Source organism: Argentina silus (assembly GCF_951799395.1).
Source record: "Argentina silus genome assembly, chromosome: X".
NCBI classification, from domain to species: domain Eukaryota; kingdom Metazoa; phylum Chordata; class Actinopteri; order Argentiniformes; family Argentinidae; genus Argentina; species Argentina silus.
Window position 1 is genome coordinate 37,293,451 of NC_139653.1, and position 144,179 is coordinate 37,437,629.

The 144,179-nt window shown below is 40.2% G+C and overlaps 2 protein-coding genes across 2 annotated transcripts; one reads left to right on the forward strand and one right to left on the reverse strand.

Annotated features, from left to right (window-relative positions):
- Positions 1 to 10,871: 10,871 nt before the first annotated feature.
- Positions 10,872 to 43,631, forward strand: LOC310822368 (VPS10 domain-containing receptor SorCS3-like; the record flags this gene model as incomplete). The annotated part of the gene is made up of 27 exons (XM_083694707.1): positions 10,872 to 11,363; positions 21,919 to 21,986; positions 24,458 to 24,557; positions 25,260 to 25,418; positions 25,641 to 25,714; positions 27,047 to 27,111; positions 27,800 to 27,918; positions 30,668 to 30,757; positions 31,233 to 31,412; positions 31,653 to 31,799; positions 32,736 to 32,838; positions 33,178 to 33,254; positions 33,401 to 33,492; positions 34,802 to 34,909; positions 35,234 to 35,351; positions 35,713 to 35,846; positions 36,587 to 36,700; positions 37,003 to 37,174; positions 37,663 to 37,849; positions 38,180 to 38,313; positions 38,686 to 38,809; positions 40,386 to 40,498; positions 40,864 to 40,995; positions 41,129 to 41,228; positions 42,009 to 42,114; positions 42,407 to 42,567; positions 43,567 to 43,631. 27 exons carry the CDS (start codon positions 10,872 to 10,874, stop codon positions 43,629 to 43,631), a joined length of 3,534 nt encoding a protein of 1,177 aa, XP_083550833.1.
- Positions 43,632 to 49,780: 6,149 nt separating this feature from the next.
- Positions 49,781 to 112,709, reverse strand: LOC310822369 (VPS10 domain-containing receptor SorCS1-like; the record flags this gene model as incomplete). The annotated part of the gene is made up of 28 exons (XM_083694708.1): positions 49,781 to 49,839; positions 50,398 to 50,549; positions 57,532 to 57,640; positions 58,549 to 58,648; positions 60,613 to 60,747; positions 61,586 to 61,698; positions 61,883 to 62,006; positions 62,412 to 62,545; positions 62,696 to 62,882; positions 63,277 to 63,448; positions 63,646 to 63,759; positions 77,359 to 77,492; positions 80,713 to 80,830; positions 81,062 to 81,169; positions 81,430 to 81,521; positions 82,110 to 82,186; positions 82,551 to 82,653; positions 82,814 to 82,960; positions 84,968 to 85,147; positions 85,729 to 85,818; positions 86,990 to 87,102; positions 88,052 to 88,116; positions 92,509 to 92,582; positions 98,118 to 98,276; positions 98,612 to 98,711; positions 103,176 to 103,243; positions 112,146 to 112,341; positions 112,615 to 112,709. 28 exons carry the CDS (start codon positions 112,707 to 112,709, stop codon positions 49,781 to 49,783), a joined length of 3,318 nt encoding a protein of 1,105 aa, XP_083550834.1.
- Between the last annotated feature and the right edge of the window lie 31,470 nt (positions 112,710 to 144,179).

The following is a 144,179-nucleotide window of genomic DNA, read 5'->3' on the forward strand; positions in this document are numbered from 1 at the left end:
GCCCAGACTCCTAAGGCCATGTTCAACTCCTAAAAGCCCCCATAAATTATTCCACGCTCTGGTACATCTATCACAGTAACATTAGCAGTTAGCACTTTGGGGGTACATGTTGGTGGTGAAACATAGAATTAAAAGTGTTTTTCCTAATTTATTCATATTGTTTCACTCTTAATTTTGGGAAGATGTGTTTTTAATAACACATGTTCACATCATAGACATGGCTTTTAAACTGAGTGTAGATAGCTTTGTAGATTTTAGCTTTGAAACTGGTATAAAGATCATTTTAAAAAGTAAAACTTGAAATGAAAAATTTAAAGTAAGACTTGAAAGTAAGAATTAAATAGAATCTAGATCAAATCTGGGATCTTGAAGTCTTTGGTGTCTGGCCTAATGGTATTGACCTCATCAGTCCTTACATCAATGATGTTTGTTTGTTTGTTCGTTCTCTCTCTCTCTCTCTCTCTCTTATCAAGAAACCAGTAATATATATATAAAAAAACAAAGTAATATAAAATAAAAAGAACAGCGACACGTGGAGATAAGATCTATGGCCTTTTCATATTTCAAAACAAGTCTACAGTATGGAAGTCTGTAGAGAAATGATGCTAAGCTATTTTCCTCTTACGTCATCACAGGATCCTTTCTTGATCCGGTCAAGTGTAAAGTTTAAGATATGAAATGTGTTTAACAGTTTTAGATGTTACCCACACACACACACACACACACACACACACACACATGCACGTGCACACGTAAGCCTATATATCCCTCTAGTAGCAGGCTCTTTGATAATTGTAGTCCAGAAGAAAACTTGAAATGTTAATATGGCCCATAAATATTATTTTGGTCTTCAAGCTATAGTATTACCATGACCTTCCAAGATTATGTGTATCCTTGGTGGTATTCGGTGTGTTCTCATGGTTGATCAACAATTTTCTGTTCAGTCTGCTTCCTGGTTAATGCACGGTCTTGTGTCCATTACGTTCAAGTTCAAGTTAAGATTGCAGGGAGAGAAACTTTAGCCTTTTGATGCTCTTTATTGAGACAATCGTCACTTAAAAATTAGCACACCTAATATGTACACAAGCAGTACCCCCAAACTCTATACCCCCCATGAGAAACATACTATGAGAAAAATCACACATCCCCAACACTAAACAAGCCACAGAACACATCAAAACACATCAAAACACATCATGATACAACAAACCATCACAATACATGCACCAAGATCTGTAAAGTATTAGCTTCAATCCTCATCAAAAATCCAAACAGCCCCACCTAGACATCAAACATTTTGAACATAATTAACCAGCCTGTAGTAGGCATAGTAGACTCTACCCTATCTAGATCTAGCATCTAGAGAGAGAGAGAGAGAGAGAGAGAGAGAAAGAGTGAGAGTGAGAGAGAGAGAGAGAGAGATAGAGATAGAGTCGAGAAAGAAAGAAAGAAAGAAAGAGAGAGAGAGAGAGAAAGAGTGAGAGAGAGAGAGATAGAGATAGAGTCGAGAAAGAAAGAAAGAAAGAAAGAGAGAGAGAGAGAAAGAGTGAGAGAGAGAGAGATAGAGATAGAGATAGAGAGTCGAGAAAGAAAGAAAGAAAGAAAGAAAGAGAGAGAGAGAGAAAGAGAGAAGAGTAAAGAGGGAGCACTTGCCTTCTGTTCGACCTGAGAAGCAGGAGAGCAGAGAGAACACATCACCTTTGCCCAGCTCTAAAATACCCATTTAAAAAATCTTGAAAAAGTTACCAGAGGTTTAAAAAGTATTGATTTTACTTTCAGCATGTGTGGAGAGGACAAGGAAAGCCACTGAAGAACAGATCTACTGCTGTATGTTAAAACAGGGACATTATCCCAAGTATCCCAAGACATTTCTTTCCTCCAATTCTTCTATCTTCTGTCTACCATTGGTTATTGGTGCTAATTCTATATTGTTCTTAATCTATATAGTTTTAACTATGATTCACTATCAATCTGTTTTTACATGTTTTATCAAAAAAGAGAGTGAACTGCTTATAATAGACAGGTGACAAACAGAGGGGTGGACAAACATTGGGAAGACATATGCTGTGAACATATACCTAGTGATGGAGGTGTGTTACCATGATTCCTTTCTCAACCACATTCTCATCACCTTGAATTATACTATCTGTCGCCACTGTATTTCATTTATCTCCAATTAAAAAATTGTTTGGCTTCACAATGTCACATTATTGTCTTATAATTTAATGGATCCAATTACCCATATATGCATTCTACACATATACTAGTAGTGTCTGTCTGTTTTGGAAAATTTCCAATTTTTGGATTGAATAGGGGCATTTTATCTGCCATTGTCTTCTTGTTTTTGAATTAGTAGGAACAGACGTACTGTATCTTACAAGTTTCAGAGAAAGATAAAGCTTAGGCTTGTGTCGAAGTGTATTTCCTAAGTGGGTCAGAGAGTTTTCCTTTGATAACAGATGGTGTTTGCTTTCCAGTGGTAATAAATAAATGTGTTCGGTGGAGACATACTCCTTTCCTTACAATGGTATCATCATGCAAGAGTGGTCTCCTGCTCATCATCATTATCCTGGCTGATTTGAAGTGAGAGAATCATTGGAGAATGCATTTTTACATTATATTCTTGAGAAATATACTCAGGAGAATAGCTTTTGTACTGTATTCTTTGGCAGTGATAAATTCATGATGAAATAGTAATGATAGACAGTGAAGGAAAATTACATTGGTTTGTTGGTAATTCTTGGTTCCACCACATGGACATATGTGTTGACTGCTGGAACATTTGCTTTGATGCCCAGCATTGAACACACAGTATTGTAGAGACATGCCACTCTATTCTGAATAATTACACCACATGGGTAGAAGAGTCACATCTTCATCATATATTGTGTGCTAAGTAAGCCTTAAATTGTATGTCAACATACAGTATTATATAGACTTTAATGTCCTCAGCAAAAAAAAACATTCTCACAGCCTGGTGCAGGCTATGCATGCAAAGATACAAACATACAGTACCCAACTATGCAACTAACAACATACTGTACAAATCAGACATTTATAGCGCACCTATCACTGTACACTCAATGAGGAAACCAAACAAAACAGAACTTTCCACTCCTTTCCACTCTTCACTCGCTGACTGTCCGAAGAGTACTGTAGTGTGTTCTTGTAGGTAGCTACATCTTAACAGAACTGTTCTACTGAGAATCCTATGATTCTCCTGGGGCTAGCTTGTGTGCTCGCAATACTTTGGAATTATTTGAACCCCTGCTAGCTTGACAAAAATTCCTTAAGTTATAGGCTTATAACTTGGCGGGCCTCTCATGTAGGCTAGCACCTGGACGGTTGGCTTGCATGAGTGACTTGTGGTTTTTGAACCAATTGAGCCCATGGCTAGATTTCACAAGTGTTTTTTTTTTTGCCTATAAAAATATTAAGAAATATTAATGCCCTGTTTGCAGGAAGGTTGGCTGGTTTGACATAATTCCTAGCTGGATATCATGTGTAACGTAACGTAACGTGGTCCTCAAGGACCACTCTCGTTCAGAGAAGAGAACCAGGTTTGGAAAGGACCAAGATTCTGGGGTCACCCTCTGCAGTCCAGCCACCCCAGGCCAAGGACTGGTCCCAGACCCAGACCAGAAACTTCAGCCAAAGGACTCTCTGTGATCTTTCTCCACCCCAGGCCCATCCGGGCAGGCCCCCTCTGGGCCCAGGAAGAGGAATAGGAAATGCAGCACAGAGTGCCAGCAGGTGCAGGGGCCTTCAAGACTCTGTGAGTGTAGACCCCTTATGTCTAATAAGTCTGCAATAAAAAAGTTCTCTGGCACACAGGCCAGAGATGTGAAGAGTTCCTGTAATAAAAACAAAACTCCACTTCAAGCCCAACAGGCATGCAAGAGACCCCCTCTAGGAGAAGGCATTTAGAGGCATTCAGATTGTATATCGTCAATTAGTTTGTGGCCCAGGCAAATGGTGACCTTCTTTGGTCTAACTCTGGACTCAGCCCAGCCAAACTCAAGGCACTGTCCGGATGTCTGCAGGTATTTCTCTCAGATAGATGGGTTTCGTACCACATGTGTCTGAGGCTCTAGGGGTTAATGGCTACATCAATTGTGGTCATTTAGCTTGGCCTCCTCCACATGCGAGACATTCAGCTCTGCGTGGCTTCACTCCTTCTGGATCTGTTTCGCCGCAGGCAGCGACGAGTGCTTGTCTCCACGCAGTGTTTGGCAGCACTGGTGGGGTGGAGTGACCAGCACTCACGGCTCCGGGGACGCGTCACTTCAGGGATGGGGGCATTATACAATAAACACTCAGTAAGCGGCGTTCGGTCGTGTCTGTTATGCACAGCACACATAAATGTGCTTGAGAGCTACACATCAACACATCAGCACTTTCTCCCATTCCTGCATGGATATCACGTCCTGATCAGAATGGACAATACATCCAGTGGCATACGTCAATCGCCAAGGAGGAACAAGCTCTCTCCAACTCCTGTCTGGTTGTTGATATAGAGCAGAAAACATTTGTGTAGATCGTAGATCTGCTCGCATTGCTGGAAAAAGCACAAAGTCCGTTATTCTTTGAAATCACAGATGCACTCGCCCATCAGTGGTCATGCACGGTCCTATATTCCTTGCAGTGTGGCCTGTGAAAGACCCAACTTACACTCAGAAGGCTTACCTCCGAACGTGATTGCTACAAGCACTAGGGTGACATCCACCAGAGGTCTTTACGACCTTAAATTAAGGCGTTTTGAGTTTTGGTGTGAGAGCAGCGGGGATGCAGCGGCCGCGCCACTCGGTCACGGCTTTTCACTGTCCTGGTGCCCCGCTGATGGAATGAGCTTCCCCCCACTGTCAGGACTGCAGAGTCACTACCGATCTTCCGCAGTGGATTGAAAACCCATCTCTTCAGGCTATATCTTAACAGACCTTCCTAAAACCTCTTCACCCCCACTACCCTCCCTCTACTAACCCTAACCCCAACCCTTGAGACCTCTTCACCCCCACTTCCCCCCTGTACAAGTTCTCTCCTGTTAATAAATAATAATAAAAAATGCCTTCTGGCATTACGACTGCCAATGGCCCCTGGTGTGAGCATTGATTACTTTGTCTTATGATGACTGTTGGATTGATGATTCACTTACTTAAACAAATGTATTTGTTGTAAGTCGCTTTGGATAAAGGCATCTGCTAAATGCCATAAATGTAAATGTAAATGTAGGGCCGCAAGATGGTGCCTTTTCAGAGACCTATCTCTGCAATCCTCTCCTTCTTACAGGACCTGCTTGTTAAGGACAAAGCCTTCTCCACAGTAAAGATCTACCAGGCTGCCATCTCAGCATGCCACAGAAACTTTGTGGGGCGACCTTTGGGGCGGGATAGATCAGCTTTCTGATAGCATTGATTGCATCATTTCTAGTCTTTTCTTTTTTTCTCTCTGCCCCAACCCTCCCCACAAAAGGGAAATTGTAATTATTATTATTTTTAAATATTATTTTGTATATTTTTTTTGCAATATATAAAAAAATTATATTTGAATTTAACCAGATTATTTGCTGTAATATTTGATCTGACTGTTCTGGTGGATAACATTTAAATTGTAACCAGCTTTGTTTTAAGAAGGGTGATACCTTGTACAGTATCAACATACTCAACATACCAAAAATGAGAAGTTCTGTAGCCTTTTCGAAATCCGCTATCAAGTCCAGGCCTGGTTTTTCTGATGTTTCATAATGTTCTATTATTTCAAGTAATTGTCATGTGTTATCTTCATTGTATGGTCCATGATGAAATCCTGTCTGATCATGATGAATAATGTTTGTTAAGACCTTCTTGATTCTGTGCGCTATACATTTTGCCAGGATTTTTGCATCGCAACATTGTAGGGTAAGGGGACTCCAGATTCTTAAATATACTGGATCTTTATACTGACCTCCCAGATTTTGTTTCAGTAATAGCAAGATCGTGACAATCTTGTTGTGTATCGGACAGTTTGCCGTTTTTGTAGGAATAGTTAAAAACTTGCCAGTAGTGGTTCTTTCTTTAGCTCAAAAAAGGTTTTATATACTGGTATATTAATCTTCTGTAATATGACCTTCACACATATTTTTTTGTACTGAATTTTACATTTTCTTTAGGAAAGAAGTCATTGCAATGATCATCATTGAGGGGAGATGGAGGAGACTGAAAAAAAAACTTGCTTTTTACCAGAACTGTATTTGTTTTAATGATGAGTATTGAACTGAATTACCTCAGAAAATTGTAATTGTCCCACACAATAAGAGGATCAGCTGTACCTATATTAATGTAGAAAAAGTCAGTTATAAATGATTTTGTCTAAGTTACGAATATACTGTCATTTAAAAAGTTTTGATTACATTTCCAGTATCCCTGTCCATGTGGGAATTCCGCAAGAGTTATTTGAAGGCCAACTAAATGATGGTCCTATCGCATTCTGTCACCTAGCAATATTTAACTTTTGGTGTGAAAGCGAAAGACACAAGGAAATAGTCGAGACGACTAGCTTGATTTAGCCCCCTCCATGTATATCTCACCATGTCAGGGTTTTTAAATCTCCATATATCCACTAGTTCTAATGCATCCATAATAGTTGTGATCTCTTTGTGTGCGAGTTGGTAATAATACAGTATGATTACCTTTATGGTCCATTGATGTACTTACAACTGTGTTGTAGTCCCATACCATAATAATAGGATCATTTGTTGCTTGTAAGCTCAATAGATTGTTATGGATATTCTCAAGTCTGGATAGTCATTATTTGGACCATATACAGTAGATTAACAAGCCAAATCTGTTTATCGTCCAGCAGCATCTTCAGGAGGATCCACCTACCTAGCGGATCTATTTTGATAGTTTGAACAATGGAACAAAGTTGTTTTTAAATAATATCATCATCCCTTTTGATTTTTTTTGCCTATGACAAAAGTTAATTTCACCCGCCCCCCAGTCCCTTTTCCACACAACTTCATCTAACACTGTGGAATGTGTTTCTTGTAAACAATAAATCTGATACTCTTTCTCCTTTAACCATGTAAAAACTGTTCTTTTTTTCTCATGATCTTTTAAAGAATTACAGTTATAGATAGATAGATATTACATTTATGTATAATAATACACAGGTTTCTTTTTTTTTAATGAGCATTTTTATTAAGGACAAAAAGACAGGACATGACAAATACAATTACATTGTCCAAGCCAGGCACAAATTGGGACATTAAGTAGAATCAAATGGTTAAATGGACAAAAACCAAAATAACAAAATAACAACATAACACCAAGATAACAATGACAATTAGACCAAAATCAGCACATTAGAAATTGACTATTCCAAGTTTACATTCATTTGACCTCTAGGGTCTAGTAGACCAAGCAATAAAGGGGCCCCAAATATATTCATAGTGGTCTAGTTTACCCAAAAGAGAGTATGTTACTTTCTCATAGCTAGCCAGCTGACCCATAGTTGTGGCCTATTCTTCAAAAGGAAGGGGGATAGTCTTTTGTCCAGTGTCTTAGGAGTACACGCTTAGCTGTTGTGATGGTCAGGATGATCCATCTCTTTTCAAAGGAAGTAAGAATATAGTTCTTGAGTTCAGTTGTTGAGCCCAACATAAACAGCTTTACAGTGATTGGAAACTGTGTCTTAACAACATCAAGTATAATTTGTTGGATATTATTCCACCATTCCTTTAATACTGACATGACCAGAGTCCAGGTCCACATGTGTCATAGAGGCACCTTTACATCTCCAACAACTGTCCTCTGATATTAACATCAGCTTATGTAACTTGTGTGATGTCCAGTGCCACCTATGTATTATTTTCAGTTAAATACATTTATTTCCCATTTCTTTATACATGGTATTCAAAATAGTCAAGCATGATTTCCACTCTTCAGGGGTTATATCCAGTGCCAATTCTTTTGCCCATTTACAATTTGGGGAATAACAATTGTTGGGGATGGCAGCCCGCTTTGGGTACCTGATTGCCGTGGGCCCTTTTTAAGGGTGTCAGCCAGCTTCTACACATACCTTTGAAAGGTTCACAGCCTTGATGTGACTGCACCCTTTGTGGTGCACACTGTCCTAAGTACTGGTTTGGAGACTACCTCATTGGCCCTCTTGTACTGAGCTCATGAAGAGTGGTTCGCTGGATAAAATGGGCACTTGCTAGGTCCTATATATAGGATGGGCAGTAGGCGGGACTATCTGTCTGCAAACGTCACCGGCATGTACCAGGCGTGATTGCACAGAGTGCGTGTCCCATAGTACGGGGTCTCCCTCATCTCATTCTCTTCAGAGAACCTGGGTTACAGTCCTAACCTCTCATTTCTCTCTCTTTTTTTAATGGCATGAGGAGTGCACCTTGCTGTTCATCTGTGGCAGTGGAGTGTGAGCTGTCTGGACAATGGCCATTACACTTCCTGTTACTGCCTGTGCATCCGCTCCACTGGGATCACTGAAGTCTTGGAGCTAACAAGTTTGGGATGCAAACAGCAAATGCACAAATGGGATTTTTTGTCCTGAGAGCTTCTGGGCTGCTCCTAGTCTAGGGGTAGGGGGTGGGGGGATGGGGAACTGAGGGTGAGAGGGCTGGTGGGCTGGGGAGGAGCTGTTCTCAGCGTATTGACTCGGCAAACCTACTTTGAGTTATATGCCCCCTGTTTGAATGAGAAGATTAGATCTGATAATCTAATTAATGATCTACAATTCTCAGGGGAGGGGAGTTCAAGGCGAACTGTGGATACGCATGCAGAACACACACATGAACATACACACAGAGTCTGTCTTCTGTTCTCCTGCTCTTTTGCTGTCTCCTTTTCTCTCTCTTTCTCTTTTTTTTTTTTTTCTCTCTCTCTCTCTCTCACACACACAGACACATGTACACATGCATGCACATACACGCATGCACGCACGTACATATGCACAATGACTCGGTTCAAGGTCGATCTAGATAAAAGATGTGTCATTGATGGAGGTGGATACCACTCTATGGCCTGTCATAGTGTGTTTGGGAGCTTCCCACTTCGTTTCAGGTGCATAATAGGTAAACAGAGGCTGATCAGTCCAATTACCCCTCCCTCATTGCAGAGGCGTTCTGGCGGGATTGGCCCAAAGAGAGAGAGAGAGAAACAGAGAGAGAGAGAGAGAGAGAGAGAGATTGTGTGTGTGTGCGTGCATGCGTTTGTGTACCGTCTGTGTGGGGTAGAGAGCTGCAACAGTAGCACCTGCTGCCCTGAGTCTCTAGAAGCATGAATCTCAATTTGTTTGTACAGCCGTGCAGAAAGCAAGAGAACCAAGATGTTAAACCTCTAAGGGCTGGTGTCACCGGCCCCTTCTTGTATTGCTGATTTTGGTACACTATAAAGAGAAGCATAGACTTTATGTATGAACACTATGGCAGATTGTAGATTGTATCACTGATTAATTATATGATTCAGTATTACCCATAGTGTCAACAGTTTGAATGTTCGTAGATTCAACTTTCAAAGACAGTAGTGCTACAGTACGTTAGTGATAAAACAGCTAGTTGTCATTATCATCCCCCCATAAAATAACTAGACAATGCAAGAGCACTTTGCTCAAATCAACTCTGTAAAGATTCAGAATTCAATTATAGTAAGCTCTGACACAAGGGAATACAGTTGCTGTTGCCTTAAGAACAGTGTTGTGCATTTGCTGCACTAATTGAACCTATACTTTCCAATTTGCAAATCATTAACCAGGATGTTCTACTTGTTTTCTTGGACTTATAAACTGAATGGTTTACAGATTGATCAAAACTTCAAAGCTGTTTCTACTTTTTTGTACATGTATGGTATATCTTCTGAAATAGTTACTATATATATATATATATATATATATATATATATATATATATATATATATATATATATATATATATATATATACACACACATATACATACATCTATATCTATCTATATATATCGTTTTCTGCAGTCCAATTTTTTAGCCACTCTCATCATCAACACGATAGACTGCATTTTCAGTTACACAGTAATATACTAAGGAGGGTTTTCTGTTTGTCACTCTCCACATCTGACAAAAGGAAGGTCGTGAGACTGTCATTTATTGTGCTGCCTTAAGTATTTCCTTGTTTATCTAATGTAATTAAAAGGGAATATAACATGTCTCTCTATTTCTCTATCTCTCGCAAACGTACAAGAGAAGACTAGACTAGGCTACTGGGACACTCCGGTTGGCTAGTTACATATTTGATATGCATAGGTCCATATGCTATTGTTTAAAATAGAAAAAGTTAATACTTATTTCCAGCTTGTAACAATCAATGTCCTACACATCCCTCTATTAATTTCAAGTCATTCTCTCTCTCTCTCTCTCTCTCTCTCTCTCTCTCTCTCTCTCTCTCTCTCTCTCTCTCTCTCTCTCTCTCTCTCTGCGCCTCCACAACCGGCTCCTCTCTGACAAATTCTTGGACGTGAGCAGATCAGCTAGAGCAACCCCAGATTGTGAGAGTGATCCAGTGAATATTTCACAAGTTGACTGGGGCTACTGCCCTACCCTTGCACCAGAAGAGTTTTTCTTTGATTATTTTTCAAATACTTAGCAACAGTTGAGGTGAGAATGGTTTCCGTCTCGGGTTCTGTTTGGTATTTGGCTCTTTTGACTTGCGGTTTGAACCCTTTTCACACTATACTGATTACATACGCTGAGATAAGATTGGCAACATGTTCCACAAAAACGAACGTGTGGTTTCACCGTGCGGGGGAATTACCGTTGGAGCCACGCGCGAACCTAAAACCGACAAGGGCCAAAGTCCTAAAACATGTCGATAAGGAATCAGATTTTTCCAAAGGTCTAAATATGAAATCAATTGATGGTCGAGCGACGATTCCAAAAGGTGGAGGAGAAATACGAGAAGACTTGGATGGAGTTATTGGGCAAGTGCCACAGGACGGTATTTCTCCAGGCGCTAAAAAGGGGATACACCGTTCCATAGACGGCAAAAAGTACAACAGTTCTGCTGAAGTTCATGGCATAAATACTTCAATAAATCACACGAAAATAGAAGACAAAATTCGTGACACAACATTAAGGAGGAGAAAGCGGAGCGCTACAAAATTCGGCGAGTCGGACAAGAGTACAATTAAAGGCGAAGCATTGTCAAGTGATGGTATTTTGGAGTCTGCACAAGGCTTTTACAGTCCGAGGACCGAATACCGGCGGACCGGAGAGGATACTAGAGGCATTAGCCCGAGACAAAGTGAGCCGCATCTGGTCAGCTCCACTTTCGCTCTATCCGGAGACTCGGCGCACAACCAGGCGATGGTTCACTGGTCCGGACACAACAGCAGCGTGAGTTCGAGGATTAAAATGTACAAAATCACGGATTTCACAAATACATTTTACATGCCATTGATGTATGGTGTAATAGTATTTTAATCACCGGATATAACCTGTGATAGATTTCCAAATGCCAACAGTCAGTTGCGCATCATTACGCATAGCTGGTGTCCCACGCGCAACAACATGCATGGATTTCGTTCAATTAAAGTATGAAGGGAGCATATATCGGAATGATCCAACAACATTATCAATATAAAATAAAATATCTGTTTCACGATTGAGGTTAGGCTACTTTTGTTGACGGTTATTATCAGAAACTTAAATTATACTACGAGTGAAGGAGTAGCAATGAAGAGCATAATCAAAAATGCGCGCCTGATGTTAACTGTCGGATTTGAGGTGAGGTATTGGTGTCTTCTCTATGAATTAGAAAGTAAGAATAATTTGTCAAAGTGACACGGTAACACCAGCGTTTAATTTATTCATTCTATAATGCATAGCCTATAAAGTTGGTATTTTGAGATAATGGCATGGTACAGGGGTCTATGAATATTCCATTAGTTAATCATCAAAACACATTAATAATAGATGAAATAATCAAACTCCTCATCACAGCAAGACGCATAGCCTACAAACAAATTGGATCTCCCCAGGTGTAATTTTGACACTGATGAAAAGCATTTTGACCTTAACCACTGAAGTGATCTTTTGTCTGTCGCATTTGCCCTCACAGAGAGGTATTATATAGGATACATTTTTATATATTGTGTGGTTGGCCCACTAGGTCGAAATTATTCGAATTGCCAGTTTATGGTATAGTAATATCAAGGTGTGGTGTAGTGCTTTGTCACTGAAATATGTAAATGCCACAGTCTTTTGGGTACACAGAACACTGTTTGCAGCCTGTAGAGGTGCTTACAGTCTTTAGGGGTCCTTTCACAAGACATTAACTGATTCAAGCATTCTTATAGGAATTTATGTACCACTTTGAGAGAGCATTTTCAAGCCAACTGCTAATGCACCCCCTATGATACAGTGCATTCGGAAAGTATTCAGACCCCTTCACTTTTTCTACATTTTGTTATGTTACAGCCTTATTCTAAAATTGATTAAATATTTTTTTTCCCTCATCAATCCACACACAATACCCCATATTGACAAAGCCAAAACAGGTTTTTAGAAATGTTTGCTAATTTATTAAAAATAAAAAACTGAAATATCACACAAGTATTCAGACCCCTTACTCAGTACTTTGTTGAAGCACCTTTGGCAGCGATTACAGCCTAAAGTCTTCTTGGGTATGATGCCACAAGCTTGGCACACCTGTATTTGGGGAGTTTCTCCCATTCTTCTCTGCAGATCTTCTCAAGCTCTGTCAGGTTGGATGGGGAGCATCGGTGCACAGCTATTTTCAAGTGTCTCCAGAGATGTTCGATCGGGTTAAAGTCCAGGGTCTGGCTGGGCCACTCAAGGGGGTCGTTGTCCTGTTGGAAGGTGAACCTTCGCTCCAGTCTGAAGTCCTGAGCGCTCTTGAGCAGGTTTTCATCAAGGATCTCTCTGTACTTTGCTCTGTTCATCTTTCCCTCGATCTTGACTAGTCTCCCAGTCCTGGCGCTGAAAAACATCCCCACAGCATGATGCTGCCACCACCATGCTTCACCATAGGGATGGTATTGGCCAGGTGATGTGCAGTGCCTGGTTTCTTCCAGACGTGACACTTGGCATTCAGGCCAAAGAGTTCAATCTTGGTTTCATCAGACCAGAGAATCTTGTTTCTCTTGATCTGAGAGTCCTTTAGGTGCCTTTTGGCAAACTTAGTGCTGCAAGGATGGTTATCCTTCTGGAAGGTTCTCCAATCTCCACAGAGGAACTCTGGAGCTCTGTCAGAGTGACCATTGGGTCCTTGGTCACCTCCCTGATGATGGCCCTTCTCTCCCTATTGCTCAGTTTGGCCGGGCGGCCACCTCTAGAAAGAGTCTTGTTAGTTCCAAACGTCTACTGTGTTCTTGGGAAATTCAATACTGCAGACATTTTTTTGTACCCTTCCCCAGATCTGTGCCTCGACACAATCCTGTCTCGGACAATTCCTTCGACGTCATGGTCTGGTTTTTGCTCTGACATGCACTGTCAACTGTGGGACCTTATATAGACAGGTGTGTGCCATTCCAAATCATGTCCAATCAATCGAATTTACCACAGGTGGACTCCAATCAAGTCGTAGAAACATCTCAAGGATGATCAATGGAAACAGGATGCACCAGAGCTCAATTTCAAGTGTCATAGCAAATGGTCTGAATACTATTTTTTTTTTTACAGTTTATTTTTTTTTAATAAATTAGCAAACATTTCTAAAAACCTGTTTTCGCTTCATCATTATGGGGTATTACGTGTAGATTGATGAGGAAAAAAATGAATTGAATCCATTTTTGAATAAGGTTGTAACTTAACAAAATGTGCAAAAAGTTAAGGGGTCTGAAGACTTTCTGAATACACTGTACTTGATGTTTTTATGATGTTTAGTGACAGCTGGGATGTTTTAAAATGAAAAAAGTGAATACATCATACTGAGCTCTCTGTGTTACTGTTACAAATACACATACAAGTAATGTAGTAATAATTCAGTTTAATCCCAGTTTTACCTTCAAAATGACATGCATATGTACCTTTATCATTAATGATTTGTGTGCATCTCTTCAGCATGAGGTTTCAGCACTTCCTCAGCTCTAAAGAGTTTAGTGCACTTCAAGTTTAAATTAAATGCGTCCCTTCAGTGATTCACACTCAGACACACAAAGACGTATACACACATGCCCGCCCACACATACAGTATGTGCATGTACACACACACCATGAGAAGTTATGGAGATTGGCATTTTTACAGGCATATATCACACATACACACTATGTTGTGGACATAATCAGAGATGAAGCAGGCAAGGAACAACTTTGGACAAGCTTGTGATTAATTAGTCTAATAATACCTGTCACAGTATAGTAATGTAGAGGAGTAGCACATCCTGGTGTAATTTAAAATACTTTTTTCAACCTTGGTGGGAGGGGTTATGACATTAGAGGGATAAATCTGTTGTCAGACCTCAAAAAGAGGTCTAATGTTCAGATGAGTCAATTTAACGTAGATCCCAAAATGTTGGATTTCTCAAATGTGTGATAGTCCTATGGTGTACAGTCATCCATGATCACTATGAGCCTTTCACACAGTTTTTACTGTCATTTGTTGGTATTAACAACAAATCAAATGAGACTTGATTTATGGCTTGTATATGACGAGTATTAAGTACTATTCAGTTCCCTCTGAGTTGCCTCTGTTTGCCAGTGCAGTGAAATAATAATGCAGTTCTTGGTGTTCTGCTTCATACACATCTATTATGCACACACACACACACACACACACACACACACACACACACACACACACACACACACACACAAACACAGGGCTACACATAGCTAGTCACAATGATCACACAGTTTTTACTGTCATTTTGTCAACTGTCAGGTGTCAGGCTCTCAATGACAACAAAACATTTTGGGAAAGTAGGCTAATTGATTTTGAACTTGTTAACTAAAATAATATCATATTGTTGTATGTCATCTCTTACCATGGGGAAATGAGCTAAACATAAATGTACAATCACTGCATCAAGCAACACAGATTGTGCCGCTATCGTGTCCTGAGTCGAGTGAGGTCTCTCCCGTAGCATTGCTTCAGCTCACAGTGCCAAGTGCACATGTATTATTTCACAGGTGCATTCCAAACAAAGAATATACTGATGAAAACCATAAACCCACACATATATCGGTTGTGTTGTTGATTCCTCCCAGGTTTGGGTTCAATTTGATTTTCAAAACTGATGCTGTCAATTTTGAAAGTCATTTGAATTTACAATTAAAAAATGGAAACACTTAATGTAAAAAGCTTCTTAATTTCTGTTTATTGAGAAATCAGTGAAAATATGTCCATTCACAATTATTGAATTTTAACTTCAATGTACTTCATTAACTGCATTCAAAGACCAATGCTGCACAATGTTCACTGAATTAATGCAATATCCCATAATTCTGAAAGCAATGTGCTCATTATATTCACCACTTCATTTGTTCGGTACATTCCAAGGACAGTGCACACCTTACATGTCTGAATCTTTGTAGAAAAATAAACAAACAGAGCGCCAGCACTTTACAACCATAAATGTGCACATACAGTGCTGTACATTTAGAGGCTGATTAGACCCTCAGGCTCTACCCCTGACTCCTGACCTGCAGTCCACACTAGCAGCTGTAGAGGAGAACAGCCATTCCCTAGCTAGCTCATTATAGCCATGACCTGGGGACCAACCTACACCACTACGCTGGGTACACTTACATGTACCGTACTGTGTGAAGAGCACATCCTACGCGGTTGGACGCCACTCAAACTATATGGTGGACTACACACTCTGAAAGGACATGCACTGGTAACAATCTAGATTGATTCAGAACCCTTGAGCAATAATTTAGACAAATCCTGTATGTGTCCCTGTTGTGCTACTCATTCCTGCCACGGCAGACTGAGACTCTAATCTATGTCACAACGACAAAATTCATTTCTTAGAACACTGTCAATGCCACTGACCCAGAAAAAACAAGGCATTTTTAGGGTGACAGTATTCTCAGTGAATTCTCAGGAAGGCAACATCTTACAAATTACACACATGTCAGACTACTTTTGGCCACATCCATTTGGTTCATTAGGCTCAAGAGGCTTAGATTTGATTGTTGAAATATTTCTCAAGAATTCAAGGCTTCAGTACTCAAGGAGGATAGGTAAACACAGAGAGAGAAACGGCTAATGCACCATAATGCCCTTTTCTTTTTAAAAATTACATAATGTTTTCTCAGAATGTCCTCACTCAGTACAAAGAATCAAATCAATCCATATTTGAGATGAGGAAAAGGCCTCTCTATAGCCAAACCCTTTCCCCCTCTTCCTCTCTTGCCTTTTCCTACTAATTGCTTTTCTTTGAGGATGCTCTTACTGACTCAAAATCAAAATGTGCTTTTAAATCTCTACCGCCTTGATTTGTATTTATTTGTTTTTGTTTTTATTTCCTAAAGGTGTCAAGCCTTAAAGAAATGTATGCAAAGGCTGCCAATGTTTCACTGTAGGTGTCTGATTCAAATAATTTCTAATGAATACATGAATCCTTAATCGTAAGAACAAAACCAAAGTGTCACATACTGTACAGTACTGTTATTATGTCTTAAGTGTTAGATTAGTTAGATTAGTGATTGGAAATCTTCGGGTTTCACAGTCTGTTGTTTTGTATGTGATAAGAGATAAGAGAGAGAGAGAGAGAGAGAGAGAGAGAGAGAGAGAGAGAGAGAGAGAGAGAGATAGAGAGAGAGAGAGAGAGAGAGAGAGAGAGAGAGAGAGAGAGAGAGATAGAGAGAGAGAGAGAGAGAGAGAGAGAGATAGAGAGAGAGAGAGAGAGAGAGAGAGAGAGAGATAGAGAGAGAGAGAGAGAGAGAGAGAGAGCATCACGTAAGGTACTCAGATAACTAATATTTAGATTACAATAATTTCCTCAAATCACAGTTTTTTTAGTTTTTCTCATTTTTCATATTCTACTGTTCCAATTGGAGAAGATTTATAGGGATTAACAACAAATCAAATGAGACATATTACTATTCAGTGCCCTCTGAGTTGCCTCTGTTTGCCAGTGCGGTGAAATAATAATGCAGTCTGGAGAACAACTGTGGCAAAGGCACTCTTTCTTCTCTCTCTGCGCTACAGTAGATACCTGCCTGCTTTTTGTTGTTTGACAATCTCAGTGCCTCTTCCCAGTTATTCTCAATGATGAGATGGTACTGCTGTAGTAGCAGTACAGGGCTGCTTCATACACATCTATCATGCACACACACACACACACACACACACACACACACACACACACACACACACAGGGCTACACACAGCCCGTCTATCTCAGTGGCAGTGTTGAATGATGTTGTGTTCTGCGTCATGGGTCCAATTAAATGAATATGTTCCCTGCGATGTCTACACCTATGAGCGATATTTTGTATTTTGTTCAATCATTCAATGGATTCAAACCCCACCTTGTCTCATCTCTTGTCTACTCAGATGGATTCAAGCCACCCCAGTTTGGTCACCCCGTTATGAATTTTGGTTTCAATTGACCCAATGAGTTTAATAACTGGTATAGTTGTGGATACATTTTATTCTAGTTAGTGAACCTGTTTGTTTGGTAGAGATGTTGAGGGCTAGGGTAGGGTTGGATGATTGGAGAGAACATAATGAGAGTAAAACCTCACCATCAAATTGTACAGTTATGGATTTATTTTATTGTTGTTGATTGGTTAAACTATTACCTGTACATTAATTGACATGTACATGATAAAGCCTAAATAAGCTATTTTCCTGTACTCAATACTATATGGGTGGTTAGGAGATAACTAGATCCAGCTGAGTGACCAAGTGATTTCTTTTTTTCTCCCAAGAGATTAGCAGATTATTGCTATGATATGTATACATTGATGCATATTTATGAGTATGCTAATTAACAGACTGACTTATTCAGTGTTACAACATGGTGAACTTTCCAGAGGATGTCGAAGGTAATGTATGTGCCAATGCTTCTTGAAGTGAGCACTTTATGAACCACATTTCAAAGGGCCTCTGATGGTTGACTGGTAGTGGCTGGTTATCCCTTGGCAATTCACTTAAATCCTGCAATTGTCGCCAGTTATGTGTCCTCTGGTTATGTTATGCTCTCCTCTACCCAGTGACAGTTTCTTCTTATTGTAACTAGAGAAAAAAAATATTCACAGACAAGCTGGAAGTGTTTTCCTTCCAACTTCTGTTGAGATGAATGATCTCATTTCACCCTTGCCTAGACAATTGCAATGAAACCATACTTGTAAGCTTCAATGATATTTGCTTCACTGAGAAAAATGATTAAGTAAGTACGTTTTGAGGGATATACTTGGAAAACCTGGCAATGTCCTACATAGTCATAAGAATACATTGGCAGAGAGTCAGATTGTTTGGTTAGGCCCTATTATACAGAATACACAGTCATACATGTCGATACATTGACTCGACTCATTGGCTAAACTCACCATCTCTGTTTCTCAATTCACTCACTGGTGCAGTCCGTGACTGACTGCTAGGCTAACTGTAGAGCTCTGCCTTGGTTGGTCATGGAGACCTCTTTCATGTAGCTCTGCACATTGTTCCTCTTCAGAACTAAATACAGTGATTCAGGACTTTATGGCAGAGCCATGGAGTCAGGATGCTTATTGAAGCCAGACAACTTGACAACAAGCATGCATTGAAGTGGTAATGTAGGACTTTGTTCAGCCCATTATACAGTATTTTTGGGAGTTGTAAGGATTCAGTATATGGGTTTGGGCAGTTCAGTGGTGAGATCAAAGATAAGTCTGATTTCATCTCAGAGTTACACAATACTTGCCTTCTGCTGTGTTGTTACCCAGTGATGTCAAACACTTTGAATTCTTGAATGTTACAGCATTGACTGAGAATTTTGTGGCCTGGTAGTATGAAGAATTGATTTAGTTAGACCTCTTTGTGTGTGTGTGTGTGTGTGTGTGTGTGTGTGTGTGTGTGTGTGTGTGTGTGTGTGTGTGTGCATGTGTACGTGTGTGCGTGTGTGCGTGTGTGTGTGTGTCTGTGTCTGTGTGTTTGTGTGTGTGAGCCTGAAAGTGTGTGTGCGTGTGTGTGTGTTTGAGATATGTGTCCAGCTGGTATCACACTGTATATCAAAATGAAATTATGGCTAGGACACCTCTGTTGCCATGGAGGCTGTCCATTCAAGCATCTCCAAAGAATCCGAATCCCTGCATGAGCAAACAACGCTTTAGTACAATATACCTTTTATGTTTTCATCTTTTCTGTGTGCAATGGCTTCTCACAAAATATATGGGATTTGAATTCACGGTTCCATAACAAATTCAAGCACTCTGAGAGTAAATTAAAACTAAAAAACAAGAACAGAATGTTGAGATAAAGGGTTGACTGAACTTGTGTGAGAGGGGGAGCCAATGTGAAAATGACTGGTTGACTTTCCTGGGGCAAAGCTCTCTCCACATCAATAAAACATAAACATGAATAAATGCACTGCTTTCGGCCTTCCAGGGTTCTTACTTAATTTCACGTACGCAAGTGAGTGATGATATGCATGGAAAATAGTATTTACCTAGAAGGCTTGAAAAGATTTCTGCTGCAATTCTTGTTTGTTTGTTTTGGGGTATTTACATAAATGCAATTCTTCATCATAAAAACTCTTGAATTTGGAATGTGCCTTCACACAACTTCAATAGCCAGCTAAATATGGCATATCCAGTAGGCTATGCTATCCAGACTCAATGCCTTGCCATCAAAGCTGCAATATTTGCATGTATAGTACTTGCTCTCTATTGACATGGACTACAGTCACCATGCATACCAATAACAGAAGGGATGTGGGAACATTGTGTCTCCAGTGATATACCCTTGATGAATCCACTTAGGGACAAATCATCCACAGAGTCGTCATCTGTAGGCCCTCGAGGTGAGGGACATTAAACTAATGTAATGGGTCAGCCTTAGTTAACCATTATAAGTCAATGGTGAGACACAACAGTGGTGTTGAATTCTGATTCTAGTACACACACATCTAATATACAAGTCAATTAAATCTAAATCAATAGATTAGCTCACTTTGTACTGCTAGGATTTGTTCTCATTTAAGGTGATTATGAATTAAATCATGAAAACATGTAACAATTATGTACTGTAGCCTATCAATGCAGTACTTAGATTACATATTAAATCAGCAGGGGAAAAAAGGAAACGGTATGCCTTATTTTGTAGCTGGTTTGCTATGACGTGCAAATGACTCCCTGTCCACACTGATCTCATACTGGGGCCAAATTTAATTCATAGTATCAGTCTACCATGTCGCTGCTGACCCACCATCATAAGCAAAAGTAGATTGAAGAAACTAATAATAAATTGTTAGGAGTTTTTTTCCATGTCCTCTCAGTTTCAAAGAGGCAATTAGTTCTAACATCAGAGGCATTTAACTAAATCTATATTCTAAATTGATTCTGACTCCAGTGTTGGTCCTTGCAGACATTGCGCATTTAGTTATGCAAATGGTTATCTTTCTCTGTGATTGGTTAATTAACCTGTAATGAAGATAGTCTGAGCCAAGCTGAGCAGCCGTTTGATGGGTAAATTGTGGGTCAATTGGGTTTTTAGCATTTTGGAATCAGGCTTGCGGCATGGTATTGTTCGCTAACTCTTGTGTGGCTTTTTTGGTTTAATGACTCGTTCTATGGGTCCCATAAGGTTAATGTGTTTAAACTCACTGTAACTGAGCTTTCGACCTGTCTCTTAAGCTTCCATTTTTCATCCATTATGCTGTGCCACATTGATGCTCTACATTTGATATTTATCTGCTCTCTCTCTCTCTCTCTCTCTCACAAACACACACACACACACGCACGCACGCACACACACACACACGCACGAACACACACACACACACACACACACACACACACACACACACACACACCACACACGCACACGCACACACACACACCACACACACACCGCACACGCACGCACACACACACACACACACACACACACACACACCACACACGCACACGCACACGCACGCACACACACACACACACACACACACACACACACACACACACACACACACACACACACTGTTTTATGCACTCAAAGCATCCCCAAAGGAAGCCATTCATGATACCATTAGAGTGACAATAATGCATTTACACACCATTTCCCACTGCCCTCTGTGACTCCCTGGACATTTATACCCAAAACACAGAGTTTATCCTCTGTGTATGGAAACAAATGCATGAGGCCAAATGCAGCTGTTGTTGAATCTCCAGTTGTGCTAAGTCCATATTCTCTCCATATCTTTGTTGATGCCATCATGCCATATACATTAGGAGAGAGAGAGAGAGAGAGAGAGAGAGACAGACAGACAGACAGACAGACAGACAGACAGACAGACAGACAGACAGACAGACAGACAGACAGACAGACAGACAGACAGACAGACGGATAGATAGCTATAAACAGAGGGAGACAGTGAGAGATAAAGAGACTCAGAGACTGAGGTAGATGGGTGAGTGGGTGGATGGTGGAGCTGTCCATACTTCATTTTGTTGTTCACTGAGCGATTTTCAGATACTGCTGTCATGTAGGTATCATTCCAAATGAGGTACTGACACTGCAATTGACAGCCCTACATGGCTTTTCAGATCACTGTTACCAACAGACTGACACTTCTTGACAACCAGAGGATCTCTTGTCATTGTGCTGTCATGCATAGATATTTAGATGGAATATATTTTGTTCTAAGGTAGCAATTATACTCTGTATACCCCATGCTGTTACACAGCTAATGTATGCCGTAGGAGCACTTGATTGACTACTATGTTAATGCATATGATTAAGATGTCTGTTGTTGTTTTTGTTTGTTTGTATGCTTAGGTGATCCTGATCTTGACCAAGCTTTATGACTTCAACCTGGGTGCTGTCACTGAGAGCTCTCTCTGGAGGTAAGGGTTTTGAAGAATATTGTGCTAGTAAACATACTCTGAATTGTTGTTGTGTGAAGTTTATTCACTGGCTGGTTTAAAGGGACTCTATTCGAACAGAATCAGTCAAATAAATAAATATCCTTCTCCTTTGGTAACATGCATCCTACCAACTCAAAATAATGTACTCCATGAAGCACCATCCTTACCACTGAGTTAAGGGTGAGAGCTACAGTGAGATGGCGTCTATCATGTGGTCACAGTATTGAGGAGAAGGTGACATGGTGCGATGCCAAGCTACAGTAGTTCTTACTTGCTCCCTACATTTACACTGCAGGGATGCATGTTTCGAAATGCAGAATCTCTGCCATGCTGGGTGTCAGTAATGTTATTTCCTCTTATCTCTGGTTTTGATTTGATTGAATACTGCCCTTAACCTATTGTTTCAGAAGCAATTGACACAGCACACACAATTGCTATAGCCATACCAATATCCCATTCACCGTATATCGAGAGGAGATTTACAGTGTGCTGTCAGATCATAAATAACTTGAATTCATTTAGGATTAGACCCAGGCTGATATAGTCTCACATTTTTTTTTCTCACACCTTCTCCAAGCCTACAGGAAACTCATTTCATTTTGAAATACACCTGACAAAAAAGACCATCAGTTCACCAAGCCAGAGAGTCTCATATTAATTTCTGTTTCACTAGAGGCGCAGCTAAGATTTACATCCGACTTGACACGCTTTGAAATCCCATATTGTGTATGGGAGGCATTCCATCATCAAGGTGTCTGGTTAACAATAGCACCAAGAGTAAATTAGAGTGTACCTCAGGGGCTTGCGGAAAGGCTCTTAGTATGATATTAGAAAAGGAAAGCATTTGAATATTATGAAAAGAAACTGAGTAAATGATCTCTGTAATAATACTGTAAATGGTTTATGAATATAGCCTGCGGGCCTGTCTTGATGACAGAACACACAATTGGAAGATCAATTGTTGCCTCGTGAAAAGTATCTAACAAGTATCTCCTGAGTGTTTTCAAAATGAAGACTGCTTTCCTTAGTAAAGTAGCTTCACATTGTAATAACGTAATTTAAGCTACTGTCACAAACTACAAACACAGTTGAGGAGGTTTGTCAACCAAAATGAGGAGTAGTCAGATACTGATACAAAAGCATTTAGGAGTAAACCTTTGAAAACAATGTCAAAGGCAAATGGAATGATTCAGCTTAATGCACAAGCAGTGATACTGTAGCAGCAAACTCTGGGTATCTATCCAATTATTCAACGAAATTAGATTTGGAAGCATTCAGGTAGAACTGAGAGAGAGGGGCGGTTGTATTTGGTGAGTGGTAATGGAACTGTGAAGAATGGAGAGAGTGGAACATATTCACCCTTGTCATAGAACACAGGAAGTGTGGGAGTCAACAGAGAATGTTCAGAAAGGCAAATATTTGTTCATGTTGCTTATTTGACTATGATACTTATAATGTTTATCTCAGAGCTAAATGTGCAGCAGGAAGTTAGGGTCAATTTGTTTTCCAATCATTCAATTCTGGAAATTATTTGAATTTAAAGTCAATGCATTTAAAGTCAATGCATTTAAAGGGACACTTCACCAATGTTTTACACCACATGGATTAGATCCAGCACCATACAGTACCAGTTTTGGGAAATTACACAAGTAACCACTGCTGTATAGTTAGACACAGCCTATCAATAACGGCAAACCAACGACCCGGCTGCAATGGTTTAGTTTAGTTTATTATACGTGAATAAAGTGCTTTAAACCAGAAGCAAACTCTGCATTACAGTTGCGCTAGAGATTATCAAAGTGGGTCGTTCTTTTGACTGTGAATGGCCCACCCACTTCATTTAAACTGAATCTGATTGGTTTTGCCAACTTTTGTGACAGCAATGTGATAGGTTGAGAGCCATATAGGCAAATAAAGAGCTGGATTGGTCAATTACCACATCACTGGGATAAAGCTATCAAACTACAGTAAGATGTTTCAATGATTCAAGTTTTTTTTTCTCCGTTATATGATCAATCACACGGGCCAGGGGTTGCCAACGCCTGGCCTATGATGTCATTGGAGGTAAAAATAAATATTGAATTTATTGATTTTCAAAACTACAGTCACTAATACACTCCTACTGGCTTGAAACTCATTGTGGTTTCTAAAAATAACTGAATGATTTTTAGGACATGTTCTCTTTGACTTTAGAACATAGCAAATCACAGTTTTCACATATATAGACACTGGTATGGTGCTGGAGATAATGTGATGTGATGTTAAAAATTTAAGAGAAGTCTCCCTTTAAGTTGAATCCTGGTATGTACTCATCATATGTATGTTTTAACATGTTAAATAGTCAAATATGAAGTCATTGTCAAAGGTTTCTTAGCCCATACACAATGTATAAAACAAAACAATGTTTTTTTATCAAATGTTTTTGTAACTGTCCTTCCTGCTGTTCTCAGGTCAGTGGACTATGGGAGCACCTATGAGAAGCTAAATGACAAAGTGGGATCAAGGACTGTTCTGAGTTACCTCTACGTCTGCCCAACCAACAAAAGAAAGGTTTGTAAAGTAGCTCTATCACCCTGTTGTGAAAGTGCACTGATATATTTGTTCTCAATGACTAAATAAAGGTCAAATGTGTATGCTGCTGTTAAAAATATAACTAATAGTAATAGTAACCTAATAGTGACCTAAGCCTTGAACACAAAAGAGCAAACAGATGCATACAGCAAGTAAACATTCTCTAGAAGGAGGACACCTTGAGAGTTTAAACTGATACAGCATGTTAACCCAGGCCTCCTTAGCGATGGTGTCAAATCCACTTTACTGCTGTCACAACCACAAAGGTGTTGGCTAAAGCAGAAACACACTTCCGCCCAGAATAGATGTTTTCCTAGACAATTGTCAAACTGTTTATCTTTCTAGAACTCTGTGTACTGTACATTGATGTTCAGTTGATTATTGCTTGATGGACAGGTGACATGGGTAGACATTTAGTTTAATGCATAATAACACAACAACAGGAACCACAACAACAAACAAAACACAACACAACAACAACAACAACAACAACAACAACAACAAAAACCTTAAAACAGATACTTTTCTCTATGAAATCACTCTGGTGTTGATGCTGCTGCACAGTAACTCCATGCAATCAAACCCTCCATTGAGCTCAATCCACTCTCTTTCTCTCCCTCCCTCCCTCTCTCTCTCTCTCCCTCTAATATCTCTGTCCTCTCTCCTCCTTCTGTACTTTAGATAATGATGCTTAGCGACCCAGAGCTGGAGAGCAGTGTCCTCATCAGCTCAGATGAAGGCGCCAGCTTTGAGAAGTACCCCATTAACTTCTACATCCAGAGTCTGTTGTTTCATCCTACACAAGAAAACTGGATACTGGCATACAGTCATGACAGCAAGGTAGGCAAGGTGCTCATTTGAATGGAAGATAAGTCATTAGAGTTGAAACCATATGCCTGTGAAATATTGAGCGAAAACAATTCTATTTCGCAGTTTGTTATTTCATCTTCTGCAACCCAACCAGTTTAGCATGACATAATGATACACATATGAGTATGGTGCTGATGTTACATGTTGAATGTTGTGTATGTTATTCTGATATTTTATTATATGTTTCTGCAGTTGTACAGCTCAATGGACTTTGGGAGAAGATGGCAGCTTGTTCATGAGAATGTGACACCTGGCAGATTCTCCTGGTATGACTTCAGTCCTGCCCTTCTTTCAGTATTTTAATATATAATGTCCTTTCTCCAATCTCTTAATTGAAGGTTTGAGGGATATCAAAGAGACTATAATCATACTATATTATGCTAATTGGAGAATGCTTGTGTAGCGGAGATGGTCCAGTGAACAAAACCAGTGAAGCCCATAGACTTTAGCTCAATAGGTAATACAGTCTTGTCACATGAAAGACCTTGGTTCAATACCTGATTGGTGACATTGGGGATGTGGCCTTGAGAAGTATACTTTATAGAAAGCATATTGTCTTGATTGATACATTTGGGAGGGAGTCTGAATAATACATTTTCTGTGAGTAATGTGTGAGTAATTTTGGTAATTACCCTAACCCTAACCCATAACCCCTCCCTAGTGCTGTCAGCTAGTCTCACCTATTCCCTGTCACAACAGGTCTTGACAGACTGTGACAACCCACCATAAAGTGCGTTTGTTCGCCTAACTGAACCCATCTCACTAGTTAGAAATATTGTGTTCCTCTTTTATGGCAAAAGTATGACATGTTGTTTTTGCTGCTTGTTGTCATTCTCTAATCTCAAGTGCACGGTGGCATAAGGCACACAGTGGTGAATATTGATGCGATGCAGTTTATTCCAGCTTGTCATGGTGTGTGTCAAACCCAAGTGCCTCTTAAGCTGAGGGAGAAAGGACATTGTTTGGAGGGCGTCCTCTCCACATGAACAGCAGAGCGTTTGATAGATAAGGACAGCATGAGAGGTGGTCTAATGGCAGCCCAAACAAGACATTATGTGCCTTGAAAAATGATGCTTTTTTATGCATCAGAAACGTTGTCCATGTTTTAAATGTGTATTGAAATGCATGTAGGGCACTACATTCTAGAAGGGTAACAAATCTTAACACTATATGCCATATACCTGATTGTGCAAGTGGTAATTTAGCAAGAGATGACCACAAATTGAAGGTCTGCTTAGTTATTGTGGTGTAAATGCAATCCTGCCCTCTGTCTCAGTTTGTTTATGCATTCGCAAATTGAGATTAATTGTCCATGCTAGTGCAAATTGGAAGTCGACGAACAGGAAATGGAGATGCGTTTTCTATGCTGTTAAGGGGACCACAGAATAGAGCTGTGACTGTCCTCTCAAGGCAAGACCCCCTGGTTCTCAATCACTCTCTCTCCCTCCCTCTCTCCCCCCTCTGCCTCTCTCTCTCTCTCTCGCTTTCTCTCTCTCTCTCTCTCTCTCTCTCTTTCTCTCTCTCACTCTATCTCTCTCTCTCTCTCTCTCTCTCTCTCTCTCTCTCTCTCTCTCTATTTCTCTCTCCTGTAATTGCAGGGCGATGATGGGGCTGGACAAAGAGTCAGACGTGGTCCACATAGAGACCCGCATTGCCAAAGGACGTGAGTATTGCTGTATTGTGCTGTACTTCGCCTTGCCTAGCACAGTAGCAGGACCCCGAGGACCCCCCACCCCCCCACTCCCCACATTTAGAGCGAGGTCACAGGAAAGATGAGGCCTATTCTGGAGATCAGGTCCCAGAAGCACTGTGAAGCTAGTATACGAGTCAGCTGTCACAAACAGAGCATTATAATAGATTGATAGATGTTTTAGTCTTTTAAATCGGCCCCTTGTGTCCCATATAGGAACCTCAATTCTCTCCCAAAACACTAGACAATATTCAATCAAATAAATTACAGAGTTTACTATATAAGACATATATAACATTATTATTTGTACTGTGAAAAGGGTTGTTTTGCACTGTCAGAGGAGTGTTTCTTCTTATCTAGCCGCAGAAATCTGTTAATTGGTTTTGATTGAAAAAAGCCCATTGTCTCATTAATGTAAATACAAAAGTACTGTAAGTACTGTAAGTTCATCAGTTATCAGTTTTTGATTCATGGTTTATTCCATAGTACTGTAGGAATGTTAGAACCTGGTCCCAGGTTTGTATGTTCTTTACTCAATTTCTATGACTACCATTATTAAGCCAAACACAATTGGCAAAGCAAATATTGTATATATCTAGATTCTAGAACCAGGCTACAATTGGAATGTTACTGACCCTTCATCTTGCTCATTACATGTTAGGTGCCCAGTATGTTAAGTGCCGAGCTCAACGATGCACAGAGTCCAACAGACAGTACCTCTTTCCTGGACACGTTGACATCAATTCCCTGGTTGTGCAGGATGACTATGTGTTCATTCAGGTGTGTATATATGAGTATAAATAATATTATGGATTATAAGGTACTGTCCTTACTTGTGTAATAACAAAAACCATGCAATTATCAAGAAATTACCAATGGACTATGTAACAGCAGCAACTTCATGTAAAGTGTGATTTATCCTTCCACAAAAGTCCTGTGAACAATGTTCTTCTGTTGCATCAAATCTATGTTGTTCTAATGATGTATACGCTTTGGAAATGGCTTTCTTCCCACACACCTGTTCCCCTGCACTCACATCTTGATTATGTATTGCCCAGTCTGTCATTTTGTAGCATTTTCTGGATGCAGGTTTGTGTATAGTGGTTTCTGACTTCTAAGAAAACAATATTACTTTTACCTTGTCTGCTGAAGATTTTTCTGATGTGAAGGCAAGGGCACAGAATCTGTACTGTATGACAAAAGGTTCTACCTGGCTGTCCCTGTAGAAAACCATTTGAAGAATGCTTTGGCTATATTACCTAAACATTGAAGGACCAATGTTTCATACATTGATCGCCGCTCTCTGTCAAATTAGCCTACTCATTAAATCATGGTGCATGTCTTTGATAGGGTATAAAATCTAATAGGAGAATAGACATTCTATACTGTAGATAATAGGAAAATATGCATAGTCTACGTACTTCATAGAAAATACGTTTGGAGAGAAAAACTAAAAAGATAGTTGCTACAATCCACTTCTTTAATCCATGGTAATATTCGGAGGGGAACATAATATAAACTAGCATACCAGGTTTGCTTCAGCAAGTCCAACTATTGTTCTTCAACATACTTATGATTCCTTTTCTTCAGTATTCTTTCACCACTACTCCTACACATAGGTTTAAGCCCCATTATTACTGCAACTGCCATGGAACATTCAGGACTCTTGAGCATGAGACCTGCCGAACACATTCTTAGGCCTCATCTTAGGCCTCATCTATCTATCTATCTATCTATCTATCTATCTATCTATCTATCTATCTATCTATCTATCTATCTATCTATCTATCTATCTATCTGTCTATCTGTCTGTCTGTCTGTCTGTCTGTCTGTCTGTCTGTCTGTCTGTCTGTCTGTCTGTCTGTCTGTCTGTCTGTCTGTCTGTCTGCCTGCCTGCCTGTCTGTCTGTCTGTCTGTCTGTCTGTCTGTCTATCGTTCAAAGCATCTTGACATTGTTGCTACTATCAAAATAAGACTTTCTTCTGGAACTTTTAAGAAGTTTCTTCAGGAACTTTATAGTTATGTTTATGACTGGGGGTTGCAAGAGATAAAGGAGAATTGGCTATTTATTTAGCTGATGCAAATGATTAAAAACGTGGCAGAAGTCGTGACAGGTTCATTAAACCATTACAGCATTTGGAAACTCAGAACAGGTTGAATTTTGGGTGCTTAGATTATGATATCATAGACACTTCAGCTTGTGGTTAAATTTGTTGCCTACAACTGTAAATATCATTTGCTGGAGACCTGCCCTCTTCCTCTACGCTAACTAAAACTCAAATGAAATTGCCAACTTAGCGGCCGTGTCCACTAAAACGTAGTGTTGCGCAGTGCTCTTTAGCAGAAGCAAATTGGGGCCCTCTGTCCTTGTCAGTGTCGTTCTCTTCCATTTATACAATTCTGCAGGGCTAACAAGGGTCGTTACTCACTTAGGTCAGTGCGACGTTACGTGATACTGTAGTTTGATATGGACAGATAACTGAAGTGCTTCCTGCATGCCCTCATTCTAAATGGAGTGACATGTTTATTATAAATGATTGGTCTTGCCTTTGAACCCCACTTTTATGAATGAGATGTACTGTATGTACAGTATATGGTAGCAGTATGCAGCCTCTGATCAAATAGTTTCAACTCACTTAATTCATAGAATTGATTACAAACCCAAAGTTATAAGATAGTAAAAAAGAAATCTCATTCAAAACAGCCTGAATCATAACTGGTGTCTTCTAATAAAAAAATGCCTGAATTGAATTGAGCTGATATGGGATCGACCCTGACCCCAGTTAATGTGGTACTGCAGCTTGCTAGATGTTGGTGAAAATAGCCATAGTTGGACCCAGCTGGTGCGTTTTCCAGAGAGAGAGCTGTGGTGGCTGTGTGGCCTACAGATGACTTTCTTGTGACTTTCATTGCTTGGGGCAGTTGGATTTAACTTGACAAAGAGTAATGAGGTTATCGATTGGGGCTACAACGAAATAAGCAGTCTTCAACACCTATATAGTCTCTTGGGAGAAAAGGAACAGCCAACTGCAACATCCTCAGAAATCTGCCATGGGAAATGCAGGCTATTGATTTTCGATAGATTATTTCATTAGTGCTCTAATGTAGTGTGTTGGGAGACAAACACCATCCCTCCACAGTTGATTAGAAAATAAGCAATCAAGTGGTATGGAGCTCCAGTGAGTGGATGGGAAGAAACTTATCTGTAGTAGTGTATAAAGATGTAAAAAGACGGGTGTCTGAAAATGGACAATCAACCATTCGTACAGTGTACAGTATCAGAGTTTAATTGTGAAAAGAAGGATGGATGGACATTAAAAAAGACTATACTTTCAGTGGGTTGCACCATTTAATCTTATGTTCTGTTATTGGAAACTTTATGGTTTGAAATGTATTTTTAATTACAATTGTTTTGTCTTCATCTGTCTTCTTCTATTGACATTATTCAAGCAAGTCCTAAAATGTAGTTGAATTCTTATGTGGTAAATTTGAGACTAATAGAGCTCTTAATTTATATCATATTTTACAGGTGACCAAGTCAGGACGTGCAAGCTACTTTGTGTCCTATATGAGAGAATCATTTAAGCGCATTCAACTGCCTAAATACTGTCTACCTAAGGTAAGCACCAAATCACCCGAAACTGTACTATCTGTAACACAATGCTGTAATACGAGAGCAGCATCTTGAGGAGCATCAGACATGTTTTCCTTTCTGGAGCCCCATTGCTCAGTCTGAGGTAAACCCACTATCTCATGTTGTAGAAAAAGAGAGCTGCACATCACATTGCACACTGGTAATAGATGCATTTTCCTCTATGTAATTTTCTCCACATATGTGTCTGTTTCTCTATCTCAATCTGTCTCTCTCTTTCTCTCTTTGCCTCTCTGTCTGTCTGTCTGTCTTTTGGCCCATCTGTCTCTCTTCTTTTCTGTCTGTCTGTCTGTGTCTCTTTCTCTCCTTTTTACTGTCTGTCTGTCTGTCTGTCTGTCTGTCTGTCTGTCTGTCTGTCTGTCTGTCTGTCTGTCTGTCTGTCTGTCTGTCTGTCTGTCTGTCTGTCTCTCTCTCTCTGTCTCTCTCCCTCTACCTCCAACAGGATATGCACATCATCAGTACAGATGAAAAGCAGGTATTTGCTGCTGTCCAAGAGTGGAATCAGAACAACACCTACAGCCTGTACATCTCAGACTCTCCTGGAGTCTACTTCACCCTGTCTCTGGAGAACTTGAGGACCAGTCGAGGACCAGCTGGGAACCTACTTGTCGACTTGTATAAGGTAAAATCATCCATTGGCTGGCAGTGTATACTTCTTGAGCTGGTTTCCTGGACACAAATTAAGCCTTCTCCTAGACTAAGAAGCATCTTCAATGGAGAGTCTATATTGACATTTTACTGGAGTCCGGGACTTTGCTTAATCTGTGACCGATAAACTGACCGCTTATGTTATGTATAATAGTCATTCAATTTCTTACTTATGAAATGGGACTTGTTTATTTTTGCTCTCTTTTCATCAAAGGTTGAAGGGATCAACGGCATGTTTCTAGCTAACAAACTGGTGGATCACCAAGTAAAGACTTTCATCACATACAACAAGGGTCAGACTTGGGCCCTGCTGCTCGCCCCTGCCATCGATGTAGCTGGAAATAACCTCCACTGCGTCCTGGTGAGTTCACAGGCCAGACGCCTCAGGGGGGGTGGGACCGTATGCTGTTGTTCATGAGAGAAGTGGAGCCTCTGACAGAACCCATTCATCAAGTGTTTCAACCCCCTCAGACACTCTTTGATTTAAAGTTATGGTTGCTTATGGCAGTTGCCGAGTCTACTATAATCAGCTTGACTTTTATACTTCTTTAAATTGTCAAGGGACAGGTTGAGTTAGGAAGAATCTGAAGTGTTTTGAGACTTTAGTGGTAATGTGCAGAGTCATTAGGTACATTAGGTACATTATCACTATAGATAACATGTGTTAGTTTACAGTGAATTACAGCAAGTGCCCTGCAATGATCTGCTCTAGTTTAGTTTGATATTCAGTTAGATAATCCAGCCAGTATGTACTGTTGGGCTGTATATTAAAACCCAGTTAACATTTGTGAAACAATGAGAGAAGAATAACTGACGTTAGACTGCTGATATTGCAGCGTTTTTGTTAGTGTAGTACAAGTGACCATCATTACTCCGGCCTCCCCAGACTTTTTAAAAGCGTCTTTTGATGTTTTACAAAGTGGCTGATTCAGAGAGATTAGTGAATTTAATTTATCAGTAAATGAAACAATGTATCAAAGATTTATCAGAGCATCTTTGGGGAATGTTAATTACACAGCTTTGTTTGCTTCAGAATGAAACAGCAGCAAGTTACGATGTCCTCAGTGTCCTCATACACAGTTTCATTTTGTTAGTGGAAGAGAAAAAAAGTGTCTTTGTTCCAAGAATTTGTATTTGAATTGTTGCACAGCCACAGTGCCTTTGCAAAGAGAGATTAGGTTGCAAAGTCTGAAGACAGAAAAGACAGAAAAGGCAATTATAGATGCACCTGTGAAGATATGTCTGATTCAATGTCTTGATTCCAGCTTAATGCGGTCCATTGTGTTTGTTTCGACAGCCTCTTTGTTCACTTCACCTTCACCTAGAGATGTCAGAGAACCCCTACACCTCCGGGCGCATCTCCAGCAAAGACTCTGCTCCAGGGATCATCGTAGCCACAGGTACAGTAAGAGAGAGTACGGTAAGAGGGCCCCTTCTCTGTAGCCTGGGCACTCATGTAGATCTGAAAGGATTTGACGTGAAATTAACCTTGAAACTGAACTACAGTATATGTTTATAATGCAAAGCTAAGATAGTACCTCATAAAGTTGTTCTCCTATGAGGCGGAGGGCGTGCGTGTGCATGCGTGCGTGTTTGCGGGAGGGGGGTAAGAGAGAAACAACTGCAGTAGGCTACTCTAAAGTTAGCTGAAGATGTTTTGTCATAGTTTGTTTGATGTGCAGTTATACACCTTTACTATGCTAGCGAAAGTATGAATTAGTTTCTTATTTTGTTCTCAGGCAACATGGGTCCAGAGCTGTCCTCCACCAACCTTGGGATGTTTATAACTTCTGATGCTGGGAATAGCTGGAGACAGGTAAGACCACCCATCTGTCCCTCAAAATGTATTTATTATTAATTACTTTCACCTGGTTTTACAGTATCTGACACATGTTTATTCATGTTGCTTGTGTGCCATCATTGATATGAAACAATATGTTTGATGTTATCTACTTTATGTAGATCTTTGAGGAAGAACACAACGTTTGGTTTCTTGACAATGGAGGTGCTTTACTCGCTGTCTTACAGGCAACAACACCCATTCGACACCTATGGTATGCACACTGTATTCATTTTTATGGTATACTATATTTAAACAGTGTAAAGTAGCACTATACTGTAAAATAGAAGTTGATTGCTCAGATTGCTGTACAAAAGTTAGAGGCTGAAGTGGAAGTTCTGGTTTCTGGATACAATCCATTTCATTTAGAATTTGGTTTTGGGATAGTGGTTGCATACGATTACATATAGCCTTTGAAATGCTGATTCGCAAGGTAAGTATGCATGCGTATCTCATATCGCCACAACAGCAACTGTTTTTCTCGCTACATCAAAACTGTAAAAAAAAAAAAAAAGGATTTCAACAGTAAAAAATTGGCTGTTACAGCTTTGTACTCTTGGTGGGTATTTTGGAGTGCTGTTATGCAAATGAGGAGAAGAACAGATTTTGAAGTATCGGGGTGCTTTGTGGGCCTTGGTCCTTGTGTTGTTGGAATCTCTGTCACATCAGCCACTTTGATGTCCTCTGCACTGAAACAGTGACAATATCAATTAGGATCTGTGAAAGGTGATTCCAATCCATCAAATAGATTGCTGATGTTAGAGTGAGTCATGTCTCCTTTTTTGTTTTGTCGCCCTCGACATTTACCTAGACCCTATGGAACACTGTTCCACAGGGTGTTCTACTGTTGAGTACTAGTTTAGATCATTTTCCACAGTCAGAAGGACATGGCAAGGGTGCTTAACTTTTCAACAATGGCAGAAGAGAAGATAAGACTCTTACCCCAACGAATTTAGACAGTTACTAGGAACATTCTGAAATATTTCACTGCATAGGAACAGTATTACATTTTCTATGGTCAAACTTTACATTAGTCACAAATATGTCATAAAGTTACAATGTCTTGTTATTTCACAGTCATTTCATGTGTATTAAATGTACTATATAGAACTTTCGACTTATTGGGAAGCTAGAGCTTATTGGGTCCCCTAAATAGACAGACATATTGTGAAGAAATTACATTCCCTGTTAGCCTTAAACATAGGTGTGTGTGGTCTAATAAGATAAGACATTGATTAACATTATATCATGGACTATACAGTCCACTAAGCTCCAGTCCATTTAGATAAAATTGTATGTAAAGAATTTGTGTCAAAAGTTCTGTAAGTTCTCAGCAATAACCTTTGACCTAACCCTGACCCTAACCACAATCCAAGTGTGTATAACAATGAGTATTATAATATTTCTTACATAATGCAATAGTAGTTACACAGTAAATAAACTACATATTGAAAATATTTCAAGCAAAGTAATGAACCACAATACGCATGGAATCAAACATTCATAGTTCTGTTGTGAAACAGGATCAGTCTGGATGAGGGTAAGAAATGGGATCGCCATAGCTTCTCTCTAGCCCCTTTGTTTGTGGATGGAGTTCTTATGGAGCTGGAGACAGAGAACCACATCATCACGTAAGTGAAGGCGGCTAGTGTAGAAAACATATTTTAGAAGGAATAAAACAAAGCCTACATGTATAAAAAAAATATGAAATATACAATGAAAAATACCATTTTTAAAATACAATGTGTTAATAAATAGAAATATACTGTATGTTTTGGTTGTGAATTTGACCCTGTAGGATATTCCTCTCTCAATATAAGATTTGCAAATGTTTTGTAATGTTATAATGTTGTTATGCTGAGCAGTTGCAACTTGTGATGACAGACAAAACAACATTTTAACGTTGCTCACAGGGTTCATGTTTCAGATCCAATGTTTGATTTTGTTATTTTCAGTTTTTTTGGACACTTCAGCCATCGTTCTGAATGGCAGCTGATTAAGATTGACTACAGGAACATCTTTATCAGGAGATGCATGGATGGGGATTACCAAACATGGCACTTACACAATAAGGTAACAGACATATTGAGCGGCATTGATTTAATGCCAACATCAAGATGGGCATGTGTGTCTATTCCCACTGTAAACGTGGCATGAATATGCACAGGAATGCACACACACACACACACACACTCACACACACACACACACACACACACACACACACACACACAAACAAACACACACACTCACATACATTACACCACACAGAAAAATGCACATACGCACACATGCCACATGCACTTTACTTGCACACAACACTGAATCACACATCTACATATGTAATTTCAGCTTGTCGAGTGCTAAACATTTTGACTTGATGTAATAAAATTAAAAAATACCCCAGGGTCTGAAGTGTCATGTTATTTGATAGGGAGAGCCGTGTGTGATGGGAGAGAAGCAGATCTACATGAAACGCCGGCCAGGAAACCGCTGTATGTTGGCCCAGGACTACTCCAGGATCATATCCTCAGAGCCGTGCCTCTGCAGAGCATATGACTTTGAATGGTAAGTGAAGGATGACAGGTTCTCCTATGAATAGGTTCCTAGGCGATTGCATTGAAATGTTTTTTTGTGAGGTTACCAGCAGTGCTTGAGTTCGGCCAGTACACACGTATGCAATACTGAACAACACCTCAAATGTTCTATTGCTTGATTATCGGCACCTGTTATAGAATATTCACTCTAAAATATAAACACCAGAACTGTTCAATTAAAATGAATACCAGCATCTAAATTGAGAACCGGCACCTTTTTCATCCTACATCAGGCGCTGGTTAATAATAACTAATTTCACAATCCTCAGCAGCATGTTCTATTGAAATGATTTGAATGACTGATGTACTTGACTGATGCGACCTTCCCCAATCACAGATATAATCACCACAAATATCATTTTGTTCAACTTTACACCTCTTCATTCCTGGAATATGTATCCAAGTTTGTTAGAGAGCTCCTGTGCATGCATTTAGAGAATCCAATTATAGTGTGCAAATTGTGGATGTGAGTAAGACGCTCGGCTCATTTAAATAATGTCACATGATTTATTATCAACCAATTAATAAGTAATGAATCACTAAATGAATTCTAAATGTCTTTTATCATGCTGTCTGAAATTCAGTTTGATCCTACTTGTCTGACAATCATGTTTCATGATCTTAAAACGAGAACATACAGCACTAACTAAACTATCGGCCAACACCATAATGTAGATGGGATGTAATTTTTTTAACTCTCGTTTTTGACAGTGATTACGGCTATGAACGACAAGCGAATGGAAGGTGCTCCCCTTCCTTTTGGTTTAACCCCTACTCTACAACAAGAACCTGTAGCACCAGCCAGAGCTATCTCAACAGCACAGGGTAAGTAGCCCTAGTCTTACAATACATGGTGGCCCTGATGCCTCCGGGTTTCAATCCCCTTCCCCTTCAGCACAAGAGAACATGTTTGGCTTGACATTCTGTTTAGTTTTTTTTTTTTTTTGGTCTAAATATAGTTTTATATAGAATCTTTCCTGCACCGAGATTACAGTATGTCTAGTCCACATTCATGACCATGATCATTGGAGTAATATCCAATGAAAATTCTCTTTAATCCAGGAGCAGGCTTAATCTGAGTCAGGAAAACCACCCCTTCATGTAACCATTATGTTTTGAATTGGTAGATACAGAAAGGTGTTGTCCAATAACTGCAAGGAGGGCGGTAAGGACGTGTATTCGCCCAGAAAACAGCAGTGTCGTCCCAGACCTCCTCGAGGCCTCCGATTGGCTACCAGTCAAGGAGAGCTCAGTGCCACTGTTGGAAGCAATGTTACCTTCCTAGTGCGTCTGGACTATGTAAGTGTGTCATTAGCATTATTATTTCATAATGATTCCGTGCTGTAAAAATAAGTTCTGTACAGTGTGTAGGTTTGTTCTGGTATGGCTTGTGTCTTTGAAGTGTCAGGTGACGTGACTTCCCCAGAGCCTGAGTTGTCTTCTCTTGATGACTCACTAACTTTGTCTCTCAGTTTCTAGTTTTTACTTTCCTCTTTTTATATCTCTCTCTTTCTGTCTGCCCCATCATTCCTGTTTGAAATATTCCTGAAATGTCTAATCTAAATTCACTTAAAACTCATCCTAAGCATTTTTTACTTTTGACTTCCCTTCTGTCTGTATCCCCTTAACATTCTCATTTAGAATATTTAGAAATTCCTAATCAAAAGTCTCATTGCCAAGCATTTTCCCAGACAGCACAACCAACCCTCTTAGAGTTGGGTGTCATCAAATAAACTGAAATGAAAATAGTCTCTTGACTGATGCTGTGTCTGACTTCCTGTATGTAGGGAGACTCACTGAGGACGAATATCCAGCTGGACTTCGGGGATGGGATTACGGTCACATACTCCAACCTTAGCCGGACCGATGATGGCATCAAACATAGCTACAAAACAGCTGGGATTTACCGAGTGACAGCACATGCTGAAAACAGCCAGGGATTTGACAGCAGCTTCATGTTCTTACATATCACCAGTATGTTGATTGGAAATACTGCCTCTCTATGTATGTACAACAAGGCAGTGGGGTTCGCACTGAAAAGGACAGAAAAAGCTTTTCTAATTTTTTGTTTTATTTGTATCTTCACTTCTGTCTCATACAGTTTTAGACATTTTCCTGCGTAGTTCAACAACTAATATATTTCACAACATAATCTGTCAATGTCAATCTTCATTGGTGGAATGTTAAGTGCGTACCAGTTTTGTATATCTCTGTATGATGCAAGCACAGAGCTTCCTTTGGGTTTCTTATATTTTTCTTATTGGATAACTTGGTTTGTGGCTGTGTGTGATGTGTGTGTTTCAGGCCCAATGGAGCATGTATATCTGTCAGCTCCTATTGTTGCCATCAGGAAGAAGAAGGCTAATCTAACCGCTGTGGTTTGGCCCAGCCACTCCAGAACACTCACCTTCTTTTGGTGGTTTGAGAACAGCTCAGAGGTGAGAAATCCCTTCAAACCAATGCTCCAATCCACACAACTACAGTACAAACTCAATCTTCCCACATTTCTTAATTTTCCTTCCCTGTCTTGTTTATGTGCTTACTGAAAACATGTAAGGTGAATAAAAGAGGTGTTTCTCAAAGATCTTTAGAGGTGTTGTGGCACTAGATGCCCGCTCTGCGTCTGTGTGAGTGCTACACCTTTACCAGGTCAGGGACCTCTTTATAATGTCGATCTGAATTTCACCTGGCATGCCATGATTGCTTTTAAACTTAATATACTGTACAGTAAAAAGTACCATACAGTAGAGCAGTATCCGGACAGGTTAGAAGGTTTTCCATGCCTTTCTCCTTGTTCATGTGAAATCTAGCCAGTAATAACCTTGGAGGGAAGCATCTCGTACACGTTTCTGATGGAGGGGATGAACAAAGTTACGGTCCAGGTGTCTTCTGGGAGTACAGTGCTCCAAGATACTAAAGTCATAGCTGTTAAAGGTGAGTGGAAATGGCCACTTCAAATGCTTTTATTGGTATTTTATGAATAGACCTCTAGCAAGGCGTATATGCAATGTTTACTATGTCCTTAGTAAACAAATGTATGAGGAAATGCAGACTTAGCTACTACTGTAGTACAATGTTGAGGACATTTATTACATACCTGTTGTGAGAAATGATGATACTTCAACACTAGAAGCCCCGGGCTGTCATTACTAACCAAAGTACCCATATTGAGGCCTGGAGACGTCAGACATTTGTTGCCGTTAGTGTAACAGTGTCATCATTGAATTACATAGATCAATACCATGCACAAAATTATTCACAGGATGTGTTTAGTCAGGACTTAAGAATCATTACCATACCACATTTTGTATTTTAAAGAGCTACATATTGAATATAACATATTGACGGATGTATTTCAACCTGCGGTCAAATGTGGTGCGTATGACAGATTGAGGGCAACTTCACTCTTTATCACCAACGCTCCCTATACTACACATTTCTGACAGAGGGTGGAAACTCTGTTCCGTTTTTGCAATCAACTTGTTTTCCAGGGAAATTGATGTGAAGAAGTTGACCATTTCTGGCTTTGCAGCCCTATTATAACTGTAAGGTGTCGATGGACAATAATGAGCGCAGTAACAGTTTTTTCATAAACTCGCCACACACACACACACACACACACACACACACACACACACACACACACACACACACACACACACACACACACACACACTCACACACACACACACACATACACATACACTCTCACACACACACACACACACACACACACACACACACACACACACTCACCTAGATACACACACACACACACACACACACACACACACACAAACACACACAAACACACGCAGGAGAGAAAAAAAAAATGTCCTCATCAATTATCCACAACATTACACATTCACTGCCCACTTACGGTATCACTGGCCTTTACACTGACACACATACTGTAGCCTACATGCACACACGGGAGAGTTTCAATATACAGGTATGATGAAGGGTTTGAGTCTCTTCTTCGGAGGCTAGGTGTGCGCTGGCACATGTAATCACAATGATTGATCATGCAAATAACTGTTATTGTCTTTCTGTCTCTGTGTGCGACCCATTGCGGTTGAAATGGGTAAGCCATTCATAACTGTAAGGTCAGTTTCGAATCACCATGATGAGGGTAAAGCTACAGTAAGGCTAGCGCATATAGACTATTTCAGGCAGGTGTTAATCGCCCCTCAGGATGTAACTTCTGTTGATTATGTTGGCTATCGAAAAAGGTGTGGTAGTCATGTAAATTCTTCCAGATGTTATTCTATGTGTGATTTTGAAATTGTAACGCCAACATGTTAAAAACAGATATTTAGGAAAAGTCAAGGAAGGAGGGGGACATGGGTTTCACAACAAATTTATTTTATTATACAGTGTCACATCACGGCCTTGGACCTCTGTTGGGATGACTAGTGTTAAGAGATGATAATTTCAAGTTTGAAAATGAACAACTGAAATGCAATTGAAGGAGTCATAAATGGCCTCTATCTTCCTACCTGTTTCACAGAGTTCTTCAAATCGCTGCTCTTATCGTTCTCCCCTACTCTTGACGAGCACAACCCTGACATCGCAGAGTGGAGGGATGACGTGGGTCGCGTGGTGAGGACAGCTCTGGCACAGGTACAGGAAGTCTGTCACAGGAACAGGAAGTAGGTCCCTCTGGAACCTAATGTGTCATTATGGGCCTGGGCTATCACATCAGTGGCTCTGAGGGCCATTATTATTTCATGACAAGAAATATGACATTTCTGATATGCATGCAGAATGTATGATGTTGTATGTTGTTTCCGCTGTGTAATCCTGTTTACTGGATACTAAGGAACAAACCAAATGTCATGTGTTCTATATATCTTTAGGTGTATTTTCAGTCTTGTCTTTCTAGGCAAATTATGACGATTTGCACTATATTACAAAGTCAAATACTATGTATATGTTTTGTCCCAGAGGATTATGGTTCATGTTTTATTGTAACACTTTTGTTTCAGGTGTCTGGTTTTCCAGAGGAGCAGCTGTTGGTCTCTGTGTTTCCTGGTGTACCAACAGAAGCAGAACTCTTCATCCTGCCTGAGCCACACTTGTTTGAACACAGGGAAAGGAGTGAAGAGGCCTTAGTGAGTGTAAGAGCATTTTTGCTTTGAACAGATTCACCAAATAATAATTTTAACTGCATTCATTTCAGTTTGTTTCCTCTTTGCAAACACACTATAGCCGATGTTGGGTCTTGTAACATGTTTCTATTCCTCATAACAGATATCAGATGTCCTTGTAAATGCCCTGAACCAAGGCTTGATCCAGTTTGAGTTGAAAGCTAACATTCAAATAATTGTTTACATCACACAGCGAACTTTGGGTGAGTCACAAGTACCGTTTTTCCCTTGGCTCTCTTGTTAAACATCAGTATGAAGTGCTATACGCATCAAATGCATTTAATTCAGAAGACCTTCATATGGACCTTACAAACATTGGGAATCAATTCACAATCAAGTCATGTGTCAGTTGTGTGGACATGTATGAACATGTATGTATTGTAGTCTTTGATGTACACCTATGTGGCTGATGTGCCTTGCTTTGTCAATGTCATTGTATCAAGATGCCTCTCTTGACTACCTTGCTAGTGAATGAGGTAAAATGGGAGTATTTCTAGCACTGATTATGATTCAATCAATGATGTGATTAACAATGAATATCGTTGGTATGTACCTTGGAAATTGGATGGGTCATTTGGATATTAGCATATCACAAAAAACGTGTCGATCAACCCCACATGACTTTAACCTTTTCATCCACCCGACAGATCTGTCTTCATTTGTGTCTGCATGGAAAGGTCCTGGCTGCCTTTAAAACGTTGTGGAAAGGTCAAAGCGGAGAGGAGAAGAGAAGGATTGTTTGGGAGGGGCAATGCATATACTGAATAATACACTTCAGTTCAGGACTTAGTCATGACTAAGAAAAAAACACTCAATAATTATCTGCAGGACCTCATAAAGGTTCAGTTTTAAGTCCAAAAACGTCTCCCTCTGAACGGCTGAACATTGCAAGCTTATGTAGAATTGTTGCTGAAATGTGAGGTTTGTGTGTGTGTGTGTGTGTGTGTGTGTGTGTGTGTGTGTGTGTGTGTGTATTTCCCCAGCACCCCTGGTTGACTCCAGCCCTATTCACAGTGGCTCAGCTATGCTAATGTTGCTATCTGTGGTGTTCGTTGGTTTAACTGCATTCTTCATCTACAAGTTCAAAAGGTATGCTTCACATAATTCAGGTTATCGTCATTCTCAAGTGAGAACTTTATTGCCAAATGATGGGGCACATACCACATCCACAATGTGCCTGTCAAAACCTATTGATGCTAAATATAAGTACTGTGAGCCTTTGACACATTGTTATTATGTTCTTTCAAAAAGATTAGAAAATAGTTAATGGAATGAGACACAGGGTTACAGTATTATTTACTACGACATAATTTGTAATCACAGCCTTAAGATAAAGTGACTGTATTTCGTGTATTCAGTGTTGTGATCTCTGGCTTGTCAGGAAAATCCCATGGCTCCATGTGGAGACGGAGGACAACCATGAGAAGGAGCCGGAGGTGATCGGCACGGTCGGTAAGAACGACACCATGTCCAAGATGAAGCTGAGTGAGTTCCCCTCTCAGAAGGAACTGATGGAGAAAGATCTGGAGGCTAGGAGCAGAGGTAAGCTATCCTACGTTCTGGGATGATAATATTGTGGTAAGCTACATTGATTCACTCTGGAATACTGTAGTATTGTGTCTGAACTTTAAATTACATTTTAGTAATTTAGCAGACTTTATCAATTTATCCAAAGCAACTTACAATAAGTACATTTAAGTAAGTGAATCAACTATACATCAGTCATTGTAAGTAAAAGCTTTGATAAGAACAAGTGCCATTGGCAGTCACAGTGCCAGAGAAAGGAAGATTTTTTTTTATTCCAAGTTTGGGTTAGGATTACGTACGTAATACAGTAAGTATAGAAATACAAATACTATTTGGCAACCCCTTGATAGCAAACCCAAGTGCATACACTGTACGCTTCAGTAAGTGACCATAAAGCATATAAAACCACCTGGGCTAGTCAGGAGGACAGTTGACTGTGTTTGACAAAAGCATTGCAGTTCACTGCAGGCTTTTAAAATTGGTCAGCACTTTTGCCACTCTTGGTCTCTCAACAGGTCCCACCTCCAACAGACCTTGTTGATCTGAAATTGACTGACCCTATCATTTTGTTGCCTGCTCAGTATTTATTCACAATGGCCAGAGCAACGCAGAAGCGTTGCCAAGATTCCCATGACTACTATGTTGCCAGCATTGTTTCTAATGCAGGCAATTATTAGGCAACACTCAAAGCCAGACAGAAGCAGAAACTAGTGCTTTTAACATGAAATACTTTAATTGACACCAACTGTGGTGATTTTTCTTAGTGAGGGAGAGGGAAGAATGGGAACAATTGTTGTTTGCCTGTTCTGCCCTTTAAAAATAGAGGAAACTTAAGGAGAATAACTGTGGTCGGTTTGAATAGGGTTGTATTATTATCTGTTTATATGGAGAGCACATTATTTTTACCATAACAACCTGGCCAAAAGAGAACAACACAATGCATTGGATTATTGTCAAAAAACAATTACATGTATTTAGCATATATTATTATGTATTTGTATATTCCATCAGCAGGGGGAATTGGACGAAATGTGGAGAGAGTGATCACAAGAGAATTTCCAAACTGTACAAATGTCTAAGAAATGTAGTCCTGAGTAAGTAAAGGCTGTGGTGTTTCACTTGTGATGATTTTATTAACATTAACATTAAGTTTGATGCTGATAACTGCTAACAAAGTCATGTTTGTATCGCATATAATAATATGTATTTCACAATTCTTTAGAAACCTATATAGCAGGAATCTATGGTGTAAATAAATTGTTTGAATATTTGGAGAATGCAGAATTCAACTTCTGTGGTTGATTTATATAGGATACAGGCATATGAACATTCTTCAAACATTATTCAAACATTGCTTTCTCTTTCTTGTGCCAGATAACAGTTGTTAAGGATGATTTTAACTCCACATGAGTATCTCTCAGATGTCCACTTCATAGTAATAGTAACAACCTATGGTACTATTGCACAAATGATGAATGTAAGAATAAGTGATATACAGTGCATTTGGAAAGTATTCAGACCCCTTTACTTTTCCCACATTTTGTTATGTTACAGCCTTATTCTAAAATGGATTAAATAAATGTTTCCCCTCATCAATCTACACACAATACCCCATAATGACGAAGCCAAAACAGGTTTTAAGAAATGTTTGCTAATTTATTAAAAATAAAAAAATAAAATATCACATTTATATAAGTATTCAGACCCTTTACTCAGTACTTTGTTGAAGCACTTTTGGCAGTGAGTACAGCCTCAAGTCGTCTTGGGTATGATGCTACAAGCTTGGCACACCTGTATTTGGGGAGTTTCCCCCATTCTTCTCTGCAGATCCTCTCAAGCTCTATCAGGTTGGATGGGCGTTGATCCACAGCTATTTTCAGGTCTCTCCAGACATGTTCGATCAGGTTAATGTCCGGGCTCTGGCTGGGCCACTCAAGGACATTCAAAGACTTGTTACGAAGCCACTCCTGCGTTGTCTTGGCTGTGTGCTTAGGGTGAATCTTTGCCCCAGTCTGAGGTCCTGAGCGCTCTGGAGCAGGTTTTAATCAAGGATCTCTCTGTACTTTGCTCCGTTCGTCTTTCCCTTGATCCTGACTAGTCTCACAGTCCCTGCTGCTGAAAAACATCCCCACAGCATGATGCTGCCACCACCATGTTTCACCGTAGGGATGGTATTGGTCAGATGATGAGCGGTGACTGGTTTCCTCCAGACGTGACGCTTGGCATTCAGGCCAAAGAGTTCAATCTTGGTTTAATCAGACCAGGGAGTCTTGTTTCTCATGGCCTGAGAGTCCTTTAGGTGCCTTTTGGCAAACTCCAAACAGGCTGTTTTTTACTGAGGAGTGGCTGCCGTCTGGCCACTCTACCGTAAAAGCCTGATTGGTGGAGTGCTGCAGAGATGGTTGTCCTTCTGGAAGGATCTCCCATCTCCACAGAGGAACTCTGGAGCTCTGTCAGAGTGACTCTTGGTCACCTCCCTGACGATGGGAGTCTTGGTGTTTCCAAATTTCTTCTATTTAAGAATGATAAAGGCTACTGCGTTCTTGGGGACCTTCAATACTGCAGACATGTTTTTGTACCCTTCCCCAGATCTGTGCCTTGCCACAATCCTGTCTCGGAGGTCTACAGACAATTCCTTCGACCTCATGGCCTGGTTTTTGCTCTGACATGCACTGTCAACTGTGGGACCTTATATAGACAGGTGTGTGCCATTCCAAATCATGTCCAATAAATTCAATTTACCACAGGTGGACTCCAATCAAGTCGTAGAAACATCTCAAGGATGATCAATGGAAACAGGATGCACCTGATCTCAATTTCGAGTGTCATAGCAAAGGGTCTGAATACTTATGTAAATGTGATATTTCAGTTTTTTATTTTTAATAAATTAGCAAACATTTCTAAAAACCTGTTTTGGCTTTGTCATTATGGGGTATTGTGGGTAGATTGATGAGGGGAAAAAATAATTTAATCAATTTTAGAATAAGGTTGTAACTTAACAAAATGTGGATACTTTCTGAATGCACTGTATGTTGATGAACAGATAGCAGGTAGTAAAAATCTAGAAGGGCTTTGAAGTGTTAAGTGTTTTTATGTTAAAAAGGTGTACTGTACAGTTTGAGTGATGAAAATGTATATTCGTACATTATATTTGTGTTGGGCATATCTAGTGACATCCAATTTGACATTCACAATTGTGTTCACCTTTTTCAAAACTCACCAGTTAACATCAGAAACATGTAAGATACTATGATTGGTAAGAAAATCAGTCAGTCAAGCTTACTAAACATATTAATGAAAGCATTTATTAAACATTTTGTCTGATGGTCTTGTTGAACATTTTGCAACATTGATAGACATTGTGGTGCATGAGCAAACTGCGGTCTTGTTCATTTTGTTAGCTACTGTATGCTGATGCTCTGTTCTGTTTTAATTAATCTTTCTTACTGTAAGCAAAATGTCATTTTCAAATTGTTCAAAATAAATGTATTTTTTTTACGAAATGATGTTTTTCTATTATGCAGACTACAGTATTGTATTGACGTACTGTATATACAGTACATCATGCTCCTCAAAGAAACCAACTGAATGACCATCATGAAAAAAGCATTCATGTTATTTACCATAAAGTACTGCCATGTGTTATTGAACAGCAGTTAACATTGTGAAATTCGTTTGCCATAAAAGTGACGAAAACTACCATACTGTATGCTTGACGTAAGACCTCAGGGCTGTGAGGGGGGTGTCTGTAGTCATAATGATCACCTCAAACACCCCTCAGCTTTATAGATGTATAACCTGTATAACATATTGTATAACATATTATCCTGAGGTGTTGCAGTGTGTGAGTTCTGGCTACAACAAATATCCCTCTTGAATGCCAGGTGTATACACATCACTCCCTCATGATCTAGGAAGTAGACTGTGAACTCATCTGTTTTTGCTAGAAGTCTGATAAGTTTGTGTCAGATTTTGCCGCTCACTGACTTTACAGTTGTCATGGTCTCTGGGCATGTGCTAGCTTGTTCTTTTGTGCTCTCTTTCATATTTTTAAGTTGAAGTCCAGTCAAGTTAAAATCTTAAAATCAATACAGTTATTTAGTTACTTGGGTAAAATAAAGTGCATTTACCAACATTGACTGATAATCTTGAAAAGACAGTTAAAAGTTGAACCATTGCCTACCACATTAACATTAAGAAGCTAAAGATAAGCCATAACATGTCAGACACCATAGTTGTATGAGTGGACATTCAATTTAAATTCCCAGAAATATGCCTACAGTACAAATACCCCACAACAGCATCCTTAGTTTTTCAGTTTTACATTCTGTGTAACCATTTCAGCACCATATCATCACACACCACCAATCCTCATCATTGCAAAACCATCCATCAAATCCCTTAGAGTCTCACTCTACTTCTTCTGTTTCTCATTATTCCGTATCCTATTATCGCTACCGTATTCCTCTCACAGCCCTGGGAAGTTACGCGGTCCACAATCAAATTGAACGGTGACAATCGCTAATGGATGATTCGTTGCAGGGACAGATACCATAATGCACTACTCAATGAAAGGAAACATGCTCATCAATTTCACACTGCGGCTAACACAATATTGCCGCAGGGTATTGTGGTGGGACATTTTTCATTCAAGGTGCTACTCTTCTGTCTATGAAACCCCTCCCTGAGTGTGTGTTGATTTCCTGGAGAGGGGGATAATTAATTTGTTGCACAGCGGGATAAATGTGGAACTAGCCCATTAGATGCACTCCAGGCTGCTTGGCGCTTTCATTGTCCTCCCAGTCGGCCCTCAAGCATATGCAAATTCCTCCTCTGAACATGTTGTATGCTAAATAATACTTCTTATGGGCAGAATAGGAGCAACTCAGAATGGTTTTCTTATCGTGATCCAATCCCACTGTGCTTTCTTCACCACCATCAAATTTTTCGACGCTGACAATGGTCCTGTGTTGTTTATTGCACTAGCAAGGACACTATACCACGAGTCAATTTGGATAAAAGTGCCTGCTAAAACTGGCATATATTAGAACATTTGTGTCTTACTTACTCATAATCATTAACTAAATCTGCCTTTATAACTAACCTTTAGGGGCAGCTGCACTGATTTCTTAATTTCAGATGTTGAACTGCAGACCTTAGTGCAGTTCAACATCAACATCTGACCTGAGTGCTTGATTTAGTTTGCCCAATGGCACAATGCGCCAAGGAAATAGTCTCAAAAGGCCAAACTTCAAAGGGTGTACTATCATTTCAACCCAGGTATGTTTCAGAAACATCGGGAAAATTCAGCATGCGAGGTGATATTGAGCAAAAATACAGTAACTCATGCACATGTCCCAGGTTGACACACACCACACTATACAATCTGTAATTTTGCTTCTTGTTTATTCTTTCAACCCACATTGGCTGGTGCAGGATATAAACAAAACAAAAAACCCATCTGACCAGATGGAACAGTTAAAGTCACAACATTCAGAATCAATGCTGTTGCTAGCCAGTCTGCAAATGGAAAATACTTTACACCTCTCCAAATAAAGTCTTGCTCTAGTATATCATTTCAAAAGGAGAAAAACAAATACCATGCAAACAAATATGTACAGTACTCTATGTACACACTGCTTAACAAAGGGTACCAAATTTAGTTTTTTATAATAAGCGCTGAATAAGAGCAGATCTTCTGATGTCTGTCCTGGAGAGACAGCTACAGTAGTTGTCTGACAAAGAGTGATAGTTTATTTAGGCTTCAGTCTTTATCTGAGAAGTGCCAAGGAAGAGGAAAACTTCTCGTCAATTTGTCTCTTTGACGTGTGATGCTGACAACACTTAAAAAGAGAGCTAGATAAAGAACTTCTGTAACTCTCTAACTCCCAGACACCAGACCAGCTATAACAGTCTCAGTGCTGTTTGTTGGCTTTGGCAGACTATGTCAACAGGAGAGATGTCTTCAGTCTCTGTCCCTCATGGCAAAAGAGGTGGTAGGATCTGAAGCCTTTGCCCACAAGGCCTAAGAGGCAAAGGCAGAATGCAATGATGGCAATTCCTGCTATTGAACTGTAAGTTGAGTGTTGAAGCAACAGCAGCAACAGCAGCAGCAGAATCCAACCGATGTGATGTCCTGGCACATATCCAGTGTGGGAGTAACTTAAATGTAACAAAGTTACCATGCAGGTTCTGTACTGTACTGTATGTCCCTTTGTCATCCTGAAACCTCCTCAGGAACTCCAGAATGTCTGACATTTTATATGGTAAGTCCTTCATCCCCTCATGGTGGCTCCGTATTGTAGAGTATACCATAGAATGTCCTGGGGTCAAAAGTCTCTTTGAAAGAATGGGGTACTGGGGCTCCACAATATGCTCTTACCTTCTGACCAATTAACAAAGCCATCTGGAATTGGTACAGTATGTACAGTACTGAAGTAACAGTGTATCATGTGGTGCATTGAGCATTGTAAAAAGCAAATTATGAATGGTCTGAACTTAAGAAACAAACACAGAACTCACACTTTGACATACATCTCAAATTGATATCAATACGAGACTTATGTAGAAGTTTGACTTACATGTGATATCTCAAGTTCGGGCCATTGTGACTATGGGACTTTCAGTAGACTGTTACATCCTGCATGGCCCACTTTTACTACATTACACAAGTCACCACTGATAAATTGATGTACAAATCATAATGACTCAGGATATTCTAAACCAAACATTTAGCCAACTCCCTTTTTCTTCGTCTCATTCAAATATATTACTTTTATGAAGACAGTCAAACAAAGTACACTTAACAAAAACATAATAAATACATCATCCACCTGATCCAGAGCAACCAGAAATGAAAAGACACTTTCAAATATATTATTAACATAACATAACTGTTGCTTTGCTGTTTTCATGTCTTCTAGTCAAACACATCATTGTGACCAGCTAAATCAAATAATCTTTAGTTCAACAATTTTGTATTTAGACCATTTTCATTACAATGTCCTTGCAAAAATACAAGTCTATTTCAATTAAAAATGACAATTTTCAAGTAAAAATATGTACAGTCTCCTCCTCTGAGAGTCCAGGCAGCACACAGAATGAACTAGCCGTCCATGCATGGGTAGAAAAACACTTGAGACCATTCACTGTGTCCATGGTTTCATAGCTTGCTGGAAGTAACTGCCAAAGAAGATGTATTGCTTTTGAGTCGGCTATGCTCACAACATTAAAACACATGGGGTACTTCATCGGAGAGTTTGATGTCTGTGTGGGATGGCAGATACCCTAGCCGAGGGAGAGGTAAGACAAGAGACAGAGAAAATAAAATTACTTCAGCATTTGCATACGAGCATATCTATTTTTTGCATGCAAGCACATCTATCTTTCCTGCTTGCAGTCATGTACTTTTTATGGGAGTAAATCAACTGGAATTGCATTGAGATTAATTCATGAAAATGCTATCACTTCACTGCACTGCTACATTCTTGTTACACTTAACTCATTTATAAATACAAAAAGAACACCTGGTCCATTTGCAATCTCCTGCTACATTTCACATTATTGTGCTTGAGCTAACTGTGAAAACGTACACTAGGTGTATTACTTCAAAACAACATAATCATTGGCATTGAAATATACCTGTAAAATGCAAAACAAATATACAATTATAAGAGTTTGCTATTGAGACTAGGGCCCATACAGTATTCACAAAGTGTCTCAGAGTATGAGTGCTGATCTAGGATTTGTGAAGTTTTTTATGATATGTACAGGTGGTGTCCTGATCCTGGATCAGCACTCTGAGAGGTGGTTATGGGCCAGGTTCTTTTTTGAAGGATGTTGTACCTGTGCCTATGCCACAGGTGTTTGACTCTGTGTCCAGCTGTTCCAGGGAGGTCACTAACTCTCCCTTGGGGTTTGGGATAGCCACAGTAGGAATGACCCCCTGTTCTTTCTCTGACCGCTCCTCTGTGTATATATTGATGACTGGGATCTTCCTGCAGGAAATAAGTTTCATACAGTTTCATAAAGGGATATTTCACTTCTTTAACATGTTTTCCTGGTTTGGCCCTGCTCGAGTGTAGTTGATATGTTTGTAGTTACATATATATATATATATATATATATATATATACATACATATATTGGGTCAAATGATGACCCATTGATGTCAAAGTGAAAATTATTATTATTATTTATTATTTGTATTAATTAATTAAAAATGAAACTGAAATGTATTGAGTTAATAAGTATTCACCCCTTTGCTATGACACTCCTGATATAAGCTCAAATGCAAAAATGTCTTCAACAAATCACTCAATAAGTTGAACTGACTTAATCTGAGTGCAAAGATAATAGTTTATGTGATTTCAGAATGAATATATTTGTTTTATAGGGTCTCTGAATTGCATAGGAAGCAATTACAGACTCTGTGGGTCAGGTTGTCATTTCAAACTGAGCAAATGGAGAGGAACAAAACTGCCCTAGGAATGCAACCCCGAGGCCTAGGGAGACACAAATCTACAAAGTTGAATGGCAGAGCCGATGGGACAACATCATCAGTCACTCTACAAAATTGGTCTACATAACCGGCCAAAGAGAATCCCTTAATGAAAGAAAATCTATTTCAAATCCATAGTTGTGTTTGCAACAATGAATTCAAGGGATACAGCAAAGAAAGTGGGTGGAAATGTGTTTATCTGGTTTTACTACAAAGCATTAACTTGAGTGCAAATCCAGCACATCCCATGCAGTTTCTGCACCATCCCTCGTGTGAAAAATAGTGGTAGCTGCACCCTGTTATGAGTATGCTTGTCACCGGCAGGGACTGGGGAGTTTGTCAGGATCAAGAGAAAATTACTAAATTTGCTGAGTTGGTAGTGACAGCCTAATCCACAGAGTGTGTAATTGCTTCCTATGCAATTCAGAGACCCTATATAAACAAAGATACTCCTTCTGAAATCACAATTACTATTATCCAGATGGACTCAATTCAACTTATTGAGTGACTTGAAATTTTCTTTTTGCATTTTTGCATTTAAGCTAATTTTAGGAGTGTCATAGCAAAGGGGGTGAATACTTATTGACAAGATATTTCAGCTTTTCATTTGTAATGAATTTGTACATTATGGGGTATTTCGTGTGAATCAGTGACAATTTAAAGAAAATAATAATCTATTTTAAAGTCAGGTTTTAACACAACAAAATGTGGAAAAAGTCCTGGGGGGTGAATACTTACTGAAGGCACTGTATATCTATTGTCATTTTGTTGTTTTCATTTTGTTATGCTTTGTTATTCATTTTCATTGTCATGGTTACACAATGCTAAAGCGGATTACAGTGAGATACAAAAATGTGATGCAGACAAAGACTTCAGAGAGGGATTCTGTCATAATATGAGTTGATTTGGGTTGCCTGCAAGGTGTTTTGGACATATATACAGAATGAATGGGGCCCTATGGGGACCAACATATGTAACTAGAAACTGTGTGGGCTAATCAACTACAGCCAAGGTAGGAGATGCCGCTCCTGGCTCACGAGGCTGTGCTTGTGCTCTGCTCCCTCGCTCCACATCCTCTCCCGCACTTCGCTCCTAAACTGCTCACTGCTCACAGAAAAAAGGTTGTCACTCAAAATTCGCTCCATTTGTTTCTTTGTTTCAAACAATAATTTAACCCATTCAACAAAGACTGACATAATGTTTACCATATTTGTTATTTGAAGTAATGATTTGCTCAGTAATGTAAGTGAAAGTGAAACTGTCTTGGAACGCAGTAGTAGGAGGGCTGGTGTGGCTTTATCAGGTCATTGACTAAACACGTTTCCATGCAGGATTTATTGGAATATCTGCACAATATGTTGGTCGGATCATGCCATGTGAGTGGTATTTGATGTCCGTTCAAATGATGTTCACTCCACTCCTGCTCCGCTCACATGCTCTGGTCAGGGCCAAAGCAGGAAAACATCTTAAAAAGATGAAACATCCCTTTAAATTATATATGTTGTACAGAAAAAGATAGGGGATTAACATGAAGTCAATGGAGCAGCCTGAGCAAATATTAGTGACTTACTTGACTTAAGCCCTTTTGCTCTTTGGGTAGCATAGGTCATCCACAAATGTTCTCCATCGGGTTTAGTTTTGTGTTTTTTCTTCTTTTAGTTCTGTTATTTTTCCCTGTGAGTTCTAGGTTAGAGCCTGTCTGGTTCTGTTGTTTGGTGGTTTCCTCAAGGCCCGATCTAGCCCCATTTTCTGCACTTTATTTGGATTTCCATTTGTGTAGTTTCCCAGAGCTCTTTGTTTCTTATGGTGTTTGTACCAGTGTATTCCCAGTAAGTGTCATAGGCATTTGTTTATGAATGTTTGTAGTTTATTGCTTGTTGTCTTGTGGTTCTCAATTTTTCTGTCCAGTATAGTAAGACTGATTTGACATTGGAGTTGAAAATACAGTTTTTTTCTTGTTGATATTTGCTTGGTGTTCCATATTCATCTTAGCATTAAAAATGTGGTTCTTGCATCAACTGTCATGAGAAAGAGGACAGCAGGCAGCCCTGTTGAACTCATGTGTTTACAGTGAAGCTGTTGGGGAGGTGTCTGTTGTGTATTACTTTCCAAGTTGATTGTAGGTATAGCTGTTCGGTGATGGTTATGAACTTCTTCGGTATGCCATAGTGTGCCATCAACTTCCACAAGGTGTCTTGGTCCAGACTGTCTAATGGTTTTTGGAAGTCGATACATGAGGTGTAGACCTTTGTTCCATTCCAGGGTCTGTTCAACAATAATGCAGAGGGCGGTGATGTGGTTAGTGCATGATCTATCCTGTCGGAAACCTGCTTGTTGGTCTTTGTCCAGTGCGTTTGAAAGGGTTTCCAGGATGATCCTGTTCAAGACATTCCCTGGTACAGATAAAAGCATAGTTGTTGCAGTCTCTGTGGTTATCTTTTTTGTGAAGCTTTAACAGGTGTCCTTATGTCCACTAGCATGGTCTTTTTCTTTGCCACAAATCTGCCCAAAGAGTTGGTTATTTTCTCTGGGTCTATGGCTTCTGGAGGTATACCGTCAAGTCCTGGTGCTTTGCTGTTTATCAGTTTTTGGATGGCTTTTTTATATCTTGTTTATTGGGCTTATTGACATTGATCTGAATGGGGTGTTGTACTGGGAGGATGTTGGCTGGCTCTGTTGATGTAGGCCTATTCAGATCCCTGAAGTGTTCTCTTCAACTGGTCTTCTTGTTTACTAGTACTTGCTGCTTTCGTCAATGATTGGTCTGTCGGGGGTTGTGCATTTTCCTACCAGCTTCCAAGTGGTGTAGTAGAACTCCCTCATGTTGTGTTGAGCTGCTGCTTCTTCTACTTCTGCCAAATTGTTTAGAAATTGCTTCTTGTCATTTTGTATACTCTTTTTCACCTGTTTGTCTGCCTTGGAGTACTATTGTTGTGCTTTTGCATTAGTTCTTCTTGTTCTTTGTGTTGCTTTGCCTATTTATGGGTTTGTATTTTCCCAAGAGGAGGAAGAACAACAAACCCTGGACCAGAGATGGCAGAAAATGAAGAAAGCATGGTCAGAAGCATGCAAAGAGTCCTGTGGCAGGAGAACATGACAGAATGAGAATGGACCTCGGGAGAAACCCTTGGGAAATTACAAACCAAAACATCAGGAATGCAACATAATAGCCCTGGTCTACAGGCACAGATCTGATGGTGCTTCTCTGCCACAAGTCTGCAAAACACATTGAGTAAAGATATAGGCCTCATCACTTGGGTAAGATATAATTATGGTATACTTACTGCTATTTGCTTGGTGGATATGGTGGAAAATGCGGCACCACACAGGTGTGAAATGTTACTTCTAATAATAGGTTTCAGGGTGCATTTGTTGCTATTGTTATTAACTTACAATTATATTAATTTTGTATGTTTTGTCAATCTGTTTTTACCTTTTTGAGACTTAGTGCCAAATAAAAAATGTTATGATCAATGATTTCAATGGACACAGATTTCTTATCTTTTTATCTTAATGAACATGCTTCCTTGTCCTACAGGTTATAGTGCATATTATAATAGTGCTTCATGGATGTAAGACATTAAATGGATGTATGTTCTTCTGCAAGTCAGATGTGGTGCAGTAACAGAGGATGTACAACTCATTAATATGCTACTGTATATTTTGTGTTGACTCAGGCCTTATCTATTCAACCTTTCCTGCCATTGTGCTGAACGCTTCACCCTGAATGACTGTGTTTAGCATTTGGGAAAGGTCAACTTTCGCTCACAAAATCAGATAGATGAATATTGATACATGCAGGACACACTGACACACGTTCACTAGACTCTAGACTGAGAATGGATGATACTGTTGTCATATCCCAGAGAATGAGAAAGATGCACACACATAATCATCCATCTGCTGTTTATATTGCTTATACTGCTTATACTGCTTATATTGTTTATACTGTTTATACTGTTCATACTGTATATTTTTTAGTACTTCTATTTTATTTTATTTTATTCTATTTTAAAACGTATTGTATTATTGCACTACTCTGTGGCACTGTCACTTTTGCATTTCACTGTATACTTGTATGCACGTGACAAATAAAGAATCTTGAATCTTGAATCTTGAGATAGGAACTATCTTATACATTGGTGCCGATTACAGTATGGCTTCAAAGATATACAGTACATACTGTACCCTTACCAAAATGCAGGCCTTCTAGCAAACTGTTGTGGCAAAATGTTGTGGCAAACCATTGTGGCAAACCGTTGCTGCAAATATGTAGCAAAGTCATATTTTCACATGCAAATTCTTTTTGTGGCAAACCTCTGGTAAATCTCTGGCAAACAATTCTGGCAGACTTCCGGTAAACACTTTCTGTAAATTTACTGTGCTAAACATTTATGGTGATATTCTGGTGAACAAAGGACAATATCGTACTTTGCATTACTCAGTTTTGTATTGTTCAGATAAAGTAGGTTTAGTACAATGAAAACAATATTCCAACATTCATTGCATGCATTATTAAGATGCCTTCACCTTTAAACCATGAAGAAAAAGAGCAAAGATCTATTCAAAATAAGACGTTTATTCGACTGTTTAATACAGCTACAGTACACATGAGAAAACATGATATCAAGTGATGGCTATGGGGGCTATAAGAGAGAAAAATGGCTACATCTTGACTGTCCCTCATAAGACCTTTTCACCCTCACTACCCCTCTGCACAGTTCCGCTTCTGTTAATAATAAAAATGAAAAAAAAAAAGACTGTCAATGGCACCTAGTCCTAGCATAGATTGTTGCTTATGATGACTGATGGATAGATGATTCACTTACTTTAGACAAATGTACTTTGTGTGTACTACTTTGGATAAAAGCGTCCGAAAAATGGAAAAATAAAGTGATATTTCTGGGGTTTCAACCGTGTTAGTTCTAATGGGGCTAAATCAGTTTTTTACAGGGTAAAAGTTACATTAATCTAGAACCACTACAATTGATGGATAAGGAGAAAACAATTTTAAAGACGAAAAAGCTACGGAAAAAATACAAAATCAACTCAGGTTTATAAATGTTGCCCTTTTGAGGGTATAACCTTTTGAGGGTGTGAGTAGACAGCCCTGTAGTCAGTCAGTTTCTACAATCCTACGGTCATTCACTAACCTTTGTTGATGGCATACACTGAAAAACAAACACAAAACAGAAGAACATTATCTTAAATTAAATGGTTTATGTTATGTTTTTTAATGTTAAGCAGGGTTGGCCTTCTGTACCTTGATAGCTACATGCATTTGTTCGAGCCAAACTTTGCCTCACCTGGTTCGATTATTATCAGTTTGGGGATGAGGGGAATGAAAACTGATTGAATGTCATTTATGATGCTCTGGTCACCTTTGGACAATGGGAGTTCCTCTAAAGATTGTTAAGTGAAAAAATTGGAAACCAATAATTACAGAACCAGAATAATTACCTCACTATGTTATTAATAAAGAATCAAAAATCTAGGCAATATTTGTTTTTGTTTCCCTTTAATTCCTTTTCCTTTAATACCTTTTTCTACAGTATGTGCAATATGATGGGATGCAGAGCTCTCCAGTCCTGGTGATCCCAGATAGTTCTGTTGGAAAAAGTAAAAAGGAAAGAACCGAACAAAGTGAATGCTTTTACATGGAAATACAATACATTAAATTACTTTCATCCAATTTGCACACTTGTCCCTATGTTGTTTATTGCTCATGAACAACCATAATAATTGTGCACACCTGTGTGTCAGGCAGCATCAATTGTCATAGAACCATAATCTCACATACTCTTCCTCGGACAAGAGAATGAATCCATCTACAACAGCTAGCTAGTTGTAGCTAGTAAGCTATGCAAGTACTATAGCTAGACAAGTGCTGATGGCTGAGGGACAGCTATGTTGCCCCTGGCTACAAAAAAAAGCCAGGAAAAACCCTCATGACATTACAATTCAGGCAGTTTAGTTGATATAGCAGGATTTTGCTTAATTATTAGTGATTTAACTTACCATCACCAGTACAATTTCAATGGGATCTCCCGTTACTCCTCTGCTGTGCTGCTGACCACCAACGGACTTTGTGTGTGATGTCATGATGACAGGTGTCTTGTGTATCCTTGATTGTGCACGCTTCCTTGAACTTCAAAGCACTTTCTGGAACATTTGCCTCTAGTTGCAACAAATAGGCTTTGTTGCCAAAGGTTTACTGGAGGTTCACCACTTGTTGCCACTTCTGGTTAACTGGTCACCACTAGGGGCAACAAATGTTCATTGCTGCCAAAGATTTGCTAGAGATTCACTGCAATTGGCAAAGGGCTGCAAACTACTGGCAATATTTTGTGGCAAACTTTATAGCAAATATGCCACAAGTTAGCTGCATGTTTGCTGCAAACAATTAGTTTTGGTAATGGATATAAGTCAAAATAACAACTAAAACGTTTTTTTATCAGGACCGGTCCAGGATACTGTACCTTTTGAACTTATAGACAACAAAGATGGCCAGACCCACAAATACGATGGACACAAGCATGATGACTCCTGTGACGTTGTGACTAGTCTCACTGGTGTCCAAAAGAGGAGCTTGGGAGAGAAAAGAAGAAAACAGTGTGGTTAGTCTTTCAATATGACACACAACTGGCAGGAGGTGTCACCCATTGTGTAATTTCACTCAACTGTAATAATCAAGATGTGATTATTTCATCTCATAAAGGCATCATGACACTGACAATTGAAATTGACCTCAAGTAAAATGTCATTTTATCACATACAGTAGCACCACTGGCACTATTCCTTCAGGGTTGAGGATGGGTCAGGGACTGTAGAAAACCTAATGTGACATCCGTACGTCATTGTGCCTGTGTCTGTTTTAGACAGTCAGACCTCGGTCACATGTCAAATACTTTCAAATATCTTGAGCTGCACTTGATTTTGTTGTACAACTGAACCAATAAAATAATCCCACAGTGCAAACAAACTCCAATCTAAATCAAGCACACCTCAGTTACTCTGAAGTATTTGACATAGTAGTTCACCCAGGCATGGAAACTGTATGAGCAGAAGAGCTATGCTGACAAACGTGCAGACATACTACAAGCTAATTCAAGGAGTTAGATTAATTGGACATATGTATTTGACCTAGGTGTGACAACAATATGGCCCAGGTGTATGACCCAGGACCCAGGTGCGACAACCGTATGGCCCAGGTGTATGACAAGGGTGTTACAACCGTATGGCCCAGGTGTATGACAAGGGTGTTACAACAGTATGGCCCAGGTGTATGACAAGGGTGTTACAACAGTATGGCCCAGGTGTATGACAAGGGTGTTACAACAGTATGGCCCAGGTGTATGACAAGGGTGTTACAACAGTATGGCCCAGGTGTATGACAAGGGTGTTACAACAGTATGGCCCAGGTGTATGACAAGGGTGTTACAACAGTATGGCCCAGGTGTATGACCCAGGTATGTGAACAGGAGACCTGTACTAACCTGGAGACAAACGTGTGGCATAAACATTGACCTGGACACCGGGTCGCAGAGTGAACTGGATGAGGTCTTGGTTCAGAGCACTTAGCAGGAGTTGAGAGAGCTGTGGAGGAGAAATTGAGCATGTTTCTGGTTACCGCTGCCATTTCAAAGTCATCAATATTTCAACCTAAATCATTTCTTCCACTAGCTTAAATTATGAATTGTAAAAATGTTTTGCTGCTTCGTTTTGAAAAGGGGGGCAGGTGTTGATACGCCTAGGAAAAGCTTACTGTAATTCAATGTCTGCGGATGTCTGACGGAACAATCACAGCGATGGAAATCCTATCAGGTAAAATGGCATTTGGTTTAGGAGAGGCATGGGTTTTTTGACATTTGAAAAAAACGAATGTGTTGCTTTTCCTATATTGCAATACCTACTCTTTCACTAGTGGTTTTTTTAGGTTTAAGATGTGTTTTTTTTTTGTTTCATTATAATATTAAATTAGGAGAAGTATGAAGTGTTATAAAAGTTAACTGCCTTCAAAAGTTCTTACAATTCAAGCAAATTCTACAATCTCAAAATAGCCAAATTACATTTTTGTCCATAGTTCACTGATTTCCTGTGGTTTTCACACCTAGATGAAGCAATCATTTAAGAAGAGGCCAAAATGACTTTCCAGAGCCCATTTGAGTCCTTAGCCATGCGTCACTTATTCCATCTCGCTATTTCTAAAATCTATCCACTTAAAATTAAAATTAAATTTAGGTTAAAATTAGACTCCTCTTCATAGTATGAATAATTACTTTTTATTTTAGTGGCATATCAGGGTCAGTAAATCTATTACACATTTTAATAAGCTGCTCCAGACATTACACACACACACGCACACGCGCACGCACACGCACACACACACACACACATCGAAGATGAAACACTGAACTAAGATGTATTACCCCATTGTCTATGAGGTTCTGCCAGGTAATCAGACTGGCTTTAGATAAATACATCCCTTTAATTCCCCATTCCTGGCTGGCCCACTATAAGTCATGGGTTCAATTACATGATGCATCATTGTAATTAAAGACCTATTAATTCAGTTCAAGACTAACCATGAGAGAGAGGAATTGTGTGTATTTGTTGCGATGAATTTTATAGTGCTATTTTATAGCATGCACAGATTACAGATGAGCTTATTCTTACAGTACATGCATGATTGCTTGAGATAGACGAAAATGTGGCATGTCGACAGCTGCATTGAATGCTGTGGGTTATCTACAAATCTTTAGCAGCAGCATAAAAACATTACAAATCCGAAATGTTTATGAACCCAATATGATTGAGTTAAATTTGATGTCTTACAACTATTTTAATCTGATGATAAGTGTTGTGTTATCTGAAATAATTTGTGATGTTGCAGTGCAATGTTGTGCAGGGACGAATGCTGCAGGTTTGATTAGCTGGCCATGTTTAGTCATATTTTGATGGGAGGCCATTGCCACCTAGTGATCGAAACATGTAACACTCTTCAAAAGCATATTAAATGCTGTGTACTGCTCTTATCTCTAATAAAAAGAACATTAAATCTGCATGCATGTGTGATTAAAGCAGTGAATGAAAAAAAAGTAATTATTAGAACATCGAGAACCCACTGTGATGTGAAGAACATAATCAAGGAAAAAAATCCTCTCACCATGATATAGTATGACTATGATGAGGCTGTTATTACAAAGCTGTTGTTTAAATTAACATTAAGGCATGATTACATTAATTTAACGATATGAATGAAAATAAATTGGCAGAATCAATAAGGAAATCATTTAAAAATGTGGATTTGTGTCATTTGAAAATCTCACCATGGGTTATGGCAGGGACAGGTAATCTTAACCATTTGATGGCTTGTGTGGGTTCATGTTTTGCTCCAACCGCAGCAACACACCTGATTCAACTAATCAACTAACCATAGAGTAGTCTTCAATAAAGACTGTGATAAGTAGAATCAGGTGTCATACTGCTTAATTGGAGCACAAGCCTGCACCCATACCAGCACTCGAGACTGCACACAATGTAATAGTGATAATGAGTACCTGGTCTAAGTGTGCCCCCTTCCCGTCGAGTGTCCGCTCCATTGACCTTCTCTCAGGTAAAATGAATAACTCTGCTGCTGTCTGTAAACCAGGAAGCACTGACACCAAAAGCTGCTCTCCACTGATACCTGTGACCTTTGTTGACAAACAAAGGATGACACCATTTAGCATCTCAATTTACTTTGTATTTACTTGAGTTTTTGTCATTTACTGTAGCCTAGCATTACTCTGTAACTGACTTTGAGAAAGGCTAAACATTGCTTAAGATGTCATTTGACTAAGTACAAGTCACTGTCAGGATATAATGCACCAATCACCGCAAACACAAAAAGTTAAATTTGACAGTCTTTGGTAAAGGGCAAGCCTTTTAAGTGCATCTGTGCCGTAACCAGAGGTCTCCTGTCACTTTTCTGCTGTAAAACATGGGAAAATCTGACAAGACAGAAGGTCAAAGTAAATGTTTCATACTGAGAGCCACTGTGGAGTTTATATATATAGCCTAGCAGCTACTGCACCCAGGCCTTTTATGTAACCCAGTGCCTAGTTTTCTGACATCCTGTGAGAGTAGAATGGGAACTGGGAGGAAGCACTTTACCTCAGAGTTCACTCCAGTATGAACTTAGGGGTCAAAGCCCTTATTCATGGATGGACAAGCCTGAATGATTGTGGCAATCTTCCATTGACATCAATGAACGATTTATGAAGGAGTTTGGGTCACATTGTGCGCAAACAATTACTGCGCTTAGAAATTACAAGGTAACAATTATTAACCATAATCAGCATGGCCTACCCCATAATTACAGCTTAGGCACAGTACATGAGAATCACTTATCACCATTCTGGCACCAAATTGTTTGGAAAAAGTATCTGAGAGCACCAAATGTTACGATACTTCATAATTGAAGTAATGTAAATGACTGGTCCATTGTGTAGAATATAGCACTGTATGATAAAGTGCAGTAGTAGAACTCACTTGGACTATGGAGTTCTTGACAACTCTACTGATGTCCTGTCTCCACTCAGCCACACCAGGGTTCAGGGTGTCCAGGTTAGAGGAAAAGGCTAGAACATAGGACCGGAAATATTCTGTAGGAAAAAAAATATTTTTTCTTTAAAACAATTCCTAGAAATATTAAAGATGTTATTTCTGGTGTCATAATATGTAAAAACATTTACTTCTTGTTTGTTAGCAAAATATGATACTTCAGTATTGTTTTAACTTAATCCATTGTTGTAAATATGGCCCAGAGGCTGAAGAGAAAAGTGTCACCATAGACAGCCACAGTTCTCCTGTCCTGCAGGACAGTGTTGCCAACGGAGACCTGGACAGTGACAGTATGGATGCCCTCCTTGGAGAAGGTGAAGGATAGTCCTCCTACTAGGGTCACCACAGGCTAACAGAAGAACAGAACAATGAGACAGAGTCTTAAGAGTTTGTGCCACAAGTTGAAGTTGGTTATTTTAGAACAAAAACATTACTAAATTACATAGCCCCATCAGTTCCCATAATATTACTCATTGTGTTCAATGCGATAAGAAGTTAGTAATACGATGGGAGATGACAGGGCTATACATTACTATGTAGAGTTGAATGACAATAAATGTAACATGTAACAGTATGGTAAATTTATTAAATTGATCTTCAATTATGAATACAATTTTGTTATTAGAGTAATTAGTGTTACTACTGCACAGCTTTGATGGCACCAAAGTGTACAGTATAAACCAATATTGCAATGAATACAGCGAGTGATATAACTTCCCTGAAAAATAAAGATGTAGTGAAAGTGTTAGCTAACCTCAACATTGTTATCAAACCACCAGTGATAGATGACTGTCCCAACATGACTTGGCTTTAGTACAATAGTTAGGTTGACTGCTTTATTCTTCATAACCACAGAGGGAGCAGAAAGCTGGACTTGCTTTAGATGACCTTCAATAGCAAAAGACACAAGACAAATCAGACATCCACAATGAAAGCTTTAGGTTAGTTATATGAGTAACAGAACAAAAGGTTCAGCTATGTTCATGAAATACAATTTAAACCCAGGTTTGGCTCTGCTGATACTGTAACCTAACTCACAGGTGACATGTAAGTAGAGCAGCACACGGTCAGTGCCCAGGCTGTTACGTGCTGTAGCAGATACTTTGTAGATGCCCACTTTGGTGTAGACATGTTTGATACCCTCCTCTACAGAGCTAATGTTAGCGTAGGATATGGCTGTGCCATCCCCAAAGTCCACTGTTAAACTGGTTAGGGAGCCATCACCCTACAAAGAGAAAAACACATTTATGGAAAAATAAAAAATAAAATGGCAACATAGTACATGATTAGTAACATTAGGTTGTAGTTGATCTATTCACAGCAGTATCATAAGCTGCAGTAAGGCGTAGCATGCTACAGTATAAGTCACACTGATGAGAACTGTCTGATAATCAAACCATATACTGTATCCTTTCTCAATACACACAGTTGATAAGATTCAGAGTAACATGGAACAGCAGAATAAAGGTTACTGGCAGATAATATATGCATAGCAGACACCTTCATTTTAATTAATTATATCCTTTATTTATCCAGGCTAGTTTAATTGAGATAACATCTATTTTACAAGAGAGACATGGCTTCTATAGTCTGATAAGATCTCCAGATAAGACCCTAACCTCCTCCAGGAAGACTAGGTAAGTGATGTTCCTCTCCAAGGAGGCTATGAGTGCCCCGTCACTGGTGAGCAGCTGAAGACCTCTGGGGGCTTGACTGGGACACCTCTGTCTCATGGGGGAGTACTTCCCCAAGGTCCCAGTAGTACAGTTGTTAGACAGGGCCTTACGGTATCTATAGAGCCACACACACACACACACACACACACACACACACACACACACACACACACACACACACACACACACACACACACACACACACACACACAGATTAGTTGCATCTTCTTTAGAACTGCATTAATCTATTATGAACTATGTTAACTGAAGAGTGCCCACTAATGACTATAAATGCAGATTAATATGACATACCCTGTGGTGTTGAGGAAACTGTCTCCAGTGGTGCAGTCTCTAGACACTGAGGAGGGTATGAACCAGAATGCAGGACTGCACCCCCCATCGCTCTGCCTCTCAAACCCATAGTCACTGTTAGAGATGGGGCAAGCAGACAAACATCTGTCATCTAAAGACAAGAGCGTTTTTTAAGCATGTTGGAATGTACAGTAATGCAATAGGGATACAGAGTAAATGGATGCCAGTCATATTAGAACAGCTAAAGCGAAAAAACTACTTTTCCTGTTGAAAACGGTCTATGTGGCATCAGTAACAGTTTAATGGGTATCAGAAAGCTTTTAAGAGGGATGATGATTTTCTGGGTAGCTGAAATAAAGTGAGATAGGTTGTTTGATTGGATGGATAAATAGATAGATGAGAGAGGGGAGGTATAGAAATACCAAAACAATTAAGAGATTAACCAGTATGGATTATACTGAGTAAAGCAGTAGTGACTGGTGAAAGGATGATGGCCAGGTAGTTGAAAGAATAGATAGATATAAGATTGGAAAGATAGATAGTATGTTAGAAGGTCATAGATAGAATGTTAGATCAATAGATAGGATGAGCCACTCCAGTAGCTCATGGAGTGGGTAGAGAGTTGATTGATAGAGTGGTAGAGTTGGTTGGTTAAGGGGTTGAGAGTGGTTTCATTGGGGTAGAACTAGTAGCCAAGAGAGTGCATTGTTATGTAATAATTCTAAGAATGTGTTCTGCGGGTCTCCTGTTCTTTTTATTCAAGAGTTGTGAAAGTTCCATAGCAGTAGCAATGGGGCTCTCAGAATGTTGGCCTAAATCAACATTCCATCATGTTAAAAGATAGGAGTTTTTAAGCTACAAAAAGCAGAATAGTTTAAAAAGTATAATGAGATTGAAAAATACAAATGTAAGCAACTGAAGTTACACCTCTCTCACGTTTTAAAGTTTGATTGGTGTGAATAGCTTAACCCTTGTGTGGTCTTCGGGTCAAATTGACCCTTTTTAAATTTTTACTTGAAGAAACAATATACAAGGAAACATTTTTTCAACCTGAAACTCCATGGCCTTGGCTTATTTACTGTGAAGAACATGTCAAAGAAAAAAAAATCATTGAGTGCACATGCTATACACCCCCTACACATTTATGTCCTTCACAAGGTCTTCGGGTCAATTTGACCGGCATATACACAGAGACACACAGACTCACAGAAACATGCACACACACACTCACTCACACACATACAAACACACACACACACACACACAGAATCTGCACAATGTTGTTACAAAACATTCTGGGAAGCCAGAGGGAGGAGACCCTGAGAGACACCAGGGGACACGGGTGGTACTGGATATGTCACAGGGCCTCAGTGGCCACAACATCACTTGGGATAATTTTTTCACATCGTACAGCCCGGGACAGGAACTTCTCAAAAGAAAGCTGACAATGGGTGGAACAGTCAGAAAAAATAAAACAGAGCTCCCACCTCAGCTTCTAACTGTAACGAACAGGCCAGTCCATTCCTCCCACTTTGTGTTTACGGCCAACATGGCCCTGGTATCCTACATACCCAAAAAGGGCAAAAATGTGATGCTTATGAGCACTGGTGACACCGCACATACAGAGGAGACAACATGTGCCCAGGAACCCAGCTTCTCTAGCCATAGTGAGGAGGGTGGAGGAGGCTCCTGCTGTCCCACCTGCACGACCCACACAACCACACCTTACCTGAAGTAAGTGTCCTGTTGTTGTTGTTGTTTATGTGTGCATGTATCTGTGTGTGTGTGTGTGTGTGTGTGTGTGTGTATGTTTCTGAGTATCTCTGTATGTCTGTGGGTCAAATTGAAATTGACTATTAGAAGATGTGGTGGGAAAAAAATCCTGAACTAATAAAGTATTTTCATTATTCTAGATTGCAGCTGGTGGCAACAAGAGGAAGCACAGCGAGGTGTGTGAACCCTCAAAGGACTCAAAGACACAAACCACATGCAGAAACTGCTAAAAGTACATCTGTAGGACACATACTCTCAAATTGTATGTATCCAATATTATTTCAGAATTGTTTGAAAGATGTATTTTTCAGTGTACTGTATTTCATTGACAGTGAATAAAGCAGTGTACATTTCGTTCATGTTTTGTGTTTCTATTTATTGTAAATCATCTCAAATTATTTTTGAGACATTTGAGAGATGTATTTCATATCCAGTGACTAAATCGATCTAAGTTTGGTTCTTGTGTTTCTATTGTCGTTCATCACCTGTATTTGCTTTTCACAGCTTTGATTATAATAAGATAAAGATGAAAATCAAATGAGAATATCTCCTCAAAAATAATAAACATCAATGAAAACATTGTTTCATTTCAACTTTTCAGAGATAAGCATTCCACCCAAGTCCTTATTATAGCAGATTTTTTACATAAATTATAACTTTATCACAAAAAACGAATTACACTTCCACTGTTAAATATGATCTAGCAGAGATTAATTGCAAATATTAATCATACATGTTATCTATATTGTTTGGAATTGAGATAAAGACAATATATGTTAAAGAGTTTTGAATGGAAATTTGTATTTTTGTATTGCTTTTAAAGCCCCAATAATGTCCCGGGTCAATTTGACCCGAAGACTTCCAAAGGGTCCAAAAAGTGAAGACAATACGAGGGTTAAAAGCTGTAGGAGTAGCATACCGAAAAAATCTGAAGAATCGGAATAATAAGAAGAAGAACTAGAAAAAGAAGTTCCAGAAGAAACTTTGTGGGCTTGCAAAGTGTTATTTTGGTAGTGGAAAAGGTTTAAAGATGATAGATATATTTGCTAGGTAGTTGAAAGAAAGTGAGAGTCTTATTCTGATAGTGGGTGAAGTTTAAGATAGTTTGGTTGGTTGGATGGATGAATGGTTGGTTGGTCTGTTGGTTGGATGGATAGAGAAGAGTTTTTGTGTTAAGTTACAAAAAACCTAATAGTTTAAAAAGTTTAATAGGAATCAGAAAGCTTTTATCAGGGTAAATGAAGATTGTCTGGGTAGTTGAAAGAAAGTGAGATTCCTAGGTTGGTTGGTTGGTTGGTTGATTGGATGGATGGATACATTAAAGAGAAGATGGATAGATAAGAGAGGGGAGGTATAGAAAGATCAAAACAATCAAGAGATTAAGCAGTGTGGGTTATACTGAGTGAAGCAGTAGTGATTGGTGAACGTTTTTGGAGTGTAGTCTCCTTACACAGTCACTTACGTCGGTTTAATAATGTTTAATGAAAATGGTAGTATGGTAGTAATTGAATGTCTCCGCTCTGTATAGCTCCCTTCCGGGAATTAAACACCATAAAATACAAAAAACAGGGAGTCCATACTATCAAACCCCAGCAAAACAGAACCATCCAAACACCAAGCAACTCTGTGACCTATGTGTATCAGGAAAACCCTCCCGGTGTCCCTTCTTCAATGCAGGGACAAAATGTCTTTTGCATCCAGGATGGTTATTCTCGCATTATGTGGATCTAAGACTAAATGTCCGCAGTAATTGACCCGGTACCTGCCTTGACAGGGTGACCCTCCCGGTGTCCCCTGCACCTTCTTCAGTGCAGGGACGAATGACTTGCATCCTGGATCAGATGGGGGTTATTCTAGCGTTATGTGACCTCAACTATTCACCATTACCCATGTACCACAGTGACTTCTCTGCTGCCCTTCTCATCTGTATTACAGGGCAGAGACTTCTTTGCAACAGCCCTTTAGAGATGGCACTTTAGCTTCTTCACTCTTAGCGCATCAGTACCCATACAATGTTTGCGAAGCAGATACTAACTACATTATCTGGTACATGGGAATATTCTACCTTGTGAAAGTGTTTACAGTGAATCCATCACTGCTTTCCTGCATGTGTTTCAGGATTGACCAAGGGATGTCAAGCATCCACCTTATGGTTCTGTGCTAGTTTCTAGTTCACAGAGCACATCTGCGACCCACCATGGATGATTATCAAGATCTGCCTGGTCATTCTACTTACTACGCAAGTATTAAGCCTTCGGAGTCGGAGACGTGCACAAACCATCATCTGGTCATAGATTTTCCCTCCTCGATGATGAACACCGGTTAAAAGGCATCATCCATGGCCAGCATTGCAAATATCAGGACAAGGAAGGGAATGGGACACAATGCCACTATTACTTGAGAATTACAATGGTGTTCCTCTGCTACCTCTATCAAACTAAGTGTTTGAGAGTGATGTAAACAAAATCTCATCCATTTATAAATCATAGAGTGTGAGAATCATAAGGATTGAAGAATAATCACAAGCAATGTATTCACTATGCCCTAGAAGCCCATGCAGCCATGCGAAACACCTAGAAAGCTACTCAGTGACTGAATCTACATAGTGACTTAAAACACCCTCTTCTTACAGGACACCAGCTGTGCGCTAGAGGAAGAGTCAAATAACTTGTATCATTGCTAAATTGCATTTCCTTAATCCCTTGAGAAATTTATAGAGGACTTCCCGAACAATATAAACAATCAAGGATTATGCCCACAGCTGACAGAACCCTGCTATCTGAGCCTAAGAGGCGGTTGTTCTGTCATCTTTGCCACCCCATTCACATATATAGAGCAGCCTTAGACACACACGAACGCAACGCCTTTAGTCTAGAATGTCACCAGTCTAACCATAGCTGAAAGGGAGCAAGGCATTGGCAGTCCAGTGTCCAGGCATCTTGAGCAGGATAATAATTAGCACAATGCTTTGAACTAAGGTTCAAAACAAATAGAGGAGCTGCAACCCAACTCGATGCGCACGTCTACACAGCAGGACTAGCGCATGTTGGACAACACCCTACATCCAACATAATAGATAGAGTGTACAGTAATAGATAGTGTACAGTAATAGATAGTGTACAGTAATAGAGAGTGAGTGTTCAGTAATAGATAGTGTACAGTAATAGATAGTGTACAGTAATAGAGAGTGAGTGTACAGTAATAGATAGTGTACAGTAATAGATAGTGTACAGTAATAGATAGTGAGTGTTCAGTAATAGATAGTGTACAGTAATAGATAGTGTACAGTAATAGAGAGTGAGTGTACAGTAATAGATAGTGTACAGTAATAGATAGTGTACAGTAATAGATAGTGAGTGTTCAGTAATAGATAGTGTACAGTAATAGAGAGTGTACAGTAATAGAGAGTGTACAGTAATAGATAGTGAGTGTTCAGTAATAGATAGTGTACAGTAATAGATAGTGAGTGTTCAGTAATAGATAGTGTACAGTAATAGTGAGTGTACAGTAATAGTGAGTGTTCAGTAATAGATAGTGTACAGTAATAGAGAGTGTACAGTAATAGATAGTGTACAGTAATAGATAGTGAGTGTTCAGTAATAGATAGTGTACAGTAATAGAGAGTGTACAGTAATAGTGAGTGTACAGTAATAGATAGTGTACAGTAATAGATAGTGTACAGTAATAGATAGAGTGTACAGTAATAGATAGTGTACAGTAATAGATAGTGAGTGTTCAGTAATAGATAGTGTACAGTAAGAGATAGTGTACAGTAATAGATAGTGTTCAGTAATAGATAGTGAGTGTACAGTAATAGTGAGTGTTCAGTAATAGATAGTGTACAGTAATAGAGAGTGTACAGTAATAGAGAGTGTACAGTAATAGATAGTGAGTGTTCAGTAATAGATAGTGTACAGTAATAGTGAGTGTACAGTAATAGTGAGTGTACAGTAATAGATAGTGTACAGTAATAGTGAGTGTACAGTAATAGATAGTGTTCAGTAATAGATAGTGTACAGTAATAGAGAGTGTACAGTAATAGATAGTGTACAGTAATAGATAGTGAGTGTTCAGTAATAGATAGTGTACAGTAATAGTGAGTGTACAGTAATAGTGAGTGTACAGTAATAGATAGTGTACAGTAATAGATAGTGTACAGTAATAGATAGAGTGTACAGTAATAGATAGTGTACAGTAATAGATAGTGAGTGTTCAGTAATAGATAGTGTACAGTAATATATAGTGAGTGTTCAGTAATAGATAGTGTACAGTAATATATAGTGTACAGTAATAGATAGTGTACAGTAATAGATAGTGAGTGTACAGTAATAGATAGTGAGTGTACAGTAATAGATAGTGTACAGTAATAGTGAGTGTTCAGTAATAGATAGTGTACAGTAATAGAGAGTGTACAGTAATAGAGAGTGTACAGTAACAGATAGTGTACAGTAATAGATAGTGAGTGTACAGTAATAGATAGTGAGTGTACAGTAATAGATAGTGTACAGTAATAGTGAGTGTTCAGTAATAGATAGTGTACAGTAATAGAGAGTGTACAGTAATAGATAGTGTACAGTAATAGATAGTGTACAGTAATAGATAGTGAGTGTACAGTAATAGATCGTGAGTGTACAGTAATAGATAGTGTACAGTAATAGTGAGTGTTCAGTAATAGATAGTGTACAGTAATAGATAGTGTACAGTAATAGAGAGTGTACAGTAATATATAGTGTACAGTAATAGATAGTGAGTGTACAGTAATAGATAGAGTGTACAGTAATAGATAGTGTTCAGTAATAGATAGTGTACAGTAATAGAGAGTGTACAGTAATAGATAGTGTACAGTAATAGATAGAGTACAGTAATAGAGAGTGTACAGTAATAGATAGTGAGTGTTCAGTAATAGATAGTGTACAGTAATAGATAGTGTACAGTAATAGATAGTGAGTGTACAGTAATAGATAGTGTACAGTAATAGATAGTGAGTGTTCAGTAATAGATAGTGTTCAGTAATAGATAGTGTACAGTAATAGTGAGTGTACAGTAATAGATAGTGAGTGTACAGTAATAGATAGTGTACAGTAATAGATAGTGAGTGTTCAGTAATAGATAGTGTTCAGTAATAGATAGTGTACAGTAATAGTGAGTGTACAGTAATAGTGAGTGTACAGTAATAGATAGTGTACAGTAATAGATAGTGTACAGTAATAGATAGTGAGTGTTCAGTAATAGATAGTGTACAGTAATAGATAGTGTACAGTAATAGATAGTGAGTGTACAGTAATAGATAGTGTACAGTAATAGATAGTGTACAGTAATAGATAGTGAGTGTACAGTAATAGATAGTGTACAGTAATAGATAGTGAGTGTTCAGTAATAGATAGTGTTCAGTAATAGTGAGTGTACAGTAATAGATAGTGTACAGTAATAGATAGTGAGTGTTCAGTAATAGATAGTGAGTGTTCAGTAATAGATAGTGTACAGTAATAGATAGTGTACAGTAATAGATAGTGAGTGTTCAGTAATAGATAGTGCACAGTAATAGATAGTGTACAGTAATAGATAGTGTTCAGTAATAGATAGTGTACAGTAATAGTGAGTGTACAGTAATAGATAGTGTACAGTAATAGATTTGAGTGTACAGTAATAGATAGTGAGTGTACAGTAATAGATTTGAGTGTACAGTAATAGATAGTGTACAGTAATAGATAGTGAGTGTACAGTAATAGATAGTGTACAGTAATAGATAGTTAGTGTTCAGTAATAGATAGTGTACAGTAATAGATAGTGAGTGTTCAGTAATAGATAGTGTACAGTAATAGAGAGTGTACAGTAATAGATAGTGAGTGTACAGTAATAGATAGTGAGTGTACAGTAATAGATAGTACACAGTAATAGATAGTGTACAGTAATAGATAGAGTACAGTAATATATAGTGAGTGTTCAGTAATAGATAGTGAGTGTTCAGTAATAGATAGTGTACAGTAATAGATAGAGACTGTACAGTAATAGATAGTGTACAGTAATAGATAGTGTACAGTAATAGATAGTGTTCAGTAATAGATAGAGTACAGTAATAGATAGTGTTCAGTAATAGATAGAGTACAGTAATAGAGAGTGAGTGTACAGTAATAGATAGTGTACAGTAATAGATAGTGTTCAGTAATAGATAGAGACTGTACAGTAATAGATAGTACACAGTAATAGATAGTGAGTGTTCAGTAATAGATAGTGTTCAGTAATAGATAGTGTACAGTAATAGAGAGTGTACAGTAATAGATAGTGTACAGTAATAGATAGTGAGTGTTCAGTAATAGATAGAGTACAGTAATAGATAGTGAGTGTACAGTAATAGATAGTGTACAGTAATAGATAGTGAGTGTTCAGTAATAGATAGTGTTCAGTAATAGATAGTGTACAGTAATAGATAGAGTGTACAGTAATAGAGAGTGTACAGTAATAGATAGTGTACAGTAATAGATAGTGTTCAGTAATAGATAGTGTACAGTAATAGATAGAGTGTACAGTAATAGAGAGTGTACAGTAATAGATAGTGTACAGTAATAGATAGTGAGTGTTCAGTAATAGATAGTGTACAGTAATAGTGAGTGTACAGTAATAGTGAGTGTTCAGTAATAGATAGTGTACAGTAATAGAGAGTGTACAGTAATAGATAGTGTACAGTAATAGATAGTGAGTGTTCAGTAATAGATAGTGTACAGTAATAGTGAGTGTACAGTAATAGTGAGTGTACAGTAATAGATAGTGAGTGTACAGTAATAGATAGTGAGTGTACAGTAATAGATAGTGAGTGTACAGTAATAGATAGTGTACAGTAATAGATAGTGAGTGTTCAGTAATAGATAGTGTTCAGTAATAGATAGTGTACAGTAATAGTGAGTGTACAGTAATAGATAGTGAGTGTACAGTAATAGATAGTGTACAGTAATAGATAGTGAGTGTTCAGTAATAGATAGTGTTCAGTAATAGATAGTGTACAGTAATAGTGAGTGTACAGTAATAGTGAGTGTACAGTAATAGATAGTGTACAGTAATAGATAGTGTACAGTAATAGATAGTGAGTGTTCAGTAATAGATAGTGTACAGTAATAGATAGTGTACAGTAATAGATAGTGAGTGTACAGTAATAGATAGTGTACAGTAATAGATAGTGTACAGTAATAGATAGTGAGTGTACAGTAATAGATAGTGTACAGTAATAGATAGTGAGTGTTCAGTAATAGATAGTGTTCAGTAATAGTGAGTGTACAGTAATAGATAGTGTACAGTAATAGATAGTGAGTGTTCAGTAATAGATAGTGAGTGTTCAGTAATAGATAGTGTACAGTAATAGATAGTGTACAGTAATAGATAGTGAGTGTTCAGTAATAGATAGTGCACAGTAATAGATAGTGTACAGTAATAGATAGTGTTCAGTAATAGATAGTGTACAGTAATAGTGAGTGTACAGTAATAGATAGTGTACAGTAATAGATTTGAGTGTACAGTAATAGATAGTGAGTGTACAGTAATAGATTTGAGTGTACAGTAATAGATAGTGTACAGTAATAGATAGTGAGTGTACAGTAATAGATAGTGTACAGTAATAGATAGTTAGTGTTCAGTAATAGATAGTGTACAGTAATAGATAGTGAGTGTTCAGTAATAGATAGTGTACAGTAATAGAGAGTGTACAGTAATAGATAGTGAGTGTACAGTAATAGATAGTGAGTGTACAGTAATAGATAGTACACAGTAATAGATAGTGTACAGTAATAGATAGAGTACAGTAATATATAGTGAGTGTTCAGTAATAGATAGTGAGTGTTCAGTAATAGATAGTGTACAGTAATAGATAGAGACTGTACAGTAATAGATAGTGTACAGTAATAGATAGTGTACAGTAATAGATAGTGTTCAGTAATAGATAGAGTACAGTAATAGATAGTGTTCAGTAATAGATAGAGTACAGTAATAGAGAGTGAGTGTACAGTAATAGATAGTGTACAGTAATAGATAGTGTTCAGTAATAGATAGAGACTGTACAGTAATAGATAGTACACAGTAATAGATAGTGAGTGTTCAGTAATAGATAGTGTTCAGTAATAGATAGTGTACAGTAATAGAGAGTGTACAGTAATAGATAGTGTACAGTAATAGATAGTGAGTGTTCAGTAATAGATAGAGTACAGTAATAGATAGTGAGTGTACAGTAATAGATAGTGTACAGTAATAGATAGTGAGTGTTCAGTAATAGATAGTGTTCAGTAATAGATAGTGTACAGTAATAGATAGAGTGTACAGTAATAGAGAGTGTACAGTAATAGATAGTGTACAGTAATAGATAGTGTTCAGTAATAGATAGTGTACAGTAATAGATAGAGTGTACAGTAATAGAGAGTGTACAGTAATAGATAGTGTACAGTAATAGATAGTGAGTGTTCAGTAATAGATAGTGTACAGTAATAGTGAGTGTACAGTAATAGTGAGTGTTCAGTAATAGATAGTGTACAGTAATAGAGAGTGTACAGTAATAGATAGTGTACAGTAATAGATAGTGAGTGTTCAGTAATAGATAGTGTACAGTAATAGTGAGTGTACAGTAATAGTGAGTGTACAGTAATAGATAGTGAGTGTACAGTAATAGATAGTGAGTGTACAGTAATAGATAGTGAGTGTACAGTAATAGATAGTGTACAGTAATAGATAGAGTGTACAGTAATAGATAGTGTACAGTAATAGAGAGTGTACAGTAATAGATAGTGAGTGTTCAGTAATAGATAGTGTACAGTAATAGATAGTGTACAGTAATAGAGAGTGTACAGTAATAGATAGTGAGTGTACAGTAATAGATAGTGTACAGTAATAGATAGTGTACAGTAATAGATAGTGTACAGTAATAGATAGTGTACAGTAATAGATAGTGACTGTACAGTAATAGATAGTGTACAGTAATAGATAGTGTACAGTAATAGATAGTGTTCAGTAATAGATAGTGAGTGTACAGTAATAGATAGTGAGTGTTCAGTAATAGATAGTGTACAGTAATAGATAGTGTACAGTAATAGTGAGTGTACAGTAATAGATAGTGTACAGTAATAGATAGTGTACAGTAATAGATAGTGTACAGTAATAGATATAATACAGTAATAGATAGTGTACAGTAATAGATAGTGAGTGTTCAGTAATAGATAGTGTACAGTAATAGATAGTGTACAGTAATAGATAGTGAGTGTACAGTAATAGATAGTGTACAGTAATAGATAGTGTACAGTAATAGTGAGTGTTCAGTAATAGATAGTGTACAGTAATAGAGAGTGTACAGTAATAGATAGTGTACAGTAATAGATAGTGAGTGTTCAGTAGTAGATAGTGTACAGTAATAGTGAGTGTACAGTAATAGATAGTGTACAGTAATAGATAGTGTACAGTAATAGATAGTGAGTGTTCAGTAATAGATAGTGTTCAGTAATAGATAGTGTACAGTAATAGATAGTGTACAGTAATAGATAGTGAGTGTTCAGTAATAGATAGTGTACAGTAATAGTGAGTGTACAGTAATAGATAGTGTACAGTAATAGATTTGAGTGTACAGTAATAGATAGTGTACAGTAATAGATAGTGTACAGTAATAGATAGTGAGTGTACAGTAATAGATAGTGAGTGTACAGTAATAGATTTGAGTGTACAGTAATAGATAGTGTACAGTAATAGATAGTGTACAGTAATAGTGAGTGTACAGTAATAGATAGTGTACAGTAATAGATTTGAGTGTACAGTAATAGATTTGAGTGTACAGTAATAGATAGTGTACAGTAATAGATAGTGTACAGTAATAGATAGTGAGTGTACAGTAATAGATAGTGAGTGTACAGTAATAGATAGTGTACAGTAATAGATAGTGAGTGTTCAGTAATAGATAGTGTACAGTAATAGATAGTGAGTGTTCAGTAATAGATAGAGTACAGTAATAGATAGTGTACAGTAATAGATAGTGAGTGTACAGTAATAGATAGTGTACAGTAATAGATAGTGAGTGTTCAGTAATAGATAGTGTTCAGTAATAGATAGTGTACAGTAATAGAGAGTGTACAGTAATAGATAGTGTACAGTAATAGATAGTGAGTGTTCAGTAATAGATAGTGAGTGTTCAGTAATAGATAGAGTACAGTAATAGATAGTGAGTGTACAGTAATAGATAGTGTACAGTAATAGATAGTGAGTGTTCAGTAATAGATAGTGAGTGTACAGTAATAGTGTACAGTAATAGAGTACAGTAATAGATACTGTACAGTAATAGTGTACAGTAATAGATAGAGTGTACAGTAAACATGTCTTCCCCCGTAAATGATGTAGCGCCCCTATATAAAAGAGAGTGAAGGAGAATATGTGAATTAACCAAAACGTCTCTGTTAAATAACGCTGTGTCCCTGTTGCGCACAGGGAGGCTTTTTTCTTCATGCAATCACCTTCTGTGACCAAGAGAAATAATCTGGGAGCCAATAGCTACTATCATATTAACTCAATATTGATATAAGACGCCTTAACTTCAACACAAACTTCACTAATAGCTAAGACAAAATATTTGCAAGCCAATATTTCCATCAGTCTTGGTTCTTATAGCTTGCATTGATTTCTGAAAATATTATTCCCTATCTGTTAGAAAAGAACAAAATCTATGCCCTTGTTGATTTTATGATATGTATGTATTTTTAAGGTGTCTCAGGGTAAATGGTCTGACACTGGGGGAACACGTCAGTCTGGGCTTGACAAGTCAGTGCCCCTAAGATATTTATTTCTTTGATAAGAATTTTCAGCCATGTTCCTTTGAATTATATCCATAATGAATGGCTATGTCCCCTGAGTAATCTGTAACCCACCTTGTTGTTTTGTAACCTGTATTATGTTTATATTCATAACGGTCAGTTATAATGCTAGCCTAGCCTGTTAGCTAGCCAGCTATAACAAACTTTTCGATGTGTGTTCTGTTATATGAATCGATTTCATCGGTGGGCGACAACAAACCAGATATAAAAGCCGAAAGGTTCACTCGCATACTGTCCCATCTGCATTCTGTAAGTTAAAGGAATGCAGGATTTCCAATGCAGAAACAGAGAGCTGTGAACATCATGTATTAAATTATAATATGTGGTATTATTTAACTCCTAACCACTTGAGTGGAAAGGTACGTAGGGCTGCTGAGGTGACCGAAGGGACCAGTGAAACACCAAATTCTACTGAATCTGATACTTATGACTAATTACAGTAACTTCACAGCATCCCAATATCAAAATGTGTGTTAAACACCATCCTGAAAAACTGATTCTGAGTCGTTGAAAGAAAATGAGATTCCAAGTTTGGTTGGTTTGAATGAATGGACAAATGAGAGGATGGATAAATGAGAGTGGGGATGTAGAAAGGAAGAAAGGATGATGCTATCTAGTTGAAAGGTTAGATAGATATACGGTTGGAAAGATAGTAGATTAGACAGATTAGGTTAGACAGATAGAGTTGGTTGGTTAAGAGATTGAGAGTGGTTTCAGTGGGGTACAACTGGTAGCCAAGAGAGTGTATTGTTGTGTAATCATCCTAAGAATGTGTTCTGCAGGTCTCCTTTTGTTTTTATTCAAAAGTTGTAAAAGTTCCATAGCAGTTGCAGTAACAAAGGGACTTTCAGAATGTTGGCCGAAGCTTTCAGAATGTTGCTGAATTGAGCCCACTAATAACTATGATTTATAACAGTAGTTGGACTTGCTGAAGAAAGCCCTCTAATAATAAGAATAATATGTATGAACAATAACAATAGTTGGACTTGCTGAAGCAAGCTCACTAATAAAGAATTTAATTGAATGGAATCTAGTGTAAAAATCTTACATGAACAATAAGGTATTAGCTTGACTTGAATGTAATGTAATTGGCACTAGCAGCATGTCTACTCACCACTCAAAGTCTGCCTCAGTGCATGGGCAGGGGTCTGACATCTGAGAGATGTACTGATCTCTAGTTTTGACACATCTGCCGTTGGCTTTCAGGTTCTGGAAGATTCTCTTCACTCCCATGATGCAAACTTCACCCTGTGAGGAATTATGCATAGTTTAGTTTCAATAATAAAACATAACATGTTAGAAAGGACTTTAACATGCAACAGCATCAACCTGACCTCTGAGGTAATGAAGACCTTTGAGCGCCTTGTGCTGACCCACCTTAAGGCCATCACCAACCCCCTCCTTGCCCCACTGCAGTTTGTCTACAGAGCCAACAGGTCTGTAGACGACGCAGTCAACATGGGATTCCACTTCATCCTTCAGCACCTAGACTCCCCCAGCACCTACGCCAGGATCCTGTTTGTGGACAGCTCCACATTCAACACCATTGCTCCAGCTCTTCTCCAGGCCAAGCTATCCCAGCTGAGCGTGCCTGAGCCCACCTGCAGGTGGATCACTGACTTCCTGACAGACAGGAAGCAGCACGTGTGGCTGTGCAAGCTTGTCTCAGAGCCCCGGATGATCAGCACTGGAGCCCCTCAAGGCTGTGTGCTCTCTCCTCTACTCTTCTCCCTCTACACCAACAGTTGCACCTCTAGCCACCCTTCTGTCAAACTCCTGAAATTCGCGGATGACACAACCCTCATTGGATTAATCTCCAATGGGGATGAGACCGCCTACAAAAAGGAAGTTGACAGGCTGGCTTCCTGGTGCAGCCAGAACAACTTGGAGCTGAACATCCTAAAAACTATAGAGATGGTAGCAGACTTCAGGAGGGCGGAGAACATCACCTCCACCATCAAAAAGGCTCAGCAGAGGATGTTCTTCCTGCGGCAGCTGAAGAAATTCAACATGCCGTAGAAAGTGATGGTCGATGATCACCGTCTGCCTCCACTGCCAAGGACAAAGGCAGACTGCAGCAGACAATTCGGTCAGCTGAGAAGGTCATCGGCTGCAACCTGCCAGCTCTCCTGGACCTGTTCCACTCCAGGACCAGTAAGAGAGCAGGAAAGATCATCGCTGATCATTCCCATCCTGGTCACCACATCTTCCATAGACTTCCATCCGGCAAAAGGTTCCGGTCTATCAAAACCAAAACCTTGCGCCACCTAAACAGTTTCTTCCCCATGGAAGTGTGGCTCACAAACAAGCCCCCTGCCTCTCACTGACTCTGAGACTTCCACTCCACCCCCCCCCCCCCCACCCCACCAACATATTTATTCTAATTTCTAGTGTACATACCCCATGTACATGCCTACATATTAATGCCTCGCACAGCCTACATAATTTATTGTTGTATTTTGTACTTTATTGTTGTATTTTTTTGCTATTGTGTTAATATTTTGCTATTTTGGAAATTTTTTGTTCATTTTGTGCTTTATATATTGTTGTTTTTTATGTCCCATGCACCAACCCCACCAAGTCAATTTCCTGTATGTGCAAATATAGTTGGCCAAAAAAAGAATTCTAATTCTGAAAATCTGAGCAGCCTCTCTATGTTTGAGTCTTCTGTTGTAAAATAAATGATTAGAATATTTTTTACAGAATAGTTATTGAAGCATAGGAGGGTGATATGCACCATAAACGTGTGACACAAGCTACAGTGCCTATAGAAAGTCATCATACCCCTGTGAAATCTTTACCTTTTGTCACATTACACCCTGGAAATTAAAATAAATCAACTCTAACTTTTTTGAGCTGTATGTACGCATTATAACCCTCATCAACAAAGTGAAAATAAAAATTAAAAAAATTCTGGACAATTATTAAAAATTAATTAGTGAAATACCTGGTTTGGTTAAGTGATCAGCCCCTTAGAGTATACCATTATAAACTTGCTCAGGTGCAACCAATCAACTTCCAGATCAAAGACCAGGCTAATTGCCCCCCACCTGTGGTTTTGTAGTGGTTTTGATTACAGAATAAAACCAGCTGTTTCTTGAGGATTCCACTACTAGAAGTGCATGGTCCTGCAAAAAATTCACCATGGTTGGGAAAGTACTTTCAAAAGGCCTAAAGTTGTAGGAAGGCACAAGTTAGGTGAAGGCTACAAAAAGATTTCGAAGGCTTTAGCTATCCCTCTGAGTACCGTTCAGAGCATCATTAAGAAGTGGAAGGCGTATGGCACCACCAACACCTTGCCTAGATCAGGCCGTCCGTCCAAACTGGATGACCGAGCCAGGAGGACATTGATCAGAGAAGCTACCAAGAGGCCAAAGGCAACTTTGAAGGACTTACAAGTCTTTATGGCTGGGACTGGTCTGTCTGTGCATGTGACAACAATCTCACAAGCTTTACACAAAGTTGGCCTGTATGGCAGGGTAGCAAGAAAGAAGCCTTTTCTGAAAAAGTGCCACACTCAGTCTCATTTGTGCTATGCAAAAACACACCTGGAAGATTCTGTTGCCATGTGGAAAAAGGTTTTATGGTCAGACGAGACTAAGATTGAACTTTTTGGACTGAACACCAAGCGCTATGTTTGGCGAAAACCAAACACAGCACACCACCCAAAACACACCATACCTACTGTGAAGCATGGTGGTGGCAACATTATGTTGTGGGGATGTTTCTCTTCAGCGAGGACTGGGCAATTGGTCAGGATTGAAGGGAAAATGGATGCTGCCAAGTACACCCAAATTCTTGAGGACAACCTGCGTCCCTCTGCTAGACAGCTGAAGATGGGCAGGTCATTCACCTTCCAACACGACAACAATCCTAAACATACCGCCAAAAGAACAACGCAGTGGCTTAAGGATAGAAAGGTGAATGTCCTTGAGTGGCCAAGTCAGAGCCCTGACTTAAATCTGATAGAAAATCTGTGGATGGACTTGAAGAGAGCAGTCCATTGCTGCTCACCACGGAATTTGACTGAACTCGAACAATTCTGCAAGGAAGAATGGGCAAATATTCTCCAATCTAGGTGTGCAAAGCTAGTAGAGACATATCCAAACAGATTGATGGCTGTAATTGCAGCAACAGGTGGCTCTACAAAATATTAAATCAGGGGACTGATGACTGTTATTCTTGTTTTTCATTTTTTATACATTTTCAGAAATGTCGCCTTTTTTTTCATTAGTTTGATGTTGTATGGCTAAATTTGTACATAAAGCTGGAAAAAGTTTTTTTTTAATGTGTTTTGATTTCAGGCTGTACGACAAATATAGTAACTATTTCAAAGGGGTATGATGACTTTCTATAGGCACTGTAGATGTGCCATTTTATGTTTGTACCATTTTAAATTCAATTGTTTGCTACAATAAAGATAATACAGTATATACAATCTTGTGTGTTCTTCTGTCATGCCTACTACCTCATTGTGTAGCTGCCATGTCTGATAGTCCTCAGTGGAACACCTTCTATTGAAGATGGACCTGAAGTCTACCTTCACAAGCTGCCACTCAGAACGATGGCTGAAATGACCAAATATACTGCAAAAATAAACAGGGAGACAGAAACAAGTCATGAGTTTACATATGGGGCACGCTATTTTCTATAATCAGTTATCCAAACAATAACCAAGTGATAATGCCTGAGAGGCTGTTGTTATATTATGCATTACATATATGCTCACAGCTAGAGGGAGTTGTTAGGCCCAAGACTATGAAGATAGAACAGTTCTATCTCTGCCCGAGTCATAGTTGGGTGCCTTAGTCTCTTACGTCATAATGAGGGTGTCTTCGTCTGGCTCTCCCAAGACTCCATCCACGTACAAAGGAGAGGATGTAAATCTGTATTTGTTCCACTGTCTTCCCTCATCAAAACTTAGCCTGGATAGAAAAGAAATGTGTTTACTCTCATGTATGGCCACAGTGTACATCCACTGTGCATATTAAGGTGGATTTTAACACTAAGAAACAATAAAGGTCCAGATGTATGTGTACATAGCTGACTCCATAGAACGTGTAAAGGCCACAAATATCTTAAAAGATTAACCAAGATACATATTAATCTTAGGCATAACATATTCATAACAGCATGGCACAAATACAGCCAGAATATAAAGTTTCAAGATAAGAGAGAACCTTACCAGATATGTCTGATGGGGAGAGGTGTGTGTCGGACAGCCACCAGAGCTCCTCCCTGGTTGAGGAAGAGAACACTGTACTCCTCCTCAAACACCTATAAACAGAGGAGAGGGTTTCATGTCCACAGAGGTCAGAGATAGCCAGATATGATGTACTGTACATGAGTAATTAAATCTGCACAGATGTACTGTTAGAAAGCCTAATGTACAGTATATGATTTTATCATGCAGACACTTTTGTGGATGACTAGTATATCAGAATGCCAAATGTACTGTACTGATCACATTTATAGAAAAAACAAACAAATGAGAGAAAAGGGAATATTGAATATCCTTCTACAAGCTCCTAAGGAACTGTGTACAGAAATGACACTAACTTCCGAGAAGAAGTAGCTACACAGTTTATGTAAAATCAAGAGTGATGTCATATCAAACAATGTTATGTATCATTAATCAAACAAAGGTGTCTGTTATCACCCTGTTCTGTTCACTTAGTTGTAATTGTTGTTCACAATGTTGTTTTTTGTGTTTTTCATGTGGTTGAAATTAATATGAAAAAAAAGTATAATAATCATCAAACGATTGCTCTCTCCCCGGAGTTATTGAGTCATAAAGCAATGGGAAATATCAATGTGTATTGCCTTTGATTTTTCTTCACACAACTTCTCTTTTAGTCAAAATACCTCTCTCCATGTGTTCCCAGCATCTGAGGTGATGAATATGCTGACATTATTGGTGATCAGCTCAGGCCCAATAGTGCCTAGAAGGTAACAAGGTCATATGTCAGTCTTTAATATGCCTTTTCACTCCAGCTAGGATCAGTGGGTATATATTATATCTGTTTTTACCAGGCATCTGTATGTCTACAAACATGCAGGCATACTGCAACCAATTTCTCATAGCAGACCGATTTCACTTGAGAATATTTTACTGTAGTTCTCGGAGAACACAACTATGGATTTGTTAAAGGGCTTTAGTATTATTATATAGTATGAGCAAAAAGAGCGAAGTGTAACAGTTGTGTAACAACTTTAGGGAGAGATAGGTTCCCTATAGTAAATGCTAATGAGGGCAAGACTAAAAAAAGATACATAAAGTAAATACACTGATCAAATAATCCCTACCTGAAGCTAAAATGATTCCTGGGGCTGACTCTTTGCTCACAATGTTCCCAGACGTGTATGGGTTGTCAGACACGTGGAGATGCAGGTGCAATGAACAGTAGGGCTGAAACACAACCAAATAAAAGAAAGTTAATACTAAAGTTAATACAGTAAGAATCTCTTTTTCAAGGGAGCCCTGGTGACGTTATAGATAGCACTTTGTCACAATCAATGACATATGTAGACAGGTTTCTGATGTTATCTACTGTCTAAAGCCCACTCACCTGTTCACAGTAAACCCTGTTCCCTCTTAGATCAGTGGTAGGAGCCTGTAGCAGACGCCAGTCCCGTCCCTTGTTGTATGTGATGTAGGTTTTCACTTGGTTCTCAACCACTTTGTTTGACAGGAACACCCCTTTAATCCCTGCCACCTAGGAACATGAGAGAGAGAGAGAGAGAGAGAGAGAGAGAGGCAGAGGGGAGAGAGAGGGACAGAGTAACTGAGAGTAATTGAGAGACAGAGCAACACTGAAGTGCTGAAGATTCAACCGTAAATTATTCAAACTTAAGTAAAGTTGATGCCAGGAATTTTGAGAAGTATGTGCATAATAGCGTTTCTGACAGGGAGGACTTTTTCAGACCATCTGTGGGAGGTTTCAGAATAAAAACAACATATGGTGGAGCCCTGAGACATTTCTCCTTCTTTGTATTTAAAGGTGGAGATGCAACATTCACTCAAAGTTCATCCTGCTCCTCAATTCAACCCAAAGTGCCCAAATCTGAGTGATAATGACCTTTTCATGGCATTCTTCGTACAGCATAACACCTCAGCTTAATCAGAGTGCCCTTTCTCTGTGAGCTTTGACACAACTTTAGGTATTAGTAGAGGTCAGTGAGCATTGAGAACAATCACTGCTGATAGCTTTTTTCGGCTGTATGACTGTATGAGTGGAATCTCATACAGTATGTAGCTTTCACTACAAGCTCAGGGTGAGCTTAATCAGAGATGAAACGCATTGTGTAGTCACTGCTTTCTAGTTTGCTAATGGTGCTTTACTTCACAGTGGTCTGTCAGGAGAGATTTGGGTACAGGATGCATTCATGACTTATGTGTGTGAATCTGTTAGCTCAGGTTAACGCTGTAACAATGCATGATTGTTATACATAGGCCTGCAAGCTAGAAGCTGACAGAAGTTGTGGAGAGTCATTTAGTCATGTGCTTGTGTGTAGGAAGCAAAACCTTTTGACCAGTGCATTCTATTTACATGTGAATGATACCTATGTTTATGGGCCAAAGGAAATGCCTTGATGAACAGTGATCAATTGCTCCTCTCTCACTTTACAAGTGCTATCTGGATCAATGTGTCACAGGCGAATGGGCATGCCTGGTGGACATTCTGAGGATATCGTGCCTCACCTGTTGATAACACTTGATTGTAAATCCTATGCTATTGTAATGTATATTGTACAGGCCAAAATGCTTCTCCCATCAATGTCTCTGATGTTCTATCGTTGGGATGGTATTTAAGGAGAAAAACAGAGTTTTGGGTTAGGCCATCCATTTGTTTACAACAGTTTGTTTATTTTGAACTGTATGTTGCTTTGAACTATTCAATTGGTTATTTTGTTGATACTCTATTCTCATTCTTCCTTTTTGCCTCAGTGTAATATTGTGTGCTAACGGTTCTGGTAAAGCAGCACGACATAACCTGGTCATGAGTTTCCCCAGAGGTCACTTTAATGTTTAATGTTCATGTGCATAGTTGACAACATGTAGACTTAAGTCATCGACATCAGGTATCGTACCATGCGTACCTCTTCACTCATGCATGGTCATAGCCTATTGGGATTCTTACTGGAATCTCGGATCAGGTATGAGTGTCATGCAGGGATAAGCCAATCATTATAAATCATTATTAACTTCATTTTAAATCATGTGACCACTAGTGTGTAAAGTCTATTTTATCATGTCCTAACCGTCTGAAGTTTATTAGGGAATAAACGTACAGTTCTTCATTCTTATCCCCCAGTCTTCTCTCTTTTTACTAGTCTTGTAGATAATGGCCCTCTAATATGGTATGGATGTGTATACTACATGACCATTACTAATTCAAATAGCTAAAAATGCTATCCACCACATTGCAGTTTATCAAGGCTGATACAGTATTGGTATACAGTATGCATTTACTAATGTTGTTTATGAAGCGGCTAATTGAAAGCCAACTTAGTGCACTATAGTAGGCTAGTATCTGTGACATAAAGCTCATGACGCCTTGGCAAAATGTGTTAACATTGTTAATGTATGTTAACAAACAAAGATGTTATACCAACAATGCTAAAGTGATATAGCTCATCAGTGTTTCCCCTACTATCGAATAGACGGGGCCCTCTGCCTAGATCTGTTGCGCCCCGCCTAGAATTTGAGGGAAACACTGTACCTCATAGAGTTCTATCATGATGTTGCCCTCAGGTCCTCCACTGCTCACAACGTTTTCCAGGGCCAGAGTGAAGAGCAGTCCCCGGGCCTCTGATATGTACAAGTTGTAGGAGTCGTTATGGTGCCAGTCCTGGACTGCTGCCACCACCTGGTTATCGTCAGTGCTTATGATCTGCAAGTCCTGCAGAGGGAATCATGTGTTACTGAGGTTAGTGTAAACAAATAAGTAGAATTAAGTAGTAATTGTGAGTGCTGGCCATTAAACAATTTAGTTGGACTGTTCCTTCAGGTTGCAATGCAAAAGCAGCACTCTAGACTGCTATAATTTCTGCATTCATTAGCATATGTAAATGCTGGCCTTTTTATACCATTACTTAAATGAAGAGTTGAGCATGGCAATTTTTTGATTTGAAGTTACTGAGGTTACCTGGATTTGCATAAGCTATTGTGTGGTCTCAGACAACAGCACTATTGTAATAATACATGTCTGCTCTGAGTGCATATTTCCTCCTGGATGGTTTTATAGATCCTTCAATTATGTCCAATATGATTTCCATTTTTCATTTTTACTTTCTGTTCATTTCTTTCTTTCTATTTCATGACCTTGTGTATTCCCGAGAGTACCAAGCAAATAAAACATAATTATGATTATGAAAATAAAATGTTGTTGATAAACAACTGTTGCTAAGTGGATTCATAGCAGCCAGTAGCAAGTATAAAGTGGCATTACGTCAGTAAAGCTTTTACTTGTAGCAAACTTACCCTTGGCAAAGTGTACTTAGGGAGTTTCATAGGGTAGAAAGCATTGCGTTTATATGACACATAATGGACAGGTAGGCCACCCATTGGTACCTAGAAAAACAATGTTTGATTGGTAAATTATAAGATATACTGTAGTGAGGGTGTAGTGGAGCACACTGTAAATGCACATACATTACCCTCTATAAATATTGGAAAGAGGAAGCATTGTCTTATTTTAGCTATATACTCCAACAGTTTGGATTTGAAATCAACCCCCCCCCTCCCCAACAAAAAAAAAATGTCCCACAGATCAAGAACACTCTCCAGTAGGTAGGTGTGATTGTGTCAGAGACTACCATCCACAGAATACATCACCAGCTGAACTACAGAGGCTTCACTGCAAGGTGCAAACCTGTTATTCTCAAAAAGGATGGCCAGGTTACAGTTTGCTAAAAAGTACCTAAAAAGCCTGCAGAGGTCTGGAAAACAGTCTTGTGAACAGATAAGACAAATATTATCATGTACCAGTGTGATTACAAGAGGAGAGTTTGGACAAAAATAGGATCTGCCCAAGATTTACAGCATACAGTGAAACATGGTGGAGGGGTCTATGGTTTGGGCATGTATAGCTGCCAAAAGAACTGGCTAACTTGTCTGAATTGATGATGTAACTGCTAACAGCAGCAGCAGAATGTATTCTGAAGTGTACAGAAACATTGTGTCTGCTCGAGTACAAGCAAATGCCTCCAAATTCATTGGATGGCGCTTCATCATCATTGGATGGCGCTTCAATGACCCCAAACATACTGCAATAGCAACTAGGGAGTTTTTCAAATCCAAACAGTTGGAATATAGAGCTAAAAGAAGACAAAATGCTTCCTCTTTCCAATACTTATGGAGGGCACTGTAGTTTTACATGATGAATAATGTTTTTTCACCTACTGTATAACTTACATCCATGCAGTAGAATTGCTAAATCATTGCAAATTGCGCTGTTATAAAGTAGCCTGTCAATGCCTGATACAGAAGTAGAATGAACACACTATGATGGTTTGTCAGGCAATTTCATTCTCTCACCTATCATGTTTATGGTTACCCATTGCAAAATATGACTACAGTATATCAAAATGCTATTCCAGTCCAATTTTAATTGTAATTTTAGTACCTTAGATAAAGTCGTATACAACAACTTCAAAATATGTATCCACTGAATAAGTGCATTGGAGTGGCACTGTAGGTGGTAATATACTGCAACCTCAGAAGTCACAGTACCATAACGTACCTGAATGAACACATACTCGTCCTGCACCACCAGGGAATCAGGGATGATATACCCAGGGAAAGGCTTGCCTTTGACGGAGCAGTTCTGCAGCCTACACGTCACATACTGGGATCCTGCAACAAGTGGTAGGTAAACCATATATAGAAATATAATTTAAAAAATAATTTAAAAAACGTATGTTGTATTCAATCAGGAGTTCAGCATTAATAGCATTAATAGTAGAAGGCAGGAGACCAGGGAGGCCATTTGCTATTCTCACTAATAAGAGAGCGAGAGTGGCTGCCCCTGTGTGTTAGCTTCAGCCAAATGAGCCAGCGTCCCCAGAGACAGAACATTAACACTGAAGGCTTTATGGAAACAGCCCTTTCTCAACACTCTAGCCAACTAAAGAACCCTGCAGTCACATTATAGCTACCAGCCCTTACAAAATGAATTAAGTTAATTGTAAAGAAGAGAGAGTGTCTCTGTGCAGCCAAGCCAATTCAAATGGGTGAGAGAAAGAGAGAGAGGGGGGGGTTACAGTAAGTGTAAAAATCAAGGAACGGTTACAACATGTAAAAAATATTTGCTCCCGTTTGTTTCAAAGGTGAGTAAAACAAACACATCAACTAAAGGCAAAGTATATATTAGGAGAAGGAAATGGTCTCCAGAGAAAGAATAAAGAGGGTTACATGCTTTTTCATTTCCTCCTGAAAATAACAGGTGCAATTATATCTGAGATGCAGTGATTTTAAACCCTCCAAGGGTTACATCTGAAATGTTACCGTTTTTTGTAGAAACTCTCCAATTATATGCCCTGTGAAGGCTGCGCAGCAGACTAACGATGTCAAGCCTAGTGTGTAAATGATCCTACTGAAGAAAATCCTCAAATTTCTCCCTTGATGTAATTGTAGAGGAGGGGGTTCGGTGACCACGTTTGCTAGCTGAGTAACCTTGCCTGAGACCTAAAGACATGCGATCTAACTGACTAGGTTGTAGTTACGCAGATTTGCGTATGTCTTCTACATATACAGTAGAAAAAAAACCAGGTTGGGACCCTGCTTCAGTGACAGCTTCGCTTACGTCCATCTGAAATTTGTGTTTCCAGGTGGATCATTCCAGGCTCTTTGTCCAGACCTAGTTTTGACCTGTAATGAGACAAGACATTCACACATTCAAATATGATAATGTATTACCTTTCAGTGAACATCTGTGCATTTCAGCAATGACATGGACATTTACATTACTGACATGTATTGACATGTTTATTTAGCCCATTACATGCAGTAAATTATAGTCATACAAATACAGTGCCCTGCGCAAGTAATGGAACAGTGAAGCATGTGTTCTTGCTTTGGCTCTATATGAGGTTAAAGTAGAGATTCTCAGCTTTTATTTGGCATTTGTGTACTTATTGGTTTCACCATTTACAAATTACATTTTTTTTTATACATACTGTAGTCCCCCTATATCAGGGCAACAAAAGTAATGGGACAAGTGGCTTGACAGGGGTTTCTGGTTTGTCAGGTGTGTTCCGTCTAATCATTTGTGCAGGAATAAGAGAACTGTCAATGTCTAGTATTGATTCTAGGATTTGCCTTTGCCGTCTGCTATTGATGTCTGTCAACATGAGGACCAAAGAGGTGTCAATGAAAGTCAAGGAAGCCATTATTAGGCTGAACAAAAGAAACAAAAAAAATAATGCTCAACATAATCAGAAAAAAACAAAACAACTCCCACAGATCAGGAACACTCTCCAGGAGGTAGGTGTGAATGTGTCAAGACACTACCATCCGCAGAATACGTCACCAGCCAAACTACAGAGGTTTCACTGCAAGGTGCAAACCACGAGTTATCCTCAAAAAGGATGGTCAGGTTACAGTTTGCTAAAAAGTACGTAAAAAGCCTCCAGAGCTCTGGTAAATGGTCTCGTGGACAGATGAATATTATCATGTACCAGAGTGATTGCAAGAGGAAAGTTTGGAGAAAAAAGGATCTTCCCAAGATTTACATACCACCTGATCTGTGAAACATGTTGGATGGGGTTTTATAGTTCAGGGCATGTATAGATGCCACTAGAACTGTCTAACTTGTCTTAATTGATGATGTAACTGCTGACAGTAGCAGCAGAATGTATTCAGAAGTGTACAGAAACATTGTGTCTGCTCAAGTGCAAGCAGATGCCTCAAAATTCCTTGGATGGCGCTTCATCATACAGTAAGTCAATGACAAAACATACTGCCATCGCAACGAGGTTGCCAATCAGGGCCAAAAACTGCCAAGTTCTTGACTGGCCAAGTCAATCTTCAGATTTAAATCCAATTGAACATGCATTTAATTTCCTGATGATAGGATTTTAGGCAACAAAAACCTAGAAAACAAACAACTAAAGATGTCTGCAGTACAGGCCTGGCAGAACATCACTAGAGAAGATACCCAGCATCTGGTGAGGTCAATAGGTCGGAGATTTCATGCAATTATTGCATGCAAAGCATTGTTGACCAAATATAAAATTGGAGAGGTCAATTTGGACATTATATGAATCTGACCCATTCACAAAATCAGTTAAAAGGAGAAAAAATGCTTCACTGCCCCCATACACAGGGCACTGTATATGCATTGAAAGCGGATTATATGGTTAGCCTTATCATCTGAACAACACATGTAGAAAAATCTGATATTAAACATTTGTACAAAAAACATGTACAACTCTATTTCTTCTAATTTTTTCAAAATGATCGTCAAGGACAGTCCTTCAAAACATTGTTTGTTTAAGTAAGAAACAGAAATATCAAAAGCAAAACCTCAGAATAAAGGTATTCATGCAAATGCCAGACTCCCAGAACAAACATTTATCTAATTTATTTATTTTATTTATTTATTAATTACCACTTTCTATCCAAATGTCTTATTTTTTAACAGAGACAGAAAAGTCATGTATCTGTGCGGGTAAGACATCTGAAGGACAACAATGTTTGTTTCCATTTTGATTGGATGAAATTAGGGAATGCAGCTGCTTGATATCTTCATCCCTTTCTTTCTTATTGAAAAAAAAAACTATGATGATAGAAGACAACAACATTTTCCACAAACATCGACCTCTCAATCATTCGACCGGTAGTATCATGCCAAGGGAACACTGAGCCATTTTTCCTTTCAATAGAGCTTCAACAAGGAAGCCAGTTATGTGCAAGGCGACAAGAGTGACCACTTGTTGTATTAATAGCAGCTATTGTGGAAGAATATGGGTTTTTCCTCATTTTCTGTCAAATGGTAGTGTCTGAGCCATAATAAAAAGGAACAATCCTGCTAGCCTCAGCACTCTGTAATTGCTTCTCAGCTCCATCTTTTTTAATGAACTCTCTGTCAAGTACTTCATCCCTTCTCTCTGTGAACAGCAGGTTGTGTTCTTAAATGTGCTCCTCCTTATGTTTCATGTTCCTCTGTTACTGGGGAACATACACAGTAAACTACATGCCTGAGCTACAAAAGTGCGCAGCGTAAGTAATGGGACAGTGAAGCATTTTACGGTACTGATATGTACTCACATGTTTATTTAGCCCATCACATACAGTACATTATAGGGATACAGACACAGTGCCCTGTGCAAATAATGGGACAGTGAACCATTCTTCTTTTGGCTCTATACTCCTCTACAGCCTACTACTACAGCCCCTAGACGTAGACGAGTTTTCATCTAGTCGTTTTGGAGTCGTAACAACTCCAAAAGTTTGGATTTGAAATCAAACAATTACTATGAGGTTAAAGTATAGATTGTCAGCTTTTATTTAACTCATTTAGTGCTGAGGGTGAATAAAGTCACCCAAATTGTCAACATTCTGCCAAGGGTGACTTTATTCACCAAAAATGCATAAATTATGATGCTTCTTGACCTTACCAGATGCTGGGTATCTTCTCTAGTGACGCTCTGCCAGGCATGTACTGCAGCCATCTTCAGTTGTTGTTTTTTTAGGTCTTTTTGCCTAAAATCTTTGATTTGATTGATTTGTCCAGTCAAGAACTTTGCAGTTGTTGGCCCTCCATTGGCAACCTAGTTGATATGGCAGTATGTTTTGGGTCATTGTCTTAGTGTATGGTGAAGTGCCATCCAAGGAATTTGGAGGCATCTGCTTGCACTTGAGCAGACACAATGTTTCTGTATATTTCAAAATACATTCTGCTGCTGCCATCAGCAGTTACATCATTAATTAAAACAGCCAGTTCTAGTGGCAGCTTTACATACCCTAACCATAACACCCCCTCCACCATGTTTCACAGATGAGGTGGTATGCTGTAAATCTTGGATATTTCTTTCTCTAGACTTTCCTCTTGCAATCATATGATCATATGTATATGATAATATTCATCTTATCTGTCCATGGGACCTTTTTCAAGACCTCTGCATGCTTTTTAGAAAACAGTAACCTGACCATCCTTTTTGAGGATTTTCTTTTTAATGATGTTACAAACTGTTGATAAGTTGGAATCTTTAGTTTAACCTCATTAATTGGAGTATAGAGCCAAAAGAAGAAAAAAATGCTTCACTGTCCCATTACTTATGCAGGGCACTATATGTGGCTTGTTAAGAGGAAGATGTTTTAAGCCTTGCCAAGCAAGATTGCTGCATGTCAATGCACCTCATGCTAAAGTTGTCATCAGACAGTAAGCTTACACAAGCACATGCATACTCTGTAGTTTTACCATTTGTACTTACACAAGCACATGCATAGACATCATTAACTCTTTATAAGAACAACATAGATACTTCACAAATGTCTAAGCATAAGCCATGCTATAAGGTTGGCAAAAGGGTTATGCCACATTTGGCAAAGTGCCCTGTTATAAACCTGGTGTGAAGCATCTACAGTATATAGGCCTTATAATGGGTTTACTTTTTTACTTTTTAGTGCTTCGGTTGTATCATTCTTTGGCTCTGAGTTTGGGCTAAAAAACACTTTGTCATAATTTGCTCGCAAGTGTCAACGTTTGTGGAAGAAGTTGAAGTTAAATGTTTTAGCCAAATGTTTGTGAACGTGAACAATTTTGTAATTAAGATGGTGTAATTGAACCATCCACTTAAAAGATTATGTTGTTCTTAAGAGGTTATTTATCAAAATGTTAAAAGTGTCTGGTCATCTAAAGAGTATTGATCTCCATTGCCTCCATGAAATAGTAAATGATAGCACTAATGTTTTGTGATTAAACATTATTATCATTGTGAAATTACCCATTATCTGACAAAACACAGTGCTGTATCAACTAATATCAAGGGAAATATTGTAGATTTTTGAGAACTATACTAAACTATATTTCTCTTGTATCATACTGTATGCATAACTTTGACGCTGAACAAGAGAATGTAACAGTACTGAGTCTATTACAATGCATGTGCTGTATACCAAGGCCATGACATCGATTTCTATTCTATATGTAAATGAGATATGGTTATTTGAATGTTTACTAATTTGAAACACATTTAGATGGCATTTCTGTTAAATGTTATCAGCAGAGGAGAGAGAAATGTTGATTGCTGTTCTCACCAGTAGAATCTGTTGGGGACCACATTCTCGTGTACCAGCTGCCATCTTCTCCCAAACTCAACAGAGACGTAAAGCTGAAAAAGGATGAGAGATGATCATCCAAAAGTTAAAACAATCATTAGTAATATAGAACCTGGCGAATTCTCTCCTCTGCTCTTCCTGTCACTTGACTTTTCATAACAAATTCAACCCAAGCTCGCAGAAACTTGTATCTGTGAGGAAGGATCATGAAGGGCCATACACAATTAATACTGGTAGGCAATGGTGTGCTAAAGCTGATCATATTCTGACTGTGAGAGAGTTGGTTGATGCCCCCTCACATTGAAGACACATAGGTGGACTTGGAAGAATAATAAGCCCTAGCTTTCTTTAATCTAAAACTTACAGCCCAAGTAGCAGCATCTGAGGGACTGGGGGGAAGCAACCAGTGACAGTATCACTTAATTAAACACAAGCACCTTGTAACGGGTTTACTTTTTTGAAGGTTTTATTAAGTCTTAAAAAAATTGCTCAGTTTGAAGTAGGACTGTAAAGGTTGCTACTAAATAAACAAACGTGTTGCCCAATACTGCCACTGTAGACAGATTTTGGTGGTGCCAGCCTTGATTTAAATTTACAGTTGAATGAGCAGACATCCTGAAGAAATTGCACCCTTGCCATTTGTCAATTCCTTTGCGATTGTAATGTGTCTCACACCTTGTCCTTTGTTGGAAATTATACTTAAAGAGAGGGACAGCAAGATGTCCTCTGAGTTAGTCGGGTTAGGCCCATGGCCACCGGTCTCCGGTGTTGTCCTCGACACACGTCTATGTATGGTTAAAACCTACATAGACGTGTGTCGTATCATATGTTGTTTTAAAACTGTTAAATTGGTTATTTTGTTGATACTCTATTCTCATTCTTCCTATGTGCATTAATGTGATGTTGTGCGCTAGATAAAGATTCTGTTAATACAGCACGACATAATCATGACCACGTTCTCCCATTTAATGTCTAATGATCACATGCATTGCTAAAGAGATGGAGAGTGAGTCATCAGCTTCCGATACTGGCCTGATCGTAAACCACTAGCAAGCCGATTTATCTTAACTTGAGGGCATGGTAAAATAGCATTTTGCATTTACATTTATGGCATTTAGCAGACGCTTTTATCCAAAGCGACTTGCAACAAATACATTTGTTTAAGTGAATCATCTATCAAACAGTCATCATAAGACAAAGTAATCAATGTTCACACCAGGGGCCATTGGCAGTCGTAATGCCAATAGACTTTTTTTTTATTTTATTTTTTTTATATATTTTATTAGCAGGAGAGAACTTGTACAGGGGGGTAGCAGGGGAGAAGAGGTCTTGGGGTTGGGGTTAGGGTTAGGGTTAGTATAGGGGGGGTAGTGAGGGTGAAGCGGTCTTTAGGAGGGACTGTTAAGATGTAGCTTGAAAAGTTGGGTTTTCAATCTATGGCGGAAGATCAGAAGTGACTCTCAAGTCCTGACAGTAGTGGGAAGCTCATTCCACCAGCGGGGCGCCAGGACAGTGAAAAGCTGTGACCGAGTAGCATGGCCACTGCATCCACGTAGAGGCGGCGGTGCCAGGCGGGCAGCCGAGGTGGACGAGTGGAGTGATCTTGCAGGGGTTTGGTGGCTAACCATTGCTTGCAAGTAGGGAGGGGCTGTTCCCTTTGCCGCCCGGTAGGCAAGCACCAGGGTCTTGAATTTGATGCGGGCTGCTACCAGGAGCCAGTGGAGGGTGCGGAGGAGGGGCGTGACATGGGAGAATTTGGGGAGATTGAACACCAGACGAGCAGCAGCGTTCTGGATGAGCTGCAGAGGCCTGATGGAGGAGGCGGGGAGTCTGGCCAAGAGTGCATTGCAGTAGTCAAGGCGAGAGATTACAAGTGTTTGGACCAAAAGTTGTGCTGCTTCTCTGGTGAGGAATGGACGTATCCTTCTGATGTTGTAGAGGAAGAATCTACAGGAGCGTGCTGTCGCTGTGATGTTTGCCACACAGGATAAGTGGTTGTCAAACAATCTTGTAAGGTTGAAATGGCTACAAATTAACTGAAGAACATTTAAGACAATGATAAAAAACAACCATTATAACTAGTGAAGAAAAAAATACTAATTACAAGAACATTTGTACACTACCCACCTTACCAGCAACACAGCAATCTAAATAAATGCATAAGCAGCCTAGCATTCGGTCTCTTGCCAGAGAACTCCCAACAAATTACACTAAGCTTGCATACTGCCTCAATGAGTGGGGCATCAGGTGTGTTGTGTCTTAAATGCCCACACCTAAGTCTAAATGGGTGTCTCCTATAAATGGAGGATGTGTCAACTGTTTGGGGAGCTTTTTGGAAATCAGAGGAAGCTCATGTGCTGCCAGTTTGTATTTGTATCCAACTGTTATAACATGTATAGATTTTGTCCAGTAATTTGTTAACGATATAGACCATCTGTATCCCAGACTGTCTGATGTATTTGTTTCTACTGGCAACACTGACAGACTCATCAAAACCAAATGAGATGAGTCTAGATGTATTCAGGTCTGTATGTTTCTCATCTCATCTGGTTTTGGTCAGTCGGTCAAACAGTCAAACTCTTCTAATGAGATGAGTAGATTTCCCCAAATGGTCTCTGTACATGTATTTCTAAACACTGTTGGCTCAGTTGGGTTAGGATGTGACTTGGGATTGTGTATGATACTACTTCACAGGTGCTTTGAAAACCCAAACCACCTGTTTATCCATTTCAAAATATACTGCATCACAGAATGTATGATTCACATCTTCATATTGGCTAGGATATTAAATATTGCTATATTGTTCCCAGCAGTGAATCAACATTCCTCATGTAAGGGTTAGGGCTAGTGAAGTAAGGGGAGAATAGGGAGGAACATAGAGTGCGAGGGGAGACGTGGAATAGCTTTCACAGAATTATTAATTCTTAGCAAATCCAAGGCTACATACCTCAAGCCAGAGTTTGCCAATAAGCAAACTGCCAATTCTCACCAAGTACTGGTCGACCACATTCAAACCTACACTGGCCTAGTAACAATCAGAAGTTATTATAGCCATACACTACATACAGAGCCAGAGCTGGCCCATAAGCAAAGTTTCAACTATCACCCAGTACTGGTTCCCCACATTTAGACCAAATATGACAAAATAACTACAGGAATGTATCAGGGCTATATTCCTCATAACAGAGTTGGCCCATGAGAAAAGTTCCAACTCTCACCTAGTATTGGTCCCCCACATTTAGAACAAAAGTGGCCAAGTAATGACAGGAACAAATCAGTGCCAGATACAACACATCTGAAAGCTGGCCCATGAGCAAAGTTCCAACTCTCACCCAGTACTGGTCAACCACACCAAAGATGGCCTAGTAAGATCTGGTCCACGATTGTCTGGTGATTGGGAGTAACGTATCAGGGCCACATTCCTCATACCAGAGCTGGCCCAGAGCAAATTGGCAACTATCATCCAGGGCTGGCCCCCCACATTTGGATGACATCTGGCCGTTTTTGGACGACATCTGGTACTTGCTGTTTCCGGCACTCAGCCATATGTGCCACCATGAGATCAGATCTGGCCCATAATTGTCTGCTGACTGGCAGTACGTCAATTGCTTGCAAATGTTGCAGATTTCAAATAGATATGTTTTTTTTTTTAATTCATTAAATTTTTATACTGCATTTTACAAAGCACTAGGAATGCTTTTGTTCCATTGCTGTTCAGTTCAACTTCAAAGAATGCTTGAAAAGAGTATTCTTAATTATGAAATATAACCATTGATTTTATACTATGTGTTTTTGAGTGTGGAGTGTGAAGGAGACAGAGAGAGAGTGTGTGTGTGTGTGTGTGTGTGTGTGTGTGTGTGTGTGTGTGTGTGAGAGAGAGAGTGTGTGTGTGTGTGTGTGTGCAGTTGTAAATGTTTGATCTCTCTCTCTTTTGGACTATTTATTTGGTGTTCTCTCTACCCATCAATCACACACACATAACACTGATTCTACACGCACGCACACACATAATACTGACTACTGGTTCTAGACGCTGTAGACACGCACGCATATATGCACACACACACATACAGTTGTGGTCAGAAGTTTACATACACTTGTAAAGAACATGTATGTCATGGCAGTCTTGAGTTTCCAATCATTTCTACAACTCTTATTTTTCTGTGATGGATTGATTGGAGCACATACTTCTTTGTCACAAAAAACATTTATGAAGTTTGGTTCTTTTATGAATTTATTATGGGTCTTCTAAAAATGTGACAAACTGTATGTAAACTTCTGACCACAACTGTATGCACACATGCACACACACACACACACATTTTTCATACTGCGCATACTATGTGTGTTTGAATGTGAAAGAGATGGAGAGAGAGGGAGAAAGGATAGGGAGAGAGACAGTTGGAGTGAGAAAGAGAGAGTGTGCATGTGCGTGCGTGCGTGGTTGCGTGCGTGGTTGCGTGCGTGCGTGCGTGCATGCGTGCGTGCGTGCATGCGTGCGTGCGGGCGTGCGTGCGGGCAGGCGTGCGTGCGTGCGGGCGTGCGTGCGGGCGGGAAGGTGGACAGAGGTACATTTTCTACTGACAGGCTGGTTTTGCCATTAGCTTCTCTCAATGGTACCTCTGCAGGATTCTTTCCCGAATTGACATTGTAAAATGACACTCTTTACCATCAATATAATCCCTTTGCACTATGACACACTGAGCTCCCTCTTTCAGCATTGTAGGGCTGTTATTTGACCCTCTCTCACCATAACCACCCAATATATCCAGCACCCCGCCCTATCAGGATCATTAACTTAATTGTAATATGTTCACACATTCTAAGAGCATATATCAACACATGACAAGACCAATGAATGAAAAAAGAAACTCACTGGATTTAGACCACCCCACAGAGTAAAAACAACCACAACTTTGTTTCACAGAGAGATATGGAATAGCATCAAGCCTAACTTCTAGAGGGCTTCTTAATTTCCAACACATCGACAGCTCTCCAACAAGCCTCTTATCTTCCCCCTTGACCATTAATCTTAAAATCTCCCTCAGAATCAACTCTTCCAATAGTAGTGATGGAGAGGGAGAGTTTGATCTCTGCTGTTGACTAAAGCAGGCAGCGGGGTTCTCGTTATGGAAATAATAACGAGTGTTTGTGTCTCCTGCTGACAGACTGTCTCCTGTCTAGGACATAAAGTAGAGAGAGCTCTTGTTTTGGTGTGTGGCAGGTAGGCCCTGAAGCTTGTTTTCGGGGAACAGGTGATGAGCTGTCTAGGTGTTGGCAGTCACTCCTCATCTATCTCCTTTGCTCTCTCCCTCCATCTTCTTTCCTTTGCATACTCGCATGCACATACACACACCCACCCTCACGCACGCGCACACACACACACACACACACACAGCTATGGTTGAAGGAGGCATCTTGTTAATGTCAATAACAAACGGATAGCTGAAAGGATATCAATAACTCTATGGACATTACAGTAACAAGACCCTTACCTCAACCATGTCTCTCTGTGCTTTGTGTGTGCTGTGCTCTGTGTGTGCTCTCACTCCCCTGCTCTTCCATTAGAATTGACAGGTGCCTGTTACCTTTTGGTCGTGGCTGTAAGCCAGGATCCAGTCTTCCTGCTCAGGGTGGAAGAGGAGGCTGAGGATGTCGAAGGCTAAGGGGTGTCTCTGATAGGATGCCCCTTCGTCAAGGCTAATGACCAGGCTGCTCTCCACCTCTGGGTCAGTTAGTAACATGATCTGAGATAAGTCAGGACAAGACAGGACAGGAGAGGAGAAGAATGAGGGGGAATTAACCTCATGCCTTGACAGCAGCATTCACAGGGCTTTGGTTAGGTGTGCTAGCTACAGATAAGGCTGGACAGATTCTGTGGGTTCTGCAGCAAGCTGAGAATCACATAAGCAAACATGATGATTTGATAATAAATAAGCATTGGGTTAAGTTGAATAATGCCAAAATGCTGCCACAAAACATATGACGTTAACATTTGTTTAGCAAAAAAGCAAACAGACAATAGCTGTGAATGTACTGGTCTGTATATTGGGTATGGTTACTGTAAAGTATGGCAACTTACCTTTCTTTTGTTGTTTGGACTCACGTACAAGTAGCTGAGTATTGTTTCCAGTCCAACCTTTGAATTTAGTTTCTCATATGTGGTTCCATAGTCTGTTGACCTAGAATTAAATTAGGGGGCAAACTAAATTAGTTCTTATACTATTAATAGTGAGAGTGGCCGTATGGAATTCAATAATAATACCTATTACTTAGTATACTGATGCTATCATTAAGCAACGTGGGCAAGCAGAAAATTGCAACTGAAAATTATATAAAGCAATTCACTAGATTAATGGAGAATTAAATGTGTATATTCTGAATTACTTCTAAATGGAATCATTATAATTTGTAGTACATGTGGAAAAATATACAAGTGTTATAAAATCCTTGACATCACACTGTAAACCTCATGTATATTAACTTTGTCCTTCAGTATATCTACACTATGAAACGCCAAGCATAGTAATAACTGAGGTTTATACCAGGCACAGTCAGATACAGTTACAGTACATAATCTTATTTGGAAGGATAGATTTATGGAACCATAAACCATCTCTCTGGAAGGATGTATCTTTCTCATATTCCCATCTGGCATCTTCTGGTTGTTTAAATAGTGCATTTGGGAAATGTGCAGTACTAGTCTGTGTATCATTTGACAGTACTTGCAGTGTTTCTCTGTTTCTCCTTGGAAGTGCCTCTGTCTTGCAAAGATATACACAACATACAGCACATGTCGAAGCTACAAGCCCACTCCTCCAAGAGCAAGACATGTCCTAAGATTTATTATATCTTATCTTACTCTTATTGGTCTGGACAAGGCTGCTTAACCCTATCAGATACAGTAGCTATCCAAATTAGAGGTATGATCTTATCTAATTATACTTTTTTATAGGTGTAACCAAACCTATTTTCAACTCTAAGAGTAAATGTAACTCAAGTTTCCAATTCAACTGATCAGGTTAATCCATTACTTGGCTATTCCTTGTTTTGTCTATCCAATGAGCTCCAATTGGGCTAAACTCACAACTCAGCTTCCCAGAGTGATACTGTAAACTTAAAGTTGATACTGCAACATTGTTAGAGTTCTGGGAATACATAAATATTACCTACTTTGGCAAAACTCACAGTAATTGCATTGATAAGTAAAATGAAAAACACTACAGCAAGAAAATGTTTAGACTGTCTTTCTGGGGATGTAATGATGAAATCAGTGCACAAATACAAAAAGGTAACAAAGCAAATATATATTTGTTACTGTAATACAATAAAATATTCAGCTGACTGAACTGCAAAAAAAAAGTTTTTCGTAGGCCCATAAAAAATAAAAATATAAAATGTGAAACAGATCTACTGTCCGCAATCCTGATCAGGCCAGAGGACCTCAACTACATCGCCTGTGATGTTCTCCCTGGCCAAGCAGCGGGGGAAAAAAGCGTCTGGCATGGCGGATCCACCCTGGCATGCATCTGCATTGATGTCGTCACACGTACCCTCCATTGCCTGGAGTAGGGCTCATGGAAGTTGTGGCCTATACTGTAGAAAGTCACATTATTGTAATTACTGTAGAGAGTATAGAAGACTACTGAAGTGGTTACTTACCTATTCTCATCTCTAAATGCCCGGATAACTGAGGCTACCATGAAGCAGCTCAAATTCAGCTGGACTCGCTGCCCAGCTTCGGTCATTATTAGGCTATGATTGAGTACATGGTCAACCAAAGTTGCGCGGATTTCATTAGACATATTGGCTCGCCTTCCTCTTCCTCTTCCTCCTCCTCCTCCTCTTGCTCTCACTCTTCCTCTTCCTCTCTGTTCTCCATCCCCCCAACACAGTAGAGGTCACCTGAGGCCTCTTTTATGCTCTGACACATGATTGAAGTGTTTTGCCAATTGGGTTTGAACAGGTGAGAAGTGCGTGAGACCAATTGGTAATTAGGGTGTGGCATTTTGAAGGCCAGTGTTTTCCAGATGAACAAAGTGTGCTAAATGATGCGATTTGTGCTTAGAGTTTTGCAAAAATGTGATTTAAAATTTCTATTTGAGTGAAAACATTGGAATTGTGCTTAGAGTTTAGCAGTCTGGAGTCTTGTTGTTGATACATGAGCTTCAAGTTTTCAGGATTGTGTGCATAGTTCCATTGATTGTGTGTATACAATGGAAAAAAACTGTAATGGATCTAATACCTTCCTTACTATGCATAGTACCTCTGTTTCTTAGAATACAAACTCTGTTTCTATTCTATGGTTACTTTATGATCAGGTATCCAGGCTACCTCATCTGTGTACACATGTTAATAAGGTGTAATCAGGATTCGATGACCAATATCTAACCCTGACCTTTTCTCTACCAATGATATTAGTACAACTATTTTGGGCGTAGGTCACTTTACACTTGACACTTTAGGAATGCAAAAGTAAAAACTCTTTTGAAGTTTATTCAATATCCAAAACAAGCAGAGTAGTCCCAGTTATTGTTACAATATCACATAAGCATCTCGTTCCTCAAACCAGTTTGTAGAACCTGGCAGGGGGGTTTGGGTGTGTGTGCTGGACAGGCTGGAGGAGCAGACCTGCAGACCTGCAGACCAGCAGAACCCCAGTCAAGGCTTCAGCATAGCTCTTTCCCTGACCTCGACCTCTCTCAGGCCTCACCAGCTTAGTGGCACTCATTTCCCCAAACAAGTTGGTCATTTCAGTGCTCAGTTCTTTCTGGAGCTTTCAATTCTTGTTTCTTTTGCTTCTTCTATTGCTGCTGGAGTGTGGGCTGAAGAGGCCTGTTAGGATGCTGAACAGGCCTAATAGAAGGATCATCAGGCCTCCTTTTCCCAACAACACAACCCTGCTTATTACCATGTATTAAGTTTCAGTATGAGTTTACCTACAGCCCATGCTGTTTAGTTTCTAATAAGGCTGGGTTGGTAATATGGTAATAATAGCAATGTAATGGTAATAATCACGTTACGGGTGACCAGGGACAAATGTAAATGTGATGCCAATTGTAACACCCTACTTTTCTCCAATCAGAAATTAATTAGAGAGAAGAAACTCACTCATTACATGCAGTTAGGTTTACTCCCTGCTTGAAAAAAAATGTGTGAAATATCTCACCATCTGCAGGTTTTATTGGGAAAATGTGTTTTTTAGGGGTAAATTTAACTTTTTTGATCTACAGTATTTTTCTTCTGCTGGCTTAAGATTTAATGTCTATGAATCTTGTATCATTATGATTACTGTTCTGTTGGCTACAAATTGACAGAATAGTTGCCAGCTAGCTAACATAAGGTTTGTCATGGCTGCTGGGGTTGGGGGCAAATGTAACACAGTGTTACAATTACCTGGGGGCAAATGTAACACAGTGTTGGGAAAGTCCTGGGCACATGAGGGCTTCACAGATGGGAGTGACTGCTGACCGCTGTTGCCACCACTGTAAATCAGACCAAGCAGTCTGTGGCTGGGTGTCGGGTTATTTTATACTAGAGGCTTCTAGCATTAGGTTACTGTTATTTACCCTACCTGTTCATGAGGTCTAGGTAAGATGTCATTTTGTGTTTTGTTGCTCAGAGAATGAAGATATTATTTTTGATGAGGATCCACCATGGAGCAAAACATTACCCTTAAACAGTCCCTCCAGGCTTTTGCGAATTACCTCACTGTTATCGCATTAAATCCAGTCCAATCAAATGACACATCAATAAACCTTTTTTTCCCTATCAACATGTTCACGTGTAAAGCTGAAGGTGGACGTCTGACAGGCAGAGAAATGGGACAAAAATCCATCTAATTTACCTACAAAAATATTAGCTAAAGACCGTGCAAAACTATTTCCCAGTGTTTTACACAACAGTGTAGGCAAGTTGTTTAGTACCCCGTGCAATATAGTGCTGGAACACAAGAGAAAGTCGTCAATCGTATTGGAACTGAGCACATATGACATTTTATTGCTTTAAGTGATAAATTAAAATTATCAAAACATTAAAAAAAAAACACTGAAAATGTACTTTTCACATTGAAAAACACCAGCAAAATCAAGAATTTTTGGCCACAGATATCACAAAAAAAACATTGCGAAATCCTGGTGGGACTGATTAAAGGTGTTTATGGAGCATTAGTGTGTCTACAGTATTTCAGAGTTTTGAGCTCTGTGGGTTTATTATTTATTTATTTTTTAAATATGTTTTTAGGACATTTCTGCTTTATTGGGACAGACAGTAGAGACTGACAGGAAGGATGGTGAGAGAGAGGAGGGATGACATGCAAGATATGTCGAGGGTTGGAATCGAACCAGGAACCTTGTGATTATGTGGTAGGCGCATTAGTGTGCTACGCCACTCAGCACCCCTATTTGGTAATTTTTTAAAGGTGTTTAAAAAATTACAGTGATCCAAGCATCCTCTTTAGAGACCTACACATTTAGAAATGAATAGTAGACAAATGTAAGTTGCTGATATCAACAAAAGACTGGTTTAGGTTGAGTGGTCTCTAAGTTATAGTTAATTGCAAAAATGTTTACAATTGCCCCCGGTCTCCCCTACTACATATACAACATTAACACAAATCTACTTAAATTAATATAAGTCCTCCTTACCTCCATAAAGAACTCTCTGTTACACTGCCGAGGCTGAAGTCAAAGTACTTTGTCAGCATTAAGATCACCTTGAAAACAAGACATAGTTCCGACATCAGCATACAATTTCAGGGTAATAGACAACAAATAGTTTTTAGGACACTTTGCAGAATGTGGTGATTATACGTTGTTATGATGCATGAAACAGTGAATGTAAATGCTGGTCTCATTTCCTATGGAATTGTATGACAAGATGTATCCCTCTTGTTATACAGTAATGTTAACTTAACGTAATATAATGTTATACTAAGACAATGATGTTCACAGTTCACTGAGAAAAAAGAGTTCATCAGCTTGTCCCTGTAGGGAAGGTAGAACCTTTTTCATCATAATTTGACATGACTTAGTCATGACTCTGGTGACTGTCATCACCAGAATTACTGGCACCATGGTGGGCCATCTTAATAAAGTGTTTGTTAAGGTCAGAGCTAATGAACCCATGGCGGAACACAGAGTCAGGACACAAATATAAAATAATAGGGTATTTAATGAGGGAATAGCAGGGAACGGGAAAAGCAGGGTGGAATGGCAAACGGGGTAGGGCAGGCAGGTAGACAGACAGAGCAGGTGGGGCACGTAGGGCAGGTAGACTAGGCAGGCAGGGCAGGCAGGTAGTGCGAGCAGGCAGGACAGGCGGGCTGACAGGCAGACAGGCAGGCAGGTGGATAACTGGGTTGAGGTCCTGGAGCATAAAGAGATATAGATCAGACTGAGTACTAAGACACTAGGACTTTAGAATCAATATGAGACTAAGCAGCCGAGAACAAGACTAACTTGGAAACAACAAACAACAATGTGGCGAAGAGTCGATGGGAAGCCGGGGTTTAAACACAGCGAGGTGATGAGCAGATGACCAACAGGTGAGCAGAACGAGCAGGTGGAGGTGATGAGTGACAGGGAACCGGAGCCTGGCCACGCCCACACACAACACAAACAGACAGACAAAGAGAAACAGGAGAGAGGGAGGCACTGGCACAGACTAGGTGGAAGTGGAGGGCATGACAGTGTTAAAATTAATGGAGCAAACTAATTTTTTTATTAGTTTGCTCCATTGAGTTGATAATAAACTGATAAGCCTGTACTAGTAATCTAAAGATAAATTGCTGATAACCTCATACTGCTGTGGACCAACATATCAGCAGTTTAGACAACAGCAACAACATGCCAGTCTCAGCTTAAATTGGATGCTCGTCAAACAATCAACAGAAAACAGCCTTAGCCTATACAGCATTCCAGTAAAATTCCACAAATATAAACAACAACAACAACCAAACACACTGTTGAGGCCTCTTCAAGTCATATCTACGGCTATATGGAGCATACTCTGTAAAGAGTTAAAGCAGAGAACATGTGCTTTGTTTAAGGCCCAGTGGGTTTCTCTGCCGTGATAAACACTACCACCATCGGCACTCTATAAATAAATAAGTAAACAATACATCTATCATTCATCCTAGGCGTTGCAAGGCTCTCCTTGTAAATATCTTCACATCTTTTTTGAGGATGTCGTAAAAAATGCCAATGTTATGTGACAGTTATATAGGCCTTTACCGAATAGGAATGAAGACCCATACATTTGTGAGGCGTCGTAAATTGTTCCAGATGTTAATTAATAGGTCTCTGTAGACAGGTCTATTTTCCACTATTTTTCCACTATTTTCCACAACAACTTTCCTTAGCGTTTGTTAGAACCTAAATAAAAACCTATATGTGTATTGCTTGATTACAGTAACAATACACAGATTCATGTTAACAAATTGTTCACTGATATTTATTTTTCCCCCAGCTCGTAATTGAAGACAATGTAGGGGGAAAAAATAACTCCATTCAATTACCGATTTCAAAGAATTTATCCAAAACTATGCAACTGTTTCAATGTTTCACTGCATAAAAAAAACATTAAAATGCCTTTTATAATGATTTCCCAATTCTTTATTTGCTATTTGGCCTTTAAGTTAATCAGCAAACTGCAGAAATGTGGCTATTATAATATAATATGCATATATTCTATTTGATAAATCAGTGTGGGAATGAATAACCTAAGTAGCTTGTCAACCCAGGAGTAATAAATAAGCATACAGATTGGGGGAGCAGAGATGTATGGCCCAAACCAATAACATGTATAGCTTCCAAAAGTGACAATCTGCTGGACATTGTCATATACAATACAACAATCCACAGCAGTTTGGAAAGTATGAGCAATTACTTCTTGTCTCCAAGTATGGTAATTAACTTATGCATTCACTTGGAGGTGGTCCAGTGTAAGATTCTGAGAAATGATTTGCATCCCCTGAAGTGCCAGCTGGAAAACCTTTGGTGTTTTACGGATGTTAAAAATATAGGGTGAAGCTCCCTGATTGTTGTAAAAAGTTAATCCACCAAGGCATCAATATAAAGTGATACAATATTCATTGTGTAGATTGTTCTCTGGAGATTATGGTTGAGGCTGAGGTTATGTGCTACTTTACTGTAGCTGTACATTTTAAGCGAAAGCTGAGGTAAAGTTCTGGCTTATGAATTTTTGTCTTTGATTTATGATGAAACTCTGAACTGCAAGCAATCTCAACCTGATGAGTCATTAATACTTAAATGGGGAGAACAGATTTTTCCAGACACATTTTACATTGCAGCTGTGAACATTACATTTTACATTGCAGTTTTCTTATGCACTGAAAAAAAGCCCCAAACAGCATAAAAGGATATTTGGACATGATAGCCAATGCACGGATGGGGCAAGGGTATTCTTCAAAACATTTTGGAATTTGTAACGATCATTGTAATTTTCGCTCAATATATTTGCTTCGATATATCAAAAGGGCAGTGGTCCTTTTCTATAACTATTCTAATTCTATGGCCCATTTATGGGACATGTCAGAATTAAAATCAGACATGATCGCTCTCTTCATATCGTTGACCAACTCACACCGTGTGAGTAAAGACGCCAAGTTCACTGCATATGTCCGTGTTTACAGCCGATATGTACATTTTGTACATTATGAGAACGTGGCTTTTTGCAAAGTTGTGGCTGAAATCATGCACTGTCTGCCCAGCTTTATGTGCAACAGACAGGGTTGGAACTTGGATCTCCCTCGTGGAACACACAAGCGTCTACCATTAGACCAGGACAGCATCTTCAAGGTCCAAGGATGCACTTGAGTTTATCAGTCTCAGACAAGGCTACCGACCACAAGAGTGTGATTGCAAATCCCATCCGTTACACACAGGTCTCTTCCATATCAGGACAAACGTAAAATGTAAGAGAGCAGTTAACATGTACAACATGTTTTTACGCCATAATGGTGACAAAAAATTATTATTTGATATACAAGAATAAGCAAATTAATTTCCAAGCCCCCAAATCCTGTGTAAATCTCAAACCTTGGTGAGAAAATGCATTGAGATGAATCTGACCATTATTGAGGCATGAAAGAGGTTTTATAGTGACTTAAATGGTCTTAGTTTGAGGGGATTACCAGTGTGAAATGGTGTTGTAATATAATGGGATTGGGGGTTGGGGGTTGGGGGTTTGGGGTAGTGGGGGGAAGGAGTTATTTCTATTAGTGAGGGATGGAGAGCACCTGAAAGAGACAAATGAACGGCCAGACAGACTACACATTTCCAGTAAGTATCAGCCTCTCAAACTCCCTGACCCAGACTTATCAACTGTAGGAATCAAGTTACCTCATCAATAAAACTGTCAGCATATTTAGCCAGCACAATTAAAAAGATGGATGATTCCATACAGGCAATTTTACCAAAGCTTGTACCTAACCCTAACCCTAGCTCTGGTTCTCTGAAGGAGATAAGGGAGACATCCCACTACGGATAGTGTGCTGTGTGATCAGTTATCACAAAGAACAGACGGCAATGCACATTGTCCTGAGATGCATAAAGATCTATCGCAGCCCTGCCATAACATCTCCAAATCTCCTGGACGGCATCCAGATGCAGTCACCATTCCCCTGCTAAGTGGCTTCCTCGCGACAGTAAATTCCCTCCTGAATTCTGCCTGGTGCATGTGTTGCTCTAATAGTCGCTACTCCAAAGCAGCAGTACCTGTGCTACGCCTAGGAGCTGCTTGGAACGCATCCCTTCTTCGTGATTGATGTATGCCACTGTGGACGTGTTTTGTCCAACCTGACCAGGACATGATGTCCCTGTAGGAATGGACAAAAGTGCCTGAAGGCTAGTAACACGGTGTAGAGCTCAAGGACATTGATATGGGCTGTGCTTATAGTGTCTGACCATCTGCTGCTCACTGAATGTCTTTGTGATCTGCCCCCATCCCTGTAGTGACGTATCTGTGGTTACAACTTTGCATGAGAGGACACTCCTCATGGGGTATCTTTTCAGCAGAAGGGAGGGGTCTCTCCAACGCTGTAGTGCCGTCAGGATACAAGCACGGGTCTGTGTCGATGAAGAGAAGGATCTAGGTGGAGTGCTATAACCCATCACTGGAAGTCTTGCATAAAAAGGAGGCCAAGTGGGACCTCAACAATCAAGGAGGCCATGAGCCCAAGTTGCATCAGGTTAGATATTTGTATGTCGGCAAACCTCAGCAATCTCCTGTGTACAGGATAAACTCTGATGTTGAAATCTGATAAACTGACGTGAAAATCTTTGAGCTCTACTATGGTAAACCATTTGTTGGGTCGAATAGACTCCAACAGAATGCCACACGTGAGCATTTGGAAGCAGTAGGTCCGTAGTTGGCGCCATAGATCCAGGATAGGACACACACGAAAGAGTCAACCCACTAGTTAGCAATGAAATGCACAAGGTACCCAAAGGGCACAAGAGAAAGTAGCTAGGCTAGTGATTAATTGATCTCTTGTTGGTGAACTAAACTAGAGAAAACACTTCGCTCTCTAAGTTTCCAGTAGAACGCTGCAGACGGACTGGCAAATAAGCAGGTGAAGTGGGTAAAGAATGAAATGACTGCGCATTGCCTTTATAGGCTATGCTGGGTGGGGTCAGCCATGCAAAGTGCTCCCGGCCCATTCCAGGTGTGACTTGAATAGAGTTTCAGCAAATAGAGTATACAGTAGTACATATCCAATAGTGAGATGTCGACCGAGTCGAGTGAAAGAGAACTAACAACATTAATGAAAAAGAATAAGCTTTTATTGCACAGATGTGAATTACTTTGCTACAGTCATCATTTAATTTATTAGCAATGGTGTAAACACCCACATTCTTGAACACTATCATGTTCATCAATTGATATGACATTTCAATTAGCACTTCCAGTGAAATACACAGAATTGAGGCCGATCAATTTGGAGTAAAGCAGCTTATTTTCCTTCAAACAGATGCTCCTGTGCTTGCTCAAGTCATACAAAAATATACAGTGCATTTGTACCCTTCCCCAGATCTGTGCCTCGACACAATCCTGTCTCGGAGGTCTACGGACAATTCTTTTGACCTTAAGGCCTGGTTTTTGCTCTGACATGCACTGTCAACCGTGGGACCTTATATAGACAGGTGTGTGCCATTCCAAATCATGTCCAATCAATTGAATTTACCACAGGTGGACTCCAATCAAGTCGTAGAAACATCTCAAGGATGATCAGTGGAAACAGAATGGACCTGAGCTTTCGAGTGTCAAATCAAAGGGTCTGAATACTTTTGTAAATGTGATATTTCAGTTTTATTTTATTTTTAATGTATTAGCAAACATTTCTCAAAACCTGTTTTGGCTTTGTCATTATGGGGTAGTATGTGTAGATTGAAAAAAATAATTTAATCCATTTTAGAATAAGGCTGTAACATAACAAAATGTGGAAAAAGTGAAGGGGTCTGAATACTTTCCGAATGCACTGTATGGATTCTTAAAATACAGGCTTTAATATTGAGGAATTACCTCACTGTTTGCAGTCAAATGACCAATGACTAATGACCAATTCTTAGAGGCAGCAAATTTAAGAATGAACCTCGGTACTAGTTAGACTACTAGTTAGAATAAACACCACATATACAAATAATAATAATCATAATTAATTGCATTTATATAGTGTGATAAACTGCATAAACTATAATCTTTTACACAAACTATGACTTTCTGTTTCAAGTTCAATTATCACTGTATTTATGTATGGATGTGGAACATATGATTGCTTTATACCTCCTTCGAGCAGGTCTCTCTTGCAAAAGGGATTGTCAGTCTCAACAGGACTTAACTGCATAAAGGATATAAATTAAATTCAAAAATCATTCTTTACACAAGCTATGACTTTCTGTTTCATGTTTTTATATAGCATTTTAATTCGGCTTTAACATGCCATGCCTGGTGGTACAGTAAAAACAGAGGGCCATGAGCCACAGTGTTACAGTAATCCTAGCTCCACCACAGGTGAATCAATGGCTGGCTTTTGTCTGCCACATCAATTTATATCACTTTATTCACAAAGACAAGGTTTCCTGGCAGACCAGATGCTGAGCTAGGGTTAGATTGTTTGAAGTCAGAGCTATTTGCTGTCCCATGGATAACAGGTTAACCAAATCATGAATTATAAAGGGACTTCATGATAGCATATTGATACATATACAAAGATAAATGACTAATGTCCCAGTGTGACTCCTAAAACAACCAGAGACTCAAAGCTTACCATGGACAACCAAGGTAGGATCTCTTCACAATAAATGACTCTCCATAACACAGCCATGCTGGTATCTTCTGATATTATTCTCGATAGTAAAATGCGTTTTCACACAAAAAAAAGGATGTGTGAATAAGAGTATTAATAAGGATTTGAAAGTAGTTCTGGATTGTGACACTGTGTAAACTAAACTAAACTAAACAAGTCCTGCAAAACTCACCCTTCACCAGGACACAGAGAACATCAAACTACATTTTATACAAATGTTGCACTATGCAATCTACTCTAAATTCCCCAATAAATGTTTAAGAAATAAATGTGTTGTTTGTGTCTCTGAACCTTGTTAATCATATAATTTAAAATGGGCACCAATAGCACTGCAGTTGATATGCCACCCAGATCACACTGGTTAGGGATACCCTGATGCTATCATACTCACAAGCTTAATATGTTACATTTGAATATGTTGTGTTTTTTCAACGTGTCCCTATAAAGTCTCATCAAAGTCCTGAGAAGGCACTAATTTCTACTTCTTTAAGTGTCTGTTTTTGCACTATTTTTCTCCTTGAGAGGAAAAAACAGGGCACAGCTGTAGTCCTGCAGCCAGACTATGGAAGCCTGCTGGGCCCCGAAAGCCTCATCGTGAGTGAGGAGGGGAGAGGTGGTTATCAATGCTGGCAAGATTAGACATTGAGTGAGTTTGTTTTTAAACCCAGCCCAAAAGTAGCACCCGCTGTGCTGAGGATGCTCTGACACCACTTTCAACTGCCTACTGTAGATATGCCTTTGGAACTGGAGTGCTCAGAGAAAAAGTTGCAGGGTTGTGTGTGTTGACACATCTCAAAACTACCTCTCCAGCAATGCAATGTCATTTTGTCTCCTCTGATATTAAAGCACTCATGCTAATTAGATACACAGTTGGTTAGGCTGGCAACCAACCACACCACCAATGAAATTCCGTTGCTGCCTACAACAAATCATCCACTTTGGATGGAATTGTTGGTGAAAAATTGCTCTCATACGATGTCCCATTGACCCTTAGGCTACACACTGCAGGATTGGGGTCAGTTGAATTTCAATTTGGTCAAATGGAATTGACCCCAACCCTGACACACTGTAGTTTAAAAGCCTGCCCGTGCCTCATCCCTTGTAGACAGAGCATTCAGAAATGGCTGAGGTCCAAAACAAGTCTACCACAATATGAGTCAGAGTGAAGTTATTTCATTAGTGTACAGGCAGAACAGAAGTGCTGTTGTTGTTGGTGTAAAGGTGAGACTGGCAGGCTGATGTCACAAGAGCAAAGACAATGAATGCTGATGCAAGTTGATGTAGCCCATATGTACTGTACATTGGTAATTATCGTTATGTAGCCATTACCAATATGAAATTTGAGAGGCTGACTGTAGCTATATCTAATGGAAGGGTAATAGAGAGGTCAGATATACATAATTAGTATGTATGTAAGACTGAAAGCTGAGGCAGCTTTTATAAATGAGAGCATCACTAGTTCCATGACTTACACCTTGAAATGCATGGAATGAGATCTGAGGCCACACATGATGGTGATATTCATCCTGGAGGAGCTGTCAGTTATGTTAGTTCAAGATAAAATCTCTGGTGAAACCTGAAGAAAGGCATATTGCCAAGAAACTTGAATAATCTCACATTCTGCAAACTAATATGTGATTAGAGTTCTAGACTCCTCGGTCCACAGCACTGTAACACCATTATAATAAGACTGTTGCACTAGATGTAACCTTTCATGATACATCCACAATGGTCCAGTACATCTGATGCACTCTTAAACATATAATGAGTGATAAACTGGCCTAGGCTTGCTCTTTCTGGGGTTTAGGTTCAGGCTGCTAAGCACGTTGTGCCATGACAAGGTCTATAATAAAGTAGGTAAAATTTGTTGAGTTAACTAAAATAACTGAAATTAAATCATCCGACCATACTGTACTATGTTGACTCTCATCTCCAACAACACACCTTGTGTGTGTGTGTGTTTGTGTGTGTGTGTGTGTGTCCGTGTGTGTGTGTGTGTGTGTGACACACCAATTTCCTCACTTCAGCCTCAACACCCCCTCATTAAATCGCCTGCATGGTGCCCTGGCTAATCTGCAATGCCAGGGCATTGTCAGTGTCCACCACTCTCCTATGCCTCACAACATTAAACATACCAGCTCCTTCAGTCCAATTATACAACCAATTACTGTAAAGCAGTAGTCATTAGATACCTGAAATCATATACACCTGAAAATAATACAATTTAAAAACGAATATACGGTTTTCCTTACGCAAATAATGCAACTCATTGCCAAGTTTCACTTACGCTGCTATTTTGGCCGGACCAATGCACCATGGCTTGGTTATGAGCTGAATCCCCGGTGAGGGCGAACGTAGAGCTTGTGAGTTGTAACTCATGTTGCCCAGCCGTTGACGCATCCTCTCCATTCCATCGGAATCCGGACCAAGTTTCTCTGCTCTCCGCCACCCGGGCGCTGCGCTTTCGTCGCCGGCGACGACTCCTAAAACTTGCCGCAACCTTGTTTTTTGATGATGTAGATTGTTTTAGCTTATTTTCTCTTCCAGATCTATCAATTATCTTATATTCACGGTAATTACCGGTAACTTTAATGACAGTAGTGGGTGGAATCTCTGTGGCCAAAGCAGTTTGATGTCGATATAGCACACCAGAAAGAAGTTTCTGAATCACTTCTCCCTCTCCACTGCCGTATGATTTATTCGCTAACGACTGCTCGGATTGAAATTCACGCCCTGAATTGACCGCATCCCTGTACCCGAGGACGCTCCCGAAATATTCCGCACCATTGTTGTCTTTATGGCCACTGTCGTTCAAATCATGATAATCCGATGACTCCTTCGCAAATCCCATGACAACTTCATCCAGTGGTCCCTCTCCAAATTGATCCGAACCCGTGAAAGAGAGTTCCCGCGAAATCGATTTAATAACATGTAGTTGGCATGATGGAATACACCTTACCTCCGCTTTGGTCATGTCCATTATGGAAGTTATGGTAAAGAGCAACATCCCCATAGCAATGTGGCTTTGAATACTGTAGCCGACGCTTGTCTCCATCCCTCTACCGCTGTTCTACTGTTGTGTACTGTTATCGACTTGCCTACTTTTTGGGGTTTGGGTATTAACTGCTGTTGTAAAATCGCTTCGTATGTTGCTGAGGTGCGCGCAGAAGTGCTCACAAGTACGGTACTGATGCAAGCGATGCACCGGAGGAGGAGCTGGAGGTGGGCTACGATTCTAAGATGATAGGAGAGGGGCTATCCTCCCTGCGCTTTCACATGATCCCAACTTGTATAGAACATAATGAATTAGGTGTATTTATTTATCTGGGGATTGTAATGGCATGAACCTGACAATCTGCAAACATACAGACATATGTTGTTTATTAGAAAGGATCATCAATATGATCAAAACATATGATATTGTACATACTTTTTAAAGCTTTACATTGGTCCAATTGATGCACACGCTGCTCAGTTTTTACCAGTAAATTTGCATTTTTTAATAGTTTTGCCTTTTTACACAGATTATCAGTGTCTTTGGGGACCAAAACCATGTAAATAATGCATAAAAAAGACTGACTGACAGCTGCCTATACTGTGTATAGCCTCATCTCTAAACTTTTCAATATCAGGTTGGCCAGTGTAATAGGAACACTGGACACTGACAACAATGTTACCCCTTTATATAACCTTAATGTGTCCATGAAGTCCCATTGAGGTCAAAATACCTTTTTCAAAAGTTAGACCTGACAAATGTAAAGATAAAGCACATGCATAATAATGACGCAATAAAGTCAGATACTTACTATATTTCCATTGTGGTCCTTATTGTGGCCCCTACAATGACACTGAATTAACAGCTCAAGGCCTTCATACTCACCCTGCCACAACACTTACTCTGGACCATGACCTTAATAAGTGTTATGAATTTACGGTCCTCTATAATATTACAATCTGCTCTCTTACAATGCACACAATTAAACTCACCATGGTATTGGTATTCACCAGTGCTCAGTCAGTTTCAGGTGTGGCCAGCAATGTTGGTCTATAGGCCAGGGAAGCAATCAAACTCTGAGTCAACTCAATTAGACAGTCACACAGTTGATAAACCTACACTCACTGAACACTTTATTAGGAACACTATACTAATACTGGGTAGGGCCTCCCTTTGCTCTCAAAACTACGGATTCTTCGTGGCATTGATTCCACAAGATGTTGGAAACATTCCTTTGAGATTCTGGTCCATAATGACATGATTGCATCACGCAATTCCTGCAGATTTTTCAGGTGCACTTTCAAGCTGTGAATCTCCCGGTCTACCACATCCTAAAGGTGTTCTATTGGATTCAGATCCGGTGACTGGGAAGGTCACTGAAGAACACTGAACTCATTGTCATGTTCATTAAACCAATTTAAGATGACTTTTGCTTTGTAACATGGTGCATTATCATGCAGGAAGTAGCCATTAGAAGATGGGTAAATTGTGGCTATGAATGATGGTCAGCAACAATACTCAAATAGGTTGTGGTATTCAAGCAATGATTGATTGGTATTAACAGGCCCAAAGTGTGCCAAGAAAACATTCCCCACACCATTACACCACCTCCACCATGAGAAAGTGTACAGGTGTTCCTAATAAAGTGTTAAGTGAGTGTATATTCTCAATTATGGTTTAATAGAGAAACATGGCTCCGGCCATGCAATACATTACAACATCCACACCAAGCCAAACTTGGCTTAGATCCAACATGGGCTCACCCTTAAGAACTCCAATAGATGTGTGGAACCCACCCACCCATCCTCACCGGGCTGATTTGATTATATTTCTGGGTAACATTTAGTCAATAATAAAATAAGGGATGTCGTTGACTGATGCCTGAGTTAGAGAGAGAGAGAGAGAGTCTCTATATTGAGCTGTCCTCTCCTCCGTCCATCGCTCTATTGGAGCTGGGACGTGTTCCTGATACACCGAGAGGTCAGCGGCGCCAGGCAGCACAGAGACGTCTGTCACCCCCCCCTCTCCATTAGCGATGCAGTGTGCAATAGCCGGCTCAATCTGTTTCAGTTAGCCCCCAACCAGACGAGAGGAAACCGGCCTATAATGCAGATTGATGGCTGATTGGGAATTTCAATCATGGGTCGGGTCACAAACACACATTTTCCCCCGTTGCTATAAAGTTCAGCTTTTGCCATAGAAATCATGTGTATCATGTATATTAGTATAGTATAGGAAGGGCTTTAATACTGTACACAAAGAAACATGTTTTCATGAATAAACTTGAACTTGACTTGGGGGTGGGGGGGCAGTTCAACAGTCTAATGGCCTGAGGGTAGAAGCTATTTCGGATCCTGTTGGTCCAGGTCTGAATGCTTCGGTACCATCTGTCCGATGGAAGCAGGGAGAACACAGTGTGACTGGGATGGCTGTTGTCCTTGATGATCTTCCCGGCCTTCCTCTTGCATCTCTCAGAGTGGATGTCGTGGACAGCGGGGAGGTCACAGCCTGTGATGGACTGGGCCGTTTGCGGTCGTGAGCAGTGCAGCTGCCATACCAGGCTGTGATGGAGCCGGACAGGATGCTCTCAATGGTACACCTGTAAAAGAGTCAGAGTGGAGGAGGTGATGCTGCCTCCCTGCTGCCTATCCTCCTGGGGTCTGCCCGTCAGGAAATCAAGGACTAAGACTGGCAATGAAAGTAGAATAATATATGCACCAAAGCAAAGATGAAATACCATGTTCCAAGGAGATCTGAAGGGATTATAAGAATATGAACATTAATTTAATCTCAGATCTCTGTGTGTATGTAATATGTATCATGTCATTGTTAAGGTCACACATTTAAGAGCCAAATATATATTACATATTACATTAGTGTGCACACACCGTGGCAACGGAGACAGGAGTCATTGTCTTTCAAGAGACAAGATTACATCGTTGTTTGTCTGTCTGTCACACAGACTGAATACAAACAGCATTATGCACTCTGCTTAGAGTGTTAATATGCAGACTTGTGAGAATGAAGAGGCCCTGTGAAGGGAAGAGCGCTCATATGGAAGAAAAACACATTAATCCTCATTGTTAGTTTTTGCCATTTTAATTGAAAAGACCTTAATTGAAAAGACATCTCCAAGGCCTCCACCTCTGTCTAGGAAGAGCTTCAGTTGTCAAGTATTGCAATCACATCATAGCTCTCTGAAAACAATGGAAATGCTAGAAGAAGAAGAGGAAGAATATTACATTACACATCTGATGTATAAAACAGTTGACCTGTAAACATTAAAAAATGTAGCTTGTTTTGTCCACACGGGAGAGGACAAAAGGCAACAAAGGCTAAAACAGAAATGCCAGGACATTAGTCATGCATTGTGCTATGCCTTCCCTTTCCCCTCTGCTCCAGCTAACATCTGCCCTCCCCTGGAGCAGAATCTGTGGCTAAAGCACCGGCAACAGCAGCCCACAGCACCCGAAACACCTCCAAACACACAAACATGCTTTTCATAGAAAGATCACATGTTTTTCCGTGGGATGATTACATATATAATTCCATAAATTGTTTCTTCGGTAGAGGGATACTGGTGTATCACAGAGGTGGATACTGGAGCACAAGTGGCTTGCTGGATGGGCAAAGCTATTTCTTTGTTGGCCTTAATTTGCTGACAGCACAATCAATAAGTGTTAATAAGAAAAAACTTCCTAACAATATGGGTTGGGCCAATATTAGATATTATCGAATAACATGATATTTGGAGCATATTGTGATATTTGGAGTATATTGTGATATTGTTATTATAGAAAACAGTCTGTAAAAGTGCTTAAATATGGTATGTGCATAGCTACAAGTGTTTGTTGATTTTATAGGCTATTGAGGTACAGTAGCATAGAGCGAATTATGTCAAATTTGCTAATTAATTCAATGTCAGTATTTCAACTGCTGTGTAACGAATATTACTTTTATACTGTTGTCTCACTTCACCTGGTTCAAATCACACTCCTGGGCCAATCATTTGATGGACCCTTGGGATTCCCACTTCAATTAGCACGGATCACACCTCAGGGGCACTATGAAGAGACAATCGCCTTCTCAAATAATGATTTAAATTACATTATTGAAAGATACAATGGAATGCAATACATACTATGGGTTAAGTGATTTGACTCCTTGAAATGATGTGGGCCATGCTATGCTATGCACAGAGAGATATGAATAATACACATTCTGTTCAGATATAAACATCAATAATGAATGTATTTAGGTTCAACAGAAAAATGATTCCCCACCACATATAATGTGTATTAGAGTAGCAAGATATTTCTTAGGAAAAGCCTGTCTGTTAATCTTATTTACCAGAAATCTACCAGAAATCAATTAATTCCTTTATATAGCCTAGTGAATGGGGAATACAGAATACAGAATACAGAATACAGAAACCATGATTAGGAGTGAAGATATGAAATTATCATTTTTAAAGATAAATAATGTATGTTTTGTCCTACTGTTTGTATCCATACAGGGTGTCCCAACAGACACTTTTCTTTGGAAATAAATATAGAGATATGCATTTCTACTATAAACACAGCAACACTAGCTTAGTCTTCACTATACAGTATCTTGCATTCTACCAGCATCAAATCCTTTGTCATGTATTTCCTCCATAATTGCAGGAACATTTGCTCATAAACATATAAAATGACTCTTGCATTCCACCAACACTCTCTCATTCTTTGGTACTATGGGGTGTCTACTAGACATGATGTTTGTCCTGTCTCTCTCTCCCTCTCCCTGGATGACACACAGTCACACTCGTTGTTGCTGCTGTGGGAGTTCAGTGTGATGGTAGTCTGCTGTACACCAGCCCCAGTGTTCTGCTCTCCCTATGCTCCATTCTTTTAATCAACAGCCCTGGGGCTTGCGTGTTTCTGTTTTATGTTATTTTCCATTTATTCTCACTGCAGGGATTTCATATAGATCTTAAATAATATAACAAGACTCACATAAGAAGAGTATTGATCTTGTGTTCTCGGTCGAGAGACCATATACTTGAGACCATATACAAATGCAGTCTGGGTCTGGGACTTGGTAGACAAAGTTTTGGTCTAGGTCTGGGTCTAGGTCTGAGTCTGGGTTTGGTCTTGTCATGGCCTCAATACACTGGGTCTTGGTTTTAGTCTTGGTCTTGGTATGGGCATAGAGGTTGAGTCTTGGATCTGGATCTGGGTCTCATGGTCACTATTGTTAAGCATAGTTATGCTGTCTAAACCCCACTGAGATGTGTGTACAGAATGTTGACTCACAGCTGCGCATCTGTGAGTCTCAATTGCAGTGTACTCACTTCACTTCAAACTAGTGGTCATGCAAATTCCCTTCTGTTCTTGCTAAAACTGTAATTTATATTGCATTCACATTTGGAACAAAGCAGATGAAATTAGCAAAAAATCTATATTGAAAAATCTATATTATCTGAAGAATACAAGGATCTGTCCTGAGTCTGAATTGCTCAGATTTATTTCACAGAGTGCAAGCTTTTGTCAGTTTCCTAATCCCTCCCATAGAGAGCTTTTATTTTTGGTACCAGAAGTCCATGTCTGTTCTCTCTGTTCCTCATAAACTGGATTACCAACCTCTATTATAAGGGATTGGTTCAAATCACACTTCTGGGCCAATAATATGTTGTCATGTTAACCAGTGTCAGTCAAACCTAACAATATATTTGTGATATAAATGTGAAAAGTTAGGAGTTTGCAACATTTCCCTTGAGGCCTTGTTTCTCCGATGCTGAGTTTCCGCACACACTACACGCTTGTTCATCATGACTCTCTCCAACATGCTTAATAATGTCGCCAAATATGAAGTTGTGATCAGATGCATACATCTAGTGATCAGCTGCATGAATCAAGCAATACAGGAGTGAAGGACCAGGACACAGACTATTCTGGATAGATTTATAACGGATATGTTGACCGACAGGTGTGAAACAGCGACCACTAAACGCTGAAACTGAAGTGAAACGTCTAAGTCTCATGAAATTATGAATATAAATGAAAACATGCCGGTTTTGATCCATAAATTCATATGTAATATTTATAATATTGACATTGTATACTTATTTTAAATCTTTTTATTTCACGTCATAAAAAAGCAACTTCAGTGATGACGTTTCCTGTGCGCCAGTGTTTGGTCTTGGAATATGTTGTTTGTATAGTGCTATTTCTGTACACAGTCTTTGCTAGCTACATGTTAGCTACATGACTTTGCTAGCTACATGTTAACTACATGACAGATACAGTGCCCTGTTTAAGTAATGGAGTTAAGCATTTTGTTGGATTTGAAATCAAACAATTACTATCACGTTAAAGTAGAGATTCTCAGCTTTTAATGTATGGTATTTGTGCACTTATTGGATTCACCATTCAGAAATTACAACACTTTCTTTAGTCCCCCTATTTCAGGGTACCCAACAGTGAAGACAATTGGCTTGACAGGTGTTTCTGGTTTGTTAGGTGAGTTCCGTCACATACTTTGTGCAGTCATAAGAGAGCTCTCTCTGTCTAGTATTGGTTCTTGGCTTTGCGTTTGCCTTTGGAGTCTGCTGTTGGTGTCTGTCAACATGACAACCAAAAAAACATCAATGAAGGTCAGTGAAGCTATTATGAGGCAGGAACACTCTCCAGGAGGTAGACGTGAATGTGTCAGAGACTATCATCCGCAGAAGACTTCACCGGCAGAACTACAGAGGCTACACTGCAAGATGCAAACTAGTTAGCCACAAAACAGGATGGTCAGGTTATGGTTTGCTAACTAGTACATAAAAGACCCTGCATAGTTCTGTAAAAAGGTATTGTCTTTTGGAGTGTAGAGCCAAAAGAAGAGAAAATGCTTCACTGCCCCATTACTTACGCAGGACACTGTACATAAAAAATGCATACTCCGGTTAAAACAAGTAAAGTAGGATTGTATAGAAGCATATAGCTGTGTAACAAGTGGAATCGTGACGTTATCATGATCGTGATGTTATCAACTTGCTTATCCAGCTTGCATCAGTTGGGTCAGTTTAACCTTTAGATACCCAGACCCAGTTTTCCTTGCATGAAAATTATACTGTATGCATGTCTCTACGCATTTTTTAATGCAAAAACGGACTTGAGAGACTTTTTTTTACAAATATAGGCAGTTAACACTCTTGTATATGTGTGATAAAGATATCCACTGCCTCAGCGCCCAGTGCATCAGTCGTCAGCGGAGATCCTCCAGGGAACCAGCCCCATGAACCCAAGGTCCCGGCCCCCGAGTGCTGTGGCGGCAATTTCCCAATTAATTTCTGGACCCTCGCAGCGAGTGGGTGGGATACTGAGGCATTAATCACCGCCTTTCATCTTAGTCTGTCTGCTATCAAAGATGAACTGGCTTCTCATGATGTGGGAGGGGACCTTGAGTCTCTAATCACTATGGTAATCAGCATTGACAACCGCATCCGTGAGTGAGTGAGACTGTGTCCCGGTTTCCAGAGCCCACCGAGTCAGTCTCCCAGTTTCCTGAGCATCCCGAGCCCACCAAGCCAGTCTCCCGTTTTCCCAAGCATCCCAGACCCACCAGGCCAGTCCCCTGGTTTCCTGAGCACCCTAAGCCGCTTGAGCCAAGCCCTGAGGAACCCATGCAGCTGGACCACACCCGCCTCAGCCCACAAGAACGAGACTGGCGCATGTGCAAAGGCTGCTGTCTCTACTATGGAGACCATGGGTTAGGGTTAGGGTTAGGGTTAGGGTTATTTCCGTTCAACATGCCCAGAGTTGCCAGGAAGATACAGAGGCCCGTCAGGACAAAGGGAGACCCTGACGAGCTGTGCATTGAGTTCTAGCCCGAACCCTAGCCACAAACCGGCTACCGGAGCAAAGGTGGGCAAATGCGCAATCTAGCCTGAGCCCCAGGGGAAATTTGCTACTTATCCAGGACCGAGACTCTGCAGTCGGCCAGCCCAAGCAGATGATTGTTGTTCAAAAGGTGACAAATGATAATCCATAATATGCAAAAGAATCCCAAAGAATAAATCCAATTTAAGATCAGAAAAGAAATCCAGATTTCCCAGATGGCTCCGGCCAACACAAGTGGTCACTGCCGCAGGCCTTCCATTAACTACTGGAACCCCGCTATCACCAATTATTAATGAGCCTGTAAGGCTACTAGCTCTCACACGTAGTTTGTGAACTAGCATAAACATTCCTGGACAGCAATATCTTATTAAATCGCAATTGTATTAGTGTTTAGCAAAAGGGCATACAAGCACCAACAGGCACAAACATGCGCCACACCAATCTGACCCCGGAATCCCTCTATATCTCTGCTTCTAAAATAACTAATTTGCGTAAACCTGTGTAGTAGGCTGGAGACAATTGAAATATACACACATACACAACACATAACATGATAGGCTGATGACCACCTATCCATGTTGCATAGCTAGCATTAGTTTAGATATAGAGCAAACATGTTCTTCACATGGTGCTAGAGGTAATGTGATAACCTACTTTGTTTTAAAATGCAGAAGTCTAGCAGTAGTTGGTTCTGTGACGTTATGTTCATGCTGAATATTCAGTGAAGACATGAACGATATTACCATGCCCAGCTAGTCGGCTTGCTCTGTTTTCAGAATAAATGTAGGCATAAGATAAAGCTCTTTCTTATGCATTGTGACGACTTTGACAAGAAATAATATCACATAGCAATTTGTTGTTACCTAGGGATAGTGTGCAAATTAAATAAAGCAATTGAATTGGAGTTGGCTGGACTGACCCATTAAAACTGTCAAGAGCAGGTTTAAGAAGATCCAATGGTGTCACCATCACGTATTGGCATGATTTTATTAGTCACATTTTCTTTGTGATTCTTTTTTTATTATTACAATGTTGCCATATTATTTAGTGAAATAGAAGACTACCCCAAACGTCTTCTAATTTCACAAATTGTGCAGCTTACTTTGCGCACTATTGACATTTTCCCCCTTTACTTCCTTGTTAAGTTTCTTACTTGTGCAGGTCAAGCACACTTAGAAAGATGAAACAGGAAGCACAATTATTGATCACAAGAACATATTAATAATGGAAATATCCTCACACTCGCAATTTCAGAATTCTTAAAATGACAATGAATTTAACCATCAATGCACGTCTAATGCTAGAAATATAAATGTAATATATTTTTACCTGGTTCCGGAAAAGAAAAAAAAATGCAATCCATTTTTGTGTATCCGTATTTTGAGCTGCTGGCAGCAGCAAACAAGCTGTTACGCACATGGAGGTAATCACAACAGAAGAATAAGGAGAGCGTAGTTGATATTGGGTAAACGCTAGTAAACACTTCTCTGCAAACATTCCATGCTTATCAGCTGAATGCACACTTGTAGGTGTCAGCGTGAGTCAGTCAATTGTCCGTTTTTGGAAAACACTCTCAAAGCGTGGTTAAATCAGACTGATGCTAGGTCACACAGCAATAGTGCCATGGGGTCTTATCTTGACCTTTCTCCTGGTGAGGTTGTAAAGTTACTCTAGGCTAAGTTGTGTGTTGCACTCTTTCTCGTCTTCCTAATTAGTCATGAAGTCACAAACAAAACAGGAGAAGGTCACTTTTTTGTTTAACATTCAGATAGGAAAACTCCAGTACACAGGTCGCTAACTCCATATGCTAGCCGCTAATGAGGTCATGGGAGGCCCTTCTGACTACTCTAAAGGCCATAACAGACTCAAATCACACAATTACTGGTGGAAAAACTCCCACATGCTGCATCAGTCATTCACAAAGTAGAATATTTCATCTTGCAGGAGACCCCTTTCATTTTCAGGAATGTCGTTTTTGAGCCTTGTCAAGGGATATGAGAGAGAAATATCCTTGCAGATGTGAATTATTAACCAAAGCATACATCACAATCTCAGAGATCAAAACAGCATGCTTGTAAGGTGCCAAGGGGCGACTCTTATATTTAGTACTGGCTGCCAGAGCAACACAATTGAAGATGGAAAAGGTTAGATGTTTGACATTTGACACAAGTGCACAGAGCCTTTGTAATTTCACTGACAGGCACAGGATATGGCAGTGAAGCACTGTAGGGTATATTAATCTATCTTTGTACCTCTCCGTGAGAGACAGGGGGAGAGGATTTTTGCACCATCACACAGAATAGGCGTTCCTGTGAAAATGTATATTTGATGATATTGCTAGCAGGCTATTATTTGAAGCATGAGTGGATTAGCGTTCTAAACTACCTCTTGAGCAGAAATGTCATCATTATCAACTTCAGATTTTAATAGCTGTAGTGCACATGGTATTCCTAGAGGATGTGGAATATAGTTTGCTACTGTTTGTCTGTCTCCCTCGTGGTTAAAAACTACAAGGCAGGAAAAAAAAATATTTACCCTCTATCAAAACAGTAACAAGACTAGACTTTGAATTAATTCATCAACCATGCATGGTCTACAGACTACTAGAGTTGTTCTAAATGTTATTCTTCTGATTGAGTGTTTTGATGAAACACTGACTATTTCATAGTGTACTGTATTTTGTAGATAGGTCCCTGTTCTTGGATAAGGCTCACAATTTATAGTAAAATTAATAATGCAGAGTCGCTACCAAGCAAGAGGGTCTGGCCACCAAACTGTTGATGCTGCCTTTGTCCTAGTGCTCCTCTGACCATGAAATATAATACAATAATGACACATCATGTTCTGATACAGGGTCTTTCCAGTTAATCTTAAAGACTTGCTTTTGAACATACTTGAAACATCTGAAATGTAACATATCATTGAAACCTTGAAAATAAATGGATATTCAATGAAACCCATGCATTCATTCATTCATCAAGTTTATCAGACTAGAGAAAAAAACACACCCCTTTGTCTGGCTTCTGCACCACTTAAACCCATTCTACCCAGATCCAAATAACTTGTCACTTTTCATTCTGTGACATAAACCAACGGAACCAAAGGTTCTGTATTTGCATTTTATGTCAGGTTATCTGGTCCAGTGCCAGTAAAAGGATACAAAGCCTTAGCCCCCGGATGTGATGCAGACCCTGATTGAAACTAGGCAGAGTGGATGCTCTCTCTGTGTGTATGCTGTATAGGAGCTTATTAGCTGGAGAGACCTGTGTCCATTGTGCCAAGTCTGCAGAGTCAGCTGGGGAGCCACTCATCACTCCACACAATCCAGACTCTAGCACATCTGGTCTGGCAGCTCCAGGGTGACCTGTACGCACGTATACACACACACACACACACACACACACACACACACACACTCTTGTGCATGTACATACACACAACACACACACACACACACACTCTTGTGCATGTACATACACACAACACATACACACACACACACACACACACACACTCTTGTGCATGTACATACACACAACACACACACTTGCACACGTACAGACACTCACACACTATTACGTGAACACATAATGTCAATGAACACACTCAGACTCACACTCACTTGCTCTGTATCTCACACCATCCCTTGTGATTTATTTACGGCCCACTTCATACCCAGTGTACAGTAGGTGGCCATCTCCGGCTCTGACCCTGTACTGCAGCTCAGGGACGGGGACGCAGCAGCGGGCAGCAAGGCAGCCAGAAACCCCCAACGCCCCGCACTGTCAATCTTCACTTATGAAGGTTTTAGCACTTTACGGCTTGAAGGACTGGGGTGCACAACAGAGCCACCTTTATATCTCATCGTCATCCCCAGCAATCATAGATGGTATAGTGTATGTGCACTGCAGTATCATTCAGAGCTGTATGGGTTTAGTTTATCAAAAGAATGTACTGTGTTTACTACACTACAGTGGCACTAAGAGTAAACACTCTTGAGTTGCAGATGAATTGAGAGACAAAAAATATGAGGTGAGGTCAATCAGATACTGAGAGAGAGGACGTGATTCTATTGAAAACATGTCACTGTGGGTTCAGTTGTGTGCTCAGTCCATGATATCATACAGAGAGTATGGCTATGGGAAGAATCCCAGAATAAAAGCCTTAGAAAAGTTTCAGACCAGAGCTAGGTTTTAAAGATTGACGCAGAGTCTAAGTATAAATTACATATACCCAGAATAGCTGGAGCTGCCATTTCTAAAGACAAAATGAATCAATGAGTCGACTGTAGCAGCTCCCCCATAATGGCTCTCATCGAGGCCCAGTCATCTTAGATTAAAGCTTCCAGAAGAAATCAATACTTCTGAGTCACTTTTCCTCCGATGTCCCTGGCAAGATGTTATGCTGGCAGCCTCATTGCACTGGTACCATGAGTGACAATGCCTACATTTGGATTTGCCCTATTCAATCAAATCTGATGTCCTGAGATTTATGGGTTGAAATAGAACAATATGTGTATTGCACTGTAAGAATCATGTTGATCATTAATATGATTATTGGTAACTAATTAATCATGTCATAAAAATAAACTCAACTGGATGTGTCACACAGCAAATGAAGAATGTTTTTTTTTTTTTTTTATCCAGAACCTTCAAGTCATTGGTTTTGATTGAAATAGGCTCTTATTCATATTAGTATCTAGCATCAGGATGTACACAGAATGTCTCTAGGTTGGCTTATCCTCTTTCTCAGCTGTATGATCATACACACCCAAACATTCTGGAAAGGGACAGTCACCTCTCCCCTGCTCCATACCCCTGTCCAGGCTCAGCTGTTAGGGTCTCTGTCCAGCCTACAATGGAGAAGTGTGTTTGGTGACTGGTCCACACCCTCTGGCACCAGACAGCTGTTTCAGCAGGTATTTCAATGTTTTGGACCAAAGTGCTTTCCAGACTGGGCTACCCCTGACCTGAGAAAGTCACTGAAATTATTGCAGCTGCTTACCTCAAAGTTGGTGGATTATGAGTCAGCTCAGAGATAACTTTGGTAAATACAGAGTTGGGGTAAGACTTTGATAACTATAAATTGTATTCCATTGCTGTCACAGCCCCTCCTGAAACCTGTTCGCTCGCACACACACACACACACACTCCTTTGAAGGCACCGGTAGAGCTCGCTGCCTGTTTCAGTAGCTCCATCTTTCATCTTTTTTAGTTATTTATAGTAGTTTATATTAGTTTTTATACTGTTAAAACCGACATCGAAATTTAACCAAAATAACCATGGACACTTTTTATTTCCTTTTACACCGTTTTACTACTCATTCGGGCTGTTTTAATTCCTAGTGTATCTACGTGCTGCGACACCGCTATTGTTTACTTTCGAGAGCAGCTGATCGCGCTGGCTCAGCCAGCAATGGTTGTCGGCATGCGGCCCACTGTACCGGAGGAAATAAGGAGACGGCATCAGGGAAGCACAGCGGGGCTGAAGCGACGGATGAGAAAAGGAGATATAAACCGTATCTTCCTTCTATCGACGCGGAGGCAGAGTCTGAGACTATGCACGCTGTTATGGCGAGACTACAGACCCAGCACCCCAACGCATTCATTGCAATCTCTGGGGATTTAATAATCTCTGGGGATTTAACCATGTCACCCTGACAAAAACACTGGCAACGTTCTCCCAGTTTGTGAAGTGCCCCACTAGGGAGAACAAAACACTGGACCTGTTATATGCTTTTCCGGTTTCTACCTAGCAAACTTTTTTTGACTGCCGCTTTTCATCCTGAAAAACTTTATTTCTTGATCATTATTAGGATTGACCATTGGTTCGATTTTCTTTTTACTTTGTAGTATTCAATAACTTCCATGCTTTATCAAAATACAAGCATGCGGCATATTGTTAACTTTTATCAATTGTATTTTTTAAATGTCAAAGAAATATCATCATATTAACACACGCATAGTAGGCTAGGCTAATTAACGGTGCCATATGACTATACAGCCCAAGCCCTGTCCAGGGTTCTGAAAGCGACAAGTAACAAGTGTGCATATCAAGGGTCTCGGCATTAGGCCTACACATAACATTGAATCCTCCACTTTATATCACAGCCAGTATAACACGTTTAAAATGACTACAAAACAAAGCAATATAGTCTACAGTGAACGGCGCACTGTCCATTTGTCATACATTTCCAAACAAACCAGCTCACTTGAATAGGAAGGTAGCGCGGCGGTTCTTTGCGTGAGCAAACCTCTCGATGACTTTACTGTTGAAATCCATCTGTCCCTCGATCAATGGATTTTCAATGGAAAGCATGGCAAGGGCGGTCAGTCGCTGTTGTGACATTGTGTTTCTTGCGAATGTCTTAATCCTCTTCAATGTCGAAAAGTTCCTCTCTGACTCGGCGGATGTCATGGGAGTTGTGATGATGATCCTTAGCAGAGTGCAGGTTTCAGACAAGGCCTCTTGCAGGTTGTTTTCGTGAATGGTCTGGAATAGAGACAATGCTGATTTTTCCTTATGCAGCTCAGTGTGGTAGTAGAGAGTAGCCAGCTCTGTTTGTAACTTCTCGTTGTTGTTAAGGGCTTGATGGGTAGGTCAACTTCATCAGTGTTTGCACGCCGCCTACATTACTACTCATCACCACTGCCCATTGTAGGTTTGTGCAATGAGTTTGTCAGTCAGCCCCAGGGGCTCAAGGGCTTGTTTGATCACGTTGGAAAGTTCGATGGCAGTTTTATCCTTCACTTCCATGAACTCTAGGAATCACTCTGTGACAGTGTTGTCTACCATGTATCTCAACACTATGACCATTTGGGATTTCAAGATTCAAGAGATTCAAGATTCTTTATTTGTCACGTGCATACAAGTATACAGTGAAATGCAAAAGTGACAGTGCCACAGAGTAGTGCAACAATAAGTTTTAAAATAAAATAAAATAGAAGTACTGAAAAATATAAACAGTATGAACAGTATAAACAATATAAACAGTATAAGCAGTATAAACAGCGGTGAAGCAATGTACGCAATGGAATGGCAATATACAGTGGCAATGACAGGTTAACAGTACAGATAATTACAGTGGAGGATGAGTCTGCAATGGATGATTATGTGTATGCATATGAGTTATGATGTCATGATGATCATGATATATCATGATATATTGGTAGTCTCATCCGCCTGGACAGCGACAAACTGGGTCTCTCTCACTTGTTTGTCCACTTCCTCCCTGTAGACCTCATACATGTAATCCAGGAGCTCGTTCTGAATGGTGCTAGATGTCCCCTTGAAGTAAGGCTGCTTGTCATAGTGTCTTTTGAGCCTGGTGTCCCCCTCACACATCATCTCAAAAATGCACCTAAAAATGCCTGGGTTTAGTGAGTTGGCTGACTCGTCGTGACCACGCAAACCCATTTCGCACTTCCCAGAACTTACCGATTCTCCTCGGTCTGTTTGCACGATGCTACGGCGATATGCACCATCTAGTTGTGCCTGGATGTTGAGCTGCCCCAGTACACCCAACTTCATGGCACAATTCAGATGGGACGCAGAGCTTTCATGCTTCGCTGTTCTTTCTGACACATGTTTAATGTCTTTGAATCCAGCCAATGCCCCCAACAGAGTCTCCACCAAAAAGCATACATGGGAAACAGAACAGCGCATGTTTCGAGGTGCTAGCGGTTAACCCTCCCATTGCCCTCACATTCTGTAGACTTCCGGGTCGAAAGGTTGCGCGCTCACTAAACACTCAATCAATTAGCCCTCCCGTTGTCCTCATATTCTGTAGACTTCCGGGTCGAAAGGTCGCACGCTCACTAAACACTCAATCAATTAGCCCTCCAGTTGTCCTCACATTCTGTAGACTTCCAGGTCGAAAGGTCGCGCGCTCACCGACACCATTGCCCTCATATTCTGTAGACTTCCGGGTCGAAAGGTCGCGCGCTCACTAAACACTAAGCCTTTTTGTCACATCAAGGACAACCCACATCCCCTGGTTCTTCTCCGGACCTCCACTTGTCGACTTCCCAGTGTAGACTTGCATTTTCCAAGCGTAACTCGATCTCGCGTCGCAGGCCACCCATGACTTGATGCCATATTTCGCTGGCTTGCTGGGCATATACTGCCGGAAGGGACAGCGACCTCTTTGACAGAACAGATAAGGATTATATGTAATTGTTATTGTCGATATTGTCGACAACGTTGAGTAGCGGAGATGGCTTTATTGTAGACGTGTGTGTGTGTGTATATTTTTATATACACTACCTCTAAATGGGACGAGTTGCTCATCCACTGTCACGTCAGGGCCTGGGTTGTAGAGGCGTGGCAGTCTCTCCACCCACTTGTCCCAGACGTCTCTTACGGCTGCCAGTTTGTCTGTCGCACGTCTCGCGGGTCTCGATTCACGGTCGTCGAATCTTAGCAATCTCGAGTATGTGTGAAAGAGTTTGAGTGGCATTGTGGCACGGAAAATAGCCCCTCCGCTCTCTCCGTCCCATAGACTGACTGTGGCCTCGCCTCGTGAGCTGTATACACCTGCTAATATTAGGAGACCTCTGTAGGCCTGCAGGTCAGTCGCATTCATCCCCTTCCATCTGTCTCCGTATTTTCTAACCCCCTCCAAATTTGTCATTTCTATAATTATTTTTTTCAATCGCCGGTGTGATGAACAGGTGGAACGTCGAGGCGATATCGGTACATGGGAAACAGCATACGCTGTCGGCCTTGGAGTGATCTCTATGACATTATCTTCTGCTATTCTACCACGTTTGTCATATGACACTGAGGACCATTTGACTTTGCCGTTTTTTGACATCAAAGTCTTTCTTTGGACTTGAGGCATCTCTTCTTCTTCTTGCTCATCTTCCTCTTCTTCAGAGCATGTATCATGCTCTGGGTTGTATTCTTCGAGATCTTCTTCTTCTGACACATCCTCGGCTTCCTGTTCTGAATCAGAGTAGTCGTGCTGGGCATTTGAGAGGCTCTCATACTCATCATGGCTTCGCTTCCTCTGACAAGACCAACGCGAGGTGGTGGCGTGTCAAGAAGACACTATTACTGCCAACATGTCCGGACATGTACAGAATAAGATATTACTTTTCTTACGGCTTAGATGGGTAATTGGATAAAGGGGGGGGGGAATCCCATCGACTTTCAAGTAGAGTAATATGATAGGGGCAATTATTAGAGGGGATTATAATTATTTTCACTGCTGTCAAAGGAAACTAAGTCTCACCCTCGCCATCAATGTAGGAAAATCTCATTATCAACCTTCAAACATTTCGTAATACCATAGGGGTGTGAAATTGCCCCACTTCCGGTTTGGCCCGGAATACTGTGAGTGCCTCTAAAAAAAATAGAAACTACATTTCACCACGCCATGGGTAATTCTGACACGTTGACAGGCCGTGAGATCTACCAATAAAAACCCAGCCGACACAGTGATTGACATTGTGACAGGGTGAGGGGTAAAAGCCCATCCGACACGGTGGGGGTCAGAATGACCCGAAGACAGCGGGAGGGTTAACCATCTCTTTTTGTCAAACCATTCCTGTTTGAACGTACGGGTCACTTTGTCTCTAGCCTGAAGCAGGACCAAGCCTTCTGGTCTGTTTGGCCCTAAACGTTTTATCTCCAACTTCTCTTCCAAAGGCAATGTACTAAACTGCACGGTCAACAAATAATCTACACGATTCATTGTGAAAACTTTAGCTAGCTAGCATTAACAATAGACGTACAGTAGATCAACTGAATTGCTTTGTGATTATTTCCTGTCACGTCAGGCCATGTTAACGACATTAGCGTTTAATATTTTTTTGCCACCTGTTGCTCGGCAGAATTCATAGGGGCAGACACATTTTTGCCCCTCCACCCAATATCATTTGCGGGAGGTTTTCCCTACTTATGCCAATCACGCTCACGTTGTTCCCCTAGCAACGATGGGGCAGAGTGCTCCACTGCCCCACAGCAGAGAGATAGGATAGGGAGCGCAGTCCGCAGTGCGAACACACACACACACACACACACACACACACACAAACACACACAAACACAAGAGTCAAGTTTATTATATTTATACACACCAATTTCACCATTGAATCACAATTTTATATTAAATATAAAATACATGTTGCCACAACATTCAGATGTAACAAGCATCTTGCACCACAGCGCCACCTTTGGTGGGGCACTGTCCTACATGCCTCTAATGTAAAAACGCCACTGTATAGCTGTCTATGGAATTACAACAACGGCCTGCTGCGTTAGCCTCCCGAGGCTAAAAACAGACATCGGCTGTCTCCACGATCAGAAGGCAGCAGGCAGGGTCATTTTAACCCTAACCCTATTCCATTCTCGGAGCCCTCGCGTGGTCCTTCTATTCGAGTCATCACTGCAGCGTGACCATGCCGCCGCTCTCCTCTCCATCTGGATGCAACAGCTGCCTCCAGCTGAGCCAGAGGATTGCTGAGCTGGAGGGGCGAATTTCAACTCTTCACCAGATCAGGGAGGACATCGACTTGATGGTTGCCCTGGCTACATCCAGGATAGCTGAAGATGACACCACTCTCCCCTGGTTTGGCACTACCACCACCGGAGAGCCAGTAATAATGAAAGCTCCACCAGGCCTACTGGAAGACTCCTGGCCCAGGCTGGGGGCTAAATCCAAGAACCTGCACTGCTCTACACCCTCTGCGCCAGAACCCTGGATTACTGCTCAGGGAAGCAAGCATCACAAGAGGCGTTCCTCTGGGGCCTTGAAACACCTCAGGAGGACAGTGGAAAGGCAGACAGCACACCTGTAGAGGTCCCTCGTCTCAGCAACAGATTCCATGCCCTGGAGCGGCTACATACATCCCAGCCCACTGAGCCTGCACCTCCTCCTGGTCCTCCTGATGCCTCAGCTGCCCTAGCGCCCAGCCCCACTACTGCGGCCCCTGTCATCCCTGCTCCTGTCCCAGTGTCTACTATTCTAGTGTCTGCTGCTACAGCTGCATCCAGGCCATACACAACCAGATCCCAGCGCCCACACTCCAGGAGATCCTACAGACCCTGCAACCCACCTGGCACTTCTAAGCCTGACTACCTCCCCCATCAACCATAGTCCTAAGGAGCTCCATCGTAAGAGACATCAGAGTGAGGGGGGGGGCACACCTACTGTTTCCCTGGAGCCTGTGTGTCAGACATCCTTGAACAGCTACCTACTGCACTACAACACCACCCAGAGTGCACCAGGATCATTGTGCATGTTGGGTTGAACGACACCAGGAAACGGCAGTTAGAAATGTTAAAAAAGGACTTCAGACATCTCCTGGCTGCACTACTGTCCACTGGGAAAAGGATCCTGATCTCCGGTCCAATTCCTACTCTTGGGCTTGGCTATGGCCGTTTCACCAGGCTACTCCCTCTCTACAACTGGCTCAAGGCAGAGTGCACAACCCTCGGAATCCATCTCATCCACTTCATTGACAACTTCGATCTCTTCTGGAACCGCAGTGAGTACTGTCGCCGAGGGCGAGTCTTGTATGGCCTTTCCCCGGCCTAAACACCACTCCCAACGTTACCCAGTTAAGCACGGCAGAATTGGCCCGAGGCTCGAGGGGAACCGCCACCCTATCAAAGGTTGGTGGAGTTACGATACGGGGAAGAAGCAAAGAGCAAGGACTTCAGGGGGCTCCGGTGCTAGGGAAAGCACCCTTGAGGAATCACCACGCCCTAAGAGACGCCGCAGTATGGAAACTATACCGCCACTGATGGAGGTTGAGGTCACTCAGACCGGGCCTGATAATCTGGTACACACGGTTAAGAAAGAGAGGGCATCAACAAAGGGGAAAAATAGGATGTCTGGGACCCAGAAGATGGCACCAAAGGCTACGAACACCGCTACAACAGCCATCAAGCGTGGGTTAAGGCCTCCACGACGACACAGTGGACTAATCTGTACCACTTGTTCTGAGACCGAGACGGCCGAGTCCGAGACTGAGGCCGCCGAAGATAAGCCTGAGACTGCCTACTATCGACCGAAGCCTATTCTCAAAAGGCGTAGCAGTGACTAGCGCGACACGAGCCTCTAAGAGGAAGGAGAAGTACAACACTCCAGAGAGACCCACAGGAGGCCGAGGGGTGTATGAGAAGAGGGTGGTTTCACCGCCGCCACCACCAATATCACAGGACCCGTTAGATCTGGAGGATATCTCCACGCTCCAGGATCTATGAATGATAAATTGATTCAAATAGGTGTAACTGCATAACTGCTTATAAATGATAAGTTGTTTCAAATATGTGTAATTGTAAACTGCATAAGAGGAACTAGAATGTGAGTGTATGACCCTGTGTCAACATATCTGCTTAGGCCTCATTGTGATGACGGCCTGCTGTCAATGAAAGTACTAAGAATATAAGAATACCAATGTTTGATTGTGTAATCTTACTCAGGGATGATGACTGAAGTATGATACTATATTACTGAAGTTTATTTTAAAGGATACAAAGTGTAATCACTGCAAAAAAGGGGATATTGTGTAAGGCCTACAGGATGAAGTCGGTCAGGTATTGGGAATCCCCAACAAAAAGTACCACTGTGTCCATAATCAAGTATGAGCATGATAAGAATGGTTAAGAATAACAATATGAAGTATAGAGTGATATACTGGTTCTTGATCTATTAAGATGCTTGATTACTATGTTGTTATGCGGTTTGAATGTGTTATTGTGATGAAGTCTTGTAACAAAGAGAGTTGAGGGACAGAGAAACTTCCTTAAAAGGACTTCCCTAAAAGCACTTCCTTATTTTCTTTGCATTTTACCTTACATAGTAACACAAACACTCTGCATTTTACCTTACATAGTAACACAAACACTCTGCATTTTACCTTATATAGTAACACAAACACTCAAACACAAACACACAAAGTACCTAACAAGGTAAAGAGGAAGTCACATAGGAGGAGTACTATAAGGGTGATGGACTCCACCCCAACCGCACTGGTGCACACTTTCTCTCTGCTAACATGGACTTTGCCATCCAACACACTGACACAACTGTCTGAGAAAGTCCAGGCCCCCACAGGGTAATGACATCACCCATTCCAACAAAACAAAGTCAATCATATCAATTACCTTGTGTGATTACTACAGCCTGTCATGGTCAACACAAGGGTCCTGGACTAATTAACAAATACTCATTACACAGTAGAGATGTCATTCTAATACCATCCCAGTTACTATTGGCAACAGGCAACTAAAAATAATCTGATCACCATCCCATTAAATACTCCATCCCCTGCACTAAGAAAGCCTGTATGGGAAAAAATCGACATGGCACTTCTCAATGTTCGATCACTTAGTAATAAGTCCTTTGTTATCAATGAGCTCATCTCTGAACATAAACTTGACTGCATGTTTTTAACAGAAACCTGGTTAAATAGCGACGGACCTGCTGTAGTTTTGAACAGTACTAGGAATGGTAAAAAAGGTGGTGGGACTGCCTCTATATTTGCTGATGCCCTGAACTGTAGAAATATCCCTATTGGTGATTTCCACTCCTTTGAACATCATGCTATACTGTTACGATCCCAACCTCCTGTACTTTTTATAACCATATATAGACCCCCCAAACAGTGTCCTATCTTCCTGGATGAATCCTCTGAATTGTTGTCCATTGTCAGTACAAATTATGACAACATTATGCTATTGGGTGATTTTAATCTACATGTGGATAACGTGGCCAACTCTAGAGCTGCTGGGTTCCTAAAAATGTTGAGTTCTATGGACTTCATTCAACATGTTAATGAGCCGACACCCAACCGCGGACACATGCTAGATCTAATTATTACTCATGGCCTAAGGATTGATGTATCCTCTGTAATTGACTTGGCACTCTCAGACCATTACTGTATCTTTTTCACTGCATTATTATCATCTAGCTTTGCTACTGAGCATGTTGTTACAACACTATCTTACCCCGGAAGTTGCTGAAACTTTTGTTAATTATTTTAATAACATACCCCCACAGATCCTTCCGTCCTCTTGTGATGATCTAGTCAACAATTTAATAGTAAGTTAAAGACTACCATTGACACTGTAGCACCAGACAACCTTAAGAAGACTAAATCTAAACAGAAACCACCATGGAGAACAGGGGATATTATTAACTTAAAGAAAACCTGTAGGAGAGCTGAACGTCAATGGAGAAAAACTAAGCTGCAAGTCCATTTTGACATTTTTAAAGAACACCTTGCCAACTTCAACAGACCAATTAGAAATGCAAGACGAGTGTTACGCGCGGACGTTCGTCCTGGAACCAATAACGGCACAGGGAGCGGAGAAAAGCGATACTGCCCGAAGGCGTCTTTAATAATAATAATAATAATAATAATAATTATTATTATTATTATTATTATTATTTTATTATTATTATTATTATTATTATTTTATTATAATAGGGGAATGGGGACAAGTGGAGAATCCGAAGAGAGTAGTCCAGGGTCAGTCCAGGGTCGGCAGGAGAGTGGGTAGTCAGAGAGGCAGGTGGTCGGGCAGGCAGACGGGTAGTCAGACAGGCAGGTAGTCGGGCAGGCAGATGGGTAGTCGGACAGGCAGTGGGTTGAGCAGGCGGGGAGGTCTAGTAACAGGCAAGGGGCTAGGTCCGTGGGAGGGTCAACGAGGGGAAACCAAGGAGGTCGGGACTGCAGGAGGCAAACACAGGAGACAAGGGGTGAGGCAACGACGAGGAGACGGAAAGAAAACACTGGAGGGCTGAAGCGTAGCGATGAGAATACTCTAGAGGTTACTGTGTGGTTGCAGTACGTTCTGGCCCTGGACTGAAGTTCAGGCAGGGTTTATTGGGGATGGGTTGCAGGTGTGTTGATTGGGGATCGGGTCCAGGTGCGCTGTCGACTGGGAAGACGCTCCAGTGATGACCGCCGCAGCCTCGAGGTGGTGCCAGAGGGTTGGTTAGGAGGGGGAACCGCAACAACAAGCTAATTTCTCAAAGCTGATTTTTAATAATCTTAATAATCCTAGAATACTTTTCTCAACTATTGAAAGCCTCATAAATCCAGCTCCAAAAAAACACGCTTTATTCTCCTCAGTATCAAAAAGCGAAGAATTTGCCACATTTTTCAGGGACAAGATAACAAAAATCAGGCTGGACCTCAAACATGCTTTACAGAATGTCCGTGAGCCCCTGTCTTCGGACACCTCTGCCTAAGATCACTATGACTGATTTTGCTGCTATTGATAAATGCTGAGGAAAGAAGTTATGGAACTAAAAACCCCTACCTGCTCACTTGACCCCATCCCCACCACCTTTTTTAAAACTGTTTAATTGCCTGGAGGATGAAGTTCTAGCGATTGCAAATTACTCCCTGCTCACTGGTACTTTCCCAGAGGCACTGAAAAATGCTGTTGTAAAACCCCTCCTAAAGAAAAATAACCTGGATCCCTTAATACTAAATAACTTCAGGCCAATTTCAAACCTTTCCTTTTTAAGTAAAATTATTGAGAAACTAGTATTCAGACAGCTAAATGATTACTTTCATTTCAGCGGTACACTTGAGAAATTTCAATCTGGTTTTCGTCCCCACCATAATACTGAGACAGCACTAGTTAAGGTCGTAAATGACTTAAGAATGAATATGGATGACAATAAACTCACAATATTAGTACTCTTAAATTTAAGCACTGCTTTTGATACAGTTGATCATGACATCCTTATTAACAGATTACAAAATTGTGTTGGTCTCTCTGGCTCCGTTTTAAACTGGTTTAGGACTTATCTGTCAATGTTGTTCAGTCTCTATATGCTGCCTCTAGGAAACATTATCAGAGAACATGGGATTAATTTTCATAGCTATGCCGATGATACACAACTGTATATTTCTTTATCACCCAATGACATCAGCCCTATTGATAAACTAGTTCAGTGCATTGATCATATCAACTCGTGGATGTCCCATAACTTCCTGCAATTAAACAAAGATAAGACGGAGGTCTTGATCATCGGAACAAAGGTCGAACGAGAGAAACTATGTTGCTAACTTAATCTTGCCGTGCTTCTAGACCCTGATTTGAATTTTGAATCACACATAAGTAATATCACTAAAAACGCTTTTTATCACCTTAGAAATATTGCCAAAGTGCAACCATTTCTCTCCCAGGCAGATACTGAGAGACTTATGCATGCGTTTATCACTAACAGGTTTATCACTAACAGATTACTGCAATGCTCTCTTCTCTGGTCTACCTAAAAAAAACTATAAACAAGCTACAGATCATTCAGAATGCAACAGCACGTGTAGTGACCAAGACCAGACGAAGAGCACACATCTCTCCTGTCTTAGAGTCTCTTCATTGGTTGCCTGTCAGTTTTAGAATTGATTTCAAGATTTCCTTTTACTGGTATTCAAATCACTAAATGGTCTAGCGCCTGAATACCTGTCAGATATGCTTTCAGTTTACAGTCCATCGAGACCTCTCAGGTCCTCTGACACTGGTCTTTTAGTCATACACGGGGCGAGGACAAAGAAATATGGGGAGGCAGCTTTTAGTGTGTATGGTCCTCGCCTCTGGAATAACTTACCTCATGAGCTTAGGGTGTCACAATCCATTAACACTTTTAAAAGAAACCTCAAGACATACCTTTTTAGCTTAGCTTTCTCTTAATCCATTTGCACTTCTATTTTTTTTTCTTCTTTTTTTTACCCTCTTAATCCATTATTATTTCTATTTCTATTCTATTCTCTATGTATATATGTATGTATGCTTGTATGTATGCTTGTATGTTCAGTACAATTTTACTGTTCAGTACCTTGTATTGCAATTTTGTATGAAAGGCACTATATAAATAAAGCTTGATTGATTGATTGATAATGTGAAGGACACCTACATCTCTACAGCACTCCCCCACCCCCCACCCCTCCCCCCCAGGCAGGTCAGACCACAACCTAGTCCACCTCAAGCCCATGTATGAGCCTCTAGTCGAGCAGTGACCACTAGGATTGTGACCACTCTGTAACCACTAGGATTGTGAGGAGATGGACACAGGAGGCTGATGAGGCTCTGCAGGACTGTTTTGAGACAACGGACTGGGAAGTTCTCTGTGAGTGAGATGGGGAGGACATTGATGGTTATTCACATTGCATCTCGGACTACATTAACTTCTGTGTGGAGAAAACCGTACCTACTAGGAGGGTGCAGTGTTTTCCCAACAACAAGCCTTGGATTTCAAGTGATCCTAAAGGCCCTCCTCAACGACAAGAAGAGAGGCTTCAGGTCTGGTGACAAGGAAGAACTGAAGCGTGTGCAGAGGAAGCTCAAGGAGAAGCTGAAGGAGAGCAGGAACACCTACAGGCGGAAGATGCAGGACAACAACATAAGAGAGGTGTGGAGCAGCGTGAGGAAGATCACCGGCTACAAGCAGGCTAATGATCTGCAAGTGGCTGGAGATCTGGACAAGGCCAACGAATTGAAGGGGGTGGGGGGGGGGGGCTCATTGTCTCCCTCCCCCTAGTTCCACCAACAACTCTCCGCTCCGTCCTCCTTCTCCTTCTCCTCCAGCCCTGTTCAGCTACCGGACCAGCCCCCCTCCCTTCCCCCTTCCCCCTGCCCTGTCTGGACTCATTCACACCTCTCACCCTTTGTCCCATCCAGTACCCTTTCCTTTCCCTCTCCCTCTAACTCAATGTTTCTCAACTGGTGGGTCGCAACCCAAAAGTGGGTCGCGGACTCGTTCTGAATGGGTCGCGGAGTGTGTGGTGAAAAAAAAAACTACTTTTATTTTAACACTAGAAAGGCCAAAAATAGTTCTAGTGCTTAGCTATTTGATGTCAAACTTTTATTTTGACAGACGTGCGTGAAAAAGACAGGCTAGCCGTTGCGATGGTCACATTCGCACCATTTGAGCAGTAGCTAACTATGGTGAAGTATGACCCCGATTATGTCAAATATGGATTTACATACACTGAGGACAAAAAGGAACTGAAACCACAGTGTGTGGTATGTATGGAAGTGCTCTCACAAGAGAGCATGAAGCCATCTAAATTAAAACGTCATTTAGAAACGAAACATCCTCTGTGCAAAGACAAACCAGTCGAGTACTTTGAAAGACAACTCCATGAGCTGGGGGCATCGCAGAAGTGCCTAACACCATCATGTTCAAAACAAGAACAGGCACTCCGCGCATCATACCACGTAGCTCACCGTATTGCAAAGGCCAAGAAACCCCACACAATAGCAGAAGAGCTTCTCTTACCTGCAGCAATGGACATGGTCAGACAGGTGCTAGATCAATCGGCGGCGGATAAGCTGAAGACCATACCACTGTCGAATGATACCATAGGTAGGCGCATTGAAGAAATGTCTGGTGACATAAAACAACAGACCACAGCACGCATCCAGGCAAGCGCTTACTATGCCTTACAGATGGATGAATCCACGGATATTGCTAGCCATGCGATTTTACTTATTTATGTGAGACGTGTGGGAGGGAGACTTACAGGAGCAATTTCTCTGCAGTAGAGATCTCCCTACCACTACAAAGGCAGAGGACATTTTCAGCACTGTGGATTTGTACTTGGGTTCAGTGGGCCTGAACTGGGAACAGTGCTTGGGAATCACAACTGATGGCGTTGCCTCCATGACCGGGAAACATTCAGGGGTGGTGAAGAGAATTCTTGAGAGGGCACCGAATGCGACCTGGAACCACTGCTTTTTGCATCAAGAGGCATTAGCAGCCAGGGATATGGTGCCAGTGCTTGAAGAAACATTGAAAGATGTCATCAAAGTGGTGAACCACATTAAACGGAGTGCCAAGAACAGTCGGTGTTTTACAAATCTGTGCAAAGACCTGGGCTCTGAGCACGTACAGGTGAGCACGTACAGGTATCACTCGGAAGTTCGCTGGCTATCGAGGGGAAAGGTGTTGTCACGCTTTTATGAACTTAAAACAGAAATCGCAGCCTTCCTTTCAGAGAATAACTCTCCGTATACTGAGCTGTGTTCCAGCACCTCAACACATTAAATGTGTCTATGCAAGGGAGGGGACACAATCGCTGCGTTCACAAAGAAGATCGCATTGTGGGAAAATCATGTATCATGTATCCAGAAGACAGACTTGACATGTTTCCCAACGCTTGTCATGAAGCACAATAGCTGGACACAGCGGACAAAAATGCCCTGAAATGAATTATTACAGCGCATCTCACTAAACTCCAAGCTCGGTTTCACGACTACTTCCCGGAGAAACATGGAGATGATCACTGGATGCCTGACCCCTTCGGAATCGACATGGAAAGCGTCACGTTGCCAAGCAATGAAGAGAATCAGCTGGTGGAGCTGTCATGTGATCGGACGCTGAAAAGGAAATTCGGTGAGGTAAGCCTCCCCCAGTTCTGGTGCAACGACGTAATGGGAGAGTATCCATCGCTCGCCACTCATGCAGTCAAAATCCTCCTACCATTCAGCACTACCTATCTGTGCGAAAGTGGCTTCTCAACTTTGGTCCAGCTCAAGTCAAAGCAGAGGAACAGGTTGGACACTGAGCATGATCTGAGAGTAGCTCTGTCTACCATCACCTCAGACTTTGAAAGTCTTATCAGGAATAAAGCACATCCCCAACTCTCTCATTAGCTTCCCCAAATGCCTGTTGAGTGAAAACAGCCCGTTTAGTAGGCCTACTCAGAGAGATTATATTATATATATATGTTTACAGATCTCTTAAATAAATAAATATATTTATATTTTATTTATATTTATATTTTATTAATACTTTATTTTATGTTTATTTATGTTATATTTACAGTTATTCTGTTTTATATGTTATATTTACAGTTATGATGTTACAGTTATACAGTTACAGTTATGATGTTCATATGATGTTCATTTTTGAGGGATAAATTTGCTTGGTTTGAATTCTATAAAAGTGGGTCACGACTTAATGACCATGGGAAAATGTGGGTCCCAAGGCCAGACCAGTTGAGAACCACTGCTCTAACTCCATTCACACCTCCCCTCCATTCCCCTCCTCCTCCTGCCCCACCATTTCCTCACTTCACAACTCTTCAGTGAGGTCCCATCAATGTGTAAAACATCTTGCCTGGTACCGGTCCCAAAGAAAAGGAACTCCAGTGTTCTGAATGACTATAGACCGGTAGCCTTGACATTCCACATCATGAAGACCATGGGAAGACAGGTGTTGCAGTTTGCCTACCAGGCAGATATTGATGTGGATGATGCCATCATCTACCTGCTACACAGAGCTCACTCCCATTTAGATAAGGCTGGCAGCACTGTGAGGGTCATATTCTTTGACTTCTCCAGTGCATTTAACACCATACAGCCCTTAGTACTTGCTGATAAACTGCTGAGGATGCAGGTGGATTCCCCCATTGGTTCCTGGATTAAAAACTACCTGACCAACAGGCCACAGTTTGTACGGCAGCAGGGATGTGTGTCTGCCTGGGTGGTGAGCAGCACCCTCTATACCTCGGACTTCAGGCACAACACAGATACTTGCCATCTGCAGACGTTCTCAGACAATTCTGCTATTGTGGGATGTGTCAGTGGAGGCCAGGTGGTGGATGGTTTTGTTGAGTGGTGTAAGCAGAACCAACTGCTACTCAACATCGGCAAGACAAAGGAGATGGTGGTGGACTTTAGGAGGACTAGGGTCACCCTGTCTCCTGTTTCCATCCAGGGAGAGGATGTGGAGGTGGTCCAGAGCTATAAGTACCTGGGGGTGCACCTGGACAATAAACTGGAGTGGACTGGTAACACAGATGTCCTGTACAAGAGGGGCCAGAGCCGGCTTTATTTCCTGTGGAGGCTCAGGTCCTTTGGCGTGTGCAGGACACTGCTAACATGTTCTACCAGTCAGTGGTGTCCAGCGCAGAGTTGTACACGGTGGTATACTGGGGGGCAGCATTAAGAAAGGTGACACCAAGAGGCTGAACAAGCTTATTAGGAAAGCTGGTTCTGTCTTCGGTGTCACCCTGGACACTGTGGAGGAGGTGGCCAATAGGAGGATGAGGACCAAACTCCTGGCCATCATGGACAATCCCTCCCATCCCCTACATGACACTGTGGCAGAGCAGAGAAGCTCCTTTAGCAACAGATTACTACAAACACGTAGCACTAAGGAGCACTATAAGATATCTTTTCTGCCTGCCGCAATAAGACTGTACAACTCCTCCTCCGGATGGCTCGATTGGGATGATCAGAGTCAGGCTGGGGGATGTTAAATCACACTGGACTGTTCTTACTGTGTATAATATTTCAGATGTCTATTTCATTTCATTTCATTTCATTTCATTTCATTTCATTTCATTTCATTTTATTTTATTATTCTATTGTCACTTTATGTTGTTGTTGTTTGTGATGTGAGCTGCTATAAGGCCTTAATTTCCCCTCAGGGTTCAATAAAGTACCTATCTATCTATCTATCTATCTATCTATCTATCGAATTGGGTGGTTTCTGCTTGTTCTGTGAAAAGGGGGGGTGAGACAGAGATGGGGGTGTGAACAAAGAAAAGGAGAGAGGGGGAGTTAGAAAGAGAGAGGGAGAGAGAGAGACTAAGATGTGTCAACCACACTGCTAGAGATTTTGTAGTGTGAAGAGCACACACAAAAGCTCACAGACTCCTCTTTCGATTTTTTGGGGGGGCACTGGGAAAAGTAGAGTTGTCAAAGCAATGAGATTATATTTTAAACTTTGTCTGCTGACGTCCATTTTGTCTGCTGATGCATTTATTTAGCATTTGCATTCGAAATGTGTAGATATTATTCATTGCAAGCGTCAAACACATATCCTCAGATATGTAGTGATTAATTATTAGGACAATTTCATATAATAAATGATAGTAAAAGAACAGTGAAATTAATACTAAGCGTTTAAGAGTACTAAACCTAGGGAGTAATTGAGCATGGGGACTTTTTTGATCAACTGTATGTTGCACATTGTAGATGCAACTGCCTTTGGAATGATTGCCAACATCAAAGGAAACACTTTGGGAGGGAACACATTAAATGACCAAATCCAGTGCTGTTGTGTAACTCCAGTAATGTCAGGGTCTTAACAGTGATGGACAGTACAATTACAAAGAAAAAGTCCAAAGGCATGCAAAACACACAATTAACTGTCTTCATGAGATGAGGTATAAAGAACACATCTCTTATTCTGTGATTAAAATATTCTGTAACCTAAGAGCTTTTTTGGCATGTCAAAACAGAGCAGGTAGGAGAGCTTTCAGATGGCTACCAGTCAGACATGGTTATATGGAAACAGACTATCTCTTAAGATCATATATTTTATGAAGGGAGATCCAGGTGCTGAGGGCTGATATTTCACCATTGGACTCAAATCCATTGTTGGGATCCAAAGTGAATGTTCTGAAAACTTTCAATTTAAAATGAAATAATTAATAGCAACACGTCTGAACTCTCCATTCTGAGAGCTAAGTTAAATATTTTATTAGCATCATCCTCGTTTATTGAAGCTGTGGTGTAGGAAGCCTAGCCCTTCTCTCTGGCACACTTTTCTGACATCATGAATAAAATATGGCCCTCACATGGGTATGCAACAAAAAGAAACGTCAGGATTATTCTGCAACGATTTTAAACTGAGCTTTTTGGTATGAAAAGAATCTCCCCAAAAAGTCATAATGTAGCAACTCTGAAATGACTAGGTTCTCTAGATCCATCATCTAATGACCTCTAAATATAGCTGCGAGCAGCCATGCCCGGGGTCTAAGCTATGGCACCACATATTTCACAGAACACTTGGAAAAAATGACCATGATGTGTTTTGAGTGACCTATATAGAGTTTTGTTAGCGTTTCCTGTCATTTTGAAAAGTCAGAGAAGTGCTCATGATGTATTCTGTTGTGTTGTCAATATTTTAGCAGACTTTCAACATCTTCTCTTTCAAAGCTGTTTGCGGATCTGCATGAAATTAGGTTAATGATCTATGGGCAATGGTCTTTCCATGTAAAAGGTTTCATTTGCTAACACAACATGGCCAAAAACTCGGAATAGCGCCACCCTGTGGGCAAACACAACCATATTCTATATCATTATGTGTGTTAATTTATTAGTTCAAGGCTAATCATTGTATCAGTATGACTTTTTTGCTCTGTAATGATAGCAGCACTTTAGAGTATAATACTCAATTCCATTGGTGGTCAATTTCAGTGTCCATCACAGCGTGGCCTTTTCCTCTTGACCAGAACGAATCCAAATTGTTTAATAGATTCTTCTGTCAGTCAGAAAAAACCCAACCAGACAAAATCCAAGGTGACCAGTAGATTATAGATTACTATGTCTTTAAATCAGAGCGAACTCCTATATATAACACATCACAGATTTTACATAGTTCATCATATTAATCGCTTGTATTCTTCACATCTAGATATTGCAGTTTTATTTAGTAATAAGGTTATCAACATAATTGTCTTTGTTCTAG